General features: G+C 32.7%; 6 protein-coding genes across 7 annotated transcripts; 3 read left to right on the plus strand and 3 right to left on the minus strand.

Annotated features, from left to right (window-relative positions):
• Positions 1-3,727: 3,727 nt before the first annotated feature.
• LOC134245310 (uncharacterized) lies at positions 3,728-16,485 on the minus strand. 2 transcript variants are annotated; one of them, XM_062727621.1, is made up of 2 exons: positions 15,284-16,485; positions 3,728-4,954 (listed from the first exon to the last, which is right to left on the minus strand). In XM_062727621.1, exons 1-2 carry the CDS (start codon positions 15,655-15,657, stop codon positions 3,850-3,852), a joined length of 1,479 nt encoding a protein of 492 aa, XP_062583605.1. In that variant the 5' UTR covers positions 15,658-16,485; the 3' UTR covers positions 3,728-3,849. The 2 variants fall into 2 exon arrangements, with proteins under 2 accessions (XP_062583605.1, XP_062583606.1); XM_062727622.1 differs by lacking the exon at positions 15,284-16,485 and adding an exon at positions 9,724-9,964.
• Positions 16,486-22,711: 6,226 nt separating this feature from the next.
• LOC134245312 (prolyl 4-hydroxylase subunit alpha-1-like) lies at positions 22,712-29,433 on the plus strand. Its single transcript, XM_062727624.1, has 13 exons — positions 22,712-22,913; positions 23,030-23,196; positions 24,475-24,797; positions 25,329-25,380; positions 26,125-26,252; positions 27,081-27,245; positions 27,566-27,624; positions 27,823-27,940; positions 28,054-28,104; positions 28,364-28,447; positions 28,581-28,649; positions 28,752-28,848; positions 29,296-29,433. Exons 1-13 carry the CDS (start codon positions 22,729-22,731, stop codon positions 29,373-29,375), a joined length of 1,578 nt encoding a protein of 525 aa, XP_062583608.1. The 5' UTR covers positions 22,712-22,728; the 3' UTR covers positions 29,376-29,433.
• A 1,489-nt stretch (positions 29,434-30,922) lies between these two features.
• Positions 30,923-81,065, minus strand: LOC134245282 (receptor-type tyrosine-protein phosphatase delta-like). The gene is made up of 33 exons (XM_062727587.1): positions 81,054-81,065; positions 79,526-79,697; positions 76,951-77,265; positions 76,527-76,811; positions 73,259-73,573; positions 72,602-72,910; positions 69,710-70,006; positions 66,554-66,679; positions 64,980-65,276; positions 64,026-64,319; positions 62,256-62,441; positions 61,783-61,884; positions 60,107-60,288; positions 57,443-57,614; positions 56,119-56,295; positions 55,697-55,828; positions 55,041-55,180; positions 54,605-54,700; positions 53,963-54,032; positions 48,778-48,945; positions 48,563-48,688; positions 41,237-41,354; positions 40,294-40,373; positions 38,974-39,076; positions 38,008-38,094; positions 37,650-37,822; positions 36,770-36,849; positions 36,374-36,508; positions 35,802-35,927; positions 35,402-35,556; positions 34,895-35,039; positions 34,413-34,515; positions 30,923-31,649 (listed from the first exon to the last, which is right to left on the minus strand). Exons 1-33 carry the CDS (start codon positions 81,063-81,065, stop codon positions 31,585-31,587), a joined length of 5,343 nt encoding a protein of 1,780 aa, XP_062583571.1. The 3' UTR covers positions 30,923-31,584.
• Positions 81,066-81,215: 150 nt separating this feature from the next.
• LOC134245283 (receptor-type tyrosine-protein phosphatase eta-like) lies at positions 81,216-120,971 on the plus strand. The gene is made up of 21 exons (XM_062727588.1): positions 81,216-81,290; positions 94,962-95,121; positions 97,753-98,067; positions 98,206-98,244; positions 98,568-98,882; positions 99,536-99,832; positions 100,104-100,397; positions 100,562-100,759; positions 104,991-105,092; positions 109,225-109,400; positions 111,223-111,397; positions 111,687-111,863; positions 112,675-112,806; positions 113,456-113,595; positions 114,040-114,135; positions 114,623-114,692; positions 115,205-115,372; positions 115,462-115,587; positions 116,805-116,922; positions 119,405-119,484; positions 120,867-120,971. The coding sequence occupies exons 1-18, from the start codon at positions 81,216-81,218 to the stop codon at positions 115,542-115,544; spliced, it is 3,012 nt and encodes a 1,003-aa protein (XP_062583572.1). The 3' UTR covers positions 115,545-115,587; positions 116,805-116,922; positions 119,405-119,484; positions 120,867-120,971.
• Positions 120,972-129,248: 8,277 nt separating this feature from the next.
• LOC134245277 (tyrosine-protein phosphatase Lar-like) lies at positions 129,249-135,508 on the plus strand. Its single transcript, XM_062727583.1, has 9 exons — positions 129,249-129,356; positions 129,542-129,629; positions 130,256-130,332; positions 130,728-130,853; positions 133,782-133,904; positions 133,991-134,154; positions 134,412-134,550; positions 134,724-134,814; positions 135,375-135,508. Exons 1-9 carry the CDS (start codon positions 129,306-129,308, stop codon positions 135,404-135,406), a joined length of 891 nt encoding a protein of 296 aa, XP_062583567.1. The 5' UTR covers positions 129,249-129,305; the 3' UTR covers positions 135,407-135,508.
• Positions 135,509-135,592: 84 nt separating this feature from the next.
• On the minus strand, positions 135,593-137,847 carry LOC134245278 (lysozyme c-1-like). Its single transcript, XM_062727584.1, has 5 exons — positions 137,767-137,847; positions 137,304-137,384; positions 136,543-136,717; positions 136,043-136,118; positions 135,593-135,795 (listed from the first exon to the last, which is right to left on the minus strand). Exons 1-5 carry the CDS (start codon positions 137,810-137,812, stop codon positions 135,733-135,735), a joined length of 441 nt encoding a protein of 146 aa, XP_062583568.1. The 5' UTR covers positions 137,813-137,847; the 3' UTR covers positions 135,593-135,732.
• Positions 137,848-139,340: the final 1,493 nt, after the last annotated feature.

Here is a 139,340-nt window from a genome sequence, read left to right on the forward strand (position 1 = left end):
TCTTGCGTATCTAATCAACTGAAATATGTAAACTCCGTGTGCAGGTGTTGAAGGTATATTGCTGCATAAGTAAGGGAAGTTGACGATAAGAAAGTTAGTTATCACGTTTGTCATAAAGCTTGTTTGTTAGATTACCATTAACGTCTTTCTCATGTAAAATATCTTAATATAAAACAGATGTGTCAGACTCTGTGATATATCTTTTATCTCAGGCTCACCAGGATATATCGTATTCAGATAAGAATGGAAATTGCCATTGTTAATTGATAGTACGTCGTCGATATATCTAAATGTCGAGTTGAAGGCCACAGCAAGTGTTTTCATCTTTTAAAGCATAAATATATATAAATATGTTTACAGATCCAATTCCTGAATGATTATGATTATGACGCAAATCTTTGTTTCAGATCAAGTTTCTTTTCATTTGCCATTTATAGGCCATCACTTGTTAATATTATGCTATCAAAATGCCCTTCTTAAACTACAGAGTTGTTTTATTTTCTTGCAGAATCAAAAAGTCATTCATTACAAATGACTTAACTTAAAGGGGGGAAATCTAAATTTATTTCAATTATTTAAATTGAACACAATTATAATTGAATATAGGAGCACGATAATTTTGTATTGCTCTTAATGAAGATAATTTAAGAATCTCGTCATTTACGAGAAAAATGTATGATATCATATTTTGGTGCTTGTCAATGATAATGTTAAACATAAGAGATGTATTCATTATAAATATGTAGCAACTAAAATGGTATTAGCTTTAATTTTCTAAACTAAAAATAACGGTTATATAAATCAGATTAACTTTTTTGCCCTTTTCTGTATTTATTTCAATGCTTACTATTTGTTTTCTTCTAACAGATGTTTGGAAGAAAAATAACTCCTACCAGAATTTTAATGTGAGGTTTCGACGAATTACGGCCCTTGACACATAACTGTACAGGTAGGACTTTTTATAACAAATCTTTTTAATGGAATTGCTTTTTATTTTTTATTTTTTTTTTACTATTAAAATTTAACATTAAACGTTTTTCATAAATGTTTTTAAATGTTAAAAATGCATTCGGGATTTTATCCGTTCAGGATTATTCTTAACCTTTCAAGTCGAAAACATCTGAAATAACATTAAAATTGTCGTCTGCTTTTATGTTTCGTTATGTATGTTTCCAAGGCACAATTTATAATTCAAAATCTTTAGACTGAGCAAATTATGTGTCAGAATTTCTTCCTTATTTTTGCATTAAAATCTTTATCAACACACATTAAGGGGTTAAGATGAGGAGAAAAATAAAAGAAAATACAATGTACATTGAATTCCGGTACAAAAGTAAAGTAAAGTGGCTTAAAGTATTTTTAAATCAAACAAACGAATAAGTTTGTGGGAAAATGTTCTCATGGTTTCCTTTTACAGTGCATTTGAATTATGAAAGAGTGAACAATTTTTCTCAGTGGCTGAAGTTATGTAAGAGTAGATTTTAGTGACTATCTTAAGGCATCTTTATAGCCTTTCTTTAGACATATTATGCTAGAAAAGGACGTTTATGGTAACATTACAAAAAAAACTATGATAAACGTGATGAAAATATAATCTATTTACTGACGTTTTTCATATAAGTTAGAAGGGTCATTTTCTACACAATGAATTTTCTACGTATTTGTTCGGTTTTCCGATCAGGACGAGAATCACACGGCGTGTTTGACTGGTCGACAGGAGATGCTAACTTCAGTATGACACCTGATCCCTCTGAGGTTTTAGAGGGCCATGTTTGCTGTCCACCCGATCCTCATTTTCTTTCAATAGACTCTAAGCTTGATTACTTTTTGTAATCTCCATATTTTATAACAAAATACAAAATATTCAGAATACAACATGAAGATGTCGAACGTTAATTAAGGTTAACATCCATTGAAACTAAAAATAACGAAGCAAGAGCAAATACCGACGTCTAAAAATCTCAGTGGAGGGATCGGGTGTCATGGAGTAAGAAGCACCACTTTAGACAATTCCTCTAGGATTAATTAGAATGATCGTTGTTTGTTATGTATATTTTCATTTTTTTTATTATAACGGCCATAACAAATGATTTCTTGTGATTTCTTATGAACACTGAGTATCAAAATGCTCAAAAATAATTTTATTTTACATGATTTTTGTTTAAATGTATGATTATAGGGATAGGAACGAGACTGCAAAAGATAAGTTTTCTGAGCAGATACAGAAAACCTCTTTTCGTTATGTTGATTTATGTCCCTCTTTTTGCATCCAAGAAACATCCACCCTATACTGAGTAGATGAAATACATGGAGATAACAAAGAGTATTCAAGTTCAAATGTCCAATAAATAATACAAAATAGGAGAAGAGCAAACACGGATCTCCAAAACATCAGAGGTGGGATCAGGTGCTATGGAGGAGTGAGAATCCCCTGCCGACCGGTCACACCCATCGTGTGCTCCCTGTCATGATCGGGAAATAACAGAAATGATAGATTGTACTTGCTGACAGGGTCATTGTATTCACCATAGATCTTACGAAATGATGATTATAAACGAGACTGTTGATAGATTTATCTCCTTTGGGACCTCCATACTTTTCAGTCTCTCTTTTTCTTTCTTTTTTGTTGGAGATCTCTCCATTTATCTGTAGGGAAAATTTAAGGTGTACTGGATTGAACTTTATTGAAAAACAGATTTGTATACGTAAATACGTCTTACATTTTTTTTTTTTTGATAGTTTAAATGAAAAACGAGCAGTTTATCATAACCAGATTTATTTTTTCATTAGAGTATTTCCATCAAATCCTGGAAAAACTACATTTTTAAAGAATTTAAAAAAAAAAATGATATATTTATGACATGCGTTTACCCTAAAATGTAAGAAAATACATTTGTGTCTTCATTCTAAATTAGGAGAATATTTGTTCTTCTTTGGTTTGCCACAAAATTGTTTTTTTTTATCTTTTTAACTTTAAAGTAAACTTTACAACAAATCTTCATTAATTTTATAAGAAAATCACCCTAATAGCAGAACATCGATTTTATAGATATAAAAAATATCTTGATGTATTCTTTATGCAAATGGGAAAAAAACTTTCACAATTGGCTTATTAAATTTTTTGAATTGTTAATGAGTGTTCATGATCTTGACTAATCATGATTATTCACATCATAACTTAAAAATTGAATATTTATATTCTAAATTAGTGAAAGACCAACATATAATCAACAATATCTCTCAAATTTATATGCATACATATAACGAAATCTAAGTAGGAACTTAGAATGATCTTAAATATCTGGATTGCTTAGTTATCAGTATCGTATTATGATGGCAGTTAACCAGACATACGTTTGACAGGTTTAATAAAAATTACTGTTTTAGTAAGAGCCGCTAAGGTTTCTGATTGAGCAAATAAATGTTATAAGATAACGAACAGTGGCCGAATTAAAAAATATATACATAATACAAATATATTGAAATGGCATAAAACACGAATTTCTGGACACTTCTGAGGTGGGATTAGATGCCTTGAAGGAGTAAATATTCCCTGTTTATCTATTAAACCCGTCGTGAGTCCCGTGCATTTACTTGGATTGTTTGCAATTGATATGTGTTTTAACAGAATGCAAGTAAAGTATCATGTGTGATTATTTCTGTATTTTTATTTGTCATCATTAACAAGATACATTTACAAAATAAAATTTCATTATTTCAGTATCACGAGTTCAAATAAAATTATTTGCTTATTTCACTTGCGTAAAAACATCTGGAATTTTCTTTATGATAAGAAGATAAAATTGTAATTGTATTTGTGGATTACAACAAAAGACATTATAACCTGTATTAGCTGACTGTTATATTATTTTTAGGTATAGAATGATACGGACAGTTTTCAAATTGACAAAGGGAATCATGTTCATGCTTTTTATTGTGACTGTCCTGTTCGATCGACATCATCGTAGCCACGTCATTCAAGTGATCCCTGACCCGTCGATGATCGTTGTCTGCTGCCGACCGGATTCGTTCAAGTCTCCGTTTCTTTTTCCGCGAAGCATCCGGTTTTCTGCTTCTGCGCACATTAGGGTTACGATTTGACCCGGACGATTGAGAGTTTGATATATGTGGTAATTTCCCAGTCTTTTTAACTTCATTTTTCACAGAACCTGAACCGTATCGAGCAGTCCTTGATTCGTTGTCAACATCATTGATTTTTGGCAAAAACAAGTGGAGCTGCGCATGCGAGCTATCGTTCACCCGGAAGTCTACTTTAAAATAAGCCTCTGACGTAATTTCCTCTTCTGAAACATAGTCATCTTCGTCGTCTTGTTCGTCCTCCTCCTCTTCCTCAATTTCCTCCTCCACCGGAGGTTCCTTTGGGGGGTATTCCTGAGGAATTTGGAGTCCCTTTGAGATAGGGAGAACCAAAGGTTCTACTTTCGGTGTGGGTACTTCACTAACATTGTTTCTAGGGAAGGTTTCGGGAACACTTAGTTTGTAAGTACCATATCTCCTAACTTCCCTTTTCAAAGGGTTTTCAAAACCCGATGTAGAGTGAATGGTATAACTTCGTTCTAGCTCTGCCTTAGCTCTCAGCTCCTCGTTCTCTTCTTTTGCAATAGTCTCTAATTTTTCCGTGGCCTGAATTAACCTTTTGAAGGTTGGCGAATGTGAACGGGGATGGTAGCCATATTTTGATGGGAAGATCACTTTTTCTTTTCTCTTGTTTAGTTTGAGTCTGTATTGCATAGGTTTCACGAGCTCTGCCAGGAACCGAACATCGTTAAAGTTTTGTGAGTTTTGATGTCCCAGTGATGTCGTTGTAAGACTAGCGAAGCTTGCCCGTAATTTCTCCACTTCATCGTTAGAATCTAGGAGCGCCTTCTCGTTGGAGTTGAGGTGCTTCCCGTGCTCAGACGAGGACCCACTGTTTAACGTCAATCCTTGTAACCTGAAACACAGGTATAATATTTATATCAGGAAAGCAACGCAGGATCATGCCAAATGTTTTACAATGTGTTGTCAACATATTATCAACACTATATGGTTCAAAAAGATTCTGAGAGATTCTAAGAGAAAATGAAGGTCATGTGGAGTAAATGCCTGTATAATTAAGTTAAACATGAACAATGGAGAGAAAAAGCTTTATAAGACATTGGTCTTTTGATAATCTTGAAAGACTGTAAAAGTCTTCAAAATTTAAACTATGCAAAGCTGTTTAAAAACATGCTAGAGTAGATTAATAATCAATTCTTGAAATAGCTGAGGCCCAAATTATAGAGAAAACTGCATTGTTAAGAAGCTTTGTAAGAATTTTGCATTACATGTATTTAAGATAAACTTTCACCCTGATACATTTTTATTACGTCATAATAAAAAATGTGTCTCGTTTCTCCAGGACTAAAATTTCTCTCAACTGTATACTAAAAGTCGATTATATTTTCGTTAATGGTTATATGTACTTAAAAGTTTTTTTTGCAAAATATTTATTCAAATGAGAGGGGTTTTGAATTCCAATTGACAAATTTTTAAAGTTACTTTTTTATTTACACCGAATTTACATGGCGGAGAAGGGAAAGAGTTAACTAATATAATTTTTTCTTGTCAATTAAATAAAAATCTTTTTTTAATGGAAATACTTTGAATTTTTCAGCAATGATGTAAATTTCAAGCATTCGAAATGCAACCATTGTTGCAGTCATCGGAGAAAATAAATGAGCTGAATACTCTATAAGGTGAATCAAAAAAGCAATATTCTTACAAATCTCTCTCTCTCTTTCTCTCTCTCCATACAATTAGTGAAAAACACTAAAGTACATTCTGTTTTATAAATGACAATACATGTATTTTAAAAAAGGAAATCCGATATGCTCATTTTAATTACTGAAGCATTTCAAATATTTACTTTTTCTAATTCAAACTGTCATGCCTAATTAAAATTGCAATTAACTCGATATTGCATAAATGGGTTAATCAAATATTTAATGTCGGTTAGAAATTTTGTTTAATTAATCTTCATTTCACGTTGAAGCATACCTTAACATGATTATAATCTATGTTTTGCAGCACATGTTTCCATCCTTAGTATAGCTGATAAACTACTCCATTATGTCCACTTATTTTCAAATATCAAGATTGTTTATATATACATGTTCGCATTTCTGTACGTCATGCATGAAATCAATCCATTATATCTTGAAACAGGAATGACTTATAATTAATAAAATCCACAACTAATTTTGAAATTAATGAAAATATAAATCACGTTTTCCTGCTAAGTTAAGGGACACATCAAATAAAACTTTCACAATAAAAATGGGTTGGGTGATCCTACCGGACTAAAGAAAAGTCGGATCAACCCATTGTCCGGAGGAATTTAAAACTTTCCTCAATATCGTTTTTGACAGTTGATATACGCCAAGTAAAGTTCTTTTGATTAATTGTATATTCAGAAAATATGGTTGCGTGGAGTCAAAAGACCTGAATCAATTAGCGGTAATCGGATCGGCTTTACTTAATTTGACATTTAACTTGTATTACATCTTTCTGGCTTTTACTGGGATTTTAATTGAAACATAGATTGAATCGATAGAGACGGAATCACCGGTGATGCTATGAAACCTATGACCCCGCATTGTAACCGACGTACAACTTCTCGTAATTTTAACGAGGAATTTGAAGAAATAATTGCTTCAAAATACGCGGACCAGAGAACCAGGGGATACTCGTCTCCACTGCATTACGGTCTCAGACTGTTAAACTTATAAAAGACTGTTAAAATATCTGGGGGAAAAAGTTTGTATGAATACGAAAGAGAATGGTTTTTGCACTTCATTTATGCAACTTCAATTCAAATTTGATTATATTAATTTAATTTACATTGAATATTATGTATGGGTAGTTATTAATCAACACATAGTGCGTTTCCTTTCCTTTCACTGTTCTCTGTTTAACGTGGTAAAACCATATAAATATTTAGAATCTCACTCAATTTGAAACTCTCGTGGTCCTCTTCAGCAACGGCTTGCAAATAGAAAATGATTTTTTAAAAACGATCGGAATAAAACCTAAGTATCTAGATGCAAAAGTTAAAATTTATGTGACTTCAATTAGTTATACCGGGAGCTTCAGTTTTTGAATTTCCAAATCAGTGCAAGTCAACTGAAATCCATAAATCATCTAATACTTGATTTTCATTTCTGGATAATTTGTTCTCAATATTACATTTTCTTCTATCATAAACAATGTTTTTAAATGCAGAAAATGTCACGATATTAAAAAGTCATTAAAAAAGATTTCTTACATGAGTAATAATGATACTACCTTAGTAATGGTAATCGAAATCCTTTAAACCACCTCAAAAAAGGTTTCTTATATTCCATATCCATCCGATACATGTCTTAGCGTATCATATGTCACAATTATTATCCAAATATCAAAAAATAGAATTAATATCCAATATCAGAAATACACTGCATACCTCAGATAAATATCCTTAAGATATTGCGGAATCCAGTAATAAAAAAAAATCGCTAAAGATCTACAACACATCAATCCATCTTTAAAAAAGGCAAGATGTTAGGAATACATATGTCGATTGAAAGCTTCAGTGTATATAGCGCTCTATTTGGTGCAAATCCTCTGACAGCAGGTCTTAAAAGTTCAAAAAAAAATTCTAAACAATATGATAGGGACGTGTTTTTTAAATATTAAAATTTTAACAAAGGTGTTTTAACAGGTGAGGTCATGGTTCTATCTTATCTTACCTGGAGAAGGTAAATGGAGGAATTTCTGTCGGTTTATATGGTGTAAAATAAAGGATCAAAATAGTAATTATAGATAGAAGCGTTGTCTGACAATTCAATACATATAATCGACATGCCTTGTTTTGTCTTCTGAGGGCGAATCTACAGTTCTAATTGCCTCGCTCTGAATTATTCACCACTCCAGGAATTCAATTTCCCTGTCGCTTAAGATTTGTAGAGATTGTAAAATTGAAAAATTCTAAAATAAGAAATAGCACTTATAGATCCATTACTTACACAAAAGTTCAAAGGAAACAAAAGCTTGTCAAATGAAATTGAAATCTTCTAAAGGTGTGACCTTGACCAAAACATTTGTAATGGCTATATTTGTAATGCACCCCAGTACTTTCTCCTCCTGATTTCAAGGTACTGATATCATTCTTACAAATATATCGATAGTTGTTTTTAGGCCTTCGACTTAGGACACATTTTTTATCAAGTAAAAAATAGTTTGTATAAATAGTTTGAACCCATCATGCAATGACAGCTATTGTTAATTATTTCAGCTATACAATGTTTTCCTACCCTATACACGTATATATACCGTTATAGGTAACTAATAAAAAATTTCAATGGAAATATTTGTTTATGCTCTTCATTATTGTCACAGGCACTTGGGGGGTAGGAGCCCCCTTTTCCATTTATTTTTCTTTTTAAATCTGGGGTCGAGTCACCTTTCTCCTATTTTTCTATTCTAATATGAACTATATGTTATCAATAATGTAACTCTTTTGTCTCTATAAGTTGTTTTTAAATATATCGTTTTTGGAAAATGTGACTCGACCCCAGATTTAAAAAGAAAAAAATGGGAAAGGGGGGGGGGCATACCCCAAGTGCCTGTGGTGCAAACGCCTGCCGTGTTTGAGGCCTCATTTTGTAAGGTCTCATCCGGAAAACCCGCTCACTCTTATTAATTAAATGTTTGGTGAATTCAGCCTAATTGATGGAATATGACATTAATTTTGTATATTCTGATTAAAATCTATAAATAATTGAAAACACCGGGAGGTATACGATTAGTTTGACAAAGATTGGACGATGAATGATTGTTACACGTGACGAAACGACGGGTATCTAGGTGTTTGTGACACGTGGCATTAATTCATATTAAAGAACTAAAAATATTTTAATTTATTATTTATTTTGGCATTTCATTCAGTGCTTCGTGTCATAAAACTTTAAGTAGCAATCTCATTGAATTGAATTATCGATGTGATATATCGTTGCATTGCACATGTAACTGATTTCAAAATGTCATATTTTTTCATAAATTAGCCGTCATTATTGAAATTAAAATGTACTTCATTGAGTTTTATAAAAGAATCTCTTTCAGATTTGTTTAAAAACAAACAATTTGATGACAACTTTATTAATATATACATGTAATGGATGCAGTATAAAATAATAAGTAAATACTTTATTTTATCGACTGTTCCTATTCTGCCTTTCAATAAATAATGTACACAACAAATCTCAATACTTGAGGAATAAAATTAATTATAACGAGGGTTTATGTTATAAAGCACCATATAAAATAACACAAGTTATAAATTCGGGGATTTTATTGCTTCATGTTTCAAATACAATTACAAATAAAATCCCCAGATTTAGCCTCATTTTGTGGTTATTACATTTGGTAGGGAGGGGTGTTAATACCTTTTATTTTATAGTTATATTCCATGTCATTTTTTACGTTAGTGATATGCATGGTTCTCAGTAATTCTTATCTAACGATATGTCACCAACATAACACGCTTCTAAGACTAGACCTTAATTCTTGGAGAAAATTGAAATTTGATTTGTATACTTTAGAACATAATTTAATATCGGTCTGTATTATTATTGTCAAAGTTTTAATATTCCGAAGGAATAAGGATATCTGATAGTTAATAAAATTTGATATCGCGTTCATTACCTGGCGTGCTTTCTGGACCGTTTTGTAAAATCAGGTCCCGGTTTCTTGACGCACTGCCTGGAGAATTCCGGCTGTACCATCAGAAGAGACATTTGTTTACAAATTAAAGACGCCAAACAGTTCCAATAAACAATGAAACTAATTTCCCATCTAAAAGCACGGATTCCATAAAATATCCGCCATGGAAACTCTGAGTAACAAATTGCAAATGAATATTAAACTTTCCTTTGTTGAAATTAGGCTTTGTAAATGTAAGTACTGGTCTTTGGACACAGTGAAAAGTTTGGAATAAATACAACAAAGAGAACAGTCAAGCGGGCACCTGTCAATCAGACAATAGATTTATCAATACCCTATTGTTTGTGGGTAAAGATGACCCTAGTTAAATTCCCGTCTTTGTGCACTGGTAGTAATCTCTGTGCTGAATAAAATCCTATCTGATAAGGTCTTCTAATGACTCGACCTGATGTAAATTAGCGTGTAGAATAACTTTTAAAATTCTTTGACAATGTTTTGAAAATCTTGCATTAATTGTGAACAAGGACATAGCCGGGTAATACGGCTAATTTACACACCAGTCTGGCTTGTTTAGGTCTTCCAGACACGAACCCTTACAAGAGGAAGAATTTTCTGAAATGGCACTCAGATTACTCACGAGTAATGTGAAACTTTAATATCTATAACGTGCTTTAAATTTTTTGAATCGTGTTGTTTTTTATTTGGAAAATTAAGATAACTTTTGAGGACATTTCCTAAAATTCTACAAAATGTGTTCAATGTGCTATAGAGGCCCATGGTTAACAACGAAAGAAGCTTCTTACCTTGGTGAACACAAATTCAGACTTTTTTTTGCCTTTTTTTCTATAATCTATTCCCAAAATAGTAATTATGCGTCCGAATTAATAGATTCTGGGCGTATATTTTTTTGTCCTGTCTGTCTGTTTGTCTGTCTGTTTTTCTGTTTATCTGGTTGTCTGTTTGTCTGTCTGTTGTCAACATTAACCTTCACCATAACTTTTGAACCGTGAGAGATGCAGACTTCATATTTAGTATGCGTACTCCACTAATTAAGCTCTTTCAAATGACACCAAGGGCATTTACTTTTCGACCTTGACTGTGACCTATATGCTAAAAATAGCTTTTTCAAACTTTTGCCATTACTTTCGAACCATAGGAGATAGAGTCTTCATACTTAGTATGCCTACTCCACTAATTCGGTTCTTTCAAAGGACAATGACCTTGTGACCTTGACTGTGACGTATATGCTAAAAATAGCTTCTTTGAACTTTGTTGCCACCGGGCGCATAGTGTTTCACAAACACATCTTGTTTGATATGTTTTAGTGCAATTTGATCTCACTGGGGTTAGTGCGTTTGAAAGACTGGAAAAAATAAATGAGAGGAGTTATATGTCCATGCCCACGATCTGTTAGAAAAGATCGGTAAATAAATTTCGAGACAATATCGGATGTACATCCCCTTGGTTTGTTATCGGCAGTGCTGAAAATTAGTAAGGTTAATTTTACCATTTCAAAAATTCAGCGGATTTAATTTCTAACAGAATAAGTCGAGAAAGGGCTTCATGATCTACAGTACCCTTTGAATTCTTGCTCTTAATGGCTATATTAATGAACGATGAAGTGCATCGATTTACTTGTTTTAAAAGTTCGAATTCATAACTACTACGCAAATGATGACATTTCTAAGAGTTACTTTCGTCAAATTTATTCTGATGAAGATACAAAGATAGGAATTTTGATTTGTTCTGCTTGACATATACATAAATGTTGAAGAAATATAATGTTATGATATTTTAAACTAAGATTGCACTTTACTACAAGCATTCAGCCTTAATAGAGAAACTATTCTACATCCAAAATAACCATTAATTACCATTTAAATTCCCTATGTAAGTCAAATTAATAGAAGATTAAGCCGGATATACGAAATGATTACCTATATCAAATGCTTCAAACTTTTTCTGGTTTGGAAAATTTATATGTCATTATTTACTTCATTGACAAGCACTTAAATTTTTTGACTTTATTTTTATGTTCAGTCACATCATAACACGTTCCTTCTAAGATGATTTACTGAATTAAAATATTTCTCTCTTCAGGTACTTTAACTCGGAAATGACATCGCACACGAACTACGTTATTCATATTAATAGGTCAATATATTCCGATATTAAAATAATTGATTATGTTTAATAAAAATATGATGAAGCTTATGGATTATCAATATCTTAAATTTAAATATCCCCTACATAAACAAATATGAATAAACAGATGTCACTTTCGTCATAATGAGAAGAGTTAATGCCCTAATTTATCGCAGAAGAATACTAGAAATGTAAAGTACTTGACTATGAGAGCAAAGAGAAATTTGCAGCGTCATACTTTCATGATATGTACTAGTACTCTAATACCTTTATTTTACAGAGCAGGCGTGAAAATCAGGTGAAATGATTAAGAGTTTTAATGGTTAATCTGACCAAATTTGTATTCTTACATTAAACTTTATTAAATACGAAATTAATCTTCCTAATCCAGTTAAGTTGCGCCAACCTTTCTTGTCACAAACAAAAAATTCTTTTAAAATGAATATATACCAAGAAACTCTGAGAAAACTCCTGTCGCAAGATGTATGGAAGATTTGTTGGACAAACATAACCTTAGAAAAAATATTTCATCTACTATTATCAGAAAAGTACTCTATTAAATTACATTCATCAGATTAGTTCTCACCAAAAAGTATAAAATCTCACTGTCACAAAAGTAGAGTGAAATTACATTTCAAAATTTCATTTTTTGAAATTCTGTAGCCTTTGTTTGATACTGTTTTTGATTGATTGATTGATTGCTTGTATGTTGTTTTAAATCCCATTCCAGAATTTTTCACTTATATAGAGGCGTCTCGATATAATGGTGAAGGGCTTCAAATTTGATCTTAAATACTCGGCACCCATTACCATTGAGCAGTGAGTGCCAACGCGGATGGCGATGGGCTTCGGTTTTTTTAGGTGTCCGAATGACTGCAACTTTCAATTCAAAGTACCGAGCGCATGGATAAAGAAAAATTGCTATCTTTTTTTATCGACTTATGTCAGTCGCGAGATTCAAACTCATGACCTTCCGATCACTGTCTTTGTATTGTATAATTTATTGTTAAAAATAAAATATGCATTGCTTGTGAAACACGTATAGCAGCTTTTGGCTATGATTGAAGTTTCTCTAATGTAAGTTTTACTCCAAATTCAATGAAATCTAAATGGTTATTACCCAAACAAAGGATTTTTGTCAAAAAATATATATTTGAAAATATATATATATGAAAGCCCCAGCACTAATCTTTAAAAAGTTATGTCCAAGATACCAGTAAATGTTTTTAAAAGTGGCTCAAACTCCAAGGTCAAAGCCTCAAAGGCTATACATAAATGATACCCAGGAGAAGATCTTGCTATAAGAAATATACAAGTGAATACTAAAGCTCTTGGACCAATTGTAAATATGGCCAAGATTGAAGTTTTTCAAAAGTAGGGCAACTCCAAGGTCAAAAGGTAAAATTTGTTGGTATCCAAAGAAAGGTCTTTTAATAAGAAATGCAGCTGTGAAATATAAAAGCCCTAGTATAAATATTCAAAAGTTATGGCAAAGATAAATGTTTTTTGTAAAAATGGGTCAAACGCTAGGGTCAAGGTCAGAAATATTTATATCATTTGAAAAACTTTGTCACTATGAATACACATTTAAAGGATCAAAGCCCTAGCTTCAACTGTTCAAAAGTCATGACGACAATTAAAGTTTGGTAATTTTTTTGCAAAAATGGGACGGACTCCAAGGTCATGGTCAAGAGTTAAAAATATTTTGGGTACCTGAAAAAGGTGCTACAGGAGGAATACACCTGTGAAATATAAAATCCTTATCCATAGACATTCAAAAGCAATGGGCAAGATTAAAGTTTTTGCGGACAAACAACAGAGAGAGTGAGAAATTGCCATGTGCATGCCTTTGTCCAACGTTATCACAACTCTTTGTGTTCTTTCTGGCATATTTTATATTTTATTAAATAAAATCTGCGACTATTGTTGCAAATTTTATTTGATAAAATAAAATATGTCAGAAATTACATGTACTTCTAACTCTAGATCTATACAGTATCAATGGTATGCTAATCATTAAGAAACTATGAAAAAATAATTTTTATCGCCGCATCGATTTCAAAATGCCATGAATATTTAATGGGTAACTGATCATTTTTTTTTTGGTAAAGAAATTGTTACAGAGTTCTACGTTTCATTTAATGTCACTGTTAAAATATTTCAAATGAGTTTAATGCAACGTTGTTGCAAAGGATTAAAAACATTTTAAAAGTTGAAACACCTACTGTAATAAATTAAAAGCATGTCAATTACTTAAATCACCTAATCTCTTCACGCTTGACACACTGCAGATTTCTCACCATATAGCAACGCAGGAACCAAGGGTCGTTGCCAAACAATTTGTAAAATATTCGTGCAAAATGACGAATTCTTCTCGTCATAATTTTGAGTGTGAAGGTGTTTTTCGTCATCGACTTTTCAACATACGATTACAGCTCTTATAAGAATACCAGAATTCAAGACAGTTATGAATTCATGGTATTTACAAAGTTGTTAAAAACCAAACAGTTTTGTTTGACTTTATCCCTCAAGATATTCTATTACGATAATGTAATATATTATGTGTCAATGTAAAATGCTATTAAAGGAAATTTTTATGACTTATTTTCTGTCCATTATTTACATTATTTGATATCTTCAAGAGATCCTATTTACAAAAAAATATTGTGTATCTTTTACACGAAACTAAAAAAAAATAAATAGAGCAATATTTATTTTACACCAAACTACTCAGGGTGAGCATTAAATACTTCTAAAGTAATCACTATAAATTTGTGTTTCCACGGTTTACATATAATTTTCATTCTATATATCCGCTAAGAAATAATCGGGGAGGATCTAGAAATGTGAGGACGAGAATTAGAGACGAGACATTCTTCTCTGTCCCCAAACTGTCAACTTATCATCAGTTACTATACACCTAAACACGACCCCCAGAACTTCCGAACCTAGTTAACACGGTGAAGGTTGGATAATAGCCCGACAAGTATTCTGTATACTGTGTTTATAGATGTAACAAGTAGATCTCGTTCGGTTTTAAAACTCCTATTCTGTCAATATTGACTGCTCATATAATGGGATTTAATAAACTTGTCTTCAACAGGAGAATAACACTGGTAAAGTGGAATATATCTGAACAGGACATTTGTAGTAAATGTATTCATTCAGTCTAACAAAGTCTTTAACTAACATCTTACAGACTGAATTTTGGGTTTTCAAAAAAATGAGAGGGATAAATTAAAATTTTTCAACCGTTAAATGAACAGGCGTTTTTCAAATAAAATAACTTATTTTATTATTACTCAGTGACTACGATTCTATATTAATTCAATATTATTAACAAAATCAATCTTGCAAGAAAAAAATCACAATAAATTAACTTCTGAAAACAACTTACTCTTTGTTTTTTTGTTTGAAATAGAACTCTGCCTGCTGCCTTGTTGGTCCTAGAATGGGAAACTTTCGTGGAGTCTTATATTCCGTTTTGTCATCCTCCGAGTTTTCAGACCCCGGGCGGCTATCAGAATTGGAAGAATATCCGATAAGCTGCTGGGAGGGTTTCTTCTTCACTACCCCCATACTAGTACCGTCCACGGCCCTGCTGCTTGTTGGGAGTTTACCATCCTTTGATTCCTGGGTGAGCTGCAGAAGATCGAGGCTAGAGTGATGACGTCGTAAGGGAACCAAATGAGAATGCCTGAACTCCTCTATTGTTGTCGCCTGACGGGACAAACGGTAAGTCGGCCCAGAAACATCAAAGGCCAAAGACATCTTGTTGACTCAAAATTCAAATCAAGTCACAATCCCTTGACTAACATGGGTGCCAATTTTTTAACAATCCCGTTTCGTGTTTTGTATTAGTGAAAAATATACTTCTAAAATATTAAGCCTTGCGTCACATTGTTTGACACTAAGGTCTCAAAATCTTCTTACCACTCTGGCATTCGGGTACACTTGATGTTGGCTGACTTAGCCAAGTCAACAAAAATTGTCATTTTTGTCGTGGTTTCATATCCATAAAAATCTTTTGATATAACTTCATTGCATGGGATGCCACAGTGTGAGACAATTATCGCTAACCAATCACCTTCGGTGATCCTCGGTCGATATTGACAGAACGCCGCGCCAAACCAGAATGGTGTGGAGACCTTTGGAGATAGAAATAATGGTCCTCTTACGGTTGTATTGTGGAACTATGAATGGTGCTGAGCAGTCTGCTTTGTCGCATGGTCGAATGTTTCACCAGAGTTTAATATACCCATGATATGGCCCTCAAAAGGTTGTTGAGACATTATTTATCACAGGAAATCAGTCACACAGTGACAAACCCCGCGGGATCTTAACCGTTGGTTTAAATATCACATATTAAGTATATTTACAATGCAAACACCATCTCCCCTCTTGTTTAGAACTTTAAAATTCAAATTCACTTCTCGTCCACAAAAATACATGAGAAATACATACATTCTTTCATAGGCTTTGTGTCCTCCTAAATAGATCTCAAATGAGCGTGGATTATGTAAATGATTCTCAATGAAAACTAAAACAGTTAGTCGGATTTGTTAGCGGATCAGCGATCAAGTGTCTTTTGGAATGTGACTTGGTAGATTAATTGATTTTAAATGTTGAAACCTGCTGGCAATTTCCTTTTGTGTATTAGCAGATGTAAAAAAGAAATATCCCAATTAAATCACAAAATGCTTTTCATCTATTCATTGCATTATTACTGCCATTGTCTGGTTCTGCCGTTAGTGTATTGATCAGATCCGATAGCTAAATGGGTGTACAATACCCAATGACACAAATTATAAAATTTTATGAGGTGTTCGTTCATAAATTGCCTTTAATGGGAGGATTAAAAAAAGTAACAATGCCAGTAAATTTTATATCATTTTAATATCACGATTTTGAGATTTGACATCGCACCAATATTGTTTGGGCTAACTGTCCTGAATGGGATTTATCTTGATGATCCATTATTAAAGTGCATTCATTCAGAATCTGATCGAAAGGTGCGGACTTAATGTAACTTGAGTATTCCAAGATATGACAGTGTAACCCGAAGGTACGTATATATGTGAGAGTGTGACTCCTCCCCATCAGATGGAAGAGGAACTAAGCGGGTACTATGTGACAACCGTGTTCTTCAGATAACACATTAAAACAGAATAAAATTGTTCATGTTGATGTTTTTTTGAATATACTGTTCTCTTGTAAAGTGTTACATACAAGGAAACGATTTTAATCTCAAATCAATCGGGATCCAATGGAAAGCAGGTCATCAAAAACATGTAACCTTATAAAAAATGAAATCTCATACTAAGGTCTTTAAACAATTACTAGATATACGACGTTTTATCAATTTACAATATTCATTTTCATTCCTCAGTTGTGTGATTTTCTCCCCCATGAACACGAAATAAAGGGCACCACAAAGTCTACGTTAACACATTATTGCATACTAGTACTAAAAGTATTTTGATATTTTAATAGCGAAAGACATTAAGGAGCATGAAGAAGCACCCACCGGATGTGATCGGTCTACAGCGAATTGATACCAGTCCGTGACATCTGATACATTGTACCATCTTTTGATGTTTTAAACGTTTGTGTTTCCTCTGCTCATATTTGGTTGGTTTCAGTAAATAAAGGACTTTGATTCCAGATAGATTTGATTTAGTTTCTGATTGACAATATCTATGTGGTTTTAAGAGACCAGGTCTTCCAACAATCCATTGGAATTTCAATGGGAACCAATTGCACCCCGTTATTAGCAGACCTATTTTTGTATTCATAAGAATCAATGTGCAAAATCTTTGGCGTGGAAAGAAGAAAACACTTGCTCTGGCTTTCAACTCGACATTTAGATATATCGACGACGTATCGTCAATTAAAAATGGTAATTTCCATTCTGATGTTTCATATTTTGGATATTTTTTCTTGAAAAAGACGTTAATGGTACATGTAGTCTAACAACCAAGCTCTATGATAAACGTGATGACTTCGACTTTTCTATCGTCTACTTCCCTTACTTATGCAGCAATATACCTTTATCACCTGCATACGGAGTATATATATCTCAATTGATTCGATACGCAGGAGCATGCTCCACGTACGAACAATTTCTAAAACGAGGTAAATTATTAACAAACAAGTTGATGAATTAAGAATATCAACAGTCTCGTTTGGAGTCATCTTTTCCAAAGTTCGATACAATGACCTTTATCATCCTTTTTGTTAGTCCATTATTTATACACTGAATTGAAGACGGGTTTTCCCGTTATTTCCCGATTATAACAAGGAGCACACGGCAGGTATGACCGGTCGGCAGGGGATGCTCACTCCTCCATGACACCCGATCCCACCTCTGATGTTTTGGAGGTCCGTGTTTGCTCTGCTCCTATTTTGTATTGTTTTCTGGATTTTTAATCTTGAATATTGTTAGTTATCTCCATATGTATCATTTGAAGAATACTACTAGTATCCTTTTTAAAGGAAAATGTGAGTGAAAATTGAATTAAGAAATGAAGACAAGAGGGGGAAACTAGAAAGTTTTTGACTGCAGATGATACGAGGGTTGTTAAATAAATAATGTCCTGAACTCTATGACATACAACACATATATCATATGAAATTAAACTTGACTTTCTCTCATGATTGAATCTTTAATGGATTGAAATCAGTTAATATGACCACGTTTCATCTCATATTTTCATTGTGAGAAGCTGGAAAACAAGGGCTATTCGAGACTCGTACTGCATTCAAAAATGAATGGTATACAAAATCGGTAAACTAGAGTGAAAAATAAACGCTTCATTTAAGCAGCTGTAAAACTTGATAAGAATCCCAAAGAAATATTCACTGAAAATTGTGAAATTTACAGCAACCAATGGCTGTAGACACATGAGCAGGTGGATTTCAATAAACAATAATGATATAATGGGCATCAAAATGGGTACAATCCTTGGCGTCAAGGTCTTACAACATCCAATGTTCTATTTGCCAAAATTCATGAAAATATCACTTATGATGTTTAATTGACTTAAAAACACATAGCACATTTGATAGGCATCAATTTGAGGGTAGTTCACACTATTTTAAAGAAACATTTGACAGTAAAACAGCTAAGTACTCAATGGTCACCCTATGTTTTGAAAAATGAGTAAAATTGACCCCTGTAAAAATATCTAAACAATTATTTTAAAAAATCAGAAATTGTAGTTATCCACGTTTGTCTGAAATTCAAACAGACAACTACACTTGAATCCATTGCTTTATTACCCTCGAAACATTCTTACAATAAGATTCACTTGATAAAAACAGCCAATGTCCGAGAAGAGCAATGAAGTACAAGAGGACAAAGACAGTTATATGTGCCATTTTCTTAAATATTAGTGGTCTTGTTGTTCAAATTATTATTCGGGAAGTCAATTTCCCGAGGAGTCTAGAAAGCAACACTTTTGCAAAAAAATCGAAAGGTTTCTGAGAGGAAGGAACTAGAATGAGGAATCCACATTAAATTGGACAGCGTCCAAACCCACACGCCATGAAGAGTAAAGTAGATTTGGTGATAAATCGAAAGGTAATATTTTGTCACACAATAATATTCGCCAGATCTGTCACCCTTTGACTTGGTTCATTTTCAAAACTATAAAAAAAAACACCTTTCAGAAAGAGGAAACAAGTCCAGGAAATCATAGGATCTGCTAATCCAGTATACGAAGGGCCATACTCAAAAATGAGTTCTAAAAACAATCAGAAATTGGATAAAAATGTTACGGACATGTGTTTTAATTCAAAGAAAATGTCTAAGTTAAATTAATGAGACTAAATCATTGAGAAGCGTCTTTTGCTTCTTTTAGAGCGCCGAGGACACTATTTATTGAACAGCCCTCGTACATACTCGTATGAGGAGTAAATTATTATCAAGACCAGTCATACTAGTATTGTTTTATATCTCCGATCTCAAAGAAATTAATTTGTATATAACCTTTTGTAACGATCATTAAAGTGATTTTTTTAATTGTACAGATTTGTTACGTTCTACTTTGTAAAAGATATTTTTTCACTTTACAGAACTAAAACCTCAGTTTGATTTTTTATACAAATGAAGCATAACTTATTCCAAAACAGGACATTAAGATACCACTACATCGACGATGCATTATAAATTTATTTAATAATAGATATTCTCATTTTTAACTCGATTTATCCCAGTAAATTTAAAATAAAAGATACACTGTACAACAAAGTCTGACACATCTATATGTATATTTTACTTGAAAAAAAAGAAGTCATCAAATTAATTATCAGCAAATACAATCTATCATTGAAATTGAATTGGCACTGAATTGTCAATGAACTTTCCCCCGTTCATGACAAGTAGCATACGACGAGTGTGAATTGTGGGCATGTGATAGTCACTCTTCCATGGCACCTGATTCCATATCTGATGATTTTTAGGTGAGTTTTTGCTCTGCACCAAAATTTGTATTGTGTGAAATGACTTCTGAGCTCGAAAACTGTTCGTTTACTGCCGTAATTTTAATGTTTATGTTAATCTAACAACAAAACCTTATGTTAAATAAGATGACTTCCATTTTTCAATTGTCCATTTTCTAAATTTGCTAGCAATATACCCTAAGCAATATACCCTTTTACCTTGCATATTGGGTTACTATTTTTCTGTTGATTTGATTATACGAGGCCTGTTTAATAAATAATGTCCTGAACTATGTGACATACATAACAGATATCATATGACATTTAACTTGACTTTCTCTCATTATTGAATCTTTCATAAACATATAACAGTTTATGTTTTTTCATATCAGTTTCATGTAAAAAGATCTGGAATTCAATTGTCATTGGTTATTTGCATTATAAATGAATGGTAAAGAATCAGTAAACTAGAGTGAAAATAAAAGCTTCATATTTTAAAGGTCCGTGTTTAAAACTTGTTAAAAATCCCAAAGAGATATTCACTGAAATATGTGACATTTACAGCAACCAATGCCAGTTTTATAGACAAAAGAGCAGGCAGATTTCAATAATAAAAAATTATATAATTGCATTTGCATAATAAATAATTGTTTTCACAAAAATTATAAAATTATTTTTGTTCGACAAATTTCAACAAATAATATTTGATGATGTATGAATGACTTTATGGCACATAGCAGATTTGATAAATATCATATCGGGAGTAGTTTACACTGTTTTTTAAGAAACGTTTGACGGTAAAAAAGCTTGATACTCCAAGGTCACCCTATATTTTGAAAAATGAGTGAAAACAACAGCGTATACGAAATTCGTAACAATTACTTTAAAATATCAGTAATTGTAGTTATCCACGTTTGTTTTATTTTCAAACAGATATGCTACGTAATTCTTGCTTAAAACCCTTGATACAAAATTTACCATAAGATATACTTGATAAAAACGGCGAATGTCTGACAAGAGCACATATATGCAAGAGCACAAAGACAGATGTACATGCAATTTTCTTAAAAATTAGTGGAATCGTTGTTCAAATTCGTATTCGGAGAGATAGTTTAGTTTCTGAAGGACTCTAGAAAGCATTTTTTTTGCAAAATAATCAAAAGGTTTATCAAAGGAAGGTATATCCCAGAACCATTTTAAATTAATTACATTTTAATTTCTAATGAAATGTACTACGTCCAGATCCGCATAAATGAAGACTGAAGCAATTATTTCAAAAATTTTAAAATTTTAAAATTTTTTCACGTTAACAACATTCGCCAGATCTTTGACCTTTTGACTTGATTCTATTTCCAAACTTGAAAAAAAAACACCTATTATTGGTTATATCTCTTCCGGGAAAAACTGGATCTGCCATTTTCCAAAAGTCATAGCTGTTAAAGGGTCATACCCCAAAGATGAGTTTTAAAAACAATCGGAAAGTGGAAAAATGTTACGGACATGTATTGAATAATAAAAGATTTTTTAATAAGTAAAATAATGAAGACTAAATCATTGAAAAGCGTCTTTTGCTTCTTTCTGAGTACCGAGGACATTATCTATTGAACAGCCCTCGTAAGAGCATGCTCTACGTAAGAACAATTTCTAAAACATGCTAAGCTATTAAAAAACAAGTTTAAGAATCAAAGATATCAATCTAATATTCGAAGTCATTATTTTGCAAGTTCTATTAATATTGTCAGAACTTTGTCAGCAAGTAAACCCCAATCTATCATACAGTCGAATGTTTATGTTTTTTCATATCAATTGTAAAACAGTTATCTGCACATTCAATTGTCTTTGGTTATTTTCATGGCGAGTGTGACTGGTCGGCAGGGGTTACTCACACCTTCAAGGGACTCGATCTGTCTTCCGATATTTTTGAGGTCCGTGTTTATTGAATTTTGTTCTGCTCCCGATTTATAATGTCTCAATAGATTTTGAGCGTTATCTCAATATTTCATTAGATAAAGTAATATTTGATGATGAACAATTCGAAATCGGATGAGTATGCCACTACAAAAGTCGCATCCTATAGTGTAATTGCATTTGTCTATAATAAATAATTGTTTTCATGTTCTTTTTAAAATTATTTTTTGTTTGCTTGACAAACTTTAAAATTGAAGATGTATCTAAGAAATCTATATCGTCGAAGCATATAGTAGTAATTGTAGCGACTATACATATATGTGACATGTAGTAAAAGGGACGACTAGAATGGTTATATATGATGTCATAACCATCCTTCGTCAGCTGTATATCGCCGCGACCATCTACCATGAAACATTAAATAATCAGATCCAAGTATAGCTTTATACTTACATGTTGTAAAATATATGCTAGCTAGATTCATGGTCAAATATGAAATACGGGCATTTAACTTTCCTTGTCTTTCTGTCTTTTTGGGGAATAACTTTGGTTATCAGTGATCTGTATCTCTCGGTCCATAGGCTGGAAGAGCTGGCCAAGTACGAGCCCGCTCTACTGGCTGGAATTAAGAAGTATGTAGATGCTCAACCTTTGGGAGTCCCAGCCAACATCGTAAGGTTTGCATACATGCTTTTAATCTTCAATAAGTAATCATGAAAGGTATATCTTTAATTAAACATGTTAAAGTTTAATTTCATTTTATATTAAGCTAATGAAATGTACTACATTCCAGATTTATAAATGAAACCGAAGCAATTATTTCAAACAAGAAAGATGTGTCACATGACATCCGTCATCCAATCAACACCTATCACTTGGTAGAAAGATTCGTATTTTATTGGTTATATCTCTTTGAAAAACTCGCCTGTAAGAAGTGTACAAAAGTCACAGCTGTTAAAGGTTGGTATGTAAAGTCTGTAGTATTTAAAAGAAAACAAAGGGAAACTAAAAGTTGCTTGCATGAGAATAATAAAATTCGCAATTTTTTTTACGTACTAGAGATAAAACAATTTATTGAAAATTTCTACTGAACTAGAGCTGCTTTGAGCACTAACGTCACAAAATGATACGCCCCGCTCTCATTAGAGTATAATGGCAAAGTCTATTTTTGCAATGGGAAACCGAAATATCTGTCCAGTCAGAACATATAATAAAGTGTTCACATTGGTACAATGTAAGGATGCAAGGTCTCAATTTATGAGAAATTGCAAAATAAAAGATTATTAAAGGTAATGTTAGAAAATATTCAAACTGCTTCTATCTCTAAGCCTTAAAATGAAACATAAGGAGATAACGAATTGTATTCAAGATCAGAAGTTCATTAAACAATACAAAATAGGAGCAGAGCAAACATGAACCTACAAAACATCAGAGGTGGGATCAGGTACCATGGAGGAATGAGCATCACCTAACGACAGGTCACACCCGCTGTGTGCCCCTTGTCATGATCGGGAAATATCGAAAAAATATGTCGTCAATTCATTGTATAAATAATGGACCAACAATTACCCGGTAGGATGAAAAACGTCAGTCAGCATTTGACTCAATGATAAATTGCATTTACTGACAAGGTCATTGTATCGACCATAGAACTTACGAAATGATGACTTTAAACTAGACTTCTTATTCTTCCTCGTTTCAGAAATTTTTCATATGTACGTAGAGCATGCTCTTGTGTATCGAATCTATTGAGATATATAAACTCCGTATGCAGGTGATGAAGGTATATTGCTGCATAAGTAAGGGAATTTGACGATTGTAAAGTTAAATTCATCACGTTTATCATAGAGATTGGTTGTCAGATTACTATTAACGTTTTTTTCTACGTTTGTCCAATTTTGAGAAGGACCACACGGCAAGGGAAACCGATGTCGAAAAAGAATGCTTTCTACTCCATGACACCCGATCCAAGCTCTAATGTTTAAGACAGTCTTGTTTACTCTGCTCCAGATTTGTATTGTGTCAATAAATTTTTTAACTTGATTTCTGTTCGTTATTTCCATATTTCGTTTATGAGAAAAATGCCATTGTACTTCTGTTTAATCTTTTATCTTTATTGTATTTAGGTACCGTTTAAATACAATTCAGTTTCTCTTTGATATTTTTTCTTAAAAATTCCAATATTATTTCTGGTTTTATGCCTTTAATTAAATTTTATGTGTGTAACCATTACTACAGACTTTAAGGCTGCTCATCACGCGGCCCTACACAACATCACCAGACTCCCAGTCATGAGGGATCTGAACGGTACCATGCGGGGGATCCTCCGGCTCTGGCGCACCTACAAACTGGACATCAACAAACTGATGCAGGGGGAGGTCCTGGGGTACCGGGGGAGAGGCCTCACCCACAAAGACGTTGTCAGACTGATAATGTACGCGGCGGAGCACCCCGAGTTCTACTACGAAGAGATTGTACTGAGAACTCAAATGGTCCATAGCTTGAAAGGTACACGGTTATACCATGGGGGATTGTTTGAGCTGGCATCTGCCTATTACAGAGTACGCATTTTTATTTTATCGTTCTTATTTCGTTTCAAAATTTAAAGTACATTAATTTGTTGAAATTCTAAAGTTATTAATGAATTATACTGAAATGTTGACATTTTTATAATATATAGGAAATATCGTTTAAATTTATAAAATGTTCTCTCAGTTTCATGTCAAGAACCCGATAGAGAGTTGTGTTAAAAACTGCATTTAAATGTAAACGGTTTGTTTTGGATTGGTTTTCTCCTCATTTGATGCGTTCTTAAAAAATCATGTTTTGGAATTATTTGATTTACTCTTGAAGTATACCTACTATTTACTTTCATTAATACTGAATCATGTAAAACGATGTTTGAATTCGAAAATTTTAATGATATATTATCAATTTACAGTTTTTGACGTTTTTCTCATTAAAATAGGCTAGTCAATAAAACAGAACTTTAATTTAGTTTGAAATTTAAAATCCACTGTAATGAAAGTAGGTCCGATGTTTGATGTCTTTTGTGACAGTGTGTTTATCTATATATTACTTACTGCTTTCAGCATGGATTTATCAACATTGCAAAGACCATCTTGGAGTCACTTCTGCCCTTAGGTAATCTCCCTGACTTAAGCCAAACCCAGATATCATGATAAGAGAGCTACTCCTATTACAGTTCATATTTACCAAGCTTGAAAATGATAAACTTTGGATGACTTTTTGGCACATTTTTGTTTGGTATATGAAATTGATATTGAAACCTGTCTGTTGGAATATTCCAATCGATAAATCAGATTCATAACACGTTTGTTACATTGATAAATATACTAACTTATCAAATTGGAAGAAAATCAATCTCAAAGCTTACACTATTTAATTTCTTTATCTGAAACTAATCCTGTTTTAATAAATATATCAGTGATATCAGTGATAATAAAAAACAAATATTATGAACATTTCACATTTGTTTGCTCAAAGATTTTGATAGTAGTTCTCTTTGTAGATTCAAAGAAAGTTTGTAAATATGATTGTATATAAATACTTTTGTCCCCAATGAAACCTTATTGCTTTCAAAGGCTGGTTTGCTTTTGAGAGAGAGAGAGAGTGAAAGAGAGAGAGAGAGAGGCAGAGAGAGAAGAAATAGAAACTAAAATGATCGTTGAGAGAGAGAGAGAGAGAGAGAGAGGGAGAGAGAGAGAGAGAAAGAGAGAGACAGAGAGGGAGGCAGAGAGAGAGAACCAGAAATGTGATGAAGGGAAAGCAATTTTTTCTCGGTTCATCACTAAGCTCGCGTCGTCTATTCTGCTTTTTTGTTAGTTGATCATTAATTTTTACTCCTTTATTTTGTCATTTGGTTAGGTGATCAGACACTGACTGCGGCTTACGATTACTGTCTAAAACACCCTGACGTTAACGTAACCAAGACCCTCACTGCTCCAGAATCAGACAAACCCTCTTATGAAGCACTGTGTAGAGGGGAGATCAAGGTAGATAAAATAGTTGAAGACATTTTTTCTATTATTATGCTCCATCAGTACCGTTTATTTCGTCTTGTCAGTCATAATTTGTTATTTCTATATATATGTGACCTTGGTAAAATTTGATTTGACAAAATCTTTAAAAAGGGAGATCGAGCAATTTAAACAATTTATTTCGAAATAAAATAAACATTGGAAGGTTATGGCCAGGTTTGATACACTCTTCTGTGAAAACTAAATTACAATTATAATTAATTGAATATTAAAAATCAATACTTTAGATGTGTAGGTGAAAACCATATTCACTTTTCATGGGAGCTTAAAGTACAAACGTAGATATACTGTACATGAGATTGTATAAGGATTTGATAACATTTTATAAAGTCATGTATTTACATTTTTCTACACTTTTATAAAGATTTTTACTGAAAATTTTACTTGACAAAGCAGAAAATTCCCAGTAAAAAAAAGCAAATATGATATATTTATATGAAATTCTAATCAAAAGAGGATGTACATAAAGAGCTGAATGAAGTGCTGTTTACTTTTTCTCCATTGTTGCCTTACTGAATTATTGACAAATTTGTTCACCTTTATGCTAACAACAAATAACAATTCTACCTTTGTGAATTAATAAATAAAATACACAGTAACAAAATTTGTTTTTAAATTATTGTAATGATCATATTAAGCGTATACAAAGCATCATAAAAGCCGATATTATCATTTTCCACAATCCCAATATAGAGTGAAATGGCATGCCATTGTAAGAATTTTTCGGAAAAAAAAGCCTATCTATGTAGTGAAATATACATGTTAATTATGATGTTTTTTCAGTCTCCAAAAGAATTGTCCAAATTGAATTGCAATCACAGAAGAACCCTCATTCCCATATACTGGTCAAAAGAGGAAATATTTCATCATGATCCCAGAATTTCTCTGTTTCATGACGTCATTTCTGATCGAGAGATTGACATGGTTCTCAAAAGTTCAGTTTTTCAAGTAAATATTTCTTTTAACAAACAAATCTATTTGTTTATTAATTTTCTTACTCTTTTCTATGAATTTTAAATTTTCCAATTTATAAGTCAAATTTTGTATATTTCATTCTTTAAAAAAAAAAACAACCAAAAAACTCTTCTCGGAAAAAATTTTCTAGAATAAACATCAAGTTATTTGTAAAAGAAAAGTATCAACAATTAAGACATTTGAATTCATTTATAAATTTCATTGTTTTAATTCTCATTTAATTTTGAAGTTTTCAGTTAGTGGATCTATAAGTAAGTGGTATATATATCAATATTTGTATTTAATTGATTCAGTTGACAAGGAGATACTCTAAAGATTCTACTATTGATGAAAATGAGGACGTCTTAGCAACGTAAGTCTTATTCATGTACTTTCTAATTCTCTTGTACAAAATAAAAAAAATATATGTTATGCTGTTTTCGTTATATTATAAAATAAATTATTATTCGAATTAAATTTTAGCAGAGGTACTGAGTCATTAAATGTATAGCTATTGATAAATGTCTCCACAATATCGGACATTTGAAATTAGACTATTTTGTTTTGTCAGGTCCTGGTTGTCGGAACTAAAGACGAAAGCCGTGGTTCCACTGACCAGAAGAATTCAGCTCATCACGGGACTGTCCACACACGTGTCCAGATCTTACTCCGATTCCGAAAATTACGAGGTGCTGTCTAAATCCAGGCTCACTCGAAAAAGCAGTCACATTGAATTAAACTGATGATTCTCTAGGCCTATCTATCATTATGGGAGTTTACATGCTATTTTTTGACTTTATAGATCAACAACTTTGGTGTAGGTGGAATGCAGAAACCACATGTGGATTTCTTGGTAATTTATACAAATCTAATATTTAATGTTTCGGTTGTTTTTCTGCGTCACTATTTTCAGCATCTTTAATTTATTAATTCAATCAGTAGAGTTGGACAAGTCATGTAATTTATTTACAAATATATTATACAAACGCAGTCTTTACAAAGAAAGAATTGAATGACTTTATCTCTTCGCAAAAAGAAAGAAAAATAAACAGTCATTTCTTTTCACACATATTTGTCTATGGAATTTACACTTTATATTTGCTTATTTATAGAACATTTCTTTAGGGGAATACCAAAAGAAAGAAGAGAGAAGCATTCGCATGTCTGGTGACCGTGTAGCTACTTGGGTGTTTTATGCAAGTATATAATTATATTAATTAATTATTACTCTTTGATGCAATTGACATGAAAAGTTTGTTTTCTTTATCTGTGAGGGTTGCTTGTCCTTGATATTAAACTTACAAATTCTTACATTGAATTCTTTATCAGTTATCAGATGTAGAGAGGGGAGGGGCCACGGTGTTTCCTGAGATCCGAGTCAGGGTACCTGTTATCAAGGTACGTTATTTCCATTACAATACATGTACAAGCATTTATGCAAACTATAAAATTGCTAATACTTTCATGACATAAGTGATTTGCCATGGTTTACAATTTAAGGGAGCAGCATTATTTTGGTACAATATAAAGCGAAACAACGATAAAGATCAGAGAAGTCTTAATGCTGAATGTCCAGTGGCGAAAGGATCCAAATTTGGTTTGTACGATTAAAACTAAATTAACGGTAATCCAAGTAGTATGGTTTGTACTCTGTGCATTTAATATCAGTAAGGAACAATATTTTCACATCCATAAATGTAATTTTGATTAGTTTATAGCCAGGGTTAAGGTGAATCTGATTTAAATAAAATAAGAAATCACATTCATAATGTATTTCAAACGAAGTCAGATATACAAGAACAAAGTAGAATTAAGAAAACAATATTTCAGAGAATATTCTAAATTTATATTTTTACACAAAAAACGGTTGTTTCGGAAGTTTCTTCCGTTCCTCGGATTATTTAGTCATTTTTTTTTTAAAGATATAACAAATTGGACAGAAAATTTATCGGAAATTTTTTTTTAAAGACATGCATGTCAACTTACTAGACATATCAACTTCTAAAACTAAATGTGAAATTAATCTACCGGTACTATTTTACAGTTTGCAAAAAGTGGATATTAGAGGCAGGTCAGCTGTTCAGAAGGAAATGTGGGTTATCTCCAGTTTCTATAGACACCTGAACATAAAAGTATCCCGGGAAACTGTGGACGGGTCATGTCAGAGTTATCTTCCTTTGTAAACAGGAGTAATAAATAACAAGTACAGAAACTCTTTAATAAAAACTTTTATTTCCTATCATATATGTGCACTTAGTTTGGGTATAAAAATAATTAGTAGGATATTTATAGAAATAAAGAACATAATAATCGTTGTATCTGGAGATCAGATATGTAAACTCTTTCAAAAAGTACCTTATTAAATTAATGTTCCAATTTCATTTATTACAAGTCACATAGTTTAATTCAACCTAATAAAATTACTAAATATTGTGAGATACAAAAAAAGTAAAGCTCTGTTTAACAAAAGTAAATAAGATTACATTTTTCTTCACAGGTAAGGGAAAAAAGAAAGTAATATTTCACAACCTAATAACAATAAAGAAGTAGGAATATTTATTTTATATCAAGGAAAAGCACATCAAAATATAGTATCATAAATAATAAGGATTGTAATACCGTATCAATATAGTTCTATAATCACAAAACCTTTAAATTCACATAAAAACAAATGTAGATATAAAATCTTTAATAATCAATATGCACCCTTTAAAGCTATAGAATATAGATCACTAACTCAAATTTGATTCATGTGTTTTAAGTTTTAGTGAAGCTTAAAATTGACAAACCACAAAAATAACCTTCATCTCAATGAAATACACACCTTTAAACTGGTATGAGACTATTGGTACAAAATATAAATCATTTCACTAACACATTTAGCTTCAATTTATATAAGGCTTAAGGAGCACCTTACAAATAACAAAGTATATTCACCAAAATACACAACTCAGATCTTGATAAGATGCACAATTTTCAAATTGGCCTCAGACTCTCTGGTCCAAATTAAAAAAAATAGAAAAAAACACATGAGAACAGTTAGAAATGGAATGTATACAATATATGGCATCTAATAATGCAAGGCATTTAGACCTTTGCTGTCCAATTCATACAATTTGAAATATAAACGTATTTTTCAAAAAATAATAAACTCCCCCAAAATGTATATTATGCCATTACTGTTCTATAACATACTTGTATATAAACTGTGTGTTAGTATATATTTTATTGAATATGTAAATGTACTGGGCTTAACAGGAATGCTTTTTTGAAAATAATGAAAGTTTACATCAATGATAAAAAATTTAATTTTCATGTAAAATGGACAAATTAATGCAGTGCATTCATAAAATGTAGAATTCTCCCCAGTTCTGGTTCCACATTAACTTTTGACATGTATAAATTAATTAGAACATCTCGATTAAAAATCATACAAGTGCATACGAAGCCAAACTGATGTACATGTGCTTAAAAATATCCTTTTTTCCATTCCATGTGACAAAATGGTAAAGCACTAGTAACCAAATAAAAAAGAAGATATACAGTTCAGAAAAGTCCCATCCACCTTAATTTATGTAAATTAATTTAAATAAATGTACATGTCAAATATCATTTTTCATGTCACAAGTATGGCATATTTCTATAAATACTAAGTATTCTGGTTAGTCATAAAATTTTTAAATGATAGTTATATACCTGTACATGTTTAACTATACTAATATACTGTTTTCTAGCATTTGTGTGTAGTATAGACTACAAATGATCTCAACACACATACTGGCAGCAGATGACATTTGTAAAATCACAAGGATTTCGTTGCATTTTTAAAACTGAACTCATCAAAAAACTGTTCTAATGTATAAAAGTCATATACAGTCATGTATTTTATATCATAAAGTTTTAAAAGATTCTAAATCCATTTGTTAAAAAGAAAGCTCTTTTTCATCCATGAACATAAAGAAAACATAACTTCAAAATATATAGAAACGTCTTAATGAAAAAAATATAGACATACAAATGTCTAGAATGCGAATGCGAAAGTGCACAAAGTTGGAATGAACAAAATAAGTATCTTTGATATATAAATAAGTTTTTCCCCCAAAAATAATGAATGGTCAAATGAAATCACACTTAAAATCACAATAAGGAATGTTGATCACAGTCAATAAATCATTTATGATTGTACTGAAAAAAAAAATGATTTGTAAACAATCATGAACCATTATAGTAAAGATAAATATTTGATTTCTCAAAAAATAAGATCCTCTTGGAAGCACAATGTTTAAAAAGTAGTGGGAGTGATGTCCCTTTGAGACTTAGGATTTATCTCCCTTTATAGGTCCGTTCTCTGGTTGCTGTAGTTTTGATACAAAGATTCCTCTGCTGGGTCGTCAGCAACTACAAATTACAGTTAAACTAATTAAAATATATGTAAATATAAATCAAAATTAATCTACTTCTTACATTTTTAATTTTAAAAAACATGAGACTTGATATTACAATTAGTCAACTACAATATAAGAAAAACAAGCAAATTCAAAGAATTGTGGTCCCCCGCTTTCGGTGTCTTTGTTGGTGGAATGTTATTTCTATGACATATTGTGTCTAATTTGAACATCATTTCATTAGTCAATTCTTAGAAATTATCATTGAAGTTGATTTTTTTGAAGGATGAAAACCCTTATCCTGACCGTTAAAAAGTTATGGCCAAAGTTAACGTTTTTCAAGAGTAGGTCAACTCCAAGGTCAAGATCAAAGGGTCAAAGTTGTTGATGAAAGGTTTTCTCACAAGGATTACATATGTGAAGTATGAAAGCCCTAGCTCTTACCGTTCAAAAGTTGTGGTCAAGTTTTTACATAAGAATGTAAATCTTTAAGGTCAAGGTCAAAATTTCAGAATGTTTGATATCCAATGAAAAGACTTGTCACAAAGAATACATATGTGAAATATAAAAGTCCTAGTATCTACCGTTCAAAAGTTGTGACCAAAGTTAAAGTTTTTTTAAAAGTAGTTAAAACTCTAATGTCAAGGTCAAAGGGTAAAAGTTGTTGGTATCCAATGAAAGGTCTTCTCAAAAAGATTACATATGTGAAGTACGAAAGCCCTAGCCCTCACCGTTCAAAAGTTATGGTCAAGGTAAAAGTTTTTTCATAAGTATGTAAATCTCCAAGGTCAAGGTCAAAAGGTCAAGGTTGTTGGTATCCAATAAAATGTCTTGCAAAAGAAATACATATGTGAAATGTAAAAGTCCTAGTATCTACTGTTTAAAAGTTGTGACCAAGGTTAAAGTTTTTAAAAAGTAGTTAAAACTCCAAGGTCAAGGTCAAAGGGTAAAAGTTCTTGGTATCCAATAAAAGGTCTTCTCACAAGGATTACATATGTGAAGTAAAAAAGCCTTAGTTCTTACCGTTCAAAACTTATGGTCAAGGTTAACGTTTTTTCATAAGTACGTAAATCTCCAAGGTCAAGGTCAAAAGGTCAAGGTTGTTGGTATCCAATGAAAGGTCTTGCCACAAACAATACATTTGTGAAAAATGAAAGTCCTAGTACCTTCCATTCAAAAGTTGTGGCCAAAGTAAAAGTTTGAAATTTCTGTGTAAAAGTGGGTCAAACTCCAAGGTCAAGGTCAAAAGGTCAAATTTGGTGGTACCCAAAGAAAGGTCTTGTCACAAGGAATACACATGTGAAATATGAAAGTCATAACTCTACTAAATCAAAAGTTATGGGCAAGGTTAAAGTTTTTGTGACGGACAGACTGACAGACGGACAGACTGACAGACGAATGAGATTTAATGTCCCCTCGCTTTCGCGAAAGCGGGGGACAATAAGTAGCCTCAGGTGCCTGTTATTCCAGCATTAAAATGACATTAAGGAGGAGTTGTGGATTAGAGATGTGTACCCCAAAGTAACAGACTCATTACTATATGCCTACATGTGCCACTTTTAAAGTTGGAAAATTGACAATAAGAATATATCATATAATTTTATATCCATAAATTTCTGTATTACACATTTCTCTCAAATAATCACATTTTTTTCTAAACTGTACTTAATAATGAACATCTTTTAATTGATTGTTATAAAGTCAAATTTACATCAAGTCTTCATTACATTTTTATAGCTAACAACTTTTATATTTCTTTTTTACTTGTTTTATTTCTACATTCCATTTGTTTGACATGTTTTATTAGATTCTTTAAAAATATAACAATTATATTTTGTATTTTAAAAAAAAAGGTTTATATATATTAAACAAATAATTAACTATGTTCTTAAATTTAGGTAAGCTATTTCTTGTAAGATCTTTTTATTATTTCAAAAATCCAAAAAAATATAGCAATTTTTATTTTTGTCTTTAAATGTACAAAAAAAAAAAAATCTATTGTTATTTGCAAGTGGGAATAGGTGGAATTGAGATTTTGAAAAAGTGGGAATAGCTAGAAGACACCAATTTTTTCAATCTGGGACTTATTAATTTAAGAATGCATCTGAGAGATCCATTAAATAAATTGTTGGGCAAATTCCTTCATTAGATTTTATAACTAGATTTTTAATAAAGTCTAACAGATAAATTCCCTGAAAAGAAAAAAATAATATAGCTCAAGCATCTTTGCAAGTATTATGCTTACACACCATGCAAATTGCCTAAAGGCATTTAAATTCCAATTGTCTTTAAATTCACAAATCATTATTTTAATATAATATATATCAAAGTATTATTTATAAACTCCTTTTATCTTAAAAATACATTTTGCTGTTTACTTTCACATAATTACAAAGTAATAGAAGTAATAGAAGGTACCTGCATAAAATGGTTTTAATCAGCTTGGATAAAATGAAGGAGGAGAAAGGTAATGTAATGCAGTAAGCTTGTATTTCATTCTTTGTTAAAGCAATTTCGATATATGATCTAGTTATAATTAGATTTTAATCTGCATAATAATGTACTTCAAGTAAAATCAATTGTTTTTTAAAATCTATTTGTTGATGTTTTTCTTTGCTTTTTCATGCATAATATCTGTATAAAACAGTTTATTAAAAGTCATTCTTTCAGCATAACAGCATGCAAAATGCAGAGATGGTAAAAATTTATGAATCAGAGAAGGGAGAGGGTTCCTGTTGCAATTTGTATGCATGCTTTTTTAATAACGACATCTCACCAAACGCCTGGTTTTCGTACAGACATTCATCTCCCCCCTGCTCTTGTTTTAGTTTTCTCTCAAGATAGTCCTTCAGACAATCATGGATGAAAATGTATTGTTGCTGTAAAACACACACCACACCATTAGTATCTTACATTAGTATCTTACCAAACGCTCTGTTGACATTTTCATAGAGAAGATCTCCTTGCATTTCTTTTCTCTTTCTTTCCACGTAATCACGAACACAATCATGGATAAACACATATTGTTGCTGAATCGAAAGGTTTATATTGATCAGACTATAATCAAATCATTAAAATAAACATATAAATTCTGATTAATTCTTATTATCGATAATAATAATCTCAATCCTAATACCTCAATTCTCCTTTAAATTCATCACAATTGCAGTATTATTTTTTTGCTTTTTGAATTAGAAAATTAAATCACTTTCATTTTTATATTATTGCTAAAATTTCAAGACCAATAATAAATCAAACCTCTGTCTGGACCATGAACATGCGGTGCTCTCTGAGATTCAGGACAAGGTCAAATATGTCAATGGAGTGGTCAAGGTCATGTTCATCTATGACCTGAAACAGGTGATCTAGGGCACAATAGGTCCCAGTCCTCCCAACTCCCGCACTGAGAAAAACAAAGAAATGAGAAAAAAAATAAGTATATCATTAATATACAGAAACAGGTGATCTAGAGCACAATATGTCCCAGTCCTCCCAACTCCAGCAGTGTGGAAAACATAAAAAACACATACCAATGAAGTATATAATTAACAAACAGAAACAGAGAATCCAGAGCACAGTAGGTGCCAGTCCTCTCTACTTCTCCATAAAAAAACACGAATCAATGAAGTCTACTGTTTTGTTTACCTTACACAATGTTAAAAAAACCCAAAATACACATTTACCTGCAACTTTCTTTAAATTGGAAATCATGAAGATCTTTATGAAAAAAGATCCCCGAGCATTTTTTTCATTATTTATACTTACCTACAGTGGACCACGACAGGACCGTTCATGTCTGGAGGGCGGATGTGGTTCCTCACATTTTTAATGAAATCAATCATGACATCATTTTGAACATTCGCTGAGAAATCTTTCCACTGTAGGAAATGGAAATGTTTCAGGGTCCGCGTAGTATCTCCCTAAAAAGAAAAAAAAGCATCACATATAATACTCCATCTCTTTTGATAAAAATTTTATATTAGTTATCTTCAGAATGCATGTTTTCAATATAGGAACATTCCTACAGTTATTCCACTCAAGGAATTACAAGCATAATTGCTATTTTATAAACTGAAAGAAAAATAGTCAATAATTGGCCAGCTTGAATAAAATACATAAAGCACTGTAAGAATGTAACAAAAGAATTCTGTGGAATTGTAATTACCAATTTAATCTTGAAGATTCTGAAGTCGTAGAAGTTGACGGTGGAACATGAGACGGTCTCCACCACTAAATCTCCGTACTGCTTTGGTTCTTTAACATTTTCTGGCCAGTACATCTCACATTTCACCTGGTAAAATAAAGTGTTTTTTTTATAAATCTAAATTTACTAATTTTCAATCCATACAACTGATGCAAAATTCTACAGATGGATTGTTAGTAATCATATTTATTTACAAATGAAACATATGGAGATGGCAAACATTATTCAAGATCAAAAATCCATAAAACAATACAAAACAGGAGCAGAGCAAACACGGACCTCCAAAACAATAAAATAATTTAAAAGATCTACACTTAAACTTCAAACATAGATATATTACAGTGTGTTGTGAGAAGTACCAAGTTCTTTTTCCTTAGTATCTTTAAATCTTAGAATTCTGGCTGCCACTAATGTATACCTACCCTGCCCTCCTATTTATACAGTGTTAACAACACAATGATAGAAACATTCTGTTTATCTCTATATGTATAGACACATTCTGTATATTGTTATATGTATAACGTTTAACCTACCCTGCCTTCTTCTTTACAGAGCGTTAACATGACAATGATAGATACATTCTGTTCCCAAATCATTCTCCAGAAATCATCAATAGTTCCAGGAATTGGGCCCTGAGTGGCAATGTACTCTCTCTCTGACTTGTAACCCTGTCAATTATAAATTAATTATACAATAACATTAGAATATCACAAGAGTATTCACATTAATGGAAACTGAATGTCATGAAGTAAACATTTTCTTTTGATGGCAAATTTTCCCTGCTTTAATTTCTTTTTTGAGAGTAGTTAACAAAATTCAATAAATTGTCAGAATCTTTGTCTATGGTAGGTTTGATGATCATCATAATTTTAACATATGTAATACAAGATTGAAAACATTTTTGACTTGATGATAACATTATCACATACAGGTAGATAATTGGCGTTGATGAAATCTGTAGACGGATCATCATCTTCTGTCAGCTGTAACTTCACTCGAGTCACGTCAACTAAACACAAAAGTAACATTTTTAATTTATAGCTCACATTTACATAGCTGAATTGTGTAACTTAAATATACAACATTCATTTAAACTGGCACTGAAGCAAAAGTAAACTGAAGAAAACATTTCAACATTTTATTAATATATGAGTGAATAAATTGAACTTGAAATTGAAAAAATGAGTTTCAAGGAAAGTAACCTTAATTAATCAAGGAATGACTCTAATTTTTGGACAAATTATTTGATTATAACCTGGTAGGATACTTATAATCCGCGAAGCGGATTATAAAAAAGCGTAAACTGACCCAAACCAGGTTATAATCGAATAATCTGGCCAAGAATTAGAGTCATTCCTTATAATTTAATTTTAAAATAATTAAACAACCGTGGGTGTAAAATTGTGCTGCTTTTTATGAGTTCAAATTTTCCGCTCAATAATACATCCCTAGTAACAGAAATGATATGAAACAAGGGGAGGTAATAACTGATACACAGATCTAGCAGCCATGATGTTTGTTTACATGAGGTAAGATTGAGCTACTCTTTGAAGTTAAAGGTACATTTATTAAATCTGGAATTTTCCATGAATCCCAAGGACTGGAAATGAGGGGATTGCATGGATACAGATGATTCAGCTGGTTGTCAAGGGGGTGTGTCCCCACACCAAACCAGGTTATTGAGAAATAATTTACATTCCTTTTTGGAAATCAACCAATAATAGACTAGAATACAAACAAAATTAAATTATTACAATACATTTAGCATGTACACAGAAGGATATTAATGATACAGATTTTAGTACGTACAAGGCAGAATATTGACGTATCTGTTTTTTAGCTTGTTACTGTCCAGTTCCGACATCTCCGTTGCGTGTTTAGCACTCAGTGTTTTCAGATCCTCGTACTCTCGGGCAAAATAAAGATTACTGTCCTTGTGTTTCTCTGCTACCTTGTCTGCCAGCTCTCGTAGCCGAATTGGTCTAACAAAAAAAATTGATAAATAAGTCTCATTGATAAAAAAAATGTTATTCAAAGTACATAAAAGCAATATAATTTACGTATCTTAAAACTGATCCAAGAAGGTTAACTTACAGTGAAAATTGAAAACAGCCTCATTGCATGCATATAAAAGTGTTGGGGTTGTTAACAACATTTTAAATTGTACCTTTTCCTGGGGATATTTTTAGGAACTGGGTCTTCCATATCAACAACTGTTTCCAATTTTTCTGTGTACTTGGAAGTTGTACCTAACCTAAATAAAAGAAACTTAACTTTCTAAAAAATTAATAAATTACTTTGGTGACTGTCAACTTTATTTCTATTTTTTTTCTTGTCAAGTAAAAATTATTGATAAAAAAATTGTTAATGCAGTAGATAAGATATATATATGAGAGGTATATAAACAGTGCATAAATTTTTCTTTAATTTTATCATTTTATGAAATAATATAGTAAAAACATTAATTTTTTTTTAAATAAAATACAATCTCAAGCAAAATTTTGCCTTTCTACTGCAGCCCTATCTTAATTCTTTTAACAATTAAATTTCTAAAATATTTGTCAGCGTATAAATTGAATTCAATGTAATTCAGCGAGTACATATTAAAATTCAATACAGTACAAAGCCCTGAAGCTCAGAAGTACAATTAACAAAAATGTGAAGGCATTGGTGACAAAATTGAAATTACTGGGGGTATTTCTTATCTGTGTGTGTTCTTTTTTTTTTTTTTGCACAGAATACAGTGTATATATTTTTGAATATCTTGACAGGTGAAAAGGGGAAGGAAAATAGAGGAAGACATTTTCTTTACAAAAATATATAAACAATAGTATACCTTTTACAATTGTGAAAGTGAATATATTATCACAGGGCTTTCTTTTTTAAAATTTTGTGATCAGAAAACTGTATTATCAACATTCGATGCTCGTGTAAATTGTGTAAATAATAATTTACTTTTTCTTTTTTAAGACACTGTAATAAAAGGAGAAGGGTGGAATAAAGGATTTGATGAAAATTTTTTGTCAATTATCATTGAATATATTACCTTTCTTTTACCTTTTTATGTATTACTTCTGAATCTTCTAAATAAAAAAAATAATGTTATTTAATACTGTATATATTTAATGTTTACCTTCGTCGTTTACTAACCACCACAGCTATAATGACGACGAGAACGGCAGCAATTACAGCGACCACCCCTCCTACAACAGCTCCCACAGGGAATTTTTCTTCAACTACAGTAGACAATGTCAAATCCATTCTAACATTATAATTCAACTAAAAAAATAATTTGACAAGTAACCAATCATAACTAAATAACTTAAGGCTCTTTTCATGAAAATTTAAAATCGTTGATCCTAAATTGGTAAACTCTTTTATTACTGGGCAGTCCTCCACTTAATATCTACCATTGAGTTTGTGTAGCTTCTATGATACACAGTACTTGGTTCATTATGACATATCAATGATGATTATCCTGACTTTATAACCTTTTAGTAATTGACATTAATAAATGGTCCATATACATGTAATACAAATAAAATTTACTTATTTTACAGCGAGTAGGAATTCATTGTGGTACATCAATATGATAGTTATTAGAAACATATTAGTTTAAATCTTATTTTAATGTGTAAATCCTTATGCATTTATGTTCAAAACAGGTACTGATCGTTGTTTGCATTAACAAATTAATACAGTTTGCAATCCTTGATGCTTGACAAATGTTTGTCTGGGAAAGAATTTTAATTGAAAATAGACTTTCTCCAAATTATTTTTTTCTGTTCAATCATCAAAAATATATGCAAGATTCAGCATCCCAAAGTGCAGAACCTGGCAATAAGCGAGTCATAATTTCATTTTTCCACTATTATATATATATATATATATATATATATATATATATATATATATATATATATATATATATATATATATATATATATATCATTGAAAACTGCATTTTTCTAAAATATTACTACATTATTTGTTGCTTGTTTTTTATTATTGACTAAAACATCATAAAATGTTGAATTCTTTGCAGTTTCTTCACATTATTTCAAAATAATTTTATCAGTAGGCATTGCAGTGATTTCACAGGTCAAGTGCGAAATTAAAATTTTTCTCCAATTTGTTAAGAAATCATAGTAATTTTTGGTTAGAAATTATTGTCTTCACAATTTCATAATTTATTCTCAATGATGCATGTATCATTTTGTTTATCATTTTTGAATTTGAACAATGCATGATTCAGTGCAAAAATCATGGAAATTGAGCTAGAATTAACCTCACAACAATTTTTTTTAATAAAAATTGGCTTTTCAATGAAATATGAATTTAAGTGAAGGCTTATAGGTTCTACAGGAAATAGTCTTTTGTCAAAATTTTAAGCTTCCCCTACTTTAGCTATGCAAGTTAGCTACATGTAGCTAAACAAAGGCTGAATACATACCTATTATTTTAATTGTGGAATATGGCCCATATTGCACCGAGTGTGTGCATCCTCCATTTGTACAGGCAAATAAAATCACCCTAGAATTATACAAAATTGGTTTACATAACATGTTTACATCTACTTAAAGTTCACATGATTATTACAATTTTAAAGATCACATAAATTATGAAAACTATTTTAATTGATCAATTATACACTGTACTGCAGGAGGATCTATTTATTTTTTCCTCCAAAATAAAAAAAAAATCTTTGCCTCTTTCAATAAAGAAGTATCTGTTTAATGGTAATAAATTGAAGCTGAACAGAATTTGTAAATGGTCTTTATCCTCCAGATTTTTTTATTCATTTGCAACATCAGAATTTGTCCTCTGTGTAGAATGATGGATGTATGCAACATAGTGACCATTTGAAAGAAATTTACAACTGTTGCACAGGTTAGTGTTAACTGTTGAACATGTTCACTGAATAACGTTGTTTATTTCTTAAATGTTTACATGTATTTTAGCATCATAAAAATACAAACGAGTAATTTAGTTTTGCGAGTAATGCTTCTTGCGAAATTACCCAATAATTAATTCCTCTCTAATAATTAGGAACTGTAGATACCTAATTATTAGAGAGGAATTAATGATAGGGTAATTTTGCAAGAAGCATTACTCACAAAATTAAATTACCGGGGTACTCTTTTTTATTTTTATGATGCTAAAATACATGTAAACTCTCTTGATAAATCGTTCATTTGCTAATAATTATTCTCGTGATTTGAGGTTAAAGAGCTATTTCAAGATAATAAGTACTCGCAAAAAATGAGAAATTTACAATACATGTATTACATTGAAATTGATCCCTGGTCAATTTCTGCAAGATTGAAAAGTAAGAACTAACAAGACTTGCATTGTTTTTAATATTTTGACTTTTATTTGAACAGAAGAGCCCATACCTGTATGATTGCCCAGAATTAAGAGGACCATTGCAGTATACATTAGAACCCTTTGAGAAACATTCTGTATCTTGTCCAATGGTAAATTCTGATAATGTTGATCTTTTCCTTCTGGATCCTACAAAAATATGAAGCCTTAATTAAAGATGACTAATTTAATTTTAGTTGTAACACGTATATCATTTGATCGGGTAAAAGATTTGATCAATTTTGTCTACAATAACTTCGCTACATCACAATCATCGTCAGAAACCCACGGGTGATCTCATCTTTTACTTATCACCCGTGGGCAAACTCACCGAAAAATCGTCGTATGTAATTAAATATGCATGGGTCATTTGATTGGCCGCATCACAGAGTCGCGATGCGAAACAACAAATCACAGTTCACGTTACATATGCATGTTCAGCATTGCCAAAAACATCATGAAAAACTCATTCCGTAGTTAACACAGCTGATAAATCTGAAGTACTCCTTCATAATATCTGAAGGATATTAATGTCAGTGACCTGTACGAATTGACTTTCATTGTTTTAAATCAAACTTCGCAGGTTTTAACGAGCGTCAAAATATTTACCATAAATAGCAAAGTAATAAACATATTTTTCAAAATTGAAGAGTTCCAACTTTCTGATTGGTTGACTAAAAACAACAAATTAGCATATTTTACGGCGATATTTCAGCGAGTTTGCCCACGGGTGATAAGTAAAGACGAGATCACCCGTGGGTTTCCGACGATGCATCACAATGAGTTACCACAACAAGAGGCCCACGGGCCTTATAGGTCACCTGAGTATCATGTAACAACTTTCCAGCGATTGTATTTGGTTCGTGTTTTAATCCAAAAGCCATGAAATTCACAAATTTGAAGGAGGAACCATTGCTTATCAAAGGGCAGATTTCAAAGCATTAATTTATTTTTAGTCAAAGTACCCGCCTGGTACCCCTGACCCAGCGGCCCTGAAATTATCTATTTTGAAAGAGGCCCCTTTCTTCATTATAAGGCCAGCATTTTTTTTTATGCTTAGGTTTAGTTATGAACGTGAGAATAAAGAAGTCCCGAAGGAGAAGGAAATAAAATTTTTTTTTTGATAAATCAATTATTAACATTTGTACATTCTTTTTTTATGCTATTCAAATAGGCTCCTTACCACTGGACACATAATGCTTTAAAACAAATAGGAAAGTAGAACATTTAATTGCTTATTTCATCATCTGCCAGTTTGGGCCAGTTATATAAATTCTGTGATGTTGGTCAAAATATATTTTAAAAAATCAATTCTTTAAAAGTCTTTCAATATATCTTCATTTTTAGCTCACCTCAACGAAGTTGGGGGGAGCTTATGTGATACCCTCGGCGTCGGCGTCGGCGTCCCAGGTTAAGGTTAAGTTTTTTGGAGCAGTTTTCTTTTTAATTACTTCTGTGTCCTATACTGATTAGACATGCATGGAAGATGGTTTTAGTGTGTTTTATTATACCAGACAAAGTTTCAGATGCTGCAATTTCAGCAAAGGAATTACCAGGTTAATGTTTTTGGAGCAGGTTAACATTTTTGGTGCAGTTTTTGGTGTGGGTTTCATTTCCAAGTAACTATAAGCCCTATGTTGACCAAACTTGCATGGATGATACATCTAAGGATGCATACTACCGGGCTTGCTTCGGATGCTGAATCTGACCTACATTTTCCGGTTGAGCGAACAGGTTAAAGTTTTTGGTGCAGGTTTCATTTCCAAGTAACTCTAAGCCCTATGTTGACCAAACTTGCATGGATGATACATCTAAGGATGCACACTACCAGGCTTGCTTCGGATGCTGAATCTGACCTACATTTTCTGGTTGAGTGAACAGGTTAAAATTTTGGTGCAGGTTTCATTTCCAAGTAACTATAAGCCCTATGTTGACCAAACTTGCATGGATGATACATCTAAGGATGCATACTACCGGGCTTGCTTCGGATGCTGAATCTGACCTACATTTTCCAGTTGAGTGAACAGGTTAAAGTTTTTGGTGCAGGTTTCATTTCAAAGTAACTATACGCCCTATGTTGACCAAACTTGCATGGATGATACATCTAAGGATGCATACTACCGGGCTTGCTTCGGATGCTGAATCTGACCTACATTTTCCAGTTGAGCGAACAGGTTAATGTTGTTGGTGCAGGTTTCATTTGCAAGTAACTTTAAGCCCTATGTTGACCAAACTTGCATGGATGATACATCTAAGGATCGCGGCACACTACCAGGCTTGCTTCGGATGCTGAATCTGACCTACATTTTCCGGTTGAGTGATTAGTTAAAAGTTTTTGGTGCAGGTTTCATTTCCAAGGAACTATGAGTTCTTTAATGACCAATCTTGCATAGATGATACATCTAAGGATGCATACTTCCAGGCTTGCTTCGGATGCTGAATCTGACCTACTTTTTGTGGATGAGTGAAAATGTTAGTTTTGATGCATGTTTCATTTCCAATAAACTATGAGCCCTATAATGAGCAAACTTGCATGGATGATACATCTAAGGATGCACACTAATGGACTTGCTTCGGATGCTGAATTGGACATACATTTTTCAGATAATAGACAAGGTAAAAGTTATGGTTGCAGTTCTATTACCAAAAACTATAAGGCTTATAACATTGTATAAACCAAACTTGCACAAATGCTGCATCAAGAGATGAAAACTCTCAAAATTGCTTCAGATGCTGGATTTTCATTACATTTTCATGAAGAAGAAGTAGTTTAAATTTTTTATGTAGGTCTATTTCAAAGTATCAGATCAAAATCGCTTTTAAAAATATTTTCATTTTTGGAATGTATACTTTTTGTTGGTTAATTGTGTGACTTTGCCTTACTTAAAGACAACATTCGTTGAGGTGAGCTCTGTAATCTCTGATTACCTATGTTTTTAATATGTGTTAGGTGAATGTGTAGACATTGTTCTAAAATTTACTTGATGCCTAAAATTATAATTCCTATCATAAAGCAGACAGGGAGTATTGCGGAGTAGGGTGAACATTTTTTCAATTAAGTGTAAAATAATTTTTCTGGCTGATACAAATGAACTGATACTACATGCCTGTATATATTTGTATATTCTTACCTTTTAATAGTTGATTTTTTTTTTTATTTCTTCGGGTTATTGTTTATTTCTTCCTCAAATGGACTTAACTTCTCCCATAGTTTTATTCATTACATCTATCGTTAAACTGGGTCCGTAGGACAATATCATTTTAACGATAGAACATTATATCTACTGATGCATAAGCAACCCTTTTCTGAAGAATGATACTTAGACTGTAAGCTATAACAGAGACCTAAACAATGTGGAACACTTCTAGTATACCGGTCCCCATAAATATGGCGCTAAAATAGGTGCCGCCGAAGGCGGTGTACAATATATAGACGATCGCGTGAGCGATCGACAAAATCGAAAAAGAAGCCACAAATTGCAAATTTGACCCCAAATTCGTGTTCCTTGTGAAAAATTGAGTTTAAAAAAACTGGTTTTTAAACACAGTTTTTTAAATGAGAATTAAAAGCTTTCGTAAAAAAACGTACTTGTTTAGGAAGTAAATCTCCATCTTGCGTTGTTTAGGAATGTAGCCACATGATCAATTTTTGACGTAATCTCATAAATATTCATGAGATGCGTCACTTGTGTTTTGACGTAACTAGAAAATTGACCCGTCAGCAAGGGCCCCGCCATGGGGTAGAATTAAAAGGGTGCAGCTTATGGAATGATTAAAAAATGTACGTAGAATAAGCAACAGAAACTGTATTCTTAAATTTTCATGATAATTCCTGAATATTCAAAAACCTGAAAATAATATCCTTGTATTTACATTTGGCAGTAAAGAACAACTTAACATTGAATGTATATTTAAACAATTATGAAGCTTGTGTTATATAAAATGCCAGCCTTCAATGAATGCAAATATCTTGAAGGCTTGACCTTAACTTCAAACAAACAGCAGTTGAAGACAAAGGTTTTCATTAATCTTAAAGTGACAGACAAAGAAAAGCCTACTAAATTTTCTGCAGCAGGCTAGATAATTAATCCCAAGGGATTAACTGTACCTCTCTCATCATTTTCTTCTAAAGTTACAATAAGAACTTTTTTGTATTAATGATAGAATGGGGTTTTTATACAACTACCTTAAAAATTATTAATATTGTTGAATTAACATAAAATGAAAAAAAGTAAATCAAAAAAAATCTTCTTTAATCTATTTCTTGTTTTTAGAATTCAATGAAATCATAACTATTAAACAAAAATAAATTATAAAAATTTATATTTAAATCCACATTTCAGAGTGTTCGTAGCATTCCAAATTGACTTAACTTCAAAACAAACTTCATTTGCAGACAGAGGTGGTAATTCATCTCAATGTGACAGATAAAGATAATGCTCTGGATTTTCTTCAGGAGGAAAGCTAATTAATCCCAAGGGACTCATAGAAGCATTCAGATTACAATGGGAACATCTTCAGCAGTTATCTCTCTTTGCCAATGCATTCTTGTATAAAGTTAAGGAATCTACCCCACCACCCCAGCTCCAAACCAGGGGACATAGAGAACCAAACTTAGCATCAAAATATGTATTTCTGCCTACTGAACTACCTTACCAAATTTGTACTTGATTGGGCAACCATAAAAAAGTTGCCCATTCATTCTTATGCATAGTTAAGGAATCTACCCCACCACCCCAGCTCCAAACCAGAAGACATGGAGAACCAAACTTAGCATCAAAATATGTATTTCTGCCTACTGAACTACCATACCAAATTTGAACTTGATTGGGCAACCAAAAAAAAAGTTATTAGAAAAAAACAGAAAATTTGTGGACGGAAGAGTGACAGACGGACAGACAGACAGACAGACAGACAGACGGACGGACAGACAGAGTGATTACTATAGGGCACCCGCAAATCCTTGCGGGGCCCTAATGAAGAAATGCCTGATAGGACTCAAAGTGCAATGCTATTAAAATTGCGTGATTTTTGTGAGAAATACAGGGATTTAACAAATGTTAGCTAATTACTTATCATCAATGGATTGAATTGTGCATCATTATCGATTTGAAAGGAAAAATATTCTTAATATTTGGACATGATTAGGAGGTAAGGATATCGAGCTGCAGTTAATGGTAAGTCGCTTTTACAATAACTTGCCTAAACTTAGCGCTGAAAATCGTCATATTTCGACAATAGAGTTGATTTACCCGAACTTTCATTTCTTAAACTTTCCTGTTCTTTGTAAAGCAAAAATTTCATGAACTAAACCAAAGTGTAAGATATCGGCACGATTCGACAGGCTGATCCATGCAAGTTTTTGGTCACTAAAGGCACTCATATAGTGCCTTTTGTGAGCAAAAATTACATAAATTAGCCCTAAGTCAGAAAGATTAGCCTACAGAGTGGATTTATAAAACAACCCCAATTTTGAAAACTAGGCCTATATAACCTAACCCTAATCACTCGATCGGATGCGTTTTGTTGAAGCGAGTGGGAAATTGCGGTTTGTTTACATTCTGCATAGCAACGGCAGGGGAAATAACTGCTCATGTGCAATCGCGTGATTCTGGGGACCGGCATACTAGAAACTTCCCAACAATGTCGCTGGCAATATGCAATAGCTACCACGGGCAGTTTAAAACCTTGGGGAGGAAAATAATTTACAGACAGATACTTTTGAAACGAAAACAAAATTATCTCACCACCCTGTCATTGTGCAACAAAGTCGTCAGCATTTTATTTGTCCTTTGAACGGGTGAAACGTTTTGAATGGCTCTCGTATCGATGAATTTTACACTAAACCAAGCTTTCTTCTCAGATCTAGCTTTATTTACCCGCCGTTTCATCTTAAAACCGTAAGTGCGAGTTCATAAATTTGAAATCTTGATCCCGACTCAAATTTGACATCGGAAAGAAAAAAAATTGTTCATTTTTTTCTGAAAATTCAAAACCTTGAGTGGAGGGTTTGTAAAACTGAAAATAAAATAAATCCTGGCCTTAAATATGTAATTATATAATTAGTATATTAACCAGGAGGAAAGAAAAAGATGTTCAAAGAATTCTTGCATTTCACTATATAATCATTAGAGCCCCACCCTAAAACAAAAACCCCTGACCCTGGGGCCATAAAATTCACAATTTTGGTAGAGGCACTCTTGCTCATCATAACTATGTACTTAGTTAGTTTATTTAATACCCAGGAGCAGAGAAGAAGATTTTCAAAGAATTCATGTATTTTCATATATAATCAATAGTGCCCCGCCCTAACACCAGAATCCCTGACCCTGGGGCCATAAAATTCACAATTTTGGTAGAGGCACTCTTGCTCATTATAACTATGTACTTATTTGGTTTATTTAATACCCAGGAGCAGAGAAGAAGATTTTCAAAGAAATAATGCATTTTCACTACCTACTTATTTAGCCCTGCCCTAGCACTAGAACCCCTGACCCCAAGGCCATGAATTTCACAATTTTGGTAGAGGACTCATTGCTGATTACAATCATGCAAACAGTTTGACTGCTTGATGTCTAGAAGAAAAGAAGAAGATTTTTAAAGATTGCATTAATTTTAGTGGTTTTGGCCCCACCCCTCAGGCCCCAGGGGGGCAGGGATCATGAAATTCACAATTTTTGTTCCCCTTCATCCATAGATGCTTTGTGCTAAATTTGGTTGAAATTGGTTCAGTGGTTGCAGAGAAGAAGCTGAAAATTTTCAAATGTTAACGCATGACGGACGTCGCACGACGACGGACGCAAACAGACAGCAATAGGTCACCTGAGTTTACTCAGGTGACCTAAAAACATATTACACCACTTGACGTTACTTTTAAAATATGCTACATATGAAGCCTTTTTGCAGAGGAAAAATTGTTTAATTGTGAACACTGAAATTAAATTATATTTATATTTTATATATTTAGCTTATTTCAACTGTTTTTCGATATAACATAACTTGAGGCAGTTTACGCTTTTTCTTAAAAGCGCTTTGCAGTTTATAAAGCGTAAACTGCCCCAAATTATCTGATATCGTATAACAAAATTTTTATAAGCTTCATTCCTTAATTAACCCTTTATTTTTATATATATATAACTGGTGGAAGTATAGAAATATCTGGTGTCTGTGTCAGGATCTAAAGGAGTGAGACCACAGAATCGAAAGTTTAAAATATATCTTCCCTTATTAAATTTTGCAACATGTCTTCCCTTATTAAATTTGGCAACATTATTAACACCTTGGATAGATAGAAACAGATGTGTGTTAGCATAAAAAATCAAGAAAACAAAATATTTATTTATAGGTAAGAGAAGTACCTCCATTCTTGATTTTGTCCATGTACGTTTGATTTGTGACTCTGTATAATGGAAATCCATTTTTACTGGCATCATGCCAGTTTGGTAGCCCTTCCCAATTTTCTTTCATACTTAATGATCCTTGATCTAAAATTGCAAAGAATTCAAATAAAATTTAAATATTATATATCTAATACATATCTATATCAATTAAGATTGTGATGAGTTTTACTTACCAGTACATTTAGATTCTTCACACACAGTTATTCCAAATAGAACTTGTTTTCCGTTTAAATCATTTCTGAAGAAATCTGTGTTAAGTTCTACTGTGATGGTTTGCTGTGAAGACTTATGTTGACCTGGTACAGTACTTATCAATTCTACATTGTTGTCTATGGGAGGACCTAGTAGTGGAGAAAATGAGGATGATTTCATTCTACTGCTTTATGAAATATTCTAAGGTGAAAGTGAATAAATAGAAGTTATGTCATAAAATGGATGAAAATTAATCATATCATCTGTAAAATTAAGAAGATTTAATTCTGAAAGATGCCAATAATTTTCCACACAATCATAATTATCTCCCCTTCGAAGAAAACATTGGCCCCTTTATTTATACAAACATTCTGTTAACCCAAGAATGCTTTGAGGTAAGTTTAGATGAAATCGACTTAATGGTTCTGAAGTCAAGGATGTGAAAAATTTAACAATTGGAATAAAGACTAGTACGCCAGACAAAATATGACCAAAATAGCACACGATCATTCAGCTCAGATGAGAAAAAATTCAATGCTTACAATGAAATTGTCTAATTTCATAAATCAAAACTAGAAATATGTCCATGAATGAATGCCCTGCCGAGGGTATATTAGTAATGCAACATGATAATTTGTATGAAATTTGATTAGAATACCTTGAAAAATGATGCAGTTAAATTGCTTAAATCAGTATGTATCACCATATGAGGTTTGACACTAATTTCTTTAAAGTAAGGTCCAGGTCAAAAACGATAAAAATGTTGATGCATTTGAAAAGATCAGTATGTATCTGCATATGAAGTAGAAAATTATTAAAAATGGTTTCTTTAAAATTGAATTATGCCAATTTGATAGAGTGAGGTCAAGGTCATATGAAAGGTTAAGGTAAAAAATGTTGACATAGCTTAAATGCTTACATCAATTTAGTAATTAATGTGAGATCAAGGTAAAAGCAAAGTTAAAAAATGTTGATGCAGTTGCATATCCCTCATCAATATGTATCAACATATAAAGTTTGATTAGAAAAATCTTGAATGATTTCTTTAAAACTGTCTTAAACACAATTTGATAAAGGTGAGGTCAAATGAAGGGTCAAAGTCAAAAATGTTGATGCAGTTGAATTGCTTACATCAGTATGTATCAGCATATGAAGTTTGAAACTAATTTAAGAAAAGTTATGTCAAGGTCAAGGTCATGTTGATGCAATTGAATAGCCCTCATCAGTAAATATCAGCGTATTAAGTTTGATAAAAACATCTTGGATGGTTTCTTTAAAAAAGTGAGCTAAACACTCATTTAAATGTGGTCAAGGTCAAACACTAATTAAACAAAAGTGAGGTCAAGGTCAAAAGAAAGGTCAAGGTCAAAAATGGTGATGCAGTTGAATAGCTCTCATCAGTTTGTATCAACATGTGAAGTTTGATAACAATATCTTGAATGGTATGTTTAAAACTGAGCTATGCACTAACTTAAGAAAAGTGAGGTCAAGGTGAAAGGAAAGATCAAAGTAAACTAGAACTGTCCAAACGGGACAAAATACCCCCCGCTGGGTTTTTCAGAAGTAAGTTTTTCCATAATAAAAATATGTATCACACATGAATTATGAAATTTTTCTTCCAGTGACCTTGAAATTTCCCAAATGACCCTGGGTCAAGGTCAAGACACACCCTAACATCATGGGCAATCTTTGTGTGAAATGAGAACCTACTAAGTTTATCCATAAGAAAGATATGGACCGGACACAAATTATGAAATTTTTCTTCCAGTGACCTTGAACTTCCCCAAATGACCTTAGGTCAAGGTAATTACACACCCTTGGGTCATGGGCAATCTTTGTGTGAAATGAGAACCTACCAAGTTTATCCATAAGAAAGATATGGAACGGACACAAATTATGAAATTTTCCTCCCAGTGACCTTGAACTTCCCCAAATGACCTAAGGTCAAGGTCATGACACACCCTAACATCATGGGCAATCCTTGTGTGAAATGAGAACCTGCTAAATTTTTCCATAAGAAAGATATGGAAATTATGAAATTTTTCTTCCAGTGACCTTGAAGTTCCCCAAATGACCTTGGGTCAAGGTCATGACACACCCTTGGATATCGAAAATCTTTGTGTAAAATGAGAACCTACCAAGTTTTTCCATAATAAATATATGGACCGGACATGAACTATACAATTTTTCTTCCAGTGACCTTGAAGTTCCAGGGCTCTCACACCCATTTTTGGTACTGGGGCCGGGGCCATTGAAATTGGGAAAAATGCGACGTTTCTATAAAAATTGGGAAATTTTTACCAGTCATAATTTAAACTTACATCATTGTCGTCTTGCTCTTAGTAGAAATATTTTTTCTACACTGACAACAGTACTGCAGGGGTCAAATTGAACTTTTTGACCACTGTAGTAAATATCAGCAGATTTATTTTTACTATCAAATTGTAATTTTGAACTTTTCCTAGCATTTTTTTCTCCTTATAGTGATTCATATAAGATTTAAATAATTTATTTTAAAAAATAATAATAATTAACCTCTTGGAATCATTTAGGCCGTTTTATTACAGATGAAATCTGAACAGATACAGAGTAAATCAGTTGATTAATTAAAAAAAATCATCTTTATAAATTTAAAATTAAATCATTAAATACACTGGGGATATATTTTTTGGAAAATTACATAACTTTCTTACTCAAGTTGTTTTAGAGATTGTAAATAATTTAATGGAATATCTAACGTTACATTGTATCTGATTGTATTTACCATAAAGAAAGGAGTGGAGGAAATTCGGATTAAAAAAAACGATCGTTTTTGGAAGTAAATTACAGTGTATAAGACAGGTAGCGCTGCAAAATGGATAAGATTATGGGGATTTATAAACTGTAGGAGCATGGTACCTACTTTTTTTTAAATTGTTAGGGAATCTAAAAGCAAAATAGTGAATAAAATACCTGTAGGCCTAGTGCTTCTCATTCAGTCTTGGTAATCTGAATTTTTTACAAGACCTTTTTTTTTCTCACAAAAGGTGGCGAACACAGGTCGCTTTTAACTCGCAATTTTTTATTCTAATTCTCATTCAAAGAGTATTTTCCATTGATTTCGAGCCCTGACATCATAGATCTTCACATTCTGCGACATGTTGTGAATGAACAAGTACCTACTTTACTACAGACGGCTTTCGTTTTCATACTAAACTGGTTCCAGCATATAAAACAAACTACCAGTTCATAACACGAACGTCTTTCCTTCATATCTTAACAGTGCTTTTACGACTGTCAAAGATATGCTTTTTTTTTGTTACAGTAATAAATTTGAAGCAATCATAAATTGGGAATTTTTACCCTTAAATTTGGGAAGAAAGGTACCTTTTTCACGTTGGGAATGGGGCCGAATATCGGCCCCAATTATAGAGAATCGAGAGCCCTGAGTTCCCCAAAAGACCTTGGGTCAAGGTAATGACCCACCCTAACATCATGGGCAATATTTGCATGAAATGAGAACCTACCAACTTTATCCATAAAAAAGATGTGGACCAGACACAAATTATGAAATTTATTTCTTCCAGTGACCTTGAACTTCCGCAAATGACCTTGGGTCAAGGTCATGACACACCCCAACATCATGGGCAATCTTTGTGTGAAATGAGAACCTATTAAATTTGTCCATAAGAAAGATAAAGACCGGACACAAATTATGAAATTTTTCTTCGTGACCTTGATGTTCCCCAAATGACCTTGGGTCAAGGTCATGACACACCCTTAGGTCAAGGGCAATCTTTGTGTGAAATGAAAACCTACTAAGTTTATCCATAAGAAAGTTATGGACCGGACACGAATTATTCAATTTTTCTTTCAGTGACCTTGAACTTCCCCAAATGACCTTGGGTCAAGGTCAAGGTCATGACACACCCTTGGGTCATGGGCAATCTTTTTAGGAAATGAGAACCTACCAACTTTATCCATAAGAAAGATATGGACCATAGTGATGGGGAATTGGAAAAAAATCATAATCTATTATCGGTAATAATCGGCTGGGCATAATCGATTAATAATCAATTATAATCGAAATTGTGAACTTTAATGAAATTAATACAGAAAAGTTAAAACTTATTCAGATTTCTGTCAGACTTTTACTAAAAAACCATTTACTTACATAAAATATTCAAAAAAGTTTATTGAAATATCTTTTTTTAAAAAGTGGAAAATAATATTTTGTTTACTTTAAACAATATAGGATTTATTTTTTTTTTTTATAAAGTCCATGCAATGGGTATTTTACTGATATTAGTCCCACCTTTCATTTAATACATGTAGGTATTTATGTCTTAAAATTAGTTTTGATTAGTTAAAATTGCAAGTTTTAAAAGTAATTATCCAGAAGTTAGACTTGTATTTATGATTATAATTACGTTTAAAGATTGAAAAGACTAATTATGTTTTCTTTACTTGCAATATTACTGTTTCCTGGTATTAGTCTAACCCCATATTTAATCATGGTGGTAAAAAGTATCAGCAAGACACGGGATCCTTCCATGTTTTCAATGTTCATCACTACTTTTATGCTCTTTGCACTTGGATTTGGTAAGTATGACAATTTTATTTTTTGTTAGCGATGTCGGCGACATTTATTTTATAATCGATTAGTAGCATCAAAGAGCTTCTAACGACCGACAATCGATTGTCGCCGACAATCGTTCCATCACTAATGGACCAGACAAGAATTATGAAATTTTTCTTCCAGTGACCTTGAAATTCCCTAAACGACCTTGGGTAAAGTTCGTGACACACCCTTAGGTCATGGGCAATCTTTGTGTGGAGTAGTAATTTCTAATGTCCCTCCGTAAGAAAGTTATGGACCGGACACGTTTGCACAGACAGACGGACAGCTCAGAAAGACGGACAAGGTGATTCCTATATACCCCCCCAATCTTCGGGGGTATAAAAAATGTTGATGCAGTTGCATAGCTCTCATCAATATCTAAATGTATCAGCATATGAAGTTTGATGAAAATATCTTGGATAGTTTCTTTGAAATTGAGCTTTGAATAGAGATAAATGCAAAGTGTGATGGAAGGACGAAATACAGACATGACAAACACTATATGCCGCGACCATATTCATGGAAGGGCATAATAAACTTTAATAAGAGAGCACAAGAATACTCACGGCCAGCAGGTATTTTATAGGTATGTAGAGCTTCCTTACTTGACATACTCTCATTATTAGTGACATACACCTTTAAAACAAGGAAAACCGTCTTAATTAATTGTCTTTGAAATATAATAATTGTTGAATAATATACATGTAATTTATAATGATATACATAACAATTATATTACTTTATAAAACTCTATATCATTTACTAGTATTTAAATATAAGGCTTAATTAATAAAAAAAATATTGAAAGAAAATTAGAGTTAAGGACAAAAAAAGTAAAGATATTGCTGAAGTTGAATGCCTCTCACTAATTAAGCATCAAGATATGGTAATAATATAGTGCATTTAATATGTATAAGCATATGAAGTTTAAAATATCTTGACAATCAATGAATTATATTTTTTTTAAATTGCAGTTGGTTAAAAGCTAAAAACAGGCTAGGACAGACGATAGAATGGAAGATGGACATGACAACCACTAGTCTATGTACTCCAGGCAGTATTCATGAAAGGGCATATAAACAGCCTTTAATTTATATCATCATGAAATCCCTAAATGTGAATAAGCAATACATGTAATATAAAGAAATTGAAGTCTAAATGATTTCAAAGGAAATTTAATTAAAAAAGATTTTTTGATTATGACTTACTGTTACAGTATATGTTTCCTCTGGTACAACAGTAAAATTTTGTTCAACACGTTGTATTGAGAGGGAGACTGGAATTGTTCCTGTTAAATTCTCGGTCTATCAAAGAAAGAATGTCAAATATTTTAATCTAAGATGAAGACTGCAGTTAAATCCCTTCCTTGTTTAATAGTGATGTCAAATTGGTCAATTTTTAATACTTGGTTACTCAAACGTTTGTTCTGCAAAATAGTTTCATCTAGAAAGATGTTAGTACATGTAGTAATGTGGACATTGACAAATGGATTATGTGTAGCCTGACTGTATGCAATACTTTGTCAAGAAATGAAGTCTAACAACTGGCATTTTCTTAAATTTGATGAAATCTGAAGTCTTCAGTACATGTGAATTAAAAAAAATTATCTTTTAAATAATCATGTAAGTATGTCAAACTAATTACCCCTTGATTTGTGATTGTGAAATGATAGTTTTCTAAGACACCATTGCGGTTCCTCAATGATGGAATATTCCAATATGCATATGCTTCTCTGTAGTTCCCTTCTTTTATATTGACAGTCAAGTTTTCCACTTGTCCTGGTGCTATATGCAAACAAAAAAAAAAAAAAACAGAAAAGAATAGCAATATATATATGTAAACATTGACGCCTCAAAGAGGTTAGGACATAACCAAATCAAAATCCATATCCAAATCTAAATCCAAAATCCACTTGGATGCTATTTAATAACAATATAATATGATTAACCCTAAGAAGAAACTAGCTCCGCCTTTACCTCAAGTTCAGTAATTTGAATAAATGTAAATCAAAACAAATTCGGAATGTCTAACTCCCTATAAAATTATTGTGGCCATACCAGACTTGAAACTGAGAAATAAATCTGAATTGATCTACCTGGGAATATTATGTCAACTGGTAAGACTCAGGTGCCTCAGAGAGAATAGCACTAACATTGCATTTAATTCATGTCAGATAAATTCCAAATGTTATACAGTCATGTATATTGTACTTACCTTATATATAAATTGATAGTCTAAACCAAGAATTTATTTACAGAGTAGAGAATAATTATGTAAGCAGTACTAAATGAAAGACAAACCTGCTTGTTTTGTTCTGACAATATCTGATACATCTGATTCACTGGTCCCTTTAACTGTAGCAGCAATAACTTTAAACTTGTACGGCCAGTATTCCTCCAGTTCAATTATGGACAATGACTTCTGTTGGAAACCTAAATTAAGATGTAAAAAAAAGGTTGAAGTAGATTCTGATTTTTTCCAGTTTAAGACCCTTTATACACTTCAAACAAATCTTGTTCAAGGACTTCAAAAGGATCATTGGCAAAACTTTTATTTTTTTCTTATTTATAAACATTAGTGAGTTGGGTGGCAAAAACTGGTAACTTTATGTTTTGAACATAATTATTTGTTGGCACATTCTAAAATAAAAAATACACATAGTAAAAATCATGAACCTTTGCCGAATTGTACATCATTTAATAAAAAAAACTTTGATACCAACCATATGTGTACCGTTTTGGTTGTTTCAGGATAAAGTTTGTTCCAGTGTCATCTGTCCCTTCATACACCTCTATAATGTATGTTGTGTTGCCAGGTGAGGGACCTGCTACATTCCAGGACAAAGTCAGAGTCTTTGCCTGTATATTACTGGCAGTTATCTGTCCAGGTTTTTCTGGAACTGTAAAACATTACAGATTAAGAGAATTTATATCAACAAACTCATGAACCTTGACTATCACCTGATTATTAGGAGCTTTTAAGGATAAATAACATGTTTGTTCCTTGTCCTAAATTCAAATATTGTTGCAAAATAGGTGCCCCTTTAAGTAAAAAGGTGATTTATAAAGGTGATAAATAACTTTCTGTTTGGTCATTAAGTCATAATAATTAGGTGCAAACTGGGGGAAATACAACATTTGCAATTCAATATAATTTGAAGTTTTAGAAATATTTCCTTGTTGCAAAATTTCTGGGGATTGTTTTCAAAGGCATATTTTTACACTATATTTGATTAAAATTTCTTTTTTCCATTGAGGAAATACTATAGAATCATCATTGTTCTTTAGGGACCAATGTTGTTGGATTTAGTGAGTCATCCTTACTCACAAATTTACACCTCCATGAAAGTTTATCTAGTCAATATATTGATTAATAGAAACATCGTATTTATAAGTAACCCATGAAATTACGTCCCCACAAACAGGTAAAATTTTGTGTACCCACGAACATTGTCCCCATGACTTAAAATGACTCCACAGTAATTAAAAAAAAACATGTTCTTTTGTGTGGGTGATGACAAAATTTGTTTTTGATATATTGATTCTTAAACTTAGGAAATTTAATGCCACCCTTAATAATTCTAGACTAGTTTCATGAGACATGAATTTACAAATCTGATATGATTATGTGTGTTTGAACTATTACTGTATACAGGGAAATTTTCGCCCCCGTTTAATTTTCGCCCCTTTCATCCTACTATCATTTGGGCGAATTTAAAACAGGGTGTCGTGAATTCAAAGAATACAGTATAACTTCTTAAACCAAACTGTGACTGGGCAAATTTAAAACGGGGTAAAATTGTTTTGTAAGTGTGAAAGGGCGAAAATAAGACGGGGCGAAAATAACCCTGTATACAGTAATCTATTTTACTGCATGGAGAGGTTTTAGTTACTTGGGAATGAACTAGCACCTAAAACTTGAACTAGGATGCCAATATAGACTCTGATGCACATGATATTGCAGAAGCTCATTTTGACTCTTGTCAAATTGAGGCACCTAAAGGATAGGAAAAGTTACATATCTATATCTAGAAAATCCATGCTTACCTTCTTCCTCTGTTTTAACAGTCACATTATAAGGATACCCCTCTCCCTGTCCATTAATTGCTGCCACTCTAACAAGATAACTAGTGTATGGGTCTAAACCAGAAATGTTATAAATCACTGGTTGACTGAGATCAATGGTGCTATTTTCAGATGGTGGACAACCATTTGTTTGCTTGAAATATAAAAAGAATATGATAGTTAGCAAGTAATGATTGTTTGGAAGACATGACATTAATTCACATGCAGCACATTTAAGGCTACAATAAGTAGGCTGGGTCTAATTTATACTGTTTGGTAATGTTGAACAGATCTCTAACTATAAATCAAATTTAGAGTTTTGACTTGGTTATGCCTTTGAAAAATTGGAATATATAGTTGATCTCAACACTGCAAGTTAATTTGCAAAAACTATGTGAATCTGATATCACTTGCAACATGTAGAGGGTGTTAAAAAAGTTCATTCCACATTTTGTTTTTAATTTTGAAAAGAAATATGACGAGAAGATATTTACAATTTGTGATATTTCATGTTCACAGAGTCCATTCTTGCAACTGATAAGGTCTTAATTTGTGTTTTGTTGAATCAATAATGAGAGGGCAGGTATTAAACCAGATGATGTCTGTGTAGAAAAATATGGATGACATATATTTTTGACATATATTAACATGATTAAACACACAGATCAAAACATCCTTTCAAATACTTTGCAAAAATTATGAAGCCAGTGAACAATTTTAAAATCATGACAAACCTGTTCTGTTGAAGAGTGATTTATCATTCTTATACCTATGCTCATCAGATATTTGATGCAAGATAAGCTTTGAAGAAACCAAAGTAAATTATCCTACTGGTATACTTTCATTCAAAATGACAAACATTTCTGTCATTCGGGTGCTTTAAAGATGTTTTATATCTTTTTTTCATATGGAAGAAAAATCCCATGAATTCCTGCTACAAATGAATTGCTAAAAAACTAAAGCACACTATTGTGATTTTGTCAGACTTTACAATTCATCCCTTTAGTTAAGCACTAAATGTACTTTGAAATTTGTGAAAATACCGCGGGTATTTCACCATGGAACAAATTTTCTAACACCCCTTAGATTTGAACCATTATATTACAGTTCAAAAAAGAAATGCCCATCCTTATAAATTAATAAAAAATGTAGTTTTTTTCCTGAGAAATTCACCGATATTTCCATCTGTCACCTTAACTGTACTGCACAAATTCTTTGGTCACTATATGGCCCTGTTATTTTCATCTGTTAGTAACATATGTTTCCCCATACATTCCTATTGAAAACTTTTTCTTTCTTGACATAACATTTAAGATATCATGAATTGAACAAACTTGAATCTGCACTCTGTGAGGATGTTTCAATGTCAATATGACTAATCATACCTCTCTGGTCTTCAGAGGAAGACTTTCAAAGATTTTCAATACATTCCTATGTTTATCTTTGACCCACCCACCAACCCCTTTTCAGCCCCATCCTGACCCTGGGGTCATAATTTGAACAAACTTAAATCTAACGTACATTACCTGAGGATGCTTCCATATTGATAACTTTCTATGGCCTTATTGTTCTTGAGAAGATATTTTAAAGATTTTTCCTATACATTCCTTTTAAAGCTTTGTTCCCCCCTTAAGGCCTGCTAACCTACCACAGAGGGGTCAAAATTTGAAAAAAAGTAGGATCTACATTACCTGTGGATGCTTCAATATCAATATGACTAATCTTTGCTTATGATGTTTCATGAGGGGATCTATTTTTTTTCTCTATCATTTATTGGTATCATTGAATTCTGTTTGATTTTAAAATCTTGATGTAATTCCACAGATGCTTGAGGATTGGACTACCAGGGACTAGTTCTTTCAGTATCTAACCCTAACTCTAACCCTGATTTTTTATAAAAGGATAGTTTTAGGTAGTATTTTAGATTTTTCCATTGTAATACTTTGTGAATGTCACAAAAATATTACATTTATTACAAAAAGTTGCACCCCAGAGGTACTGACAGAGGTACTTGTAATCAGGTTCTTTTTGTAGACTGAAGAATCCACGTTATATTTCTGTATCAGTGATAACAGTCATTTTTATTAAAACATGTGAATAAAAAAATTTGTGCCATGATATGCAGGTTAATTAACAATTCTAATGCAATTTTTTTGTAAAACACCTTTTGATTGGCTAATGCACTGTTTGAAGCAGTAAAACGAGCATTAACGTGAAAGAAAGCTTTTCATTGTGACGTCATAATTTTTGAGCGACACAAAAACACAATGCTCCATGACATATTTTATATAACAAAATTAGATGTAAACAACAGACAAAATGCATGAATTGCATTAGAATGGGAATAAATGATCTTCTAATTTAGTATTTGTGACCGTTAATGCTTATTTAACGGTTGGAAATATCCGTTTTACTGACTCCGCTTAAGCGTCGCCGGTAAAACTCAGTTTGCGACCGTTAAATCAGCATTAACGGTTGCAAATACAAAATTAGAAGTTATTCCCATATTGTCAATTTATCATGATATTTCTTTTGCGTATGATACTCAGCCTTATTCATGAGTGATATATATTACAAATGCAAGGATACAGAAAAATTAATGCAATGAATGACTAATCATTTCATGGCTGATTCTCTGTGTCTTACCACACATTGGGGACAATCATCTGTTCCACTGAGTAATATTTGCTTCACGCAGATAAGTCCTTTAAAAATGACAATTTTGTAGCCAGATAAAAGACCACTGACATTTTTAGGGCTTCCAAAACTAATTCGAAAGTCTCTGCTTTGAACTTCATGAACAGTAAGATTGGTTGGAGGTGTAGAAACTACAATATAGAAACACATGTGCATCAGGCTATATGAAACATTACAAAGAAGTATATGTAGATTCAAAACACTGATTTATGATAAAAAACAGAATTTTTAATCCCTAAAATTGGTATATAATTTTAGAAAACATAATTCTATGGCTTTTGCTGTCTCCAAAAATAAGATTACCGGTATTTGAAATTCATACAGGTATTGCAAACTCTGGTACAGTAAAAAAACTCTGGTACAGAATTTTACAGAGATCAAGTTTATTGTAAAAAAAAAAAAAAAAATATATATATATATATATATATATATATATATATATATATATATATATATATATATAAAAGTAAAAATCCAAAAATATCACAAAACATTTACTGCAAGCGCTTTCGCCATGTTCGGCTCTTCAGGCAGTTATACAAATGTCAGGTAGGTTACCTGGTAACGTCAAAAGCATAAAGTTCATTGTGACGTCATAATAGATGTAGGTAGCGTTAAGTTGGCGTAATTGTTAATGTACAAATCTTGCACTAACTTTCACACATTATACAAATGAATTCAATTTTTTCAAGATAACTCCTATTTATAAGCACCATTGCTAAATATGCGGGATCCGTAAACAATAAATTCTAACGACGAAGTCAAAGTTGTCTGTTGACATATTTTGAAAGTATGGAATCGGAGCAGAGTAGAAGAAAACAAGAGGTTTGATTACTATTTTCTACTTTATCTAATAATTTAAATACTTCAGGATAATAAAACTATTATGGACTGTTTAGATGGGAGACATCACTAATTATCAGGTCTGAGTAGGGTTTTCACCCTCGGGCACAAGCGCCCTCAGGTAACAACCCTACTCAGACCTGATACTGTAGACGTACTTTTTTCCGCGGGGTCATAATTTCGCGGAATCTCAATTTCCGTTTAATCCGCGGGTAGAAAATTACGCGGATTTCTTAGACTGTCACTATATGCCTTACATTTATATTAAGTATGCTAGTACAAATTTCCACGGAAAGGTTGTGGCCGCGTACATAGCAGAAATTAATACCACGCGGAAAAAAGTACTTCTACAGTAATTGGTGATGTCTCCCTTCTAAACAGTCCATAATTGTATATTATATGTGAATTACAACGCTATTGATTCCTAAATTTTTCCTTCATAACAATAATTCTTGTAATTGTAAAAGGAAGATACTTAGTATTCATGACAAGTGTAAGATAAAGGCATGTTTAGAGTGTGAAAAGTTTACAATGACAACAGACAAACAACTGATAAATTTCAATCAGAAAAGCTCACTAACGTTGAGGTGTGCTAAACAATTAGTCAAAGGGTTCTTGAAATATTGACCATATCCTAAAAAGGTTACGCAAACTGCACACCATGTAAACACACCACTCACTCCACAAATGGTCATAGCATTAGCTCTTTGAGCTTTTGGCTCAGAGGAGTTACATATAAATGCACTGATGTTGTTTTTTAATGAATTTTACTTGCACTTTACCTCCTGCCAGTGTTTTACAAATAACAGGTTGGCTAGCATCACTACGTCTTATTGCTTCATCTGCATCATTTATAGTCCAAACAATAAAAGAATACTGTTGTTCTACAATATAAAAAACATCATATGATATTGATGTGATGGAGAATACAACTAATCAGTCAGTTCCTTGTTAAAAGATGATACAACAGATACCAATTGAAAGTGTTGATTCTTTTTAGGAATAATTTGGCACTTCAAGATTATCAATATCATTACGAATGTTTTTATATAACTGCTTTTGAAGTTGAATCTACAGGTAATATTATGATAATGAGACTCCCTTCATACTATATTAGTGAGTATGATTTGGACAAACCTTGGAGCATTCCCTGCCTGACAAAATATCATCAGAAGAGCTTTATTGAGCCTTTGCTAAGGTAAACTATAAATATAAATGGTTCATAATGCTTCTGAAAGTATACAAATACATGTACCTGGGTTTAATTCCATAACATTGTAAGTACTGGAATTATCTACAGTTTTAATGATGTTTCCAGGGTTCACAGAAATCTGATACATCACAATTTGTCCATTAGGATTGGAGGGAGCAGTCCATGATATTATTAAAGAGGTATCCATTGGACTCTGTGGACATTTAATATTGGTAGGTGGTCCTGGCTCTAAAAAAAACAGAAAAAGAAGCATATTATAGAAGGAAATGAAGAATTACATGATGAGCAAGCTTAAGAGGCCCATGGGTCAAACCCAATATCACCTTATCCCTGCTATTTTTCATATTGCGGTCCCTTGAGCTTTGAGAGATCGAGGGTCCCCTATAACTTTTTCAATGACAAAAAAAAAAACCATTAATAATCTTCTGTTGTTCATATTTGCGATGGAAGAACTACTTATCAGCTTTGATTGAATCAAAATTATATAATTATCATCCTGTACAATAATGATTAAAATTGTACATTGGATTGTACTTAAAAGTCTTTCTTCTGCTTTTAGTCTAATTGATCATAAAGGTTTCAGTTAAAAATTTTTGAAACAACTGGTCGCCAGGTTATACAAGTTTTATTGTAATATTTAAGGGCATTCAATCCTGTGCTTTTGAGTCGATTTTGGTCTGGATCTTTATTTCTAATATTCTACATCATTTTTAAGTTTTAACATTGAATTTAGATTCTACAATGCAAATTAAACTAAATCCATTGCAAAAATTGCAATTAAATTCCATTCAGGTAGGATTAAGCCAGGAACTAAATTTTGTGGCAGAAGGATTTTTAGAAGAAAATTATTCATACTTCCATTTTGAACAATATACAGTACTGTTAATTTTAGATTCCTAATTTTCCATGCTAGTTGCACACAAAGCTGTTTTTGCACTGAAATGTGTCATGCTTGTTCTGAAATATCTATAAAATTATTTTTTATGAATTCTTTTGACGATTATGACAAATATAGTAAATATATTCTGAAAGTCTAGGAAAAATTTGAGCCAACTTTAACATAAAATTGGCACATTTTTTGTAGTATCTAAAAATCACCCACTTTTGATGTTCTTTTCTGAATATTTAAGATAAGTTTGACCTATCTGCTTAAATTCTGCAAAAGTTTAATACTTTAAAATAAATTTCTTGCTTATTAAATTCTCAATGCCAGAAAAATCACATTTTATGAGTGCAGAAAGGTCAAATAATTTTTTTAAAAATCAAATAATTTTAAAGTGTCTTTTTAAAAATAGACTTATAGTTTATTTTGTTCCATGCTTTATTTGCAAAATGGATAAAAATATTGAAGGGAAAAGGTTGAAGACGTAATTTCTTATTAAGAGACAGATTTCAGTGCAAAAAGGTAATATTTTTACTGCAGCGCCAAAAGAAGCAAATTGACCCCAATATTTTGATTTGATTTTTAATCAAACTATGTGTGCAGAAAGTAAAAATATACTTGACAAAATTTTTTTTAGACGTTATCATGCCTAATTTTTCAATACAATCATTATTTCCAAAAAGATTTAAAATAAAAAAAAAATTCCAAAAAAGACAAGATAACTGCAAGGACAATTTAAAAATATTACTGTGTATAATACATCCATTAAACTGTGTTTCCACCCAAATTATCAAGCTCAAAAGTGGTTTGTAATAATAAATATTTATAAACTATTGGTTGAAAATGATTGAAAATGAAAAAAGAAAACAGGTGGATAGCAGACAAAGACTTCTCAGATTTATTCACAGAAAAAAAAATCCACTTCTTACTTGTTGGGGTAATTCTAATTGTCTCTGTGTATGCTGTACTCCTCTTTTCACCAGTTGGTTCATTTGATGTACCACTGATTGTCACGATACTGACAACATAGTATTTCCCAGGAGTTAATGATTTCATTGTGAAATGGAGCCATGGATTATTATTTCCAGTAGATTGGCTTTCACCATCAATCATCACGTCATAGCTGGTGACGAAGGTTTTGGATGGAGAAGTCCACTTCAAGGTGAGGTTGTTGTGAGCAAAAGAACTTTCACTGTGTAATATAGAACCAGGTGGACGTGGATCTGAAAAAAACATAGGTAATCAGAAATTACATCGCTCATCTCAATTAATGTTGTCTTAAGTAAGACAAAGTCCCATATTAAACTAATAATCTATTAATGTAGTTTTGATCTTATAGGGATTGCAGTTACTTGGAAACAGACTTAATTATCCTAAAAATTTAAACTAGTCACTCATCCACAAAATGTAATTCAAATTCAGCATCTGAGTAATAGCAATAAACCTTGCTCTGTTCATTCATCTAAAAAATGTAGGTCAGGTCCAGCATCCAAAGCAAGCCTGGTAGTGTGAATCCTTAGATGTAACATCCATCCAAGTTTAGTCAACAAAGGGCTTATAGTTACTTGGATATGAGACCTTCATCACAAACTTTAACCTGCACCAGAAACTTTAACTTGCTCCAAAACATTTCTTTGCAGAAATTGCAACATTTGAAACCTTATCTGGTACAGTGAAACACACTAGAAGCTCTGATCAATATAGGGCCTAGAAACACTTAAAGAGAAAACTTCACCCAAAACATAACCTTGGATGCCGAAGCTGAGGGTATCACATAAGCTTCAACTTCAATGAGTTGAGCAAAAATACTGTAGTTAAAATGGTAAGAGTTATATATATATATATAGGATATTTATATATTCAATGAAATAATATCAACAAACCTAATCTCTCTTCTTTCTCATATGAGTCTATAGTAATGGTTTCCTCTGGATCTGTTAGCCTGACAACAGCAGAAACAGTGACAATGTACCGCTGACCAGACATTAGGTCTGAGTTGACAGTGGTGGTATTCTTCCCCCTCTCCACTGTTTTCTGTCCAGATGTAGAACCACCATTCTGTCTCCAGGAGACATTATAACTGATGACAAGGTCGTAATCCACAGAGGGATGACTCCAGAAGACAGAGAACTGTGTTGTTGTACTGTTGATGAAGCTTATAGAGGGAGCTAGACCAGATCCTGATAACGAAGAATGATATGTTCATAAAGTATGATGAAGGCCAATTTAGGACCCTCATTTTCCTTAGTCCTTCTAAATATCAAGTAACATTTGAAATTTTGTGATAATTTGCAATTTAGAAGTGTAAATGATAATTCTCTTGAAAGAAATTTTAATTTGAATAGTATAGGCCATGAAAAGCTTAAGGACAGACGAGACGTTCCTAAATAATATATAATTTTTCCAAGATTTTGTCATTGAAGAATTAATACTATAACATGTTTACTCACAAAAAATTGAGGTACCTTACCAGGCATTTGTGTGAGATACCACAGGGTAGCATTTCTTAAATAATCCTTTAGGGCAAAAAACTTAGTTTGTTAAAATCACATTTTTAGTGTTTCAAATTTTTAAAATCAATTAGAAACCGGTTAAGAAATCAGAAAGTAATGAAAATTTTGTATATTTTTCATATATTATGAAGATATATTAAACAGATGTTTGGGGAATGTATCGTCTGACCTTAAGGTGATAAAAAAAATGAAACATTTTCAGTTTCATCAATACTGATGGTGTTTTTTAAAGCTTTGTTTCACTTCTAGAAATGTAGTGATATGCTTGCCTTTCTTACATCTCTGAAGGCCTATAAATTTGTTTGATAGCAAGCTAATGCTCTTAATTTTCTGAATCAAAGTGTGCTGTGAAAGTGAATTTTAAAAATGACAAAAATTCACATTTAGAAATTTTGTGACTTTCTTATGACCTCTGTACTTGGTATATCCATCAATCATTTATAATCATTTCTAATATTTTTAGAGGATGACAAAATTTTTTAAAGTTTTGTAAAGTACTGTGGTTTCATCAATTTTCTTTGGCATCAATTTTCGTGGATTTTGTAAAACAGCGTTTTCGAGGATATGTAATTTCGTGGACAAAAGCATTGTCTATACAAATGAATATCATATTTCTTAATTCAATGAACATTTGAATTCGTGGATCTGCTCAACAACAAAATCCTCGAAAATTGGTGCTCAACGAATATTGATGAAACCACAGTATTGGATTATTCTATGAGTTTTGAAATGAGCAAATGCAAAGGATGACAGAAAGACAAAAAGACAGAAGGATGAAAGACAAACATGACAAACTCTATACCAGTAAAATGATCATAAGATTTCAAACCAATGGCCAAAAAGGGGGCAATTCTTGTCTTGCCCTTTGCTATTTTTATCCACATTTTTTGGTCTTCATCATGCTTAATAGAATATTAGCTCAAACATTTTGAAGTATAACTTACTCAGATAGCATGTATTATTCCTGTGGTAGTATGTTGTGTTACAAAGACATTTGCCATTGAGACATATTAAATTACTAGAAGCATTGCATGGTTCTGTTGTAGTACAATCCTCATTGAACTGTCCGTCTATAAACAAGTGATGACAAATTAAAAATGCATGTATTGTTCACATAAATTACACAACATGTACACAAAATCTAACTATTAGTTATAGTTATCTGATCTTTTTTCATCTTATTTTAATTATAAATCTTCATTCTAATTCATAAATTTAAATGTGCACTGTTAAATGAAATCTTATTTCTAACATCAATGCATAAGTGGAAATGATTATCTTAGATACTTTAAAAATGCATGAAAAGGCTAGTAGATATAGATACAATGAAGTGCACTAGAGTGGTTCAATTTTCCGTTTGAATGGTATGTTTTGAGCTATCTTTAGAACGTAAATTGTCATACAGTTACAAGCCCATTTCTTTAAAAAGGAAAAACATAGGTAATCCAAGATCATGAACCTCACCTCGATGAATGTAATCAGTCTAAGTAATGCAAATCTCAAATCATATTTTCTAAACAGTTAGTATTTATTCTGACAACAATATTCATTAAGTTCTGTTTAAATAGGTCTTAAAGTTCTTTGAGGATTGATCTGTTACAAAAACTTTAACCTGGTAACTCGTTTTGAAAATGTAGGTCAGATCCAGCATCTGTACCAAGTTTTGAATGTTCATCCTTAGATGCATCATCCATGCAAGTTTGGTCTAGGTAGAGCTTATAGTTACTTGGGAATAACCTAGTCACTCATCTGGAAAATATAGGTCAGATCCAGCATCTGAAGCAAGTCTTATAGTTAGAGGGCTTATAGTTACTTGGGAATGGACCTGCTCCAAAAACATTAACCTGGTCACTCATCTGGAAAAATTAGGTCAGATCCAGAATCCCAAGCAAGTCTGGGACTGTCCATCCCTTGATGCATCATCCATGCAAGTTTGGTCCAGGTAGGGCTTATAGTTACTTCGGAATGAACCTGCTCCTAAAACTTTAACCGGGATGCCAACGCCAACGCCAGGGGTAAAGCATAAGCTCAACTCGACTTCACTGAGGTGAGCTAAAAATTAGTCAAGTGGTTCATTCGAGAACCTGTAGAACAGGTATTCAATAAATATAAGAGCCAATCAAATTGACGGTCTATGTAAACAACAAATATTAAGCATGTGTTCGACCAATACACGTGTTATGGCAACTCCAATAAACAATGATAAATTCATAATAATGTACAAATTTGTTGCAGAACATGTTTTACAAAGGCGGGGACTCTCTCGCTGTCTCTTCTAACTTTTAAAATCTCCATTTCAGTGTAACTCATGTTGCTAGTTGCAAAGAGTGGGGTGTTTAATAGTATCATGACGAATATTTCTTTCTCATTTCTAAATAAATGGGCATGTCATTATGTTACAAATAAACTTCGAAAAGAAATACCCAAACTTTCCATTCAAATGAAAAATTTTACCACTGCAATGCTCTTCATTGTATACATTAATATTTGTTAGTATACTTAAGAATTCAAAAGTACTGCAAAAGAGAAACACTGGACAAATTAAATGTATAAACCTCAATGCTTTCTGCTCATCCACATAGTTATTTTTATAATGGGTACTTGACTAGCTATATAAACAAAATAAAGTGCCGCGCCACAGCATGATATGCCCATCAGAAAATTACAATTTTCTTGAACAGTTTAGGTGTAAGAAAATCACATCAACCTTGATTCTAAGATTTCGATGGTTTTTCCATTCCTTAAAATATTTATCCATCCCCTGTGATGTAGGCATCAATTATAATAAATATTACATCACTGATAGATTTCTGTGCTGGTTGTGTTAGACCTTGTCAAATGCACATCATCAAATTAGTCTTAACAACTTAATCTATACCAAATTAATTTTGAAAAGAAAAGGCTGGCCATCAAATGACATATGTTATAAACTGACCAGCAGTTCTTCTGTCTAATCCCCAAAGGGTACAGATAAGGTCACTGCTTAATCAGAGCAACTGAGACAGCTAGCCTTCCTACATTGAACTCATTAATTAATCTTTAACTGGATGCTTGTCTACTCATTACTACCAAGAGATGAATGGGTCTGCACTATCTACTATAAATTTAATAAAATACTCAAAGATTTTTTTTGGTTGAGATTTAATGTCCGACAGGTTTTAATATGTAATTCATATGGACATGCTGATTCCACCCCACCCCAAAAAATTAGTTTTTAAATTAATAATATTACATAATATCAGATTAGTCTATTATGCAATATCAAATTAGTTTTAATTACTTTTCATCAAATTCATTTTAAAACTTAAGCTAGTCAACAAGAGCTATTTTTAATCAAACAGGCTTACCCATTTGCCCAATACTCAAGGGATATAGATAACACCAATGCTAGCTCCTCGCACTCAAAACCCATTAATTTCTCTCTAATTTGACATGCAATTTTCTGTTATCAAAATTCTTCTTGACCAGTGCTTGATAATTACACTCATGGGAGAGGCAGAATTTCTCTGACATACATTATATTTGTTATAGATTGCTGTCAAGTATATGCTTAAAAAAAATAAGTATTTTCTTGATTTAACACTTTTTTAATAAGAACAGTGCAATACTCTTACATTATTTGGGATGTGTAAATGAATAGTAAAAAGACACATTTTTTAAAAAAAATTCACTTAAATTAAAGGTCACAGTGACCTTGAAATAGGTCGCGACACACCTTCTACCTAAGATGCATAAACTGGCCAAGTTTGATGATTGTAGGTCTTATGGTTTTCTAGTTATGGGCCGGAAAGGATTTTTCCATATTTGGCTATAACTTCTTAAATAAAGGTCAGAGCGACCTACTTTTTGTGCGCGACACACCTTCTACCCAAGATGCATCAGATGACAAAGTTTGATAATCCTAGGCCTAGTAGTATTAAAGTTATGAGCCGGAAACGAAAAAGCTAACAGACAGACGGACAGACGGACGGACACGAAGCCTATAACATAATACGTCCCGTCTTAAGACGGGCGTATAAAAATCAATAATAATTATACGATACCATGATCACCATATATCATTTAAAAAATTATAAATCAGCCTGGATATCTGTACTTACAATTTAAAGTGACTGTGGCTTTACTATTACTAGAATAAGGTCCACCAGGATTACTAGCTGTACACTGATATTGTCCCATATCATCATCAGTCAGGCTGTTTATAGTTAGAGCTGGAGTGGATACTGTCCCTCCTGTGTATTTTGAACCATTTGTGGGGATGTCTTTGACAGGAGTATTACCACTGTATTTTTTCCACAGTATTTTGTTCACCTCTGGACCTTCTACAGTACATGAAATGGTTACACTTCCTCCATATCTACCAGTGACATCAGGGCCCGTGGTTACAGTCAAATCACCTTAATTAGATAATTGAAAAATTAAACATCTGATATAGAGACATTAATCTTCTGGAATTAATTACACAGTACACTGAATTCACAGACTTGTATTGTTTGTCGATTGTTTTTGATCGATCACCATGATCACTTTCCATTATCATCACCTATAATTTAGTGTCTCATTAACATAATTAACTAGAACTGTCCAAACGGGACAAAATACCCCCCGCTGGTTTTTTCAGAAGTAAGTTTTTGCATAATAAAGATATGTATCACACACGAATTATTAAATTTTTCTTCCAGTGACCTTGAACTTCCCCAAATGACCTTGGGTCAAGGTCATGACACACCCTTGGGTCATGGGCAATCTTTGTGTGAAATGAAAACCTACCAAGTTTATCCATAAGAAAGATATGGACCGGACACAAATTATGAAATTTTTCTTCCAGTGACCTTGAACTTCCCCAAATGACTTTGGGTCAAGGTCATGACACACCCTTGGGTCATGGGCAATCTTTGTGTGAAATGAGAACCTACCAAGTTTATCCATAAAAGATATGTATCAAACACAAATTTTGAAATTTTTCTTCCAGTGACCTTGAACTTCCCCAAATGACCTTGGACCTTGGGTCAAGGTCATGACACACCCTTGGGTCATGGGCAATCTTTGTGTGAAATGAGAACCTACCAAGTTTATCAATAAGAAAGATATGGACTGGACACGAATTATGAAATTTGTCTTCCAATGACCTTGAACTTCCCCAAATGACCTTGGGTCAAGGTCATGACACACCCTTAGGTCATGAGCAATCTTAGTGTGGAGTAGTAGATTCTAATCCCTCTGGAAGAAAGATATGGACCGGACACGATTGCACAGACAGACAAACAGATGGACAAGGTGATTCCTATATACCCCCCCCCCAACTTTGTTTGCGGGGGGTATAATAATTGTGATTTTGCGATCATGCAGTTGTTATATAATGAAAGTTGAATCCTTTTGAGACATCCCGCTTTAATTTTGGAAAAGGCACATTCTTGTTTATACCTCTGCTAAATGAATTTTTCAAGAGTGCCTGTACCATGTTTAACTGAACATAGTATATTATATAGAACATCTTATTTTTAGTCATGACACTTTACCATTTGCACAAAACACTATTCTGGTCTTTAACCATGTTAACCAGAACAGCTAGAAAATAAGCATGATAAATATATATCATTTGTGGGTTAATATCATTTGTTATGTTAAAATTTATTGTAAAAGTTAATAAATACATTATCTAATTAGATTTCATTAATTTTCAAGCATTATAATAGCTTACAACTAGCAAAGACATATTAGATAATTGTTTGTCATAGAGTTGATTTCACAAAAGCCTCTAGTTGCTCCTACAAAAAATTCTCCTACAAACAAGAAATATATTTCATTTTTGCTTTGAATAAACATTTCAGTAATAGATCATATTGCTATGCATAAAAGTTTACTTAAATTTATGTTTGTTGTTATAAGAAAATTATCTGGGGCCATTCAGTTTGACAATAATGCCATTCACAGTCCACAAACTCAGTCTATATATAGAAAACCCTTGTGTGTATATAAAGTATAATGTTTGAATGTACATGTATTTTTATTGTATGTTTGTGGGTATATACCCATGTTCATATATATGACTTTCTTCACAATCTTATTCAGATCTATGTGGCCAACAATATCATTTGACAAATTAAACAAAATACCTAGCTATACCTATATACCATAAAAAAATGTGCGTGCATTTACATGAGGACAAACTTTAATCACAAAACCCAATTCCAGCATGCCTCTGGCCTTATAAGATAATCTATAAATCATTTTGTTTTAATTCTCTCAGAGACTAATCAAATGTAATGCACATAAAGTTTCAGTTTCTTATTAGAAATTCAAAAAAAAACAAAACAAAATAAACAAAAAAAAAAAAAAACAAATTGAGTTAATATCACAGCTATTTCTTTTCCCAACTAATCCATTCATGCTTATTGTGTTTAAAATTTAGTTTTTTTTATTCATGTTTATTTTCAATACAAATGTTAGATTAAAAGTTAAACTGTAAAATGTTAGTTTTTTATGGATTTCATATTTATTGCCAAAGAAGAAGATCTTTAGGAGATCAAAAGTGTTTATGAATTCAAATAAACCATTTTAAATGAAAGCAGTAGCAGTGAAATGCACTTCATGAGAACTAAAAAAGGGGGAACATTTGAAAAGAAATTTATTCTATAGAAGAATCACTTCTACGATTTAAATTAACTTGAACTTGTAGAATAAATCTTGAGTCATAACTTGTAATCTAAGAGTTATCTCCTATGCTTTTGAATCAAGACCTTTACATGTTAGGTTCAATGTATATACATTGTCAACATGCATACAGTCTCTCAAACAAGTCAAAAGAGACAGATAAGTCAATTTTATTAATATCTACATATTATTTAACCTTGTTTGCTTATTTTCTTACTACATAGCAAAGTATTCATGTTAAATTGTATGCATGCAGTTATCTGCATTTGAAATAAGATTCTCATGCAAGTTAATCAGTATTGTTACTTCTGTGAGTAAAATTATCAATTTGAACAAACCTCCTGTAACATTCAATGTAACTGCATTACTAGTGTGAGATCCCACAGAATTTGTTACCACCAGTGTGTAATTAGCCTGGTCAGAAAACTTCACATCATAAATAGTTAAGGAAACACTAAAGTTTCCCTCTGTAATGTTTCCTGTTAAATTGTACTTGTCAGTAGAGGTTATATTTTCTGGTGTGTCATTGACAGACTTCTGCCACACATATCCTGTTGCTGGGGGGTCAGAAGCAACATGTGCTGTGATTGTTGCTGACTGTCCGTAGACAGTTGGGTTGATTGAGATGATGTTTATTATTGGTTTGGCTGAAAGGATTTTTCAGTTATTACATCCAAATTATCTGTTTGAATATTTGTTTTACATTTTTATTTAAATTAATTATTAATGAAGAACATGCTGTTTTTAGTTAAAAAGAATAATCACAAAGCTGGATCAAACAAACTTAAAATAAAGCATGAAATTCAATAAAACAGATTTGTATGTACATGTAAAACTGCTTCCATAAGCATGGCATTTCTTATAAGAAAAATTTACACAAAACATTCACAACAATTTTCAAAATCTGTGGATCCTATAAGAGGAATAGAGAAGTTGAAATGAACTACCAGTGAACTTCATCAAGATAATACAAACTGAATACTATAGTAACTCACCTCCAGTTACATCCAGTGTGATCTGGTCACTGTTGGTAGATCCCACTCCATTAGTAACCACCATCCTATATGATGTCCTGTCAGTAAATTTTACATAGTTGATCACGAGTTTAGGACTGGTTCCAGTAATGTTGCTCCCTGCATATTTACCATCTGATGAGCCAATGTCAATGTCTTTATAGTTATTATCTGTCCCTTGTTTCTGCCATTTGATGGTCACAGATGGCAACACTGATGTGTAGGACCCATTGAATGTCGCTGTGGAATTATGAACTACAGATGTGGTACCTGTGACTTTGACATCAGAGGGAGGAGCTAAAAAAGGGAAGTGCACATCTATTCAAATTTATATTAAATACTTATTAAGATATCTTCATTCCAAAATACTTATCAAAGTCAGATTTCTCTTTCTGTCAATTAGTATTCCTAAGGAAGATGACTGATGATTTCTTCATAAAATAATTGTTATAATTTTGTTCTAAAATAAAGTGCCCCGCCACAGCATGATACGCCCGTCAAATATATTGTTCAATAATCATAAATTGGTAAAGGTGCAAAAAAATCAGATAACCTTGATTAACAGATTGACACAGATTTCAATGATCTAATTTCAATTTCTTATCATGTTTAAAATATTGTACATATATACATCATCATACATCTCTAAGAGACTTACAGTGTAGGGATTAATTATAACAAATAATACATCATATAATTCTAAACTGGCTATGTTAGAACTTAACAAATATCCATCTGCAGCTTTAAATTGTTAATTGCATAATTTTCTGGAATAATGGAAATGCTACAGTCTAACAAAAAAATCAAAAATACATTATTCTTTAGACTATAAAATTCTAAGTGAGACATGACTGCAATTTGTTGCAAATATATAAAAATTGAAATGTAATTTTTTTTCAATGAACACATGTATAATTAGTTTTAATTATATTATACAATACTAATTTAGTTTTCAATCATACACTAAAACATCAATTTGTTTTAATTACATTACACTAATTGAAAGATCTTTATCTGGGCTATTGCCATCAAGAACTCTTAATTAACACAAGCAACTATGAGGCCATTTCTTTTTGCCCAACTCCCAAGAGATAACAGCTGAATTAACAGAGATGCTCTTTAGACAACCAGTTAACTCCTGACAATAAACTCATTAATTTCTCTCTAATTTGACATGCAATTTCTGCTATCAAAATTTTTCTTAACCAGTGCTTGATAATTATGCCCATGGGACAAACTGAATTCCTCTCAAAACATTAACATTTGCTACAGTTTGCTGTAAAAGTATATTATAATGATGAAAAAAATAAGTTTTTACTTAATTTAACATTTTTTAATAAGGCTTAGTTTTAATTATATTATGCAATATTAATTTAGTTTTTATTATACACTGTATTTTAAAGCATCAATTTGTTTCAATTACATTACACCAATTGAAAGATCTTTTTCTGAACTAGCCATCAAGAATTCTTAATTAACACAAGCAACTATGAGGCCAATTCTTTTTGCCCAACTCCCAAGAGATTAAAGATAAAGATAACAGCTGCATTATAAGAGATCTGCACTACCAGTTCGTTCCTGACAATAAACTCATTAATTCTCTCTAATTTGACATGCGAATTTCTGCTATCAAAATTCTTCTTGACCAGTGTTTGATAATTATGCCCATGGGACAAACTGAATTCCTCTCAAAACATTAACATTTGTTACAGATTGCTGTAAAGTATATAATGAAAAAATAAGTTTTTACTTGATTTAACATTTTTAAATAAGGATACAACTATATTTTTACATTTTTTAGGATTATGAAATTTAAAATTTTAAAGACTTAGTTTTTTTAAAAAATTCACTTAAATTTAAGGTCACAGTGACCTTGAAATAGGCCGCGACACACCTTCTACCTTAGATGTATAATTTTGCCAAGTTTGAAAGCTCTAGGTCTAATAGTTTTCTAGTTATGAGCCGGACAGGATTTTTCCATATTTGGCCATAGCATCTTTATTAAAGGTCACAGCGACCTACTTTTTGTGTGCGACACACCGTCTACCCAAGAAGTATCAACTGTCAAAGTTTGATAATCCTAGGTCTAATAGTATTCAAGTTATGAGCCGGACACGAATGGACAGACGGACAGACGGACAGACGGACGGACGGACATGAAGCCTATAACATAATACGTCCCGTCTTAAGACGGGCGTATAAAAACCATATTAACAAACTTTGAAACATAATTGTAGAAGAACTTTGCAATAATGGTACTTAGTTGCATCAGCTTGAAATTCAAAGTTTTCTTTGATTGATAAATATAAATATTTTTATAATATTATTATAAAATATACAATGGTAAAGAAATTGGTAATTTTAAAAGTTCAAAAATGTTATGCAAATAGGAAAGAGCAAATAATCTATCTTACAAGCATGAATTTCACAGCTTACAACCCCAAGCATGATAACTAATTGACTGCGTTATTTTCAAGATATATCATACATGAATTTGCTATAATTAATCAAAATAGTAATCAACACAATGTAATTCATAATTATTGCAATGAGTTTTAAATGGTATAAATGATGTTCTTAAACTCTCTAAAGAAGTCACTTTATATAACATAGAGCAATCACAGAATCTATGTCATATTTTTGCAATTTTGATTCTCGTCAGTTTAGACTTCAACAAGGAGGATTTCAAAAATGAATGAAGACTTTATCAAAAAATATTTCAAGAATTTTGATAACTACAATCTGCCAACTGATTTTTTTCTTTTCATTGTATCAGTCAATAAAAATTATTGAAATTATTGAATTCTAACTACAACTATAAGATATCTTTTCATGTTATAAGAACTGAGAAATGATACAAATAAATGTAGTATTTTGATTAAGTAAATCCTCTAAAATTACTCCATCAATACAAAGGAAACACAATCCCATTAAAGAGCTTAATTTATTTCGATCACTAGTCTCTGAAGTTAAAGAGAGAACACTTGTGCCTTGTTCCCATTATTTTCAAATTGTGGTTTGTTAATATATGTAAAAATTAATATAACAAATGTAGCCCTTAATTTAATTAGGTTAATCCATAGATATATTGACTTCCTAGAAAAGCAAGATATCAACTGCTGTTTCTGTCAAACAACCACAGATCAGTCTCAGTCTCTCAAAGCAAAATGATTTAAAATACATGTACACTCAGTCATCGAGGTCCGTCAAAATAGAGTGCCACATACTGTTAATTCTATATAAATCTTACCGAGATTCACATTATTGTCACTTGCAGTGGATGCTGTAGGATTAGTGGCCACACAATGGTAAAGTCCTGCGTCACCGCTGTCTACTGTATTGATGGTTAGTGCTGGGCTGTCTACAGTTCCTCCAGAGTATTTACCATTAGAATTAGCTATGTCTATATCCTTTCCATCTTTTTTCCACTTAATAGTTGTGATGGCTGGAGAGTCAGGTGTGATAGTAGCATTACATCCAATGATTACACTGTCACCAGACTGGGTAGGTCCTGATACACTGACGATGGGTGGGTCTGTAAATCAAATTATATTTATAGCATTTCATGACCAATGTGTAAATCTAGATCTATTTTATTAAAATGTTAATTTCATTTTCATAAAGTGTCAAATTTAATGTATATTTATATAGGGTCTGATTTCATAATGTATCACCTCCGGACAAGTGCAGTGACACTCGGTTACTGGTATTAGTCTCCCCATGGCTGTTGTTAACCTGGATCTGATAACTGGCTTCATCACTGTACTTGAGGTTGTGGATGGTAAGTACTACTGTACCAGACTCAGGGTCACCTGTCTGTGTGTACTTTGTAGAGTTTACGGTTATGTTTGAGAGACTTCCACCAGACCCCACCTTCTGCCAAGCTACTGCAGTCACACTTGCTCCAGTTATAATTGTTGCCGTGAAATTTATGGATGATCCATATTTAACACTGCTGTCTGGTCCTGTTAGTGACACTGTGATAGGACCTTTAAACATGAATCAATATGAATCATTATAATTAATACAATCTGAACTTATTTCATTGTATTAATTCATTTATGAACTTATCTATCGGCAGATGGTAGGAAATGACTTGCTAATAGTAGCACAAACAGGGGACAGGGGGTGATGCATGTAATCATTATTCATTGACAAGATAAATATTGCAATGTTTGAAATAATAAAATATGTGAGCATCATTTGAAGAGACCAACTTAAAGCAAAATCGTTACCAAAAATTGAAAACGCCAAGTAAAAGTCAAACCAATACAGTTCAAAAATCACATCTCGGAAATAAGAAGTGTGGTCCTGGTTTTACTATTCATTAGTGACATAGTGCGAGTATTGGTCTACTTTAGGCTGTTGATTTTGGTAAAAGCTTGTGCTTTCAAATTGTCCAAAAGTTCCTTGGAAGCATCCACATCTGATTTACACCACTTCTTGAATACATGTATATTGTTGCATGGTACTCTTGAATTTTCTCCTTCACTACTGTTCATATCTATACTACTTGAGGATGATACTATATTCAGTATACACATGGTTTTTCTGAAGAAGATTTTTTTCCTTTTATATGTTCCTATATAAAACTGAGATTCCCCATTTTGGCCTAACTCTATTCCAGAGGGCCAGGATTTGAACAAACTTGAATCTACACAACCTGGGGATGCTACATATTTACATGACAAATCATGAGTTTGCTGTTCTTGATTTTTTACAAGATATATTCCTGTATACATACTCCTCCTGTAAAACTTTAATTATTCCCCATTATGATGCCAACCAGCTAACCCCAGGGGTCATTTTCTGAACATACTTGAATCTATACTTTAAGTAAAAAAAGTTTCTTATAAGTTAAGCCACCAAATTTACATTATTTCTTAATTATCTCCCCTTGTTTAAGGATGTGGCCCTTCTTTTGAAGAATTTTGAATTTCCTTCACCTAAGGATGCTTTGCAATAAGTTTGGTTGAAATTGGGCAAATGGTTATAAAGACGTGGTAAAAATGTGAAAAGTTTACAGACTGAGGGACATACAGGCAGATAGACAGACGAACTCAGACAAAATAATATCAGAAAAGTTCATTTGAGCTTTCAGCTCAGGTGAGGTAAAACTTATTTGGCAACTTGAGAAACATTGTAAATTAAAAGTTTCTAATATCAACCAGAAGTCTCTGTCGAGACTGTAGCTCTACTGGTTTATACTTAATAAAACAAAGGAAGAGAAAATTAGCAGTTGGGACTTGATACTTTAAAACAGCAATAAATAGAAAAATGATCCTTGCCACTCATCAAAATAAAAACCGATGTACAGAATTAAGTATCTTAGTATAGTCTACTTGTGTGCCAAGTTATATTGAAATTGGACTAAAACTGTAGAAGGAGTAGCATTTTGAAAGATTTTCATAGAATTTTCTACTTTTAGTAACCACGGCAACACCGTCCATCGAAATCAAAAATCGATATACAAGATAATTATATATCTTAGTGTAGTCTACTTGTGTGCCAAGTTATTTGAAATCGGACTAAAACTATAGGAGGAGTAGCATTTTGAAAGAATTTCACAGAAATTTCTATTTTTAGTAACCGTTCATCGAAATCAAAAACCGATGCACAGAATTATGTTATTTATGTATCTTAGTGTAGTCTACTTGTGTGCCAAGTTATATTGAAATCGGACTAAAACTGTAAGAGGAGTAGCATTTTGAAAGAATTTCACAGAAATTTCTATTTTTAGTAACCATGGCAACACCATTCATCGAAATCAAAAACCGATGCACAGAATTATGTATCTTAGTGTAGTCTATTTGTGTGTCAAGTTATACTGAAATCGGACCAAAACTGTAGGAGGAGTAGCATTTTGAAAAAATTTCACAAAAATTTCTATCTTAAGTAACCATGGCAACACCATTCATCGAAATCAAAAACCGATGCACAGAATTATGTATCTTAGTGTAGTCTACTTGTGTGCCAAGTTATATTGAAATCGAACCAAAACTGTAGGAGGAGTAGCATTTTGAAAAATTGTTTACAGACAGCTAGACAGACAGACAGACGGACGGACGACGGACGCATTACTATCGCATAAGCTGTTCTGGTCTCTGACCAGTAGAGCTAGAAATAAACTCAGTAGTTTCATTCAGGATATTTTGATAAATATAGTGAAGTATGAATTGATTCTATTCATAACAATACATTATAAAATCCTAAACAGTTATACTAGTTCTTCATCACAGTCAAACATACTTGGTTTGCATGCTCCATCATCTTGCTCATATCCATCTCCTGTGTTACAAACACATTTTTTTGATGATTCTTCACAAATTGCTCCATTATCGGTACAGTTTTCATTTGATATACATCCTTCTCCCAGAGAAGCGGCTTCATTTGTGGTGATGATACAAACCCAAGTAAGAATCTGAAGAGAATGTGTAAATACAGTATAGTAATAATAGTGACAAAGATGTGCAACTGAAAGATGTGAACTGAGGAATCCTGCTAACTATGGCTCTATTAAATACTGTAAAATCACATATTTTTGAGGGGACAAATTTTTGTGGTTTGAGTAAAATATACTGGTTCATGGGGCTTTGATTTCTTGGTTGAAGAATTTTTCAGTAGTGATATCTGTGAAAAATTATATTTGGTGGAGTCATGAATGGATCTTTTCAAACCTTGAAAACAATGTAAATCAAACCCCCAAATAATTAGTGATTTGATAGTAATAAGCCTAAAGGCTGGTTAACACTATGCATCTTGACACATGCATCTAAACTCATGCTTCTATTTTGCCTCATGCATCTTCTTATTGACACTATGTGTTTTGACACACGCATTTTTAAAATACTTTGTAAAGATGTAATTTATCTACTAACAATATCTTCCAGTGTTTTCCCTTTATTTCAAAGTAAAGGGTAAGAAATCAGTTGTAAAAGGCTAGGGGCTGAGCTTTATGAAGAAAATCTCTGTGGACCTTACAAAAAAATTTTTATTTTAAAGCGGCATTTTTGTTAGTTGAAGTGGTCAATTTGGCCTGTTGCCGATTCTTAGGGAAAACATTGTCTTCAAATCTCATTTCCAGATTTATTTTAGCTGAACAAATCATTCGTAATTTCCTTTTTATGATAATTCTTGGAAGATATAATTTATATATATTCCACAAACAAAAACTGCTCTATATAATAATAATCAAATTAGTTTTTCTAATAGTAGTTTTAATCAGTATTTTCTGTTTTTGTGTATCTTGGGAAGCTATTTTTGCAACCATATGGAGGAAAATAAGGCTTATGATTCCATCTCAACTCTGACCTTTCTTTTTATTGGTCAATTCCATGCATCTTGAAGCACGGAGTAGAACAAGTTCTATTCAATCGTTCAAGATGCAACACCCATTTAATTTGAAACAAGGGGCTATTACACTGTGAATCTTGACACATGCATCCCAGATGAATCAACAAAAAATTAATTTGCCTTGATTTAATGGATATATATTTACGATAAATAGTAAATGAAAGATTCTTCATATAATGTCAGCACTGTTCAGGCTTCTTTTTGATTAAGCAACATCCATACATGTCATGTGATGTCAGAGTCCAGGGATTTATCAATGCTGTTTTTACTACCGGTAAACGGTACCTTTCCCCTCTTGAAAAATGTGCCAAAATTCCCCTTTTTCAGATGAAAATTTTCCCAATTAAATGGAGAATATTTCAAATATCGTTCTGAAATTTTCCGTTTTTGTCCGATTGAAGTTTAACAGTTTATCCTAATTTACCATCCTAGTCATTCAAACGCTTTTAGAATAAAGAATATTTTCAAACTTCTATTTGATATTGACCGGTAAACATGTGCCATGTCCATGATATCGAAAGATACGTATGCAACTGCAGAGTTAAAAAGAAAAGTGTAGATGAGTATATCACTATGAATCGGAAGAATGGATCGAGTAACAACAAAAACAATGTTAGTAGCAGTCTTCACCAAATCCTGGGAGCCCGAAGTCCGGGACCTGGTAACATTGCATGTGGAAAAGGCACACTTACAAGCCTTAACGGCATGCAAATTTTGAGGCATAAGCCTCCGTATTATCAAATTAAATAATACCAGTAACATTAAATATACTTAGAAGTCTTTGATTTTTCATCTAAACAGTTTCAAGCACAAGAGAAAATTTTAGAGACAGTTCATTCTAGGAATGAAAAACAATACCGTATAATCCCTATTAACCGCCCCTACCCCTATAAGCGCCCCCCTGGGTCTTTTTCAATTGTCAGGAAATAAGGGCCCCCTTTACAGTGATCAAAATCATCCAGAATCGTATCAAAAGTCCGCCATAATGAAGAGAGTGAAAATGAAACTTTGTTATTAGGTAACTCATATATAAAATATTCTTGAAAGTAAAAGATTTTTAGAACGACCTAATCATGTATTTCTGAAAGTGAAAGTTAAACATACAAGTACAAAATTTGTTCTCCTTCTTTTTTGTCTATTCCGTAATTTTGAATTGGGAAAATGAGTCATATAGCATAATTTGGATGGTTATTGTAATTTAAAGGAAGGTTAGACAATTTTTAGTGGTTCTCTATGGAAGGGAATTACTGCCAAAAGTCTATGTATCTTGCTTTTATTCTTATTCTGCCTACTTCTTTATGCCTTGTTATTATTGTAATTATATGTCACTTTATTGTTTTCGTATTCGTCTTTATTACATTTCACTTTGACTTTTATCCTTCTTCATTTTGCCCTTACTTCTATGTTGCTTTATTCTTTTTAATTCATTTTACTTCCTTTTAAATTGATACAGTTTCTTAAATGATTATCTCAATTACAAACGTGAATTCAATCACACAAAGAATGAAGCATATTCAATGAAGACGAATACAAGTTGTCAAAATTTAGTGCCGCATTATAACGCTAGGTGGCAGGGGTGTTCGCTACGAGTGTTGGTAAAACTAGGTCAGCAAACCCGGGCCGGGGTTATTTAAGATTTTTCAATTTTCTGCCTTAATACTTTATCAATCGAATATCTGAAGGCCGAATCCGATCACCCGATCCAATGATGGAAACTCCATATTATATTTATTTTCTCTGGGCACACAGGAATAGCGGCCTCTTTTTTCAGACATAACTTTACACACCGGTACTTTACTGAATATGTTCAATAAAAGTCCGACCCACTTTAAGTAAGGGTAAGGGTCAAATAAGGTTAATGTAGTATAGTACATTTAAATTTGATACTATAGAAGAAGTTGAATCTAACCCAAAACCCACCCCGCCCCCTTAATATGATTTCATTGGCGTCGGAAGCAAAGTGAAAGTGAAAGTTGGGGCCGGGGGGGGGGGCTAAGCGTAAGAAATATTTTTTAGACCTTCAAAAAAAAAAAAAACATGACAAGCAAAAAAAAAAAAAAAAAAAAAAGAAATGTCCACTGTCCAAACACAAAAATCATATTTTGTGTGTGTGTGGTGGTGATGGGGGGGTCAAATTACAGTGCCAATTTTTTTTTTTTTTCAAAACACCACCACTTTCCACATTTTAAACCTATACTGCATCGTGTCCATGGAAAGTGGGGGGGGGGGGCTAAACCTACGCAGTAATGTTCAATGTCTATACTAAGTTTAACTTTGGGAAAAAGTGGGGGCTAAGCCCTCTCCCCGGTTTCGATCGACGCCTATGTATTTTCAAGTTTGGAAATTTCCTTTTTTTTTTTTTTTGCTTGTCAAGTTGTTTTCAGCGGATAGCTTGAATTTTCAAAATCGATGCTACGTCACTGTTCTCTCGCCTGAAAAATATCACTCTACTAAAGTTATTTGTTGGATAATTGAATTCCAGTATAACAGTTTAATTGACATAAAAATGTTAAATATTTTGATACTAGATACCCCTTTATAAATTTATAAATTGAGTTGTTTTTCAGGACGTTCCCAGGCGTGGATCTAGGAAATGAAGTTAGATGGGGCGCCAAAAGTAGGCAAGGGGTCTGGGGGCCGCCTTGATGCCCCCAGTGGGTCAAGGGCAAAGCCCTGGTGGGGGCTCAGGAGGCGAAGCCCCCGGAAGCTCCTGGGTTCTAGAGATTTTGTAGAGTAAAAATGAGGTCTATCAAGTAGGCATATTTACATTTTCTACACGAAACTGTGATTTATGTTTACTTTGACAATTTTAAGGGGGGGGGGCGCCGGGAGCGCCCCCTCCTTAAATCCGTCACTGGTTCCACTTAACTGAACTTTATTTCACGACAGATAGTAATTGCTCATGCGTGTGATTCTAGGGACGGGGCTTTGCAAAGGAGTGAGGAGTGTTATGGGTAGGCAAAGTCGGAACCAGGGAACACCTTAGGCATACTAGAAACTCCCCAGTCTTTTTTATGCATTAATATTTTACATTGAAATAGCACTTTTTAATAAAGAAAAAAATATCTTTAGAACGCAACGTATTTTACATCAGCCAGTAGAGTTAGAACAAATCTTAAAACTTGAAAATTCTGTATTTGGTGGTGGTGGTGGGGGGGGGGGGGGGGGGGTGGGTCGTCAACTTGTTTTCAGTACCAAATATTACTCATATGTACATATGCCACTAAGTACATGACTATTAATATATTAATTGACTACAATGCATAGGCGTCGGAACCGGGGGGCAGACGCCGTAACCACAGTGCCACGCGGGCGATTGCACCCGGGGGGAGGGGCATATCCACGGGACCGGGGGGGGGGGTGGAATTCATTATCCATTTGTACTCGTGAAGATTATCTATGTCAAACTAAATGGTTAAACTGATTTAATTATTAACCACAATTAAAATGGTTTCATTTAAACAGTTATTCATATAGGACGGATAACTTTTCTTCAAAAACTGAAAACGTTAGCATATAAACATTGTTTTACGATTAAAAAAAAATATTCGGGGGAGGGGTTGCTATGAAGGGGGACGAATTGCTATATACAGCTAGATTTCCCACGGAAGACTAGCTATATATTGAAACTTCCCCGGGGGGAGTCTCACTGTATAGTCTTCCGAAGGAAGCATCACTATGTAGTCAGTCTTCCAGGGAAAATCTTACCATCTTCCGAGGAAATGGCATTATCGGGTACATACCTGAACTTATAACAAACATCATTTGAAAATTTAAGTTCGATTGATAAAGTATTAAGGCAGAAAATTGAAAAATCTTTAATAACCCCGGCCCGGGTTTGCTTACCTATTTTTACCAACACTCGTATAGCGAACACCCTGCCACCTAGCGTTATAATGCGGCACTAAATTCGAACAACTTGCATTCGTCTTCATTGAATTTAGTGCCGCATTATAACGCTAGGTGGCATTGTATACATGATTGAATTTACGTTCGTAATCGAGATAATCAAGATAGTTTATTTAAGAAACAGTATCAAATTAAAAGAAAGTAGAATGTATTCACAAGAATAAAGCAACATAGAAGTAAGGACAAAATAAAGAACGATAAAAGCTCAAGTGTAATGTAATAAAGACGAATACGAAAACAATAAAGTGACATATAATTACAATAATAACAAAGCATAAAGAAGTAGGCAGAATAAGAATAAAAGCAAGATACATAGACTTTTGGCGGTAATTCCCTTCCATAGTTCTCTGTTATTTGTTTTCTTTTTTTCAAAAGATTTCTTGAAGCTAAAATATTATGACGTTCAAAATTTAGCAAGAATATCAAAATAACCGCCCCCTTTCCGCAATTTTCTAAGCGCCCGGGGCGGTTAATAGGGATTATTCGGTATTAAGGGCAAGACAATAGATTGATAGAAATTGGTTTTGTATCGTCTCCTTGGCGTGAAACGGCAAATAAGAATAAAATTACTAAATAAAATTCTGGGCATGTAAATATTTGTTTGGGCTAGTGTAATTAGAGGGTACAAATGCCCTAAGGACATGTACTAGCTAGCTGAGAAAAAGATTTGGTGAAGACTGTAGAAGTGAAACATGAAAAACAGGAGAATTGATTTGTGATAGATTTTCAGAGAAAAAGTTCAATAAAGTACTGACCTGGTTTTAATTTTTGTTTTTTTTTCATATTTTGTCTAAAAAGTTAAGTTTTTGTGGTCTTTGAAAAGGTCTAGAAATGACCCTCAGAAGCTCTAAAAATGCAGGATTTTGCCCCGTTTATTTAAAAATTTTCCGGGGGGCATACCCCCGAACCCCCCTAGCATCGCATCTCCAGCGCTCAGATCGAGCCTGCAGCTCTCATTTTTCCCTTTCATATATAAAACGTACGGTAGTAAAACAAAATAGCTAGATAAATCCCTGGAGTCTAGACGCACTAAATGTCAAGTGCGGTTTGACAGTCCCAATCTAAATCATGTAAATTAAACAATAGAAGTATCTGGACTCACCCTGATGGTCGCACCATCAACATATTAAAACATTACAGAAAAAAATGTGAACACCTGGCATATATTCTGAATAGCTTTAACGTTATACAGTCCAGTCCAATACGAAAAATCGTAATATTACAGAATATCGTAATATTATTCTTATATTACTATTTTTCGTAATATAGTTAAATTACAAAAACTCGTAATATAGCATGTTGTGAGAGACTATATTACGAGTTTTCGTAATGTAAGACAAAATTAAGCATTGAAAGAAACTGAATGATGTTAAGGAAGGTGTGACGTCAGAAATACATTATACCCCAATGGTACTACTATCACGTGGTCATTTTGGTCAGTGACGTCTATCCAAAAGTATGAAAATGCAAGAAGAAAGTAACAATAGTAATGGGTGAGTGAAAATTTTGTATTATTATTCTTATATAAGAATTTTCCCAGGGATGGGAATAATTTTCCATAAAACTTCAATGTATCCTAAAACTTGTCATAGTGTTCTATAATCTCCGAATTCCCTATATTTTTCCCGAAGTCTACCCTAAAAATCAGACCCTCATCTCCAACAACGAGATGTTACAGGATATAACTTGTACAACTTTCACTAGGCTCTGACTCTGCATGCACTTGGATCAAATGCATCAAAACAAAGAAAATGCATGCATATCCACGATGATTTGATGAAACCAGAGACGTATAATCTGTCATGAAACATAACAAGCAGGTTGTATCAGAAAAAAGGGAAGTAACTCTTACAAGAGTTAGAAATTGCTTATATTACAAATTTTAGTAATATTACGATTTTTCGTATTGGACTGGACTGTTATATAAAAGCAAACCGAAATATTCAAACAGAGCTTTTAAAATCATGTTTAGAGATTAGACTGGACGTGATAAATGCTAAAAATCTACTTTAATTAAACATTCCGTCCAAAAGTTAACCCCTTACATTCTTACCAATATCAGGACTATTCGAGAATACGACAGTCTCATGTTTACTTTCTGTGTAGATCGCCGTCTACTATAGTTATCATGGAACCGCACCCTCACTTTCTTTTCGGAAACTTCGGACACCTTTAGTTGGATGCCATCTTGGAGGGAGTTTAACTTCCTAATCTCTTTGCTAGAGATCACAACCAGGAAGTTCTATATCGGGATATTATTACCTCTGAGACTGTAAATATTACCGCAGACCTGTTTGCTTGACCTCTGACACCAGTGCAAAAGAATTTCGAGCCCGATTATAAAAAGTCACACGACATTTTTTTTCGAAGTATAAATATAAAGTACTTACTGAACCATAAAAGATATTGGGGTTCATAGAGTGAAGCCTGATTCAATAAATCTTAACGAAATCGATACAAACGCACAACAATAAAAAAAAAATCAATAAAATTAACAATACAATATCATGAATATATTCAATTTATGAATGTGGAGCGGATCAAAAACCAATGGCTTGGGAAGAGGTTTCTTATAAATTCCTCAAGTATTTAATTAAACCTTGACTTGTATTGTTTACTCTTTGTTCGTCAGTGGTCTCGGCTTTATCATGTTTATTTCCCCGTTTTCTTTTAAATCAATTTAAAAGTATAATTATTATGGTTTTTTTTTTTTGTTTTTCATAAATTTATTCCATTTTGAATCCAGGAAGCATATGTTTAAAAAGAAAGTTCAAGCTACGCAACTTAATGATGAGCAATTATCGTGTATTCAAAATAGGTGCAAATTTGCAATTATCCCTTTTTTAATCATAATTAACTATATCTACATAATCAGTTTCATTGATGAAACATATATATGGAGATGACGAACAGTAATCAAGATCAAAAGCTCATAAAACAATACAAAACAGGAGCAGAGCAAACACAGACCTCTGAAACATCAGGGTGGGATCAGGTGCCATGGAGGAGTGAGCATCCCCTGCCGACCGGCTGAGAAGGTCATTGTATCGACCATATAGAACTTACGAAATGATGACTACGACGCTGCTGACATTCTTGTTTTATCAATTTATACTATAATCCATGGGATCACATACAAAGGCAAAACTTTTATTTAAAAAAATGCAGAATTCTTAAATTTAAATCCGTTTTACTTCTGCCAGCTGCATATGCTTACTGCATGTAATCTTCAAAAAGCTGTTATTCATACATGTATATAGAGTAAATGTCTTTTAATATGATTTTTCTTTAGTGTTTCGAGTGCAAATACATGTGCATAACGGTGTTGTAGAGTATAGGATTTCCCCCATAGCCAGCTTTCCCCAAGGAAATTGTACTCTAGAGTAGAATTTCCCCCCGAGGGGAAATCTCACACCAGAGCCAAATTTCCTACTCTCTCAGAGTAGGATTTTCCCCCTTGATATAGAGTCAATATAAACCACAGCTGCAATGTTTTTTTGAAAAAAAAGATAAACGTCAAACTGATTTTTGTAAGGTAAATGAGTGGGTATTCTTACTTTTGTTGTAGGACAAATGATGGAATCTCAACCAAAATATTTAACTTCCAAATGAAATGTAAATATTCTCAAAACAAAAAAAAAATTTTGGACCTTTTTTGATTGTAAATGATTACAATAATAAACTTTCTAAAATATTTCTAAAAATTGTAAACCTACTATGATGTTCAAATTTCCCCCTTTCTGAAAACATCCTTATTAATCTATACATTTTTTTTTTGTCATATTAAAATTCCGTAAATCTAATATTTTTGAAACTTTAAATGAAAAATTTAAATTTCGTTTTACTTATCTAAATAGGACTTAAATTGTAATTTTCAAGGTTTGTTTGTATAATCTGTCCTTAACTTATATTTCATTGGGGGGGATTGACTCTGGGGGAAATAGCACTCTATAACTACTATACAGAGTAGGATCCCCCCCCCCCCGGAAAATTGACTCTGGAGTGGGATTTCCGTAGGGGAAATCTTACTCTATAGAGCCAGTTTTCCGGGGGGGGGGTCCTACTCTAGAGCCGGGATGAAAGATTTTAGGTGGGAAGCCTACTCTACAAGACCGGTATACCAAGAAGAATTTTTATTTCGTTCCCACCAATTTTATTTCATTCCCATCAATTTTTATTTCGTGGCCGCGAAATAATAAAAAAAAATCTCATTCCATTTCCTATACCAGCCACCGTACAAAAAACTAACTTGGAAAGAAAAATCCTTAGGAAAGGGACTACATGTATACAGTATAAATAGCATACTAGTATCCAAGTGTATAAGTATATTCAAGATGGTCTAAAATGCAATTGTAATTAACTAATTACGAGCCATACAAGCAAAGATTATACATTATTGCCTGCTTTTGTCAGCTGGGATCAGTACATATGTAGATCCTGAAATTTAACCAATTCTTTTCACAATACAAAATTTTCAAAGACAGAATGATATTGGATTTTCATATTGCTTCTCAGCCGTCAAACACAAGATTTCAACATGCTTCTTAATGCAACCTTATACTTTAAATCAATTTTACACAGAAACAACGCATTATCCTTCCATATTTGAAACATGAAATTCCGCCATGCAGTTGAAAGATCGGGATTCATTTCCTAAATCTTTGTCCATTTAAAATCATCAGCAAACCATTAGCCTAATTGAAGCCCTTCACCAGTATAAGGTAAAGTTTTGCATAACAATGTAACAATAGCTATTTCCATTCGATCATTTATTACATGAACTTGAAATAAAGGGTATCACAGAATTTACCAAATGTTTTATATTTTGGATGATCCACTGCAAAATTCCAACTAACAACGAAATTAAACTGACATACGAGTTGACTTCAGATTCTCCATGGTCAATTTCTCCTTTTATGCAGTAATTTAGTTTAAGAAGTATTTTATTCATAATATACAAAGAGTACAATATGAATATGGATTGAACAGCAGGCCAAGGGCCTATATTGGTTCTCTCCATGCAGTAATTTAAATAATAAAATGTCTTTCTTTGGTTGTTAGTACGAGAACTCTAATGTCGGAGCTGTTGCAGATAAAATAACATAACCCTCGTAAGCGGGTAATGTATTTTTTTTTTTCTGCAATAGCTGCAACGTTAATTCCCGTATTAACAACCAAAGAAAGACATTTTATTGTTTATATTTACATCTGTTTGAAAAAAAAAACCATTCAAAGTAAAATTAGATATATTAAATATTGTATTATTGATGAATATGTCATTGCATGCTTAACTCATGGAACAGCCATTGTTCAATGTTAAAGTTTTTTCAATAAGTACAAAAATCTCCAAGGTCAAGGTCAGTGTAATTGGTATCAAATGAAAGGTCTTGCCACATAGAATACTTATGAAGAGTATCAAAGCTCTAGCTTTAAAAGTTATGGTCAAGGTTTGCTTTTTAAAGTAGATCAATCTCAAAGGTCAAGGTCAAAGGGTCAAAGTTCTTGATATCTAATGAAGGGTCTTCTCACAAGGATTACATATATGAAGTGTGAAAGTCCTATCTCTTACAGTTAAAAAGTTAATACCAAGGTTAAAGTTTTTTTCACAGTACAGAAATCTAAAAGGTCAGGGTCAAAGGGTCAAAATTGTTGGTATCCAGAGAAAGGTATTGTCACAAGAAGTACACATGTGAAATATGAAAGTCATAGCTCCGCTAAATCAAAAGTTATGGGCAAGGTTAAAGTTTTTGCAGACAAACCAAACAGACAATCAGAGAGACAGCTAGACAGACGGACGGACACGACAAAAACTATATACCCCCGAAACTTCGTTTATATTTTTTACTCATGATTTTATTCATTTTTTGATCAAGTTTAGGTAAAATCTATCATTTGGTTTGCCGTATGTTTTTCAATTAATTTATAGAATGTTGAGAGTTTAGAAATAGGGCGACATTCACTAAAAAAAGGTTAAGAATGTTAAATGCTGATTTCAAGCTTTTTAATTTTTTTTAATATCCCTTATCCTTGTGTGTTCAATAATCCAGAAGTGAAAAAAAGAATTAGATAAATTACATGATCAGAAAGTACCGGTCCCTGCCGATAAAGCAGGTAACAACATTGTCTTCGTTTGTAAGGCTCATTTTATAAATTGTATTTTGGAAGAAATTGGATTGATTTCTACAAGTGGTAATCCTACTTATACTTCCCTTTCTAAGGAAGAAATTCTTCAAAATCATGTGCCAGTTTTAAACCTTTTTATCATTCGACAGAACCAAAATGAATTTGAACTACCTTATTTACTATATAGTATGTTGGATTCCAAAACTTCATAAAAATCCTTCCAAACAAAGATACATTGCGGGTTCCAGTAAATGTTAAGTCACTCCTCTTTCTTTACTCCCCACTTAGATATTGACAGTAGAGAAGGAAAAACTTTAAGAATACTGTGCAACAATATATTCAAGAAGTGGTTTGAATCAGATGTGGATACTCAAAAATCCAAAGAACTTTTGGACAACTTGAAATCATAAGCTTTTACAAAATCAACAGCTTAAAAACTTACGACTTTTCAACATTATACACAACTATTCCACACGATAAATTAAAGTCCAAGCTTTTCGATATCATTGACAGTTTTTTTTTTCAATAGAATTAGAACTCGTAAATTTACTTACCTGGTCATTGGTCATTTGCAAAATTATTTTGTTAAAGCACATTCTGATTGCACACACAAGTTTTTAAGGTGACATCAAAGAGGTGCTTGAGTTTCTGATTGATAATATTTAAGTAGTTTTTGGAGACCATATTTATTAGTATTCAAGTTATGATTCAAAGCCCTTATATATCGAGAGGAGGTTTGTTTGTTTGTTTGTTTGTTTGTTTTTTTTTGGGGGGGGGGTATTAGATGAATTACGGATACATGATTTTGAATTTCCAGATTGTAAACTTCTTTTAACCAATTAAAACCTGTATCGTTACTTTCTAAGCGTGACTTTTGGATAAATTTCTTTATTCAAATAAAATTATTTTTAGCATAATCTATTAAACATTCTTCGTAGGGCTAGTGTTTAGTACCCATTCAACATGTTAAATAACAAATTATGATGCTAAAAGTTATTCAACTAAATATTTTTTGCAGTTATCTCTCATATCAGAGGGGTATTGTACCTTAATATATCATGTGTAAAAGTTTAAAACTTGACAAAGAAGAACAGGTGTAAGATAGACACCCTATAAGCGTTTTTTTTTTTTTAATGTATACTCTAAAATTGCGAAGCAAACCAAGCATTTAGCTTCCTTGTTGAAGGAAAACAACGAACAACGTTAACAACTCTATTATGGATAACAACATTTTAAAAGTGAGTTATTAACTTGTGCTGTTATCGTTTTACTTGAGGCCTTAACTAATGATACTTTCGATTAAATTTTTCTGCAAATTTAGAGGCAATGATTATTGACAAAATGTAAAAAATTGTGACAAAAATAGTTTCGTTTTTATGTCATAATGAACTATACATACATGTGTATTAGTACAACTCGACATGCATTCTACTGGTTAGCATCAACTTGCCATAAAACTACCTCAAATGTTAACATTGCGATAGAATTGATATCGGGTCTATGTAGTCAGTAAACAAGTTAAAAATAGACACACGGATTGTTTTCATAAAATATTGTATGGTGAATATAACAAAGTTTTTTAATGTTACTTACACGTCTAGTTTAAGATTCATACTGATGTTTTTTTTAAGAAAATGAATGCAATGGGTTATTCAGGGAATTTCGCCTATCAACTCAGAGAACGAACTTTTAGTTCCGCTCCCAAGTAAAATTTTTCTATTAAATTAGTTTAAAGAATATACTCAGAAATGCACATCTCCTGACGTATGGATTGTGTAAACCCCGCCCCCTAACCTTCTGAAATTTTTATTGGGTACTATTACAGATTAAAATTTTGTCAGGTAATATTACTGATTAAGGAAAATGAATGCCTAGCCTTTATAGGGTACATAAATATACCGCAAATAGTCAATCTCTAAAACTTAAAGAAATGGGAAGAAACCTTGTGTCAGGTGCCTGTGCATAAAAGCACAAGTTTGTTGATACACTAAAAAGAAATCATGTTTTCCTCTGACATGACATCCAATGAATTAGACCTTTAGAGGATCCAAAATCATGAAAATGTAAAATACGATTAAACATGAAAAAATCAGCTTTTAGTTAAATAACTCCTAACAATCCAGGACTTTATTAATCTTATTTGAAAGGTGTGCGAAACAGGAAGCAAAACACTTCTCTCGAAACTACATATACGGTAAACTGAAATGTTTGTTTTACATATATACAATAAACCATCCAATCTTAATCAAACATTCTGAATTACATTATCATCCATCTATAAAAAATTGACATATATACCTACATATCACAGCCACTCAATGTCAATTAATTTCCCCTTATTTCGAAAAATATATATCCCCGTATGTTGGACCCTAGTTTGTTTGTGTTTGGTGCTTGAGTTCAATATATCCAAGTTTGCTTGAAACAAAGATACAACAGATTCTGCCAAGAATGTTTTATAACTGGAAATTTTAGTAGAAAAGGACATTTACGAATACCTTAAAACAAAGATTTATATAAATAAACGCACGACAACTTCAACTTTTCAGTGGTCAACTCCCCTTACTTATGCAGCAATATACCCTCATTACTTGCTTAATATCCGGATTATGTTTCTCATTTGATTCGATGTCGAAGAGCATACTCTACCTATGAACAATTTCTAGAATTAGACAAGCTATTAACAAACAAGTTAATAAAGCAGGGATTTCTTGAAGTCATCATTGTACAACCTCTAAGCAAGATACAGTGATCTTGTCATCAAACACAATTTATCACTAAATAAAATTCTGACTGATGTTTACATACCAATTGTTAGGCAATTATTTACATACTGAATTGTCAACGGTTTTTTCTGTTCCCGATCATGACAAAGATGCTCACTCTTCCTAAGCACCTGATGGTTTTTGAAGGTCCTTGTTTGCTCTGCTCTTGATGTGTTGTTTGATTAGACTTTTAGCGTAAATATTGTTCCTTATCATCATATTTCATCGAAGACTTGGGTGCTTTTGGAGAAGGAAGGATTTGGAGATAACGAACAGTATTCAATATCAGAATCCATAAAACAATACTAGATAGGAACAGATCAAACACGGACGTCCAAAACATCAGAGGTGGGATTAGGTGCCATGGAGGAGTGAATATTCCCTGTCGACCGGACACGCCCGCTATGTGCTCCTTGTCATGATCAGGATATATAAGGAAAAGAATTCGTTGCCGTCGTCAATTTAGTGTATAAATAATGGATTAACAATTACAACGTCACTCACCATTTGACTCAATGATAAATTGTATTGACCAGAGTACAAACGAAATGATGACTTTAAACGAGATTGCCATATTAATTCTTGTTTGATCAACTTGTTTGTCATTAATTTACCTCGTTTTAGAAATTATTCATACGTAATTTCCATTTGCGATTTTGTGTTTTTATTGGTCAGACTAGAGGTAACGTAAAATGAATAACATATAATCAATCATTTTTAAAACATCTACCAGAAATGCCCAAATTAAACTTTATGTAATGTGCTATTAGGTAGAGGGTTCACTTTCAATCTTTAAAGTTTTCGTTTGGTTCGGGTCTCCAGTGCGGTCTCTCTGGTCTCTTGTTTCACCTTTGGTTTTGTTTTCTATGGGTCTGTCGTTTTCGGGCATCGTATGTTTTCATTTAAAAAGTGCTATTATTATATTTTCTATTTTTGTTACATTTAATGATCAATGTAAAGTAAGAATTAATTATGTTTATTAGTTGTTTTAAGTCATCCTGTAGATTTTTTCACTCATATAGAGCCGCCACCCCTTGCAGGTGGAGGGCTGCAAATCTCTTGACCCATCTTCGGCACTCAGGGCCATCGAGCAGTGAGAGATTTTTTTGTTCCAGCATCTACTGCGATACGGGACCTCGGTTCATGCATTCTCATCCAAAGGATCTTTCTCCACGTCCTAAAGAGAGATTTGAAACTGCGACGTACGGATCAATTCCGCTCTCGGCGACTATAGATCAGACGCTCTTCCGTTGCGCCAAGCAGTTGCCCAGTTGTAACATTGCTGAAAGGGATGATATAAAGTACATGTAGACTAAAGAGGAATACATGTAAATATATAATGTGACGACTATATATATTTACTTGTTGTATTCAGAGGTTATGTTGTTTTAGGCAATGTTCCTCAAAGAAGTATTTTGTTCTCAGTTCTCCTTTCTTGTATATAATTGGCGATTAATATGGCCATAATGCTTTAATCACAAGGAAAAAAATGAAGAATAAATACATTAATTGTTAAATTATTCAATTTTAATCAGGTACTTTCCTTGTTTTGTGTCATCGCAACAAGTGAAACAGCTTCTCTTGGAGAATTTTGTAATGGCACCATCACCTGTGACTATACTGGAGGACTATGTAATGCATCAAAGTGTGGGTGTAATGCAGGATATGGGGAATATAATGGAGAGTGCAAATCAAGTAAGTCTGACCGAAGATTTGTTAGATCCCAATACTGTAATTGTTCAGTGTTCCATGCATCTCAAGTTTAATCTCAATATGCATTTTACTCTAGATAACGTTTAATGTTACGCTTACAAACTTTTTTTTCCAAATATGTTATTTGCAATCTAACTATCTTGGTTTAGTAAAAGTTTTAAAGGAAAGCTATATATATCACTTATCATTATTTCTATTACACAGTATAAGTACTGTAACTCACTAAAATTCCGCGGTATTTTATATTTGAGAGATAGTTGTTTAGTATTTTTAACCGAGACAAATATTCGCATATACTGTTACTTAAGATATATAATTTTAAAGTGTAGGAATACTATCCATGACTATCTGATCAGTCTTTTTTTTGTGTTGTTTTTATTATGTTACCACAAGAAATGAGTACAAGGAGACATCTCTACAATTTAAAATTTCAAAATATTGTAGAACAAAGTAGCATTTTATTTGACAGTTTTTTTGTAGGGTTTTTACTAAAAAAAAAACGTTGCGTTTAAACGGAAAAATATTATTTCTTTTTTTTTAAATTCACTTTAGTTTTGTTATTGCCTCAAAGGTGGCTGAGCATATGTAACATGCTGTATGTATACTTCAATTAGCGTATATTTTAGCGGCGCTGGTGCGGACAATGATGTGCTAATTCATAAATACTGCTAATAAATAATTGATAAATGCAATCAATGGCGTATTAGTGTGTAGCGCCTTATTATGAATACGCGAACAACTCAATACCCAGTGACTGAACTATAGCTTGATTACGCACAGCCCTACTAAATGTGTTCGGAACCTTTTATTTTTCGGTGTTCTGCAAATTATAAATCCCGATGAGTTCAGAGTAGCTCTGGCAGTGGCTCTGGCGAGAGGTAGTGAGACTTCAGTGAGATAGGGTAAATTATTCACGGATGGGGCTAGGAATTAAGTGACTAGCACGTGGCGGCATGGTAAACAGAAAAGTTATGCTGCGTTTCAGTTTTTCACCACACTAGATGTCTGTAGAAATGTACTTCAATCGATCAGTCTCTGGCATTCATTCAAACTTAAATAAGTATTCTACTAGTATATGATACAATTTTCTGCAGTCATGAAAATTAAAATTTCTTTTTTTTTTGATAAATATTTTTGCATGGGAACCGGGACTATATTTTTGGCGTCAGATTAGCAAATGAGGCACCAGCATGATTTTAACTGACCAATCAGCTGAATGAGTATTGCATTATAGGTTAATACTACAGGAATTTTACGCTTGAAAAAAAGGAAAACCTTATGGTAAATGAAAAGCATTTTTAAAAATGTTATTTTCATGCTCATAATGACAAACAATTCATTTGTTAAATAAACGGCGGAAGTCTAGGTTTCTGAAAGTCATACTGCAAAAGCGATTTGCATCTGTATTAATTCCTTTGTTGTACTATCGGTGAATACAATTACCAGGTGAATTCCCTGGCCTAAGACGTGATCACGGACGTATATAAACAAAGTTTTGTCCATTTAAATGCATGAGATGCTGCTCGTTTTCCTTACCCTTGAAGCGCTGTTGTTCTGAACTAGACGCAAACTACATGTACATTTTATTAAACATTTTTTCCATTTAACAACAAATTAAAAAAGCCCGTAACATCTTTCATAGTTTCTTATCTTTGTATTTTGTTCGTAAGAACATCTTTTTTTTTATTTTGCAGTCCATTAACATGATCGTAAATTGACCTGAACTACGTGTTCGAAGTAAAATGTAAACATGTATTTGGTGTAAACGTTGCTATTCATTCAACGATTGGTCAGTTCCTCGTGGTAAGATCCTCTGTGCGACCGGGGGCGATTCGCTCTGAAGACAGTGTCAGGCGGGGATATAAGGCAAACAAAGGTTTGTCAGTGTAGATGATTATGCACATTTTTTACAAGCTAATCGGTCACTAGTGTGCTCTAATAGTATAAGTATCAGATATATAGTTATTTTAACACCCCCTCCTTTAGCCACCCTTTTTCTGTTGAAAATCATGAGTCTTTCAGAAAGGTCTGGAAACATTTATTACAGGACATGTTTTCAAAAGAAACAGGCTATAGTAATGTCATGTTTACTGCCAATTTTATTTATAACACCGGTTCTACCCTATAAGATCAACCTAAACCACGTGCCTTGAATTTAAATCACAATAACATTAGTAGGGGTGACGCAGTCTATGTACACGTACAGTATTTGCTTTCAAAATGTTGATTTGGTGATGATAAAACAGAATATCCGGTTGAACAACTAACAAACATACAAGCAATTAGCCGGCTAAAAAATGATATAAGAGACACCCTTGACGAATTAAACCCCTCTTATTCTGAATTTCCTGATTAAAACTTGAAGATAAAATTATACTCCATCACACTTGAATAATTGTCTAAACATTTTTGGATAATTTTAATTTTTTATGGAAAGACATTCTAAAAAGTGGTAATTTCATATGTATTTCAAAGAAATTCATTTTGCTTACATGGAGTTTTAAAAGTGCACTATGAAATTTATGAATAAAAACAAATAAAATAAAACAAAATTAATAAAGACAAAAACTATCTTAAAACTGATTTATTTCGCGATTTAAATTTTTGTTAAAGGTTTTATAGCAGTGTCCTTAACAGGACCAGTCAACAGTGTCATGTATGGGTCATCCACAAGTCTCACGGCAAATATCACAACAAGTGTAGATGTGACTGCAGTAGTTTGGCAGAAGGTCGTGTCTGGTGGAAGTCTCTCAAACATAACCTTAGACTCTACAAAGTACACACAGACAGGTGACCTGGGGTCTGGTACAATAGTACTTACCATCAACAACCTCGATTACAGTGATAAAGCCATATACCAGGTCCAAGTTACTAACAACTTAGGGAGGACTGATTCCAGTAACCAGGTGGTAGTGGACGTGGCTGGAGGTGACACAATTTTAAAATCAGACCCTGTATAAATGTGCATTAAATTTGAAACTGTATGAAAAGGAATTTTACATTTCAATAAAATAGATCTAGATATACACATTTATCTTGAAATGTTATAAAATGACTGCTCTACAGGTCCACCCAGCGCCAATGTATCAGGACCTACCTTTGGATGTAATGCTACTGTCAGACAAGTTTTACAGTTCATCTTTTTTCTTTGCCGTAGTGTAATTGTAGTATGAGAATGTGTATGCATCAATCACAGAAAACAAGAAATTTACAAGTTAACCAATGACGGCCAAGTTGTTTTATAATTCTGTTTCATTATATGGCTTTGAAAAGAATCAAATTATCAAATCGTTAAGAAATTACATGTATCAGTCATCTTTTATAGAAGTCCTCAAATGACAAGAAGAATAATCTGACTTGGATAAATTTTGTATATTATAGGCATTGCATGCAATTAATTTAATTTAAAGTGTATTCCCGTTTTCTAGCTCCTCCCTCTGATGTGGAAGTCACAGGTACCACATCCGTAGTTCATAATTCCACCGCAACATTCAATGGTTCCTACACCTCAGTGCTGCCATCTGTGACCATCACATGGCAGAAACAAGGGACGAATAATAACTATGAGGACATTAACATTAGTTCATCAGATGGTAAATACTCTGGAAGTACTGATACTGGACTCAGCCCTAAACTCGTGATCAACTATGTAAAATTTACTGACAAGACATCGTATAGGATGGTGGTTAATAATAGTGTGGGATTCACCAACAGTGAACCAGCTGCACTGGATGTAACTGGAGGTGAGTTACTATAATATTCAGTTTGTACTATCTTAATGAAGTTAATTGATGCATAAAAACTTCTCCAAACAGGCTATTTTAAAAAAAAACTTTTCTTTTTATAGGATCCAGTTAGCATTATTTTCTCTCTATAAGGCTCTGTTATAATTGAATTTTAGGAACTTGGGTTTAAACCTGTAAGTGGTACCCAATATGTGGCCCATGGACCTAACGTTTATGATATTGTTGTTGAACTGTATTCTCTAATGTTTTCATTTCCAATTTCATTTCTAAAATAATATATTGTGAGTGGTTAAGAAGTTATATATGACCAAACTTGCAAAGATTTTGCATGAGGGATAAATAAACCTTTTCTTGTTCAGCGATCTGCACTGCATGAATTGTACAATTGTGGTGATTAAAATATCACCGGATATCCATATCCACTACAAAATGTTAGATTTATGTCCAGTTTACTCATTAGCAATATTTACGTATCTAAAATATTAAATATAATTGTAAAGAGGCGAATGCTTCTATTCTAAAAATGTTATCTGATTTAATCAAGGTGACTTGACAGTTACCACAGGCCCGAAAGTCACTGGTAGAGTTGGAGGAAGTGTAACCATTACATGTATCAGATGTATAATTTTTTTTTCCTTTTTTTAATTAAGGTGTCTTGACTGTTACCACGGGCCCGAAAGTCGCAGGTAGATATAGAGGAAGTGTAACCATTACTTGTACTGTAGAAGGTCCAGAGGTAAACAAAATACTGTGGAAAAAATACAGAGATAATACTCATCTTCAAAACATCACCATAAATGGCTCAAAGTACACAGGAGGAACAGTATCAATTCCATCTCTAACAATAAACAGCTTGACTGATGATGATATGGGACAGTATCAGTGTACAGCTAGTAATCCTGGAGGAACTTATCTCAGTAATAATAAAGCCACAGTCAACATACTCGGTAAGTATTCAGGTTATTATTAATATTTTGTAAATGATGTATGGCAATCATTGTATTATTAATGTAGAAAAAAATATATGAATGTATTGATGTTTAAATAATATCTTTGTTAAACCAGACCGGGACATTTATGATTGTGCATTTTAGATTGATTCACTGTCTGTTATTTACGTTTTTTTTGCAATCAATATAAAAGTGAGTTAAGTATTTTTCATATGTCAATTTATAGTTTTTACCGTTCTACTATTTCCTTAAAAATATTTTTTTTCAGATCCACTTCCACCTAGTTCTATTTTATACAGTGAAAGTTCTTTTGCTCACAACAACCTCACCTTGAAGTGGACTCCTCCATCCAATACCTTCGTTACCAGATATGAAGTGATGATTGACAGCACAATACAGTTTACTGCAGATAGTAATCCAAGGATTCATATTACAATGAAATCATTAACTCCTGGGAAATACTATGTTGTCAGTATCGTGACAATCAGTGGTACATCAGGTGAATCAACTGGTGAAAAGAGGAGTACAGCATACACAGAGACAATCAGAATTACCCCAACAAGTAAGACATAGTTTTTTTTACCCCTTACAATTCTGATGAAAATATAAATTAAAATTTTGCTGGGACTAAGATAAAAATTTATTATTCATTTGACTCAGGATAGTACTGAGGTATGTAAGCATCCGCCTTTGTTAATATTTATCAATTATTTTTCTCATTTTTAGAACCGGGTTCACCAATTAATCTAAGCTGTCCACAACATCCAAAGGACATCTCTTTAGAAATATCTTGGGAGCCTCCCATCAACCCTAATGGACAGATTGTGATGTACCAGGTTCACGTAAATCCAGGAAATCCCGGAGAACGCATCATTAACACTACAAACAATGTGACCAATTACAATGTCATGGGCTTAATTCCAGGTATTTTATCTTTCAAATCATTGCTTACTGTGTAAAAAGATTATTCATAGTGCGTGCTTTATGTACTCCCCGCTTGATAAGTGGAAGGGTACCTGTATTTAGTGATCGGAATGTCTGTCCATGCGTAGGTCCATCCATCTATTGGGTTTTGGGGTACCTATCTCTTATCCGCAACTCCTCTTATTCCACTGAATGGAATTGAATGGAACAGTCAAGTTTGATATACTAACATGTGCTTACACGTAGTTAAAATAATCACTATTATTATAAATTTTGTTCAGCTTGTTAAGTTTAAACGAATATATTTTAATGAAAAATATTTAGGAGTTTTAAACAATCGTGTAAATATTAAAAAATGAGAAATTGAGCGATCCACATTTCTGTTTCTTTGTTGACATACATGTAACAGTCTATTACGTCAGTGACGTCATATACGATATCTAGGTGCAGACACGCCAGTGAGATCAAGTGCACGTTAGACTCTAATTACCTTATAAGATCTAGTAAGTTTAAATTACATAGACACAGATCACAATAAATGAATCGTGATGTTTTTCTTTTTTTTGTTTTTTTTTTTGACAGCATTAAGTATATCGTTGTATCTCGTTAAAGTTGTCTTGAAAAGTCTGCAATTTATCCAAATGAATCCATATATATTCTGAGATAGGAAAAATGTTTTAAGAATTTTGAATTCTATCTATATTTTGAATATTTGAAGAGATACCGGTACATGTCCTTTTACATATTTATTGTTTGTGCTTTAAAATTGAGATTGAATATGTTCGTTATCTTAATATCCTTCATGGACTCATGAACACGAAGATTTAGATTATATGCATATACGAGGGGTGATCAAAAAGTTCGCGAACTAATTGAATAACTTCCATAAAAGAAACAATATTTGGTTTCAGTGTTGATTATGTTTTAAATTAGTTCTCTCCTATTTTAATGCACATCTGCCATCGTTCTGCTCATGCGCGAATCAAGTGATATAGGTGGTCAAGTCAAGTCAAGTAATTTTTATTTATAGTCGGCACATATATGGGTCAATATAAAAAAAAGCAGCTAAACGTGTCACTTCTTTGTAAAATCCTATTTCTTATTTTCTCCCTATTTTGGATTGTTGCTTTACAATGTATGGCATCTATACTTTCTACTTACTAATAGAAATTTTCACGTAATTAATTTCATTTAAGTCAATAGATGATTTTTATCACACCAATCAGCCAAATTCAGCTGTCAATGGAATTTTTCTCTTCAGATAAGGATAAATATGCCAAAAATTGTATGAATTTTTTTCTGAAAAATCATGTATGCATAAACATGATAAAGTAAATGTTAAATAGAATATATATTGGAATAAAAAAATATGAACCCCATCTTCCATTTAACTGATACAGCATTAAATATGACTGTACAAGAAATTTGTGTCATTGGTGTTACTATTTTTGTTTTTGCTACAAAAGAGTTATTCCTGATAAGAGAATATAAACAGTCTTAAGTCATATTACATCACTTCTAACCAAAAACAACAGAAAAAGTTCTTTGATATTCATGATCAGAACATATTGATGGACTTCAGAAGTAAAAAAGTACACTAGTACAGACTTTTTTTGTCAGTGGTGTTTCCATCGTTATTTCAAAACAATATTAGATATTCACTGAACTCTTTTACGTAAGATGTTCTTTCGTTGCACTGATAGCAATGTGGACAAAACTTTTACTTTATCCAGGGTAAATAAGAGATACCAGATCATTTTATGACTAATACGTCATTGGTGTTATTGTCATTGGCATTACTTCCCAGAGTTTAACACCAATGACAGGAATGGTTACACCATTGACAAAACAAGTGCTTTTGGAGGCAAAATATATTCTTCTTATTTAGAAAAGTTATTTATTTGTATTCTACTTTGCAAACCTAATTTATGGTGTTTGAAAGTATTTTGATTTATTTTCCAAATAGATATTTTTTCCCACTTACAGACGTTTCAAACATATGGTAATCCCACTGACAACTTCAGATCATATACAGCAAAACTCGTTTAGTGCGAACACGGATATAGCGAATTCACGGTTATAACGAAGTTATTTTGGATCCCTAGCTATATAAATTTAACGAATTCCTTATATGGATATAACGAATTACGGATATAACGAAGTAAATTCATAGGTCCCCGTGACTTCGTTATAACCGAGTTTTACTGTACATGAAACACCAATGACAAACATTTTTTTATGCACAGAAAATGTATTTTCCCTTCTGAAAAATTCACAGGCCAAGTATGAGTGTCAGAGGTTATCACCTAAGTAAAGTAAAATTAGTTAAGATAAACTTAGTTTGTTTAAATCTCTATACAAATAGTTACCTTTTTATGGTAACACCAATGACTAGTGAAGTAACACCAATGACAAGAGATTTTGATTTATACATTTTATCCACTAGTTCTTTAATGAAGAATATGGGATTTAAAACGTTATATCCGACACAGTTGAGATCCTTTTACCCTACCCACATTATTTGTTTTCAAACCAATGATAAACCAACACTGTATTTCTTTCAGCTCTTACCATGCATTTGTATACAATATACATGTGGGGCTTTATTGAAGAAAAGTATAAGAAAAAATTAACGTTTGCAACAGGGGGTTTTCTCCTTTATATTTTTTTAAAGTTATCAACATAACTACATAAATCACATATTCTTTAAATGATTAAATGACAGTACACCTCATGTAGCTCTGTATTACGCTATGGTCACAATGGGATAAGTCTCAGTCACTGGTGTTACCAGATTTCTTTTTGTTATAAGATCATTTTAAGTATGAAATCCCAGAAACTTATTTCATTTCTGTATGTTAGTCATGCAGTGTATTCTGTCTTTCACATAAAATTTCATGTTGTATTATGTTAAATTGCTAGTTTTTAAGTGCTAAGTCATTGGTATTACTGATTTCGATCATTGGTGTCACAGCTGAGTCAGTGGAGTAACCAACCTAAAAGGTGTTATTTTTCCCTTTTAATAAGTTTAAATGTTAGAGATAACTTTAAATTACCTAATTTTACTCATTGAAAAAAATCATAAACTATTTTATTTTGATTTATACACACATGGCACCACATTTACAGCATAGTATAGCGTGTGTCTTTTTATTTTTGTCTCACGTCATTGTACAAATATGATTGAGAATTTAATTTTCATCACTGGACAATGAAACTTTTGGACTTATCAGTAAACTTGAATAATACTAGTAAATGTTTATCATTGCTTGCATTCATAAGTTTTTCACTTGATTCTATACAACAAAATTTTATAAGGTAACACCAATGACAGAAAAACACAGTTTGATAATATTTACGAGAACATTCTGAAAAAAAATAGCTTCCCTACTGTTTTCTAAATGTTGTTTTCCCAAAATATTGTGCAGCTTTATCAATTTAGATAGAAAAAAGAAACGGAAATATTTAATTGTATTTCCAATTTTCACATGAACCATTTAGCTGCTTTTTTTTATATTGACCCATACACAATTTGCCTCGCTTATCAGAAAAAAAGAACAGAAATCTCTATGCAAGTGTTGAATTTGATTTGCTGAGATCAACTTTTATTTTTGAATAAATTCACCATGTAAATGTTATTGTTCCCCTCATATTCGTATACCCGTTTACCAGTAGACTGCTGCTACCTCCTGCTAGTTTTTGAAAAGCATGTTTAGTACTAAATGTGGAATGTTTTGTAGATGATAATTTTTTAAGCTAGCAGCTGTGTAAAATAAATTGTAGAGTTCTTGAATTGATTATTTCTACGTATATTTAAAATGTATTGAAATTCCTTTCTATGAGTTGCAGGTTCATCTAAGTTGTAACAAGGGTTTTCTAAAAGAAAAATATAAGACATTTAGTGAATCTCACATGGATACAAAGGAATGCACATGCATGATTTTTTTCATTTATTTGTGTTCTTAAAATGTTATTTGTAATTTTACTTTACACATTTGCATCTTACATGAATATCTGACGGATATCTCTGACACACGTTGATATACTTTTTTGATATTTTGCTTGGTTAGTGCATACCCTTTTTATGATTAACTTCATATTCAGTTCCGAAAGTTATTCGATATAAAACATGTCGAGTGTTGTAAACTTTTATCTGTTGCATAAATCAAGATAACGTAAAATGTATATAAAATGTGTATACATGTATTTCATAAAAATATGTATATTTCAGAGAAAAATAATAATTTCACTGTGCGGACAATCAACGATGCAGAGGAAACAGAAAAAGTTAGTGAACCAAGTGAGACTATCAACTGTTCAACAAAGGCTGGAGGTATTTTTTAACATAACTGCTATACACAAAGTGAAAATGCAACGACTCTGATGAGATTAAATTACTTTAAAAAATCAAAGTACTGAAAGTACTTAAGGGAGTTGAACATTGTTATCTGAAAGATCTCACAGGAAGTATAGGAACAGTTTCATGCTTTCAGATTCAAGTCATCTAGAACTGATTTGTTAGAGATACAACACGAAACATTAAAAATAAGTTCTATTGCATATGAATAGCCAAGATCATGGGACTGCTCTTAAATTAGCTGCAGAACTGTAGCTCTCCGAAAAAAAGATTTTGACAGACCGGAGAGCTACAGTGCCATCAATTGAAAAAACTGTATATTTATTGTGCACGAACAGTTAAGTTTAGTTCTGGATTTATTCTCTCTAATTCTTAACTCAACAATTTGACCAAACCAAACAAACAACCCCCACCACCAAAAAATAATTTTTCCAAACTCGAAAATACTATTTTATGGGTAGGTTTCAAACTTCTTTCAGAACCATTTATTACTCAAACTCAAACACTACCCTTATATATATTTCCGAAGCATTTGAATCAAAACGCCCCCTATTTTCTTTAGAATGTGTACAAGATATATTTGGTCCCAAGAAACAAACAAACAGACCAGACACTGGATTGTCATTTTTCTTCCTCTGATTAAAACAAGTATTTGCTATTCTCTTTTGTGTATGAATGTTTCTTTTCGGACACAATAATTAATTTTTATAGAACTCCGTGCTGATCTATTTTATCAAATGTATCTATCGCCCCGTGGGGATCCGGGTTAGAATAGGTCCTCAGTGCCACCTTGCTTGTCGTAAAAGGCGATAAATGGGGCGGTCCTTCGGATGAGATCGTATAAACCGAGGCCCCGTGTCACAGCAGGTGTGGCACGATAAAGATCCCTCCCTTTTCAAAGGCCGTAAGTGCCGAGCATAGGCCTAAATTTGCAGCCCTTCACCGGCAATGTCGACGTCTCCATATCAGTGAAATATTCTGGAGAGGGATGTTAAACAGTATACAATCAATCAATCAAATGTATCTATCCATATAACTTAATCATCAATTTTTGTTATTCCATAATTTAAATTTCATTTCAAGTAATTTCTATATAGAAGTAAGTATCTGAATACTTTACATTTTGTTTGTCTTACGTTCGATAATTTTTCAATCATATTGAGACACTACCACTTGTCGATGGAGCTAGCTACATGTAAGTCTACAAATTTTTACCTATACACGACACTCAAAACCATTGAGTAGTGAGGGATCGTTTTGTGCAAGCACATACTGCGAAATGGGATTTTGGATTATATGGTCTCATCAAAAGAGTTTATCTCCAAATGCATCCCACAGGAATCGAACCTGCGACATAAGGATCAATTAACACCTTACTTTGAATCAAGAAAAAAAAAACAGTTGTAATCATGAGGAACGATCTTTCTCACAGATCAATCATTGGGATTATTATACTATGTGTCCGTGCATTCGCATGTAATCAGTAGTTTTAACTGTTTTAATTATTATATAATAAAATCAAATGATACATTTCATAAGGTAATACTGCAATGCAAGTACATACACATTTTTCAAGTTCAGATTTGGTGTTGTACACGTGACCAACTGAATGCTGATAAATTCATGAAATTAAGGATGCAAAATTAATGTCATTTGAAATTGTGAGATCTAATATCAACAAACTTTGATGCTATTATTTTTTCCCTTTACCAACGTAAAAAAATGAGTTGCATGTATCTGGTCTGACAAAAATTTTCCAGTCTAACAGATCATTTTACTTTTCAGAGCAAATAAATGTCTGACAGTAATATTTTCCGCAGTATTTTTTAAAAAAAGAAACTTTGTTCTGTCTCTTTATTGCTGAAACAAATTGAAAGAAGTTGGGTTAAACTTTAGCGTTCCTTTGAACTTACATCTTTGTTTACATCTTTATATTTAGACAATCGCGTCATTGTCAAACCAGTTAGACCAGATGTTGCTCCTTGGATGACCTCGCACTTTTTGTAATGGAGCGTAGTGGAGTCAGCCGAGGATTGCCGAATGATAAACGACGGAAAACTGGGACTTTTTTTCATACGGAAATCAAAATTGTCATTTCTCAAGAGAGGTGACAAAAATATGCTATTTAAATTAAGTTAAATAAAATTCTATTATATTAACTTTAAAATCATTTATGAAAATTAGATTAATTCAGAAAAATGAAATGGACTATTTTTATTGCGGAAGTTTCTTCGAGTTTATATAGACTGGAACGAGTTTGTATTGAATATCTCAGGGGAGTAAATTGGCCGACACAGAAACACCACGACGGCCGCTATATAATTCATCGTAAAATTACTGAAACCGCGTGACGACCTTGGGAGTCTGAACATAGTTCAACTCCCAAAAATTATTCCGTTTCTAGCACTCTGAGGGTGATGTTAGAAAATCTTTGGGTTTCTGAAAATATCTTTGTAGTTTTATTTTTCTTAGATCACCTTTTAGACAGCCTAAATTTGATGAGCACTAAGTGTGGTGCTCCTTTATAAACCGATCTATTTTAATACCACTTTTAAAATTCTACACGAGAAAAAGAAAACACTTTCTGTGGCCTTCAAATACTTATACAGATATATCAACGACGTGATTTCATTTGCTCATTTTAGCCGAAGTCAAGTGAGCCTTGTCTGTCGTCGTTGTCGTACACGTTTCACATTTTCATTTTCTCAAAAACAACTGGGCCAATTTTTAAACCAAACTTGTATCAAAGTATCTTTGAGTGAAGGGGATTCAAGTTTGTTCAAATGAAAGACCACGACCTCTTCTGATGAGAGATAATTATGAATTATTAAAAAAATACATTGCATTTTATAAAAATCTTCTTCTCAAGAACCACTCGGCTAAAAAAGATGAAACTTACGTGAAAGCATCCTCTGATTCAAGTTTGTTCAAATTATGACCCCTGGGGGTAGAGTGGGCTACAATGGACGGTCAAATTTTTACACAGGAAGTTTGTAGGGAAAAATCTTTAAAAATCTTCTACTCAAGAACAATAAAGCCAGGATCGGTCATATATATATGGAAACATCTTCAGGTAGTGTAGATTTAAGTTTGTTCAAATCATGACCTGCGGGGAAAGGGTGGGGCCACAATGGTCGATCAAAATTTTACCTTGGAATATATAGGAAAAATGTTATCCTCAAGAACTGCAAAGGCATGTGGTGTCTCTTTCTAAATTTCCTGGCCTCTGGTTTAAAATACGAGCCAAATTCAAATGTTAGAAAGTTGTTTCATGATACTCAGGTGATCTATAAGGCCCGTAGACCTCTTGTTCATAGCAATTGTTAAGTCAATACTTACCCACTGATTTATCGTGTTTCCCGATCATGTCAAGGAACAAATGATCGGTAGTGGATGTTCTCTCCTGTCCATGGCACCCAATCCCATCTCTGATGTTTTTGGAGGTCCATGTTTGCTCTCCCGATTTGTATGATTTAAATGGACTTTTATCTTGAAATCTGTTGAGTATTTTCATATCTCACGATTAAAATGTTGATGAAACAACAACTATGAAAATTCATTATTGGTCATATCTCCAGATTGATCTACGTTTCTTCGAATGATGACTACCTAGAGTAAGGTTGGGACAAAAAGGCGTTCAAATTTTATATTTTATAATATAGAAAAAGAAAGATCAACAAATTCAGAACAATAAAAATCAATAACTTAATTAAAATGTACGTTGTGGGTCTAATTTCATGTGTCTGACAGTATAGACCTGGTTACTTTAATTCATGTTGAGTATAAGATTGTATAAGAATAGAAAAAAATAATGTTGCAGCTGTTGCAGAAAAAACATAATGAAAGGTAGGGTTTTTCTGCAATACGGTTACGTTAATATCTTTTTTAACAAATAAAATAATGTTTATATTTAAATACATGTAGATGTCTAAAACAATAACAAGAAATATTTTTTCATGAATATCATTGTGTCGTAATTCCATGCCCTACTTATGAGACTTGCAAATTTAAGAAAGTATGAAAGTAAATGGAAACAGAGACATTTGAAGCACTATCTCAAGAAATGTTTTCTTGAAATATTGGCATTCTTATTTAATTTCGATTTCAGTATCTGGCCCTCCAACTTATCTAAGTGTAAATGAAATTGGTAGCAGAGGGTTCAAAATTAGATTTGATACACCTGAAAATGTTAAGGATCAATTAGCTGGATACAGAATCGTTATCATGGAAGGATCCGCCTGTGTACAAGAGATCTTTCTTGTAGGAAACTGTCCACAATGTAAGGTAAGGAACAGATGTATACATGCAGAAATATTCAGTCCTTTTTAAATTATGTTTTTAATTTCTCGAGTGGAACAGGACTTTCTTGAATCTAAAATTCTTGCAAATTTTTTAAAATCCTGTCTTGAGAATTTGGAATACTAGTATTCTTAATATAACAATTTCCCATCGTTTGTGTTTTTATATTAGAGTTTTCAAGGCTATGGCACTATAATTGAGTGATTTTAAACATAGTTCATAGCAAAAGGATTCTGAGAGTGAAAATTGTCAACATGGATTTTGACATTGAGTGGAGGAATTCTAGGCAGTTTTGCTATGGTTCTTTACATACAGTATCAGTACATAATTTACTTTGAAAATATCACGTGTAAATATTTTTTTTTATTAAAGAGTTAAATAACAGTATTCCCTTGATCGAAACTGCTGTATACTATTTTATCTTACGTTTGAAATGTTCAGATGTAACTACTCCTTATATTCTTAATATTTGTTATGAAGTTATTATATTTAATATTTATGTTAAATAGTCTTCTGTGAATAAAATGATAATATATAGTTATTTTAACTTAATTTAGAACATTTAGCTACTTTTTACATGAATATACCGAGATACATGTAAGCATATATAGAAACCACTAAATCAGATCCATTGTTCAAAGTTAACCATATATTATGTCAAAAGAATCCCAGAACGTATGACCCCCTCGCACTTATAGGTTTCCTAGATAAAAAACTTTCACGTAAATAAGTCAAACCTGGTATACCAGACAAGCTTTAATTGGTGTATTGTCTGACCTTCATACTAGATTACCTATCCCTTCAAGACGATCTTATCCTATACCCTTATACCCTGGCTGGTGTTGCTATCAATATCAGTAGTGGTAACCTTGATAAAGTGTAATCAAAACTGAACCAAACTTAAAGAAAACTTGCATGGATGCTTGATCTGATCTACATATTTCAGATAAGTGAACAGTTAAATTTTGAGGAACAGGTCCATTTTAAATTATGAGCCTTGTAGCCAACTTGCATTGATGGTGCATCTAAGGACGTATAATACCAAACATGCTTAAGATGCTGGGTTCAATTTTAGTTTTATGGATAAATGGCTGGGTTGAAATATTTGATACAGAACCATTTTCGAGTTACTTACCTCAAACCTTTGGTGACCGAACCTGCATCTAGGACCAAACTCTCAGACCTGGGCCTGGGTTCTGAATCTTACAAAAATTAGCTAATGGTTCCTTTTTCTTAGAAATGCAATTTCCAGCAACACTATATAAGGACTTTTGAAAAAAAGTTCACATTAATAGTTGCTCCATCTCTAACCCAGTCTTTCTCTTTAAGGTTAAATTTCAAGGTATTTTAGCCGTTAATTGTGTCTTAATTTTTAAAATCAACAAGAATGCTCATTTAACAATTAAGGTAGCTTGTCAATTTCAATAATGATGAATCAAAGTAGGAATCTTACCAGATTTTGGAGATGATTGAACACATTATTTTTTTCAGTGTTTCTTCTTCGGCCATAAACAATGACCAAACATATATGGAAGTTTTCTTCCTTTAACCTACCCTGTTTTTTTCTGGATAAAATGCTACGTGATAAATTTTGGAGCAAGCCCATTTTAAATAAGAATAAATCCTGTCACTTAACAAACCCTGCATGGATATTGTGCTTAAGATATAAAAGGGATTTGTCTTTTGGTTGCTATATTTGGCATGATAGAATTACTAGTAGTATTTCTCTTGCCTTATTAGCAACCCTAGAACAAAGGGAATTGCGATGTGCTATGCTTTTTATTGCTGAATCGTAATATGTTTAAAGGATATAGTTGACTGTACAAACCCCCAGTTCATCCAAAAACCAGATATATATCAGCCTATGGTACACCAAGTAACAGAACTAAAACCTTACACCCACTATATTGTGAAAGTGGCCGCAGTAAACAGAAATGGTGAAGGACGCTTTAATAATGCAACAGCAAAGACTGGAGAAGAAAGTAAGCAATCACATGTATTATTTAAGTCTTCCATATATCATATGTATCTTATGGAATAAAAAAGAAAACATGATGCGTAGACTTTTCTTTGAGGAAAACTTACAATGAATTGATAGTATAAATATTAAAGATCTTTTTGATTCCTAAAACAACCTTAACCATGAAGGATTTTTTCAGCAAAAAACCCACAATGATGTTTAAAGTCTTCTTGGTCCACTATGATTTTTTTTTTACAAGTCTTCTTAGTAAAATATCATGTTAACTCTATCTTCATCCTAATATCATTCAGCTCCACAAAAACCTGGAAGTATCAGAGCAACTCATATGGAGGCAAAGACTCTTACATTGTCTTGGGATGTAGCAGGTCCCTCACCTGGCAATACAACGTACACTATAGAAGTGTATGAAGGGACCGATGATACTGGAGCAAATTTTATCCTGAAACAACCAAAACGGTACACATACGGTGTGTATTAAACTTCATTGTTATTAAATTATGTTCAACTTTGCAAAAATTCATGATTTGTAAGGTGTGTATGCTTTTCACTGAATTATGCTACAAATAATAAACTAAGTTACCAGTTATTGCCAACTAAACTCACTAATGTTTATGAATAAGAAAAAATACCAATGTTCCTTTTCAGTTGATTGGACAAGATGTGTTTGTGAAACAATTATGCCCCATATGCTGGCCTTTAAGAGAACACTAATATTTTGGGGACAGCTGGTTATTATTCTACAAAAATGCCTTATGCACATTTTAAGGTGTCTGGCAAAATTAGTACACACCAAATATTAAAGCCAATAGTAGTCATTATCGGGACACGGTATCTAGTGCCGCTGTCATTTGTAAAAGTGGAATAAAGTAACTTCCATTCCCTTTAACTCCACCGCTTGGTTGGAATAGTAATATTCAAAAGATGTAAATGAATCATTACTTTTACAACTTGAATAACTGAGGATTAATGGTTATATCACATCATATTGTAGTATTATTTCATCTCCATACCCTTCAAGAAATAGTTATCAATGGAATAAAATGGTAGGGTATTCAATTTTTTGTAAGGGTTATTGGTGTGTAAATTACATCGATTTATCGCGTAGGCATATTCCATAAAGCGCGCTAGTTTGTTTGCAGAACTAAGGGCAGATCACTGTCACTATAGATAAAAAAGAAAACAATACAAATATACAACTGTACAGTGTATAGAGGGTCGTAAACTGAAAAAAAAAATACAGAATCTACTTAAATATTTTTTTTTTTACATCTTATTTAGGTTTTCATCAGAAGTCTTTGTCCATAGCTGATCTAGAGGAATACTGGTCATACAAGTTCAAAGTTATTGCTGCTACAATTAAAGGGATTAATGGATCAGATTTATCAGATATTGTCAGAACAAAACAAGCAGGTTTGTTTTTCATTTATTTGATACTGCCTACATAATTCTTTTTTATTTTTGCAATAAATTCTTAGTTTAGACTAAAAATGCCTTTGTAAGGTAAATATATATGCAATATAAGGAATTTATTTGACGGTTGGTATAGAATGCCAATAGAATTCTATTCTTATTGAGGCACCTGAATCTTACCAGTTGGCATACAGAACATCCCTAAATAGAACAATTCAAATTTATTTCTCAGTTTCAAGATCATGGCCTCACAGTTTAGAGTATAGCCACAATAACTTTATAGGGAATCAAATTTTAACAGACATTCCAAGTCTGTGTTGATTTAAGTTAATTTAAATGACTGAACATTGGGTAGGAGTGGTGCTGAAATTTAGCGATGAGACTTTCCTTTCTTCTGAAGGTTAATCGTACATTTATTTTAATTAGCATTGCAATGGATTTTGGATTTAGATTTGGCTATACCATAGCCTTGCTATTTCAAGCTTTATTGTCATTTGAATTTTCGCTATGCAGTGAAATATATTGGGCTATGAATAGAAAGTGAAAATTCAATATAGAATTGGTCTTTAACTTAAAATACTAACCTCCTCTGCAAATAGGATTGACAATGGTTTCAATGTTGACACATTCATTGTTTTTTGGCATGTAGCACCAGGACAAGTGGCAAACTTGACTGTCAATATTAAAGAAGGGAACTACAGAGTGGCATACGCATATTGGAACATTCCATCATTGAGGGAACGCAATGGTGTCTTAGAAAACTATCATTTCAAAATCACTAATAAAAGGGTAATTAGTTTTTCTAATTCACATGTACTGATGACTTTATCAAATTTGTTGGACTTCATTTTGACAAAGTATTGCATACAGGCTACCTGTAACCCATTGTCCGCAATACTCCTCTGAACATCTTTCTGGATGAAACTATTTTGCAAAACAGATTGTATACATGTATACATACATATTATTACAGTACTGTCGGACTTTCATTTTTGATCAAATAAAAAAATCACCAGTTGAAGAAGTAATTCATAAAAAAAATAAATACGTAAGATTACCGACTGTTACCGTGTATGTTAAAAAAGTAAGTAGAAAAAATATGACAGGATCGGGAACAAGCCAAGTGCTACCCTTCTGAGTTAGTTGTGGATGACTTATCAGGTAAACAATGAATTGATTAAACTGCAGTGTTTCCCTTAGATTAAATATATTTGACATTTTTTTCTTTTACAGACAGAGATATTAACTGGAACAATACCAGTCTCCTTCTCAATACAACGTGTTGAACAAAATTTTACAGTTGAACCAGAGAAAAAATATACTGTAACGGTAAGTCTTAATCTCAATCTATTTTAATTTCACTGTTAACGTGTTAAGCATTTTGTTTAAAAATGTTTCTGACTTCAGATTTTTATATTTATTTATTGCCAATGCACATTTAGGGGTTTCAAGATAATTTAGATTCCAGGCTTGCAGCATTACCAAGATAATTCAATGAATCTTCAAATGCTGATGCATATTGATAGTGATCAAACGTATTTCTATCTATTATAATTTTTGACCGTTATATTTGACCTAGCTCTGTTTTAGAAAAAAAACTATTTAAGATATTTTTTTTAATTGAAACAACATACTGATGCACACATATATTTGGTAAGATGTATTCAACTTCAGCAGCTCCTTTCCTTTTTTCCCGACTCTAATTTTCTTTATGATTATCTCACTTGAACTATTCATTTTATTTTAGCAACCTTATATTCAGATAAATGGTATACATTTTTACTAAGAAATATTTCAAAGTTTCCTTGTTTTAAAGGTGTTTGTCACAAATAATGAGAGTATGGCAGGTCAGGATGCTCAACTTACCTATACAATACCTTCTGGCCGTGAGTATTCTTGTGATCTCTTATTAAATCATTAATATTTTTTTAATCTTTAAACTATATCATTGTAAGTATTCAAATAAAACTCTTTTGAGCAAAACGTACACATTTATTTTTCTGGAGTAACGGTCTGCTTTTCCATTTGTAAAACTTAGCGTCAGACACAGAGGCAGATGCGCACGCGATCTGCATGCATATTAGGCCTCCTTAGCTCCTGGCCTATTGATCTGCCTAATTTACATTCCGGTAGAATTATAAAGAAATTAACTCCGCTAACTTTCAAAGAGTTATCACAGAGAGAAAAATTAGAAATGGAAATATTTGGTCATAAACCTCAATCCCTAACCTATAATAACTGATTTCTAACCCATTTCTTTGAAATAAAGGGAAAACACTAAAAGACAAAATTGCCTATTGTTCAGTAAGATATATCAATCTACTTTTTATTCACTTTCACCTCAGATTTGTTCGTAATGCAGCAGAATAAAAACTTTCTTACTTTGTCTCCACTTTAGGTCCTCCAATAGACAACAACATAGAATTGATAAGTACTATGCCAGGTCTACACAAGTCTTCACAGCAAACCATCACAGTAGAACTTAACACAGATTTCTTTAGAAATGATTTAAACGGAATACTAGTTCTATTTGGAATAACTGTGTGTGAAAAATCTAAATGTAAAAGTTAGTAGAACTCAACACAATCTTAATTAATATAGATATTAATTATATATATGATATTTAAATTTTATTTGCAATCTCTGCAATTTTAGATCACGGATCATTAAGTGTAAAAGAAAATTGGGAAAGGCTACCAAACTGGCATGATGCCAGTAAAACTGGATTTCCATTATAAAGAGTCACAAATCAAACGTACATGGACGAAATCAGGAATGGAGGTACTTCTCTAAATCATACATATTTTGTTTTCTTGACTTTTTGTGCTAACACAGGGATTGTGAAACAAGTAACTGTTCTGTTTCCATCTGTCACTACCTACTAGTTACTCTGAAACATCTTAACATTTTTGCCTTACTCCTTAACATGGTGTTACCGATTTCCATGGCGTTACTAATTAATGTCGTCATATCTAATGAGGGAACACAGGTGAAACCAGACTGATATGTTATCCAAAAATTTCTATAGAAATTTTAACATAATGTCCTCTTGTACAATTTTTTTTAGCAATCTATGTGTACATGCGTCATTGTATGTCCACGTATAGTCTGTGCTGCCATGCTTTTATTGCCAAATATGACGAAACAGAAGTAAAACAATCCACAATTTAAAGAATAATTTCATTTACTTACTTAATCTCAGGTTCTAGACTAACTTTCTAAAAACAGTGAACAATAGGATCAAAGTTATCACTATAGGTAACTTTATTTAATTATAATAAAGTTTTGCCAGGTCCGAATTCTTTACCTTAATGCTTGATTGTTTTTATGGATACCATCCCTGGTCGAAACCAGTCAACAAAATATTTTTATTGCTGTATTTTCACGAATGTGTTGGTGCCCTTTTTGATATCTTTAAAACCATATATCAAGAACAAGTACTTAGATGAAGTATGTCCAGAATCATGGGACAATATCAATCAAAGAATACACAGCGTATCCTTGCATCCAGACCATTCATTTTTCAGTTTTAAAATTGGGTTGGTTACGCCAAAATTCTGAAATCAACTGAAGTCTAAAGAACAACTTGGACAGAAATAATTTAAATTTTTGTGAATGCTTTGTAGGATATAAATTATAGAAAATATTTTGTTCATCTCTTGAATTTCAGATTTTTCGAAATAGACTGTACGAAGAATGAAGTATTAGTATCTTACGTTTTTTACCTCAGACACTGAAATGTGTTCTCGGAAACAAACAATAACTTATTTGAACAGTCAATCTTTTTCGATTACATTTTTGGAGAAAGCACTTAATGATTGTTTAATCAAATTTTCAAATCCTTATGCAAATTTAACTTATTTTATAAATGTATTTTTTTGAAAGTTTCTTTTGTTTTATTCAGATCTTAAGTTAAAGACAAAATATATATACTTTCACAAATAAAGCATAAAAATTAAGGGATCATCGTTTTTCATCAAGACTTCATATTTTTGTAGGATCCAGAAGAAAAAGATCAACATCATCTGAATTTACCATTGGTGAAGATCCAGCATGTTCCTCAATGAGTTCCAATGTATACTGTAATGGACCTCTTAATTCTGGACAATCATACAGGTATGGACTCTTCTGTTTAAAGATCCAGCATTCAACCTTCACGACTCCAAAAACAATGTGACGTCACATTTATAGGCTCATCGTTGAGGTCAAATATACAAACAGGTAAAAATGGCTTGATTTGCGGACACCTCGGACGCGGAGATTTATTACCGTTTTTTTTTTTTTACTAACCATTGCATAAGGGATACTTATATCCTCGACGAATGTGGATACGAGGCACGACACATCATAGGATTAACAGGACACAAATCCGAGTCTTGCATTAAACACTATGCATTCCGTCTGAATGAAACAGAAAAAGAGTGAGATGTCAAAGCCGATGTCATCGAAAGTTTTATCACTAACCAGGAAAACAGTAGCAATGGAAAACAGTACAGAAAATTTTGAACTGGACTTTTTGAACGACATCGATGACCAGTACCTGATGAATGTGATGTAGCAGCCCATCATGAACACTAAACCCCGTCCTCAAAACTTCATTACTAAATGCAGTGTTACGATAAACTACAATTACAGTTAGGATTGAATAGACAGACGTTCATTGCTACCTTAAAAATTTACAATTTTTCATAAAAGTAAACGGACAATTTTATTTACGTTTCATTTTGTCATGTTTCTTCACAATAAATAAAATTGAATTCTTTACTGTATTTCATATAACAAAACATTAACTAGGGCTAATTGTAACGGGAACCGTTACAGATGTTCCCCAAACGCTCTCCAACTCCCTTTTGTGCCATATTCCGTGTAAGCTTCATTAAATAAGACAAACGCGATACATTTAAGATTTTAACAAAGTTTTCCCAGAGGTAATCAATTTCAGCATTGCACGCATGCGCATTTGAATGCATGTGCGTAATGACCATATCATCTTGTCTACACTAATCATATATTTTAATATACTAAATATTACAGCATTTAATCCAAAAATATGTTTAATCTAGTGTATTTGTAATTTTACTCATTTCACGTGCACGCACGTGCATGCATGTGCATTATGACCATACCCTTTTGTAGGAGTCTATAATGTCTATCTAAGTTCTGAATCCCATGCTGTTTGGTTGAAAACCAAGGGAGTTATAGCCATTTAAAGTTTAAGCCAATCAGATTGCAGCGCACGTGCTTGCGCGTGATTTGATGAAAATTATTATATATCATTTTGTAGGATATCCTAAAGCATGTCTATATTTTAAATTTCAAAGCATTTCGTCAAAAAACAAAAAAGATATTGAGAATTTTGTTTCAGCCAATCAGAGCGAAGCGCACGTTCATGCACGTGCAAGCATGCTCATGATGACCATACCTTCTTGTAGGAGTCCATTACGTCTGTCTATGTTCTAAATCCCATGCTGTTTGGTTGAAAAACAAGGGAGTTATAGCCATTTAAAGTTTTAGCCAATCAGATTGCAGCGCACGTGCATGCGCGTAATTTCATGACAATTTCTATATATCATATTGTAGAACATCCTAAAGTATGCCTATGTTTTAAATTTCACAGTATTTCGTCAAAAAACAAAAAAGATATTGAGATTTTTGTTTCAGCCAATCAGAGCGAAGCGCACGTGCATGCGCGTGAGTTCGTGCTAATTTGACAGTGTCACATTATCTACACTATTAATATATCTTTAAATAATAAGTTTCAAATCATTTCATTAAAAAATGTAAAAGTTATAGCTATATTAAGTATACAAGTCATTTCACGTGTTGCACGCGCACGCACGTGCATGCGTATGCGCGCAAAATGACCTTCGTTCCGCACACCTACACTACACACCCATTAACCCTAAAAAGGTTTTAGGTCAGTTGGGTGAACAGTTTCTGAGAACACTCGCGGACAAAAAAGTACCGGAGAACAAATAAGAAAAAAAATAATAATAATAAGAAACCGAGTAAAAACAATATGTTCCCAAACTCCGTTTGGGGAACATAATTAACTGTGTTTTCGGGCATCATTGATTATGTTCGCCCCCCCCCCCCCCCCCCCCCCGGAACGAAAATATTGCCCTCCACTTCGTGTCGGGCAATATGTCGTTCCTCGTGGGCTAACATAATCAATGTTGCCCTCAACCCCAGTCAATATTTGTATAGTATTATCCATGATATCAGCGCTGGGATATACCCTTTGCATTTCTGACATTTGGCCTTTTTATAGTCATGGTATTGGCGTGGAATGGTGACGTATGTTTGTACTTGTGTTCTTGCTTTGTCTTTGTTTATATTTTATCTACGTTAGTGTATTTGTATCTGTGTATCGGTTGTAGGTTTCTTTTAATTAGTATGTTTCTTTCTTTACGTGGAATTAGAGGAAAGTTATTTGTATTGTTGCAAAATATGTAGTGCATAGCTGTGTCTGTTGAGTACTCTGAACAGTGACTAAATGAGCAGCTGATTTAGGGTGTCTCAGACATTTTTATAACAAACATTTCTATAATTTAAAAGTAAGTGAACTCCTAAAAGATGTAAATATGTTATTTTATAGGGTGATTTTATTTGCCTGTACAAATGGAGGATGCTCACACTCAGTCCAATATGGTCCATATTCAACAGTTAAAATACCAGGTATGTATTCAGCCTTTGTTTAGCTAGCTAACTTACATGTGTAAATAAGGGAAGCTTAGAATTGTGAGGAAAGACTATTTATTGTAAAATATTAAGCGTAGGACTGTATACTGAGACTGAGATTCCGCGGAATTATGACCCCGTGGAAAAAAGTACGTCTACAATATATAATATATATATATATATATATATATATATATATATATATATATATATATATATATATATATATATATATTGATATTGAATAACTTTAAGCCAAACGGTTCATCAGTATATATAAAACAAGAGGCCCAGGGGCCACAGCGCTCACCTGAGCACATCGGGCTTGAATTTACTCCCACCCCCCCTCCAGGCGTTCATCATTTGAACTAACTAGAATCTACACTACCTGAGGATGATTGCATATAAATACCCCGGGTATCACTAATCATAGCTTTGAAGTACTTGAAAAGAAGATTTTAAAAGGTTTCCCTATATATCCCTATGTAAAACTTGGGTCGGCCATTTTGGCCCCACCCTTGCCCCGGGGGTCATGATTTGAACAAACTTGAATCTACACTACCTGAGGATTCTTCCACATGAGTTTCATCTTTCCTAGCCCAGTGGTTCTGGAGAAGAAGATTTTTAAAGATTTTTCTTATATATTCTTATGTAAAACTAGGGTCGGCCATTTTGGCCCCATCCTTGCCCGGGGGGTCATGATTTGAACAAACTTGAATCTACACTACTTGAGGATGACTCCACATGAGTTTCATCTTTCCTGGCCCAGTGGTTCTGGAGAAGAAGATTTTTAAAGATTTTTCCTATACATTCCTATGTAAAACTTGGGTCGGCCATTTGGCCCCACCCTTGCCCCGGGGGTCATGATTTGTACAAACTTGAATCTACACTACCTGAGGATGCTTCCACATGAGTTTCATCTTTCCTGGCCCAGCGGTTCTGGAGAAGAAGATTTTTTAAAAATGCCATTAATTTTTAACAAATTCATGATTATCTCCCCTTGGAAAAGGGCGTGGCCCTTCATTTGAACAAATTTGAATCCCCTTCACCCAAGGATACTTTGTGTCAAGTTTGGTTGAAATTGGCGCTGTGGTTCTTGAGAAGAAGATGGAAATGTGAAAAGTTTACGACGACAACGACAACGACGACAACAGACAACGGACAAGTTTTGATCAGAAAAGCTCACTTGAGCCTTCGGCTCAGGTGAGCTGAAAACAAATATAAAGGACGAGTGGCGAGAGTCTGCGGGGGGTGGAGCCCTTAGAGTCCATCTGTCAGACTTCCATACACCGACAAATACACAATTTATTTCAAATTCTCTATTATAACATAAAAAAAAGTTTGATTGTAATGTTGGAGATATTTGCCTTTGTCTGTAGATGAGGATGAATTCCCCGTTGGAGCTGTTGTAGGAGGGGTGGTAGCCGCTGTCACTGTAGTATTGGTCATCATTATAGCCATGGTGGTCGTTAAACGACGCAGGTAAACATAAAATATAATTACATTATTAATTAACATTCTTTTCTATTTCTTTTGTCCAGAAGATTCAGAAGTAATTCATAACTAGATGCTGTCATGAGACAGTAATACCCGCACTATGGTGTTTGCCTCTAAATATACACTCATTCATATTGGACTTTCCAAGGAAGAAGTCAAAATAATTCTATAATTATCACCGTACATGTATTCGTCAAATTGAACATAAAATTTTCAGATGACCATATCAACTCTGAGCCTCACATATGTATTTTAAAATACTTAATTCATAATCAGTCTGAAATAACAGAATTTAATTAATGATTGAAGTAAATTACTTAATTAGATTCAAATAAATAATTTTCCCATAATTTGGAACTTTTTAAATTTACTTTCTCAACGACATAAAATATTATTTTAGTACAAAGCGTTTTTGATGAATTTATCAAAATGTGCAAACTGATTTTAGTATTTGGTCGGGAAAAAAACCCATTTAAAATACAACCCGATTAATTTTTCAATGCCTACCCCCCCCCCCCCCCCCCCCCCACACACACACACTCTCTCTCTCACTCTCACTTTTTTTAAAAAACATAGTTTAGTTTATTATGATAGTTTGAAATTTGTTCTTGTACTAAACAGTTTTATTTTTTACATTCACATTGGGTTTGCGTCACCCATTATCATATTTATAGATATCACCTCTCGGCACACCTCGGCCAATTCATACTGGCAACGGAATCAGCAAAGGTTTGTCGAATGAGATTATTTAGCACATGTATGCTGACGATGCAGTGTGGTCAGTTAAAATCATTTGTGTTTTAATTGGATTATATGGATTATATTTCATGAATTCGTTGTCACGACCTATGACATTCGGTAAGTACAAGATTTAGTATAGATTGCATAAAAATAAATAAATGCAAATGGTTAGGTTGAAGTTCAAAAAGGGTCAACATGGTCAAAGATCATCGCATGCCACAGTCGACAAATTTCACATTGTCAAGTTATCTCCCGTTGCGGACATTCAGTATATAACCGATGCAGATCCAGAATTTTTTTTTCAGAACGGGGGGGGGTGTCACACCTCAGTCAAAAAAATCAGCCCAAGATTTCCTGAGATGGAAATAAAAAATAATAATAAAAACAATGATGGTGGAGTCCCTGTTTTCTAAGGGGGAGGATGTCCAAAGTCATTTTTATTCTCTACAGTACATATATAGTCTTATTTAAATAACTGCTAATTCCAGGGGGGGGGCTGATATCCCTAGCCACTGACTCCCTGTACCTGAAATGACAATTGATCTTCTGACTCCATAATAGTAGAAAATTTTTTCATTTGACTATTTATACATATTTTGTTTCCTATGTTTATGTATTTTTGTTTGTCCACGGAAACTTTAACCTTGCCCATATTTTTTAAGTGGATTGGGCTATACACATGGCTTCAATATTTCATAGGTAAATTTCTTTTGGCAAAACCTTTTAATGGGTACCACCAATTTTGACCTCTTGATCTCTTGACCTTGGAGTTTGACCCAATTTTACAAGAGAAATACCTTGAACTTGGCGTAAGTTTTGAACAGGTGGTGCTAGGACTTTCATGCTCTTACATGTGTAATCATTGTGAACTTTCAACAGGTATAATTATTTTTGACCTAGACCTTAGAGTTGAATCCAATTTAACTTTAACCTTGGCAATAACTTTTGAACAGGTGAGGAAGTTCTAGGGATTTCTCCCTTTTTTCACATTTGTATTCCTTGTGACAAGACTTTCCCTTTGATACCAACAATTTAGACCCTTTGACCTTGACCTTGGAGTTTGACTTACATTTGAGAAACTTCAACCTTTGCCAAAAGCTGCCATTACAGTTGCTGTCACAACAAACAAACAAATTACTAAAAAAAAACACAGAATACATGTACATATTTTATATTCAACAGATATACATCTGGTCATATCTCTAGTTCTCCCTTGAATGAGACATGGTGATATAAATTTTAAAAAATAATTATAAGAGTTGAAAAGGTTGTGCATATTGAAATATACTAAGCTCTGCGGATGAATTAGATATACCAGTTTAGCTTTATTTTGCTACCCAAAGCACCTTGATTAACTATTTATAAGCATACTGTTTTCTGAAATGTACTGATTTCTGTTGTCCATCTGTTTATCTGCAAACTTTTCACATTAACTTCTTAAGAACCACTGGGCTAATTTCAACCAATTTACATTTAAATATGCAGGGTACTTTTTAAGCGCCCGGATCGATAGATCCCGGGCGTATATTGTTTTTGTCCTGTCTGTTTGTCTGTTTGTCTGTTTATCTGTTTGTCTGTTTGTCAACTTTAACCTTGGCCATAACTTTTGAACAATAAGGGATAGAGACTTCATATTTGGTAAGCATACTCCACTAATAAAGTCCTTTCAAATGACTTCAAGGTCAATGGCCTTGTGACCTTGACTAAGACTTATATGCTAAAAATAGCTTTTTCCACTGTTTGTCATAACTTTTGAACCATAGGAGATAGGGACTTCATATTTGGTATGCATACTCCACTAATAGAGTCCTTTCAAATGACATCAAGGTCAATGATCTTGTGACTTTTACTGTGACCTATATGCTAAAAATAGCTTTTTACACTTTTTGCCATAACTTTTGAACCATCAGAGATAAGGACTTCATATTTGGTATGCATACTCCACCGATTACGTTCTTTCAAATGACACCATGGTCAATGACTTTGTGACCTTGACTGTGACTTATATTCTAAAAATAGCTTTTTCCACTGTTTGTCATAACTTTTGAACCATAGGAGATAGGGACTTCATATTTGATATGCATACTCCACCGATAAAGTCCTTTCAAACGACGGCAAGGTCAATGATCTTGTGACCTTGACTGTGACGGATATGCTAAAAATAGCTCTTTACATTTTTTGCCACAACTTTTGAACCATAGGAGATAGGGACTTCATATTTAGTACGCATACTCCACTGATTAAGTTCTTTGGAATGACACCATGGTCAATGACCTTGTGACCCATTTGACCCCCTGGGGCAAAATCAAAATTCCGAAAGCTTACTGCACATCTACATGACCCCACCAACCATCTCCCAAAAGCTGGTTAGGCTACTGAGTAAAATGTAGAAGGAGTTCAGGGAAGACGGGGCTTTTTGGACAAAAAACGTCATTTTTTGACCCCCATTTGACCCCCCGGGGCAAAATCGAAATTCCAAAACCTTACTGCACATCTACATGACCCCACCAACCATCTCCCAAAAGATGATTAGGCTACTGAATAAAATGTAAGAGGAGTTCAGGGAAGACGGGGCTTTTTGCTTAAAAAACGTCATTTTTCGACCCCCATTTGACCCCCTGGGGCAAAATCAAAATTCCGAAAGCCTACTGCACATCTACATGACCCCACCAACCATCTCCCAAAAGCTGGTTAGGCTACTGAGTAAAATGTAGAGGGAGTTCAGGGAAGACAGGGCTTTTTGGACAAAAAACGTCATTTTTCGACCCCCATTTGACCCCCCGGGGCAAAATCGAAATTCCAAAACCTTACTGCACATCTTCATGACCCCACCAACCATCTCCCAAAAGCTGGTTAGGCTACTGAGTAAAATGTAAGAGGAGTTCAGGGAAGATGGAGCTTTTTGCTTAAAAAAACGTCATTTTTCGACCCCCATTTGACCCCCTGGGGCAAAATCAAAATTCCGAAAGCTTACTGCACATCTACATGACCCCACCAACCATCTCCCAAAAGCTGGTTAGGCTACTGAGTAAAATGTAGAAGGAGTTCAGGGAAGACGGGGCTTTTTGGACAAAAAACGTCATTTTTCGACCCCCATTTGACCCCCCAGGGCAAAATCGAAAATCCAAAACCTTACTGCACATCTACATGACCCCACCAACCATCTCCCAAAAGCTGGTTAGGCTACTGAGTAAAATGTAAGAGGAGTTCAGGGAAGACGGAGCTTTTTGCTTAAAAAACGTCATTTTTCGACCCCCATTTGACCCCCTGGGGCAAAATCAAAATTCCGAAAGCTTACTGCACATCTACATGACCCCACCAACCATCTCCCAAAAGCTGGTTAGGCTACTGAGTAAAATGTAGAAGGAGTTCAGGGAAGACGGGGCTTTTTGGACAAAAAACGTCATTTTTCGACCCCCATTTGACCCCCCGGGGCAAAATCGAAATTCCAAAACCCTACTGCACATCTACATGACCCCACAAACCATTTCCCAAAAGATGATTAAGCTACTGTGTAAAATGTAGGAGGAGTTCAGGGAAGAAAAGTGTGACAGACGGACGGACGGACGGACGGACATGAGTAACAACAATATACCCGAACTTTCTTTAGAAAGTGCGGGTATAAAAAAGTAAAAAGAATGTAATATATTCAATGATGATTGATTAAAAGATTCACCAAATCCTAGTCCATCTTTCCTTTATTTCAGTTTTTTAAAAATAAGTTAAGTTTTTATTATATACTCCATTTGTCATGTTTATGCAGGCATTTAATGTTTGAAATACGTTTTGCTGATTACAAAATTCAACAAAATGGCCTGTTTGTTAATAAATTAACTTTCATATTCTACAATTAAAATGGGTATGTATTTAGCCTTAGCTATAATTGCTTAAATAAGGAGAATTTTAAGTTATCAAAGCAAACCTATTTCGATTAATATATAAGCCAGCTGATGCAGCTTAAGAAGTTAACAACCTAACTAGCTTGAGAGGCCGAATATTGCATTCATTTTGATGGTTGAACAGGAAAACTGTTTTGGAGAAAATCTATTTCCAACAAAAAATCTTTCGCTGACAAACATTTTCTTAAATTTTGCACCAAGGATTGTAAACTACCAGAGTATTTATTTGTGATTACAAACATATATTCCTGTTTAGAACATAAATATTTTAATTTAATTTAAACATAAAGATGTGCACATTAAAATAAATGTTTCTCTCAAAACGAAATGAAAAGGATAATATATGTTATATTGATGTAATAGAATTATTACCCTTACATGCAATGAATAACTACTCTCTCTGTTTTAAACATATATTATTGAAAAATTCGCACAAAGGAGTTGTTACAAGTTCTTGCAACTGAGGAAAATCTTTCCTTGTAATATATACCAAAATTATAAATATACATTTAATGATTGTCTAACGAATTTACAATTGTATTGAAAATGTAAAATTATAAACGTTTTTAAAATATGCATTTTCCCTGATTACCAACATATAAACGAAAGTATATTTGACGGCAAACACCTGAGCTATAATAAAGAATCCCTTTCGAATTTTAAGTCTAAGATGATATACTGCTATCTGTTTTTGTCTGCCGTCGTCCGTCGTGCGTTAACTTTTGAACATTTTTAACTTCTTCGACGAAACCGCAAAACCAACTGCAACCAATTTTGGCATGAAAGATCTATGAGCGAAGGTCAAGACATTGCGAATTTCATTGATTGTCTCTGCCCCATTGTCTGGAGATGTGATGCAAAAATCAGAAAAATTAAGGCATTCTGCAGATATCTTCTGAACATCAGGCAGTCAAACTATTGGTATGATGGTACTTGGCGTTGAGTCCTTTTATCAAAATTTAAAAGTTATTGCCCTACAATCAAGATTTTAGTGCTAGGTTGGGGTTATGTAGATTACATGGTGAATGTACCTTATTTCTTTTAAAATCTTCTTTTATGCTCCCGGGTAATAAACTTCATGCAAAGTTATAATGAGCAAAGGTGACTCTTCATAAATTTTGAATTTTTCGGCCCAAAGTCAAGGTTCTGGTGTTAGGGTGGGACTCTAATGATTATATAGTGAAAATGCAAATTTTCTTCAATAATCTTCTCCTCTGCATCTGAGTATCAAATAAACAAACTAAGCACATAGTTATAATGAGCAAGATTGCATAAATTGTTTGAAACTCTTCCTCTTTCCTTTTGAGTATTAAACATACAAACTTCATTCATAATTATGATGAACTGATGGGTCCTATCAGAACTGTGAATATCATAACTTCAGCAGGGTCATGGGTTCTGTAGAGGGAGGGGGGGGGGGGCTTTATTGATTATTGATTATTTCTACTGATTAGTTGAAATGATTCTTTTCCCTATTCTGTCTATGGGTATAAGTAACCAAACTAAGCATGAAAAGTCTAAAGTTATGATAAGGAAGGGTGTCTCTTTCAAAGTTGTGAACACTACGGCCTGTGGTTTTAAAAACAAAACATACTCAATTGTTCGTAAATTGTTACATGATGCCGAGGTGTGCTTTAATGTCCATGGGCCTCTTGTTTCATTTTATTGATACTGTCAACTTCAGACAATATTAATTGCTCTGGATTTGGTTTACTATGAAAAAGATATGGAGATAACGAACAGTATTTAATCTCAAAGTCCATAAACAATATAAAATAGGAGCAGAGCAAACACGGACCTCTGAAACATCAGAGGTGGCATCAGGTGCCATTGAGATGTGAGTATCCCCTGCTGACCGGTCACACCCGCCGTGTGCTCCTTGTCATAATCAGGAAATGGCGGAAACATCCGTGTCAATTCAGTGTATAAATAATGGACTAACAAATAAGTATGAAAAACGAACATATCAAAAATATCAAAAAGAATTCTGCTTCATATGAATATAAAAATAGGTCTTCTAAAAACGGAGCGCAGTTGGTATTCATGTGAATTCCAATAGAATGTTGTAATACCTGGTCTCCAACAGCCACAGAGATATTGAATAAGACGAATTTTTATTTGCTACTAAGGGATATCGAATTTTTGAAACATATTTCTTCATCGTATTCATGGACTTCATATCACTATAGTCCTGCTGGACACGTCATAACTCGGGAGGAATATTTGATTAATAATGAGGACTTCAGATCACTATCTTTAAAAGTTCTTTATCTGTCGTCTGAAATTCAAAAGTGTTAGATTTTATTGAAGCTGGGGTCAAGCATGAAAAATTAGAAATTGGCACTTTGTCAGAATGGATTTAATGTTTCAGATGTATCTGAAATCGTTCATGAAAAGATTGGGGGACAAAATGATAACCGTCTATCCTACTGTATTAAATAATCCAGAAGTGAATAAAGAATTAGATTTGATTACATGATCATTATGTACGTGTAATGGTCCCTTCTGATAAAGCAGGTAACAACGTTTTCTTTGTTTGTAAGGTTCTTTATATAAACAGACACGAATCCAGAATTTTTTCCAGGGGGTGTCCATGCCAGTCCAAAAAAAATCCAACCCAGAAATTTCTTAATAAGCAAAAAAAAAGTTAACTCGCCCGAACTTCAAAAACCTATTTCAAGGGAGGGGGGGGGGGGGTGTCGATGACTACTAATGCTTCAAACCTTTGACTTTTTACACCAATTCAACACAAATTCGCGATTACCAGGGGGGTCTGCGTTTTCTGAAGGGGGTCCAAGGTAACTTATTTCTGTCATTAATATATTAATTTAATATCCTTGCAAATTCCAAGGGGTCCTGACCCCCTGACCCCCCTCTAGATGCCGCACATGCATAAATGTATTTTAGAAGAACTTGGATTGATGTCTGCATGAGTTTCTTCCTGTGTACAGAGACTATTATACTCGAAGCTAAATATGTTTTTTTTAGGAAAAACCAAAACGAGGGTAATACATATGCAGATTTGGAGTTTAATGAACGAACTAAAAAGTAAGCATGAAAACATAGCAATATGTATTGCTAACATTATTTAAATTGACTTTTAAAACTGTTAGTAATTTTCTAAATTAATAATTCTAGTGAGAGGGCCTAAATAAGCTTTTCCTGCTGGCCAATCCCATTAATGAATAATTTCTTTTTTCTGAATCTTGTTTTGATATAGATTTAATATTATTTTGTGCCATATGTTGTTATTTGTTTTAAAAGCATTTCTAGATAAAGTGCCTGCGATGTGACGGATTTAATAAATAATTTGCATTTCGGTCAATTGTATAAAAGTATTAAAAGTTTAGCATAAGAATGATAAATTACGAGTATACTGCAATATTTCACCTTTTTGGAGTAAAAAATAATTTCTATTGACTTTTTTGTTGTAGTGAACAGATTTATCTCAAACTGGAACGAGGAACACAACCAGAAAAAACGTAAGTACTTATAATTACTGATTAGGTTGAAAGCGTAATTCAAAACTATCTAAAGATACTTAAAATTAAGAAGAAAAACATGAAAAACTTCAGTAAAGCGTTAGACCTTTTTTCCATTATATCTTCAGAAGCTTTACAAATTAAATAAACAACTATATAATTTCTCAGATCTATACCTGTGCATCAATTTGTTAGCCATATGGAGGATGTCATGAGAGACAGTAAATTGAAGATTTATCGTGAATTTTCTGTACGTATGATATATTAATATCACACGATACTAAATAATCATTTTATTGTACTGATAACTTTGTCTAGATACCTTTTAAAATAGAAATTCTATCAAAAGAAATTTAACAGTGAACAATTCTTTAAAAAATAATTAGATTACTTGATTTATTATCATTAATGGCAATATTATTATTTACTTACAAGAACATGCTCCTATCAACTGGTAAAGAAAGTAAAAGAATAGGAGAATCAAAGATCAATTTTCCGAGAAACAGGACCAATGTTGTTCCGTGTAAGTTTAAGTATGCAGCAAAATATCCATATTATATTCATAAACATGGAAAATGGTATTTTTTTTTTTTTATTATTTTCCATTAAAAATAATCTGGTTATAGATAAACTATCGATAAATGATACTTGATCCTCTTAAGAAATATTTGCGGTCATTTGAATTTTCTTCACTATTGTCCCACAGAAAAATTCTCGTATAAAATTATTGATTTTGATGCTTATCAGTACTTTGCTTTATTGTGACTTACTGATACCGTCGCCACTTCCTTAAACGTCATAAAAATCAGCAAAAACGATTATGGCATACACATGTAACAGTAACATGAATATTCATGTATATGAAACACATGGGACATAAACGAACTTTAAAAAGTAAATAATTAAATCAAAATGCTGCCTGAGTGTCGAGTAAAGATTTAAATGCAAAACTTTAAACTCATTTATGATGATGGCGACTAGTATACATCTCTAAAATTTTCTAGAATGAGACTACAATTAATAAATCAAGCATATAGTCAACGTAAGATTGAACAAGCATTTTACTATCCTGCTCTTCGAATCATATTCAATATTTAAATATTATTTAGTTGTCATAAAAGTACTGATCTTATGATATTAATTTTTCAGATGATTTCAATCGAGTAAAGTTATTAGAAGGAAAAAAAGGTTCACGGAATGACTATATAAATGCAAGTGTTATTTTGGTAAGTATATTTAAAATCAAATTGTTTTGCACGTTAGTGACTATGTTCAGTACCAAAATCTTTTGTGAAAACATAATATATGTATGCAATATGATGCAAGTGTTTCAACTCTAATGCACATTTAGCATTTCGATAAAAGAAAATCCCTCGATACAATGCACCAACATCTTTCGAAGTTTGATTAAAATAGACAAAGCAGATGTTTTTTAAAATGATATGAAATCGAGGCACGAAATTTAGCCGTTTTAAGAAGCTGAGAATAAGAAACCTTAGGACCAAAACAATAGTAAGAAAATGTAATAGTTTTTGAACTCTTTCATCTGAAATATATTCATTTTTGGTACAAGTATAATTTTGCCTTTAAATAAGTTTATTCCTAATATTTTATTATAAAGGAACAACACTATATTATGACTCAGTATCCTCTACCAAAGACAATTGGACATTTCTGGCAAATGGTGTGGGAACAGAACGCACCCTCTATTGTAGTACTATCTGATGACGACGATGAAAATATCAAGGTAACTCTAATTTTAGCACTAATTAGGCCGTGTGTACAATTTGACACACACGTGTTGAAAGTAAACCTGAATGTATATACCTGGTATGTTTTATTAGTAAAATAATAATAAAAAACTAGATACGATCTCGTTGCGAGCAACGAGTGGGTCTTCCGTTCAATTCTTGATGAGATGAGATAAGATTTTGATTGAGATTTTCATTCTAAAATAATGATTTACCACAATCTGTAAAAAGACATTGAACATTAAAGACTTTAAAAAATCGGCATTTTGCCCCTAACGGCCCCTAATCTTAGGAATCGGCCTTTTTTATTCATATCATCTTAAAGCTCATAAGATTTTGAACATTTTTTGTTCAACAACTATTCAGAAATTCTTTTTCGTTTTTGAGCTATTAGCAAAAGAAATATTTAGGGGCCAACCCTTCAACTCCTTAATGGGAACGTTTTGTGAAAAATGAAAGGTTGCATATTGTTCAGAACATTATTTTGAACATCTTTTGTTCAATATTGCTTATCAAAATATTTTTTCCTTTCGAGATATAAAGCGTCAAAAATTTGGCATTCTGGCCCTTTGCGGCCCCTAATTATGTACCATACGACATAAAAATCATAATATATAGTTGTAGATGGTTGAGATAAACATCTTTGCTTCAGTAATGTATTACAAAATATTAATTGAAAAAGAGTTATTGATTGAAGACTTTTGGCCCCTCTTGGCCCCTAATTCGAGAGCCCAGCCCCTTTTTCGGCATCTCATCTTAAAGATCTTAAGATTTTGAACATTTTTTGTTCAATAACTATTCAGAAATTCTTTTCCGTTTTTGAGCTATTAGCAAAAGAAATATTTAGGGGCCAACCCTTCAACTCCTTAATGGGAACGTTTTGTGAAAAATGAAAGGTTGCATATTGTTCAGAACATTATTTTGAACATCTTTTGTTCAATATTGCTTATCAAATATTTCTCCCTTTCGAGATATAAAGTGTCAAAGATTTAGCATTCTGGCCCCTTGTGGCCCCTAATCATGTACCATACGACATAAAAATCATACTATATAGTTGTAGATGGTTGAGATAAACATCTTTGCTTCAGTAATGTATTACAAAATATTAATTGATAAAGGGTTATCGATTAAAATCTTTTGGCCCCTCTTGGCCCCTATTTCGAGTGCCCGGCCCCTTTTCGGGATCTCATCTTAAAGATCTAAAGATTTTGAATATTTTGTGTTTAACAACTGTTCAGAAATTCTTTTTCGTTTTTGAGCAATCAGCAAAAGAAATATTTAGGGGCCAACCCTTCAACTCCTTAATGGGGACATTTAGCAAAAAAAAAAGGTTGCTTATTGTTCAGAACATTATTTTGAACATCTTTTGTTCAATATTGCTTATCAAAATATATATCCCTTTCGAGATATAAAGCATCAAAGATTTAGCATTTTGGCCCCTTGTGGTCCCTAATTATGTATCATACGACATTAAAAACATAATATATAGTTGTAGATGGTTGAGATAAACATCTTTGCTTCAGTAATGTATTATAAAATATTAACTGATAAAGAGTTATCGATTGAAGACTTTTGGCCCCTCTTGGCCCCTAATTCGAGTGCCCAGTCCCTTTTTCGGGACCTCATCTTAAAGCTCTTAAGATTTTGAACATTTTTTGTTCAACAACTGTTCAGAAATTATTTTTCGTTTTTGAGCTATTAGCAAAAGAAATATTTAGGGGCCAACCCTTCAACTCCTTAATTGGGACGTTTAGCAAAAACTGAAAGGTTGCATATTGTTCAGAACATTATTTTGAACATCTTTTGTTCAATATTACTTATCAAAATATTTCACACTTTCGAGATATAAAGTGTCAAAGATTTAGCATTCTGGCCCCTTGTGGCCCCTATTTATGTAACATATGATATAAATATTATAATATATAGTTGTAGATTTTCAAGATATACATTTTTTCTTCAGTGATGTATAACAAAATATTTACTGTTAAAGAGCTATTCAATAAAGACTTTTGGCCCCTCTCGGCCCCTAATGTAATGAGTCAGCACTTTTTTCTTGATATCATATTAAAGATCTTGTCATTTTGCACAAATTGTATTAACTATGTTTTAACAAAATCGTTATACTTTAAAAGATATGATACAAAATGTCTCGAAAATTCACTCTTGATTCGTGTCCTAAATTTTGACCCCTACTGAGCTTCCATACTATACAATTCTGGAAATTTTCAAAACTATTCTGCAATTTACCAAAGTGTCGTCTATCATCGCTGAAATTTTCAGCTCTCTAGCTTATGCCGTTTTTTAGATTACTCAAGGACAAGGAGACCCTCTAAAAGTCACAGAAAGGGCGATAACTCCCGACCGGAAGTGATTTTTTCAATATTGAGTCAAGGGTACAAACTTCAGATAGAAACACATTATCTCTGAAAATTTGAAAAAAATCGATCGAGCTGTCTTCGAGAAATCTTCTGCAAAAAAATTGTAAAGAAAAAAAAAAAGGAATAATAATAAAAGTGAAAAAGAAACAATAGAATAATAGAAGGGTCTTCCGTTGGAGACGGAAGACCCTAATAAATAAGTCAAAACGCTGAATTTAAAGTAAGTTAAATAAATCTTTGAAGATAAAACATGTATGCGTTAATAGATCCAATATTTTCACAAATTTCGTCCGTTAACTATTCTTTAAAAACTTAATCATCAATTAATGGGGTGCAGAGAATCCTTTCTTTAGTTTCTTACATGTCTGACTTATATTGAGACTAAAACTTAAATGCGCTTTAAGCTTTATTGTGCAACCATACATGGTATGAATTTCTTTTGACTTTCCTTAATACTGAATATGAGCTTAAAAGATCATAAGGCAAGGAAATTTTTAAAGCATTTCATGATATAATTTTTTTAATTTATTTTATAAATATTTGAAGGGTGACCAATATTTCCCAGTCACTGATGGCGCAGTACATTCCGTGGGAGTCATTGACATAGAACTGCTTGCAACATTTAATATTCTTGAAAGAGCGACTTTACGTAAAATCAGGTTGTCTAAGGTAATGTTTCATTACAGGGAGGCATGTTGAATATTTGTTTAAGACGTATTTCATTGCGCATATATTCAAACTTTTCTTAATCATAGAACTCATTCTTGCGCGGAAAGGAAATGAAGAATGTTAACCACTATCATGTTCATGGTCTGAAAATGGCAAATTTATCTGAGGAACTTCTAAGTTGCATAAACCTGGTTAAATCGAACGAAAGAGATGTAAATGAAACAGGACCATTAATTGTGCATGGAGGATGGTAAGTTGTCAGTAAAATCGTCATCAATTGGTATAATTTTTACGACTTTTTGTTTAGAATTTTGGTAATATACTTTTAAAAAAATTCATGAAGTGTTCGAATTGGCATACTTTTCTTGATCTCAATTTATCGAATCTGATTTTGAATTTTAATGACAATTTTCATAGAAAACAAATGAAATTCATGTTGCACCTGCTTAATTAACGCTATGAGCAAGTGAATCCGCATCATATGTGTATACTGTCATATCCATATAGCTCTGGGACTGACTATAGCGGAGTGTTCATTACAACGGATTATCTGGTTAAGTCGATAGATTCAGGTGACAAGGATGTCGATGTATACCGGACAGCATTGAGTGTTATGAATGAAAGAATGTCCGCAATTAATACGGAAGTAAGTTATTTTATAAGAATGATAAAAATGCGAAAAATATATAATGCATTTAAACTTACCTGAAGTTTATAACAATATGCGCATAGTATAGTCAGATTTATCTTGAATATATTTTACTGAAAAGTTTTACACCGTATTCAAATCATTTATAAAATTGTGTTTTTCTTTTGTAGGAACAATATTCAACAATTTATATTTGTCTTCAGAAATACCTTGTCTCAAAAGCAGATGAAAAAACATGTTATGAAAATTCTGAAAGAAAAAGTAAGCTTCAGAGATGTCAAAAAAAAAATTAAATTAATACATGCACGTGATTATTATAATATTTTTGTGCTCAGTAAAAAGAAATTAAATATCTACAACTATCTAAAGTTTTACTTTAACGGATGGATAAACAATAATGTGAAGCGGTTATACATGCACGTATCAATTTATTATTATAATATTGTTGTGTTTAGTAAAAATAGATTGTCTACTTTAGTTTTACTTTATTAAAGGATAGTTTAAACATACACTTTTTGTAAACTGTGAAGCGATCATATATGTACTGGTTATACCAGCTCGTGTAGAACCCGGGTATCAATTCAATTTATTCAATATACGTGTAATTTAATTTCGTATCACAAAATGTTTAAAATAAGACAGTATCTCCTTTAAAATGGCTCAGGGTTACCTCAAGCGAATTGATACCTTTTGACGTAAGACGTTTATATGTTATATGATATGAATGACTTGTTACAACCAAACTATTACAATAATCTTTTTAATGTTGGATGTTACATATATGACACACTTTTTTTTCAAGCGTATTATTTTATTGACAGGTGCAGCTGGTACATACGAATATCTTCCATGAAGGATTTATATTTTACTTGGAATATTCTAAGACATCTTCGTTACCAATTTTTATCTTTTATGTGTTATTCAGTTTGGAAGGCTTCTCATAATAATGTTTTTTGCCATCTCTGAGAAAATAAAACATTGTCGATGTACAAGGAATGATCAGAATCCAGCTACAGAAGAGTTATTGACACATATTGTAAGGTGCTTATTAATTTCTAATTGTATAAAAAAGTCATTTATTCTAAAAACGATATTGAATGCAGTTTTTTTTAATTTACTTTATTTTTATGAGCAAACAGTTTGGTTTGCTGTTTTGAATTTGGTCAATCATCGAATGAGTTAATAATTACATCCACGAAGATAGCTTGAGGATAGGTTACGACAGTTGTCTCTCCATGCGTATCTGAAAAAAAAAATATTTATTAATAAAAAGTTTTTGAATTAAGGGTATATTATTCAATAAATCAAATATTCAGTATTATACTTAATATCTCTTATGAGTCATTTGGATTCAAAATACCACTTTATTTCAACGCCATTGTCCACAATTTTTTTTTTAGTTAACAAAATTTTCCTAGTGTTCGTTTTTGCAAAGATTTAGCAAAATATTTTTTACTTACCTTTTCAAAAGCTTTAAAATGATGAAATTTGAAAATCCAAATCCCCTATGTTCTCGTTTTAGCTGACGAACACATGCGATGTCATCGGAAATGTTATCATTAAAGATTTTGTAAAACTTTCTCCCCATTGTGGCCCCGTCCTAGCCCTAGGGGTCATGATTAAAAAAAAAAAAAATTACTGTCATTGTGAATGTACACTAAATTTTTTTTATGGTGAATGTAACAATATTACAAACTTTTATAAATAGTTGTTTAATTTTACTATCACTGGACTAGATGTTCATTTAAACATATGCGAAGATTAAGCGAAGCATATGAAAATTTATTGCAAAAAAAATTAATTGTGTTGCATTCTTTTAGCTATAAAAAGGTATATAATTATGTTGATATTCTTTTCACATATCATGATTTAGAACAAAGAATGATACGGAGTATTAATTTCACTTAAAATGATGAAATTTGAAAATCAATAAAATATTTTAGTTACTATACAGTAAACCAACAAATCTATATATCAGACAATACTATTTAACCTGAGCAAGGATGCTTGCAGCCATTTTTTGTTTTTCGGCCATCTTTCGGATCACAATTCCAGTAGTCATTGATTTGAAAAAGTCCATGATCTCGAGACTTGTGCTTGTCTGGGTTTACTCCGCTTATGACACCTGTTCTAAAGCTCGACTCATACTGTGCCATACAAACATCTATTAAATAAAGATAAATTATTAACATATTTAATGAAAGCTCATGTACATAAAACTTATTTTTATAAGCAGAAATATTGATAGGTTCATGGTTATTGATATAAAGCTGAGGTTTGAAAAAAATGTTCTTTATTTCTACTATATTTTGTACTCCTCACGTGTAAGGGACGATAAAACATATGGCGATAACTATAAAATGTACACGTTTCTTTATTTTACCCATAAATAATGCAAAGGCACAATTAATATTATTAAGAAAAATAAAGAAAAAGTCAACTAGGTTGATTTTGCTCATGATGACAAAATGTTATAACAGATAATTATAAATTTGTTTAACAGAATATGCAATCATTATTTATTTAATTCAAAAAGTACCAAACATTTCCGTTTACCCGATGTTTTAACATTTTAATCAGCATTTTAATCGGCTTTATAATGATTTTTTATCGAAATAAATTTAATTGTTTATCTTTTATTTGTTTCTGTTTTCAAGCCTAAATTCATAGATGTCCGCAAACGCAAAAGGGGATTTCGTTATTTAGGATCTGATTGTAATTTGAAGTGAAGCATCTTATTAGAAACTTACAGTCGTCAATATCGGCCCGTGGGACACCATTCCGTGCCAGTTCTCTGGCTAATTCACACTTTGTAAAAGTTTTACCATGCACTGAAATTGATAAAAACATTAGTTTGTCGACTTTTTAACACTTTCATATTTCACATTTATATTCATTGTGACAAGAGATTACAATAGGTATAATTATTTTTGACCGTCTGACCATAACCTTTGAGTCTAACCCACTTTTAAAAAAACTTTAACCTTGGCCATAACTTTTCAATTTTTAGTACTAAGGCTTTCATATTTTATAGGTGTACTTCTTGTGACAAAACCTTCCCTGGGTTACCATCAATTTTAACCTTTTGACGTTGGATTTTGATTTGTATTTGAGAAACTTCAACCCTCCCTATAAGCTATCATAGGGGTATCTGTGTTTCATAAACACATTGTTTTTACTCATCTTTTCTGTTTAACATTTTGTTTTTCTTACCTGTCATAACCATAACGGCAAGAGTCATCAGCATCAAAGACATCATTTTGTACCTGGTATCTGAGTAAATATTTGAAGGAGTTGACTAAAATAAGATAAAATGTTTAAATAATTACAAATTATTTCCATTTAGTTAAAATGTAAATAAGTGAATCGATGAAACAAATGGAGATAACGAACTGTATTCAAGACCAAAAGTCCATGAAACAATACAAAGTAGGAGCAGAGCAGACACGGACCTCCAAAACGTCAGAGGTGGGATCAGGTGCCATGGAGGAGTTCGATATTCGATGGAATACAACCATGCAACATTTTAATTCAATTTAAAAAAAAAAGATTTATTCTGGAATTTTTAAAACGTAACTAAACAACAATTTATGAGAATGGTACTATATAAAAATTCAGTGTATTTTATATAGATGAGATATAATTTCCCCAGAAAAAAAATTAGCATTCCATGTTGACCGGTCATACCTGCCGTCAGCTCTAATGTACTATCAGTTGGAGGGAAAATTCCTAAGTCAATTTTAGTTAAAAAGAAATGCCTAACAATTGGTATGGAAGAAGTAATCTCGTTTATCACTTAATCCTGTTTATGGCTCTGTGTTGTCTTTTCTTAAGGAAATGAATCGACATATGAATGGAAGTGGCTATTGTTAATTGATAAAAGTCAAAAGGTTGCATGTGAAATTGAAGTGTTTTCTTCTTCTAAGGCACATGTAATAAATTTTATGATAATTATAAGAAATTATGTTTCACGTAATAAAAATAATTTAGAGAACCTGGTATCCTAAGAATATATATAATAAAATTTTATGCTGGCAGTAAGGAACTCCAACGTCCTTTAATATAAATTTCTGAGCAATATTTTGTAGAATCAGAGTGAATTTACTAAGTAATTTTGTTAATGACCAATCACAAGATATGAAAGTATCCTTGTTCCATATTTAATTCATAGGTAAGGAAAATAATGATTGAATTTTCTGTGATATCTAAAAACTACCTAGAAATTCAAATTAAGAATTGTTACATCGATACGTGTACCAAATTATGGTTTTATATTTTGCTTTGTTGAAAAGAAATCAACTTGAGAAGATAAGTAGTCCTTATTCAAAATGACAAAAACAATGACGTTTTAGAACGTCACGGGGCAGCAGATACAGAAGCAATTTTGTGTTTTTCTCAGGAAAAATCCTGAATAAAGTCTAAAAACGTTGAAGGAATCAAGAAAATATGTCACAGGCGAGTTGTGCATGTGTGTACAAATAGTACAGGCAATATTTACGTGACAGAGACTCTGTATCAGATGAGGATGACGGTTTTACTGTAAACATCTGAACAAAACTTTAAAATTTGAAACGTAAATAAAAGACAAGGCGCTTCAGAGTTGCTTATTCTGTAAAAGCAGAGTTAAGTACTAAAATAAATTAAAACCTTAAAAAAGCAAATTATACAATGAGATCAATTCTTAAAAAAAATAAATGTCAAGTATAAGAAAAAGAATTTAATGAATAGGCATTGGAATATTCTGTGTGAAATGTATAGGTATAGTATCTATTATAAATTCTCGACGC

This window comes from Saccostrea cucullata, unplaced genomic scaffold, assembly GCF_032062105.1.
Source record: "Saccostrea cucullata isolate Sc308-1 unplaced genomic scaffold, CSIRO_AGI_Scuc_v1 ctg125, whole genome shotgun sequence".
NCBI classification, from domain to species: Eukaryota; Metazoa; Mollusca; class Bivalvia; order Ostreida; family Ostreidae; genus Saccostrea; species Saccostrea cuccullata.

What these genes read in the sequence shown, in the direction of transcription:
- LOC134245310 (XM_062727621.1), bottom strand. Translation starts at nt 15,657, where the DNA reads ATGTCTTTGGCCTTTGATGTTTCTGGGCCGACTTACCGTTTGTCCCGT. An exon ending in TTCAAACAAAAAAACAAAGA is followed by an intron (nt 4,955 to 15,283) that starts GTAAGTTGTTTT and finishes CCTGTGTTTCAG; the next exon opens with GTTACAAGGATTGACGTTAA.
- LOC134245312 (XM_062727624.1), top strand. Translation starts at nt 22,729, where the DNA reads ATGAAATACGGGCATTTAACTTTCCTTGTCTTTCTGTCTTTTTGGGGA. An exon ending in GTCCCAGCCAACATCGTAAG is followed by an intron (nt 22,914 to 23,029) that starts GTTTGCATACAT and finishes ACTACATTCCAG; the next exon opens with ATTTATAAATGAAACCGAAG. An exon ending in TGGCATCTGCCTATTACAGA is followed by an intron (nt 24,798 to 25,328) that starts GTACGCATTTTT and finishes TACTGCTTTCAG; the next exon opens with CATGGATTTATCAACATTGC.
- LOC134245282 (XM_062727587.1), bottom strand. An exon ending in TCAACGCCAATTATCTACCT is followed by an intron (nt 36,509 to 36,769) that starts GTATGTGATAAT and finishes TATAATTGACAG; the next exon opens with GGTTACAAGTCAGAGAGAGA. An exon ending in TCTGTAAAGAAGAAGGCAGG is followed by an intron (nt 35,928 to 36,373) that starts GTAGGTTAAACG and finishes TTATTTTACCAG; the next exon opens with GTGAAATGTGAGATGTACTG.
- LOC134245283 (XM_062727588.1), top strand. Translation starts at nt 81,216, where the DNA reads ATGGATCGAGTAACAACAAAAACAATGTTAGTAGCAGTCTTCACCAAA. An exon ending in TAATGGAGAGTGCAAATCAA is followed by an intron (nt 95,122 to 97,752) that starts GTAAGTCTGACC and finishes TTTTTGTTAAAG; the next exon opens with GTTTTATAGCAGTGTCCTTA. An exon ending in ACCAAAACGGTACACATACG is followed by an intron (nt 111,864 to 112,674) that starts GTGTGTATTAAA and finishes CATCTTATTTAG; the next exon opens with GTTTTCATCAGAAGTCTTTG.
- LOC134245277 (XM_062727583.1), top strand. Translation starts at nt 129,306, where the DNA reads ATGGAGGATGTCATGAGAGACAGTAAATTGAAGATTTATCGTGAATTT. An exon ending in TAAATGCAAGTGTTATTTTG is followed by an intron (nt 130,333 to 130,727) that starts GTAAGTATATTT and finishes TTTATTATAAAG; the next exon opens with GAACAACACTATATTATGAC. An exon ending in TTAATTGTGCATGGAGGATG is followed by an intron (nt 134,155 to 134,411) that starts GTAAGTTGTCAG and finishes ATATCCATATAG; the next exon opens with CTCTGGGACTGACTATAGCG.
- LOC134245278 (XM_062727584.1), bottom strand. Translation starts at nt 137,812, where the DNA reads ATGATGTCTTTGATGCTGATGACTCTTGCCGTTATGGTTATGACAG. An exon ending in ACGGGCCGATATTGACGACT is followed by an intron (nt 136,718 to 137,303) that starts GTAAGTTTCTAA and finishes TTTATTTAATAG; the next exon opens with ATGTTTGTATGGCACAGTAT. An exon ending in AAGCATCCTTGCTCAGGTTA is followed by an intron (nt 136,119 to 136,542) that starts AATAGTATTGTC and finishes GTTTTACAAAAT; the next exon opens with CTTTAATGATAACATTTCCG.